The 142,962-nt window shown below is 35.7% G+C and overlaps 6 protein-coding genes across 12 annotated transcripts; 3 read left to right on the top strand and 3 right to left on the bottom strand.

Annotated features, from left to right (window-relative positions):
- Window positions 1–5,407: 5,407 nt before the first annotated feature.
- LOC128989364 (polycomb group protein Psc-like) lies at window positions 5,408–16,867 on the bottom strand. Its single transcript, XM_054411253.1, has 6 exons — window positions 16,650–16,867; window positions 15,256–15,414; window positions 10,877–11,029; window positions 10,447–10,601; window positions 9,491–9,670; window positions 5,408–7,375 (listed from the first exon to the last, which is right to left on the bottom strand). The coding sequence occupies exons 2-6, from the start codon at window positions 15,371–15,373 to the stop codon at window positions 5,408–5,410; spliced, it is 2,574 nt and encodes an 857-aa protein (XP_054267228.1). The 5' UTR covers window positions 15,374–15,414; window positions 16,650–16,867.
- Window positions 16,868–21,726: 4,859 nt separating this feature from the next.
- Window positions 21,727–35,193, top strand: LOC128989715 (mitotic checkpoint protein BUB3-like). 2 transcript variants are annotated; one of them, XM_054411724.1, is made up of 9 exons: window positions 21,727–22,029; window positions 22,580–22,760; window positions 24,688–24,888; window positions 25,461–25,530; window positions 26,690–26,841; window positions 30,466–30,624; window positions 30,886–31,031; window positions 31,703–31,842; window positions 34,954–35,193. In XM_054411724.1, exons 3-9 carry the CDS (start codon window positions 24,688–24,690, stop codon window positions 35,070–35,072), a joined length of 987 nt encoding a protein of 328 aa, XP_054267699.1. In that variant the 5' UTR covers window positions 21,727–22,029; window positions 22,580–22,760; the 3' UTR covers window positions 35,073–35,193. The 2 variants fall into 2 exon arrangements, with proteins under 2 accessions (XP_054267699.1, XP_054267698.1); XM_054411723.1 differs by lacking the exon at window positions 22,580–22,760.
- A 7,669-nt stretch (window positions 35,194–42,862) lies between these two features.
- On the bottom strand, window positions 42,863–43,809 carry LOC128990397 (EKC/KEOPS complex subunit TP53RK-like). The gene has a single exon (XM_054412746.1). It carries the CDS (start codon window positions 43,630–43,632, stop codon window positions 42,937–42,939), a length of 696 nt encoding a protein of 231 aa, XP_054268721.1. The 5' UTR covers window positions 43,633–43,809; the 3' UTR covers window positions 42,863–42,936.
- A 1,129-nt stretch (window positions 43,810–44,938) lies between these two features.
- On the top strand, window positions 44,939–69,990 carry LOC128989973 (uncharacterized). 2 transcript variants are annotated; one of them, XM_054412152.1, is made up of 11 exons: window positions 44,939–45,171; window positions 51,133–51,321; window positions 57,124–57,358; window positions 57,856–58,106; window positions 58,769–58,983; window positions 59,729–59,793; window positions 61,430–61,508; window positions 61,816–61,940; window positions 62,904–63,207; window positions 64,398–64,466; window positions 66,956–69,990. In XM_054412152.1, exons 2-11 carry the CDS (start codon window positions 51,193–51,195, stop codon window positions 69,852–69,854), a joined length of 4,371 nt encoding a protein of 1,456 aa, XP_054268127.1. In that variant the 5' UTR covers window positions 44,939–45,171; window positions 51,133–51,192; the 3' UTR covers window positions 69,855–69,990. The 2 variants fall into 2 exon arrangements, with proteins under 2 accessions (XP_054268127.1, XP_054268128.1); XM_054412153.1 differs by lacking the exon at window positions 51,133–51,321.
- A 4,549-nt stretch (window positions 69,991–74,539) lies between these two features.
- Window positions 74,540–99,174, bottom strand: LOC128990053 (sodium/potassium-transporting ATPase subunit beta-1-interacting protein-like). 5 transcript variants are annotated; one of them, XM_054412280.1, is made up of 10 exons: window positions 98,995–99,174; window positions 97,111–97,255; window positions 95,233–95,370; window positions 94,624–94,704; window positions 93,684–93,884; window positions 84,939–84,999; window positions 82,985–83,122; window positions 77,666–77,767; window positions 77,115–77,342; window positions 74,540–75,598 (listed from the first exon to the last, which is right to left on the bottom strand). In XM_054412280.1, the coding sequence occupies exons 2-10, from the start codon at window positions 97,162–97,164 to the stop codon at window positions 75,384–75,386; spliced, it is 1,218 nt and encodes a 405-aa protein (XP_054268255.1). In that variant the 5' UTR covers window positions 97,165–97,255; window positions 98,995–99,174; the 3' UTR covers window positions 74,540–75,383. The 5 variants fall into 5 exon arrangements, with proteins under 5 accessions (XP_054268255.1, XP_054268256.1, XP_054268258.1 ...); XM_054412281.1 differs by having other exon boundaries at window positions 77,115–77,339; XM_054412283.1 differs by lacking the exon at window positions 82,985–83,122.
- Window positions 99,175–110,288: 11,114 nt separating this feature from the next.
- LOC128989792 (F-actin-capping protein subunit beta) lies at window positions 110,289–142,682 on the top strand. The gene is made up of 6 exons (XM_054411840.1): window positions 110,289–110,424; window positions 111,374–111,585; window positions 113,282–113,454; window positions 115,855–116,048; window positions 116,635–116,892; window positions 141,159–142,682. Exons 1-5 carry the CDS (start codon window positions 110,422–110,424, stop codon window positions 116,872–116,874), a joined length of 822 nt encoding a protein of 273 aa, XP_054267815.1. The 5' UTR covers window positions 110,289–110,421; the 3' UTR covers window positions 116,875–116,892; window positions 141,159–142,682.
- The last annotated feature ends 280 nt before the right edge of the window (window positions 142,683–142,962 follow it).

The following is a 142,962-nucleotide window of genomic DNA, read 5'->3' as shown; positions in this document are numbered from 1 at the left end:
CATTTGTGAGATAAGGCTGAAATATTGAAAGACCCTTCACAGTAAAAAAGTGTTCCTTATAAAAGCTTACAATCCATGCAAATGTGCAAACTGTTGATGAGAAAATGTCTTTACAAAAGCCCTCAACCAGTAACTGACTAGGAGTAACAAAGCCATTCAAAAACTTAAATCTGTTCTAGAAAGGCACATACAATACCAAAACTATATAAAATGTAATATACAATATTTACAAGTTTAATTATTTATTATGTAAAGTAAGCCTATCCTGAAATGTTAATATCACAGACTAACTTGCTCTTACAAACAATGAAATGTAAATAACTTTTGAACATTTCATGGCAAATGTTATTTCAAAAGTTCTTGATCATCGTCAAATTAAATTTGTCTCGTATTCATAACAGCAAACATACCCAGTGAAGAAAGTATACACATGAACAATAACTTAAAACGTTATAAATTACAATCCACGTAACAAACCTCACTGTAATTTATTTTGTGCTAACTGTTAACTTTTACGAGTGAGATATTTTATTTTAATTCTATAAACAGTTTACTTGTGTGAACAAGTAAATTGGTTTTGGTGAATCCGTGCTTATATAAAACTTAATATTCAAAACTGAAAATAGGTACACAATAATTCTACTGTTAGAATCTACTGTATGTGTGTATGGTATCTAATTATTTTGAACAAAATTGTTTTAATGCCCTAAACTTAATTTGAACATTGAACTATGGTTTACTTAGGTTTCCTGTTCTTTGCCCTTCATAAAGAAGAGGCCGTAACCATGATTAACTGTACAAAAAAATACATATTGATACATTCCTATGATGTGCATAGTGGTATGTAACAAAAAATAATTGTTCTGTTGTATTTTAATGGAGTTAACCCATAAAACTAGATTCAATTGAGCAAGATAATATGTACAATACCTCTTTCATAAATAGCCATTTCAAATTGTTGTACCTATTTTTTTACAGCTTCACTATTAAGTATAATTGTTTTGTTACGCTACGAATATGATTGTATAGTAACTTTGACTATTAATACAAATAGTAAACAATATTTTCTGATTTGTGGTAACAAGCTCATCTTTATAAACATTGCAATTTTCTCATTAAAGATAAATAATTTTGATCATAAAAATAGTGTAGTTAACTAGAGTAACATTTTAAATATGCGCTCAAAATAAAAAAGATATTTATTTTTTTTTCCTTTTTAATAGATATAAACTTTGATATGAAAAATAAAGTTATTTCAACTCTCATTACGGTACTTAATTATTTATCAAAAAATTGAAAGATATATTTTAAGTAATTTAACAATTAACGTTATATATATTAATTTAATTTATCATAACTTGAAAATGTGATAAAAATGATTCAAAATGAACTTAAACCTAATTTATACACATTCTTATTAATACAATAACATTACATATGTGCCTTATGATTAAAAATATATTAATATAAAAAATCTTGTAAAGAAAAAATGTACAAACGAATCAAATATGACAGTATGGCAAAACCCATAAAATAAATGTTTTGTTTACAAAATCGTTAAGAAACAAGTACATAACACTAATTAATGGGGTTTTCACAAAAGAACAAACATAATATTGATTGGTACAAACAGTGCTCGATTTGTAAAATATGAGGTTCCGTAAGTGTAACCTATTTAATGTGATTAGTACCTACTTATGCCAAATATTTTTATCTTTCTGAAAAAGGGGTACCGGAACGCCGTCCCACCGCGTTCCGTAAATCGAGCACTGGGTACGAATTATTAAGGTAGGTAGTTCACGACTTTTTAAAGTGGACCAGCTTTTTGGCCAGTATGACCATAACAACAGTTTGAGCTGTATAATAATTAAATATTTAAAGCTGTATGTATAGTCTGTGCAATAAATAAATATAATCTTTCTACTTATCTTAATAAATTTTTCTACAAAGTTGGATGTTTTAACGCCAAGTGTTTTTGAAGTGTATACAAAGTGTTGGTTTGCACTATACGTTGTAATGGTACAAGAATTTAATTAACGAAGTCACAGATTGTACAAGCATCACAGTATTTGAAAAGCCAAATATTCCCTCTTTAACAGCTCAAAATGTGTATTTACTTTTTACACTTTTTAAACATAACGGTCCTTGGATTTTTATGCTAGGCGTCCACAATACAGTTTGAGGTATACAAATACAATACATGCAGTTAAAAAAGTATTGTAGAAACATCCCTTTAAACCAACCACAGAAACCCACACTACCAATACGAACACAGTTAAAGAGTTTTTGTTTTCATGTTAATAAGGAGTAAACAGAATACAATAACCTGTGTGCGAGCATTTTGAAAAGTGGACCTAATCATAACATGGACCAATATATTAACCCAATATTCAACACATTAAACATGTTACACATTATTTTCACTCTTAACATGGGTTTTAGAGAACAATTTTTGTCAGAAAATAGCACAATTTTAGATGGATTAATTGCATGACGTCTAAAATACAATTTTTGTGCTGTTTCACGGCGTCCAATATAACATATTTGACTGTTGCACAACATCCAAATCTCACCATGTCCAAAAGTGCAGTAACTGCAACAAACATAGTCTTTCTACAAACTCTGGACGTCATGAGATTGATCGTCGTGAAACAGCACACTTTACACTCTTAAATAAGTAGCAGTAGCACAACGTCTGAAGCCGCTGCCAGTTGCACGACATCAAATAGCTATCAGCGCTATCCCACGACATCCAGAGTGCCTGCACCCTGTGAGTACTGTTTTACCGTCTGTAGTGCATACTAACCTAACTTAGCCTAATCCAACCTTGCTCCGAATGTAGGAGCTCTGGACATCGTGCAACAGCGCTGAGCTATTGGACGTCGTGTAACTGGCAAGGGGTTTTAAGAGTATAAAGTGCACTGTTGCACGACGTCCAGTCCCATGACGTGCAAAGCTTGTAGAAAGACTTATATTTTTTTCAGCTACTGTACTTTTGGACATGATGATATTTGGACGTTGTGCTACAGTCGAATAGTTTTTATTGGATGTTGTGAGACAGCTCAAAGATTATATTTTGGACATCATGACACTGACTTAATCATTGGACTTTGTTCAATACTCCCCTTTTGGACCATTCACCAAAACAATGCAAGACAGATTCTACATGTTACAATCAATTAATTTTTCCAAATTATGTTATTTTACAATTTTCTCTTTTAGTTCATATTTTTTGAAATAACACGAGCATTTTTGTTTGGAGTAAGAGACTATGAAATACTTTAAAAAAATTAACTTGAGTCGGGTTGAGGAATGGTATAGTGCCAAAATCCTAAGGACTGTTAAAAAACAAAAATTATCAAGATATTATATGCAATACATATCTTTATGTTTTATGTTGAATTGCCATTGATGGGTACAAGCGATATGTCAAGCTTATGGGTTTTGCCGCTTAAATATCAGATTTAAATCATTTTCAAGTAAAATATATACATATACAATATAAATATATTCTCAAACTTACAAGGCGATGTTAAATTTGGCTAATCAGGTAACACTTATGTATTTACATGAAATATAACACTGTTTAAGTATGTAAGGCAATTCGACAATAGAAAATAGTTGATTTAAAAGGCAAATGTAACACATCTTAAAACTCTTTTAACTTAGGCTAAGTAGAATAACTATTGAGTTAATAAACTCCTGTGACTTTTGTGACAAAAATATATAGTTGTGAGGAAATTTTAGGCAACATTTAGATTTATGCAGTTTTTTCTATAACCTTGAGTTTTCCAGGCAGGCTTGTGTGAAAAATGTCATTTTAATGTGCCTAACAGAAAATGTAAATTTAGGAAATAATACTTCATTGAGTGATCAAAATTATTGCTACATGTTAGTACATATATACACCTGCAACAACCATTATAAACATTCAACCTTATATAAAAGCTCTTTATAATATACAAATTCAACAATTACTATATCAAAGTATTTGTTCATATTACATTTGATTCTGACTTAAGTAAGAATTTGTACTTTTCAGTAAAAAAGGGTTGATGAAAAAATATAGACTGTGAAGAAAAACAATTATTAACTAGGAAAACCTTTGCCAAATCGTTAACAACACATTTAAACTGTGAGGGACAATTTAAGACATTTAAAAACCATATTATGCCCTTTGTGAAAAGTTAACCCATGAAAGTATAATAAAGAATTAATTAAGAAGAGAATTTTGTTATATAGGATGTTGAAAAAAGGTGGGGACATAATTTACGTACTGATTCCTTGGATCAAAATTAAGAGAAAATCAATAAAAAACATTTTTTCCAAAACCGCTTCGTTAGCCAGATATCCGCCATTTTGTATTTTTTACATACACATTTTAATCTTTGAATTTTTTCAACCGATCTTTATGAAATTTGGTATGTAGCCTATGTTAAGGTAGGCGAGACCCATCTTAGAAAAAAATGTTATCTTGATTCAACTTAAAATGTCAAAATGGTGGTCATTTTAATTATTTAAACTAAAATTACTCAAAAATGGCTGATTTTATGAAAAAAATATCAAGAACACTTTTATTTAGCATTTTTTATTTCCTATAAAACGATGCCAAGATCAGATCGACTGAGAAATGGCTGAAATATTTCGATTTTTAGTTCTAAATTGGGGTAGAATAAGGCTCTAGTCAGGTTTTCCTCATTTTACAGCTTAAACTCGTAATATTTCAGCTATTTCTTATTCAATATTTTTAATCTTAGTATTCTTTGATAGGAAATTAACAATGCTAGGAAGTGTTTTTGACATATTTTCACAAAATCAGCCATTTTCAAGTAATTTAAGTTTAAAAAATTAAAAAGGCCGCTATTTTGAAACTTTTAGTTGAATCAAGATAGATATTTTTTTACATGGGTCTCTTTTACGTTAACAAACAAACATACCAAGTTTCACAAAGATCGGTTGAATAAATTCAAAGATAAAAATGTTTATGTAAAAAATACAAAAAGGCGGATATCTGGTTAACTAAGCGATTTAAAAAAAATGTTATTCTTGATTTTCTATTTATTTTGACCCAAGGAATCAGTGCTTAAATTATATCCCCATCTTTTTTGAACACCCTGTATATAGCATTTTTAAGTTCTTAATATTCTTCTTGCTTAGACAGTTTTTGGTTTAAAATGAACTAAATAAAAGTTTGGTAAAAACATATTTTAAATCAACAGGATCAAACATGAACTATGGCAGTAAAACTATTGACTTTGTAAAGAATATTTGCTGTAGTTAATAGCAAATTTTTGTTAAAGACATTTAAGGCAAATGAGTTTGATAAATTACAAATACAATTCTAACCTATATTTTTTCATGATGTAAAAATAGCACACATTATAAGTTTAATACTATCACAGATTCTTTAACTACTATTATTATTGTCAACTGCCTTTTTAGAATCATCTCTTTGATTATCTGCGCTTTTACTTTGTTCTGCGGGTTCCGTTATACACTGTTTTGCACTTGCACTTTGCTTGTGCAGTTTCAGAAGATATTCTTTGTCTAGATTATTCTTTGTAATACTAGATAACCCATTAGTTATAGGCAAAGGACTCGTCTTGCCTATTCTGGGTAGGGGATTGTCTTGTTCTGTACTGCTCGAGGGAGGCGTCGATTTAGATTTGAACTCATTTGATGGCACCAAACTTCCACTTCTAGATTCCTCAGACGGTGCTTCACTTTTCTCTCCTGCTGGATGTTTCTCTTCTTTAACAACAGCCGGAGAGCTGAGGGATTCGGAAAAACTACTATTCGGAGAAGGCGATGAAATTTTAGACGAAGGACCAGAAGGAGGTATCCTCTGAACTGATGGTGTTGTTGTGGTACCGGTAGCATTTTTGTGAAAATCGCTAGGATTGTACTTGAAGTTCAACTTGTCAGGTGCGGACCGATGGTGAGGGTGGTGGGGGTTGAAGAGCATGCTGATGGAGGGGGGGAGAGAGGGGTGGAAAGCTGCACCTGGAGAGCACAACATTGACATGGCCCGCAGTATCTGATTGTCCGCAGACAGCTGATTGCCTGCAGCATCCACCGGGGAGAAGTGTCTAGGAAACCCCGGGTATAAAACATGAGGTGAAGGGAGGCCGAACGGACTGGATGGGAAACTCTGTGAATGAGCCAGACTAGGACCTCTGGATGGTAGATTACTTTTACTAACTGGATTTCGAATAGGATTCACACCACTGACCGAGTCTCTCTCCGATGGTTTATGAGCTGGAGTAAAAGTAACAGGTGGTTTACTGGAGGATGAGTTCAATTTTGATGATTTAGGATGAGGTACAGAGATGGGGTTTAGAGTTTTTGGATCGATCTTCATCACTGTCAGCTCAGAGGAGGGCGTAGATTTTGAAGTCTGTGATAAGCTCGGCTGAGAAGTCGGGAGTTCAGAGCCCGGTAACACCTGATACATCGGCTTCACTCCTGACGCTGGGTTGCCTAGGAACCGAGGCACATTGCGCATCTTAAAGAATTTAGGAGGTTTTGGTGAAGGTTTACTGGGATCTTTTTCTTGACTCGCCGCCTGAGCTTGCTTCATGGCCATAATAGTCGCCCTTGGGATAGTGGGATTCCACGGTTTGATCGGGGTTTTCAATGTCTTGTAACGAGCTGCATTGCCTGATTTTGGGAATTCCGGTTTTTCGGAAGTCGGTTTAATTGTCACTTCCGGTCGCTTAGTATCATTTGGTGTTTCTTTCACTCTGAACTGCTTTGACTGATTGGAATTGTCTTTCACGGCACCAGGATAAACTTTTTGACGATATACAGGAGTACTGGCAGTAGGCCTATTCCCCACAGGAATCACCGTGATTGAGAGAGATGAATTGATCGCATGGCTTTTGTTTTTCTCTGGTTCATTATTATTTACATTAATCGAGTCTTTCGTGTTCTCTTTTACCGGACACTCTTTTTTCACAATAATCTCTTTACTTTCGCTAGCTTCCTCTTTCACATCTTTAACGCAATTTACATCTTTGGGAGCTTCGCTAACACTTTCCATGGTGATAGTGTTGTTGTTGGTTGGTATTTCATGCTTAATCTTGACTTTGCTGTTGGCTGGTGAACTGTCGAAGGTCAGTGTGACTTGGTTGCCCAATGACTTGACCAGTTCCATGGTCTCTAGGTTGATATCCTTCACTGACGTCACCTCTACGCTGTCCACACTCTGCGCACTCATCACTCCAGTCTCGCTGATCTGCAGCTGAACCTCTCGGTCTGCCTCATGCTCTACGTTTAATTTTTCTTCAACACCTGCATTGTCATCGTGATGTGACAGTTTTATCCTCTTCTGTTGACACTCGAGGAACCTGTATTCCAACTCAATCGGATCTTTCTGGAAACAAAAAAGAGCCAGATGAGATCAAGATTTCAAAAAAACTCCACTATTAAAGGAATAAATACAAATATTTTTTATCAAGGAATCGTGTTCAAGAAATTGCCCATTAAACAAAAAAATATAATAGAAACAATACCACATTCTTTCAAAATCAATATTGGTTATAGATTTCTTTATATTTTTCCAACATCTAAATCAAATATGTAGGGATACTCAATGTTTATTGATTGTCTTTAAATTTTTAGATGTCACACTCCTCTGTGTATAGGCCTCGGTGTTTAAGGTGTTATGAAAATGTCCACAAGACTGAAAAATGTTAATGAATTGAATGTAAAAATGAATGTTGCCGCGATCGCAGAAGATGATCTTGATGTCTAGGAAGACGATGATGGTGTTTCAGTTACCACAGAGCGAAATTCAGGATTTTGTCACGACCACGAAAGACTGTGATGATGTTTCAATGACTGAGGAAGATATTCAGGATTTTGCAGTGATCCCTGAAGACAACGATGATGTCTCCACGACTGCAAGAGATGATTACGATATTACCTCGAGTTTGGCTTAACCAAAAATATCAAGCTGCCACACCTTTAGCTATTATTTATTCTCTAGTTATTTTTTTATTTTTTTTTTAGATCTTCATTTACCTTTGATATGGTAGTTGTTCGATGTGTTTAGATGGGTTTAAGTTTAAACTTAAATTGGCTAGGTTAGAATTTGTCTTTGCTGAATTCAATTTTTCTTTACTTGAAAAACACCCTATTACCTCAAAAAAACTTTATGGAACCATATTAAGGTAGGGGTATAACCAATCCATCTAGAAAATGTTGTAAAACTAAAAAAAAATTGTATCGGTATCGAAAATGGATAAATTTTGGTATCGACACATCACTAATACCAATCAATTCTAATTCTTAGTATATACATGGCAGAAGAAGGAGTATACAGCTTTTATTGAGGGTTATAACCTGCTCTATAAACAATTAATTGACAGTTTATGATCAGAAGAAAAATTGATGAGAAGCTGTTGTCTCATCAGCCCAAGTAGGCCTGGTAAAAAGACAATTTCTTGGGAATTAATTTTACAATATAAAAATTTTGATAATTTTTTACTCTCTATCGATTTTTATGCAAGTCACATTAAGATAGGATTCGTGTAAGGTTTTAACACACCAAATATTTGTAATTACAAATCTCATTGTTTTTTTGGATGATGGATTACCTCATGATGACTCTTCTATGCAGTTTGGTTGACAAAGGACATAACATAGCTTTATATTTAATACAAGAGGTGTCAGGTGAAAATGTCTTTGACTTGAACCAGGAGAGGAAAGACATTGCGGGCTTCAGCCAACCACCACTCTTCAATGCATAAATGTAAATACAGTATAGTAGAATTTTGATTATACTAAGCCCAATCATCCGAAACGTCAGTTAACCAAAAGGGAAAAAAATATATGAAAAATCGATATTGACACTTTTGCCAAGTTCGAAGAGTGACCGCTACTAACGGATGTTCTGCAATCATGGAAGACAATCACCAGTGTCACCACAAGATATCAAGATATGTTCAGTGTGTCCACAGAAAATGTGTCATTAATTTCCATGACCATTTACCATTGATTTCCATGACTCACAAACTTTACTTGAAAATTGTAGTTTAACATACACACACAAATAATACTGCCTACAAAAGTTATTTCACAGAAAATACTGAAATATGTATTAACAGATAACAATGGAGTGCAATATAGGTAGGCCTACAACAATGAACTAATACAAACTCAAAACTGATAAACTAATACAACATATAATAAATTAAACTATCATAAATTTGTGAAAAATCCTGAAAAATGCTACAATAGTCGGGGGTTACGGCCAACTAGAGAATTGAAAGGTCCCCTCCAAAACCATCCATCATTGGGGATTTCCATGACTTTTTGCCTATTTCCATGACTTTCAATGACCAGAATTTTTTTCCATGACTACCCCTGACTTTCCAGAATGTTAACAGCCCTGTATGCTGACGGATTTTGCTAAAATTGCTGGAGGTAATCAAAAGCAGTTCCTGTCAATGAACGACTATCCGAACATCAGTTACGTCTAACTTACCCTTTTCCAGTGATACATGTAGGCCAAGTCCACGAGAGACATGTGGTCGGGCAGCAGGTCTCCCTCATATAGGAACTCCACTCTCTGCGCATCTTTCAGGTCAAACTTGGCTCTCATCAGCTTATGTAGAATACTGACATTGATGGCCGCAGGACACCTCAGGTATCTCTTGTTATGTGACTGTAACATAAATATAGGTTCTCATTGCTATTGCATCCAAAACATCAAATCTGAAACTAATTATTTAAAAAAAACATAATGTATCAGTTACAAAACTGTTCTGCCCCAAATAAACTGCAAGGCCTCATGAAAGAACTCCTATTGGTCCTTACTCAGTACTTGTGGTAGACTCATCCTGCAGTATATATGCATTGAATAAACTCGAGCTTCACCCTTTCTAGTTGGGTATGAAGATGTAATAGAGCAACAACACAACCAAATATCCTGGTTTAAATTGGTTAAAGGTTAGAGGAACCCATGAAATGTTTTTAGACCCAAGAAACCGGTGAATATGATCGGTTTTAATGTTTTTTCGCTGGCACAGGGTCAATGGACTAACCAAATTCAGGCCAAAGAACTCTTAACAGGCTATCAGTTAACATTGATGATGGAGATTGCCTGATTGATTTGTCAATGAGTGTGGCGATGGCGATGTTTTTAAAAATCGCAAACTCAGCGTGATATGACAGTTTTGCAACACCTATCAGTTTTACTTTTTCGTCAAGTTTCGACTGTATCAGTGTTACCAGTATGTTTTGTGGTTTTTACTGTGTGTCTTTTAGCCCATGGACTCTAATTTTCTCAGGTGAGCCAACAGAAAGATCCCTCTTTACAAAAAAGTTTCTGGCATAAGTTTTTTATCCATCCCAGATTCCCAGATCACTACCAACTTATCTTCCTTCAATGATCTTCTATATACATGTGTACACTTATCATACAGGAAGTATTATAGTGACCTCAGCAGATGCGTCGACATATTGGACACCCAACAAGAATGTCTCCCCCTCGGAACATACAGGGCTGTCCTCCAACGCTGCGGCCACATTTTCACTGCTGCTCAACTTCGAATCTAGTTGGTTCTTATAAAACTCTTTCCGGCAGTTCAATTCTCCTAGGAAAAGAAAATCAGAAGGTTTAACAATCTAAAAACAAAATATATTACTAAAATTGATTTATTTGAGCGACTTACTTTTTCCATGAATAATTGTACCATTTACTTTGAATTTGACTTTGCCGCCTGTATTGACGTGTTTTATGTTGGTTACTTTTGAGTGTACCAGTGTAAGACTGTTATCTTTCTAACTTTGAAGCATATTTTACGATTTGTGCCATACTCTTTTGTTTTATTTTATGAAAAGCTTTTATAAAAACTAGCGTATTACTTACTTTGCAAGAGGCCCGGTACCAATTTGTAGACAATCGCTTGTAGTTTACGATCCGAGCGAATGTTCAACAGAGGTTTTGATTTATGAACTTGAACATCACAAATCGGGCAGTACTTATTTGTCTCCAAGTATCGTACAATGCAACTTTTGCAAACTGAAACAAGAGATATAGTCTAAACAAAATAAAACTTGGGCTAAATGTGGCCAGTTCTTGTATTAATGGCTTACATACAAATAGTACGTAGCTAAACTTAGCTCTGGTTCCACTGTCACCTCACAGACATAGATCAACGACTAGGCAAACTGCCATACAAGTAAGCTGAACATAAGTAAAATATATCCACTTTAATCTATGCATTAACTGAGTGTGTTGAGTGGTTAGCGTCTCAGATTTTGGTGCAGGAGAGACGGGTTTATCCACAAAACATATGGGTTTTTGCCGCTTGCTCTAAGAGTTTGAGTACACTGTACAGGATAATACAAAGTAAAAGTTCACCTCCAAGTAAAAATGCCATTGACGTAGACAACAACAAAAATAACAAGAGATTTTTAAAGAACGCCTTGGTCAAAGCAAATTATAATTTTCATCTAGACTCCTTGTTTGGATCTGTTTTGAGCCGAATGTGATTGACTGAAGCAAACTACAATACCTAAGCTGGGTGGACTGATGGTTCTAGGTGTTGAAACTGCAGTAGATAATGCTCTCTAGACACTTGCAACTTTGTCTTTAGTCTTCCAAACAATCATTTCACAACCCGTTTGTACAGGGCTTATCAAGCGCTTACATTTTTTATCCAATGATGTTTAGGTAAAATAAAATATTCTATTTTTGTTCTTGGTATATTTTTTATTATTTATTGTAAACAACACATTACCATTTAAAATAATAGCTGTTAAGCGCAGCAACATGCACTGGGTAATGCTAGTAGTAGGTACTAAAAAATAGGCCAGGCCTATTGATTTTCTGTTTTTTTTTGTTTTTTTTTTGACAACTTTAATTAAATTAACTTTTACTTCAGTTACAATATATTGGAGTAGAAGGATGAGTTTTTACTTAGGAGATTCCGTGCTGACGACCTTTACTTCTTGGTCACTCAACATTAGATATCTGCAGGCAGACAGTGATAGTGCAGGTGACTGCGGTATTGACATTAACATCTTCCACACAGTCGCATTAACATCACATTAACACAGTCGCAGAGACATCATCATTGTCTCGCAAAGTCTCATCAAGGTACAAGTAACATTGGGAAAGCTATTGTAGTGATATCTGTGAGCAACAATCAGAACTTTAAATAGGGATGTTGTAATCATGTCCCATGATTGCACCACTGTCCGGGATCATCCCAGTGATCAGAGCAACATAATCACCATTTCCCGAGTTTTGATTGTAATTTTCTTACTTGACGTGACTTTCTTATTTAAATAAATAACTTCTTGATCAGCATTGTACGTGTTATTAAATTTACGGAAAGTAAATAAAAGTGACTTCTTAAACACTTAAAACATATATTTACGCTTATACTGTTACTAACAAGACGGAAATATACAAAAAAAGGTGGTAAGTGGTGATGGATTTCGAATAGGCGAATGACAAGAATCTTGAATGGTGTCCCTACTTATACCCTATTGGCTACCGGAAGTACCGGCCAATACATTTTTATAAGTACAACTGGAATAGAAATTTACTTGTTCATTAATCAACTTATTTCTATTTTTAAATTTTTCCTTATAAATATACAATTTTTCCCAAACATTTATTACATATCCTTTCTTACATTTCTTTAAAATACATAGACTATCCTCCATTTTTCCTAATGAGTGGCCATTTTGTAACAGGTGTTGAGCGACATTTGATCTTTCGGGTTTGTTGTTCCTCCACGCAGATGTGTGGTTTTTGAAGCGGTTAACGAAGTTCACAGTCCGTCCAATGTAGAAGCTATCACAATCGTTACAATTGATTTTATAGATGCCTGAAGCGTCGAATTTGTTACAATCTTCTATTTTTGGATGCAGTATTTTACTCATGGTGTTCTTAGTCCTGTAGGCTATTGAAACTCTGTATTTCTTGAATCTGTTAGCAGTCCTTTGTGTTGTAGTCCTCGTGTAGCTAAAGTGACATATCTGGTCTTTTCCTCTTTCATCTCTTCTAATGTTGTTCTGTTGTTCTTCTGTGTAGTGTATTCTGATTGATTTTTCTCCTCGTCTTTCTTGTGATGTCCTTTATTGTTTTGGTTCTAAATCCACTAACTTGAGCGATCCTATCACTAACTTGAGTAGAATCTTATAGGCTCGGTACAGCATGGATCTAAAGGCTGCGGTCTTGTGGATTGTCGGATGGATAGACTTGCTGTTTATTGTAGTGTCCGTTTGCGTAGGTTTCGGTATAGATAATTGATTTATACCAATTAACCCTTTGAGTGCCTTGAGCGGGTGAAACAATTTTATTTGAGGTTTGCCAGGCCTACATGTGGCGTTGCTTCTAGGAATGCCGAACAATTTTCTACATAAATGTGGGAATTCAGGAAAATCGTTATAAATTATTAATTTATTAACATTTTTGGCCTAAATTTGTTTTGCTTTTTAGATTATTAGATCGCGCATTGTAAAATACTAATTTTAGTTGGGGTTTCATGAGTTAAAATGCAACATTTTCATGGACAAGACAGAAATATTGTGCAGTTTATTCTCATTTTCATAGTTTGAACACAATTTAAAATTATTCATTTAGGCTACATTAAATTTTGCATTCAGAATATTAAAAACTTAAGAGAAATCATGTATAACAAATGTATTTATTGTATATGTCCAAAACAATATGTAACATTTACTACAAAGAGATCTCAAACATTTCTAGGCCCTACCCAGCACATAACCTAAATCATGCTCTAAGACTTGTGTTGTTACAGACAAAACTATATCATTTAACATTGACTGTATTTATGTTGTTATTATCATGTTTAAAATTCGAATTACTATTAGATTAGGCCTACTATTATAAGCCATGCACAAAATATACAAACGGTCAAAATAAAATCATGCACCTATAGGCCAGACTTACCAAGTCCGGTTACCGGTACACTTTATGTGATTAGCCACAAACTATCACCAAATGCACGGATAAGCTGTGGTATTATAACTTTCTAAAGGTTTAAAATGTATTTTTCAACGATTCATGACTATAACCTGCAATTCTATAACGAAACAATTCGTAAACAAACAAATACTAGAACGTACAGTGGGGCACACGGAAGATTTCTCAGGTGCCGTTTGACGTCACTAACTGCTGACGTCACTAACTGCTGCGTCTGAAGAAAAAGACAATTTTATAATTTTCTATTATTACGGTAAATTAAACCGTCATAACCTAACCAAACGTGCTGATAATGGAAAAATCAAATAAAGGTTTACTAATTTAAAAAAATTGTTTTGTTAATAAAATAAAATTATAAATGCCTAAAATTCAATTTTATAATTTTTCAATTATAAAATAACTGTCATAACCTAACCAAACCAACCAAACTTGCTGATGTGAAAAAAATTGCTGATAAAAAGTTGATGCCGCCGGCGGGATTTGAACCCGGTACTTTCGGACTATCAGCCCGCAACGCTATCCATTACACCACTGAGGCCGATGGCTCAATACCGTATCGTTGCGGTATTGGTGTTCCCTCAAAGTGATGTCAGCAGTTAGTGACGTCAAACGGCACCTGAGAAATCTTCCGTGTGCCGTTTCGCTAGAACGTAAACAGTCAAAACAACAACACACGAACCAGCTGTGCAAAGCCTTATACTATTGCGTAATGGTTTTTGATTGGATGACCACATTTCTCAGCTCCATTCTACAGTGAAAGAGCAAAATAGTTGTCGCCAACCTCCTTCTGTCACATTTGGTGTGATTTGCAGCCAGCTTTATTGAAATGTGATACTGTATGGAGTGATTTTCTGAGCGTCTCGCTCCGAGACGCCGGTATTTCTCACGCAATCTCGCTATGAGACGCTCCGCACTCAAGCTACGACAATGGTGCATTGCGGAGCGAGACGCGGCGGCACTGAAAGGTTGTAAAAAAAGTAATTATTTCCCAGTAGGCCTTCGCGGGCCAGATAAAATCTGTTTGCGGGCCGCAGGTGGTCCACGGGCCGTAGGTTGGAGATAGTAGGCCCAATAGTAGGCCCTATTCAAGAGTATTTTTTTTTTTTTTTTTCGGCACTATTGTATTAACTTTTCTACTTAAAATGGTGGAACCGTTGGACATAGGCTAAATAAATCAATTTCTTTTAATTTTATTTTATCTAGGCCTAGTTCAAATTCTTAATTCGGTATGATAATTTGGGATTTTAATCTATTCTGAATTCAGCTAAATACCACGCTCTACTTACAGGAATGTAAACATTCAATGATGGTGGTGGCGTCAACATAATAGCCCCCACATAAAACACACAACAGATGAGGGTTGAGATCAGTAACTTTAACAGATCTTGAACTAGAGGAAGCCATTGCAACACATCGTAAGTTACAGTTTGCCTTGGTTGTGTAACCTAAAATAGAAAAAAGTCATGCTTAGTCTATTAAAAAGTATGTTACATCGTACTTAGTAGGTATTAGAAAAAGCTAAACTAGGAAACACGTTTAGCAAATTGGATACCTAGCCTAATTTGTAGGCCTTGATCCCAAAATTATGAAAATATTGATAAACTAAGTTTAGGCTATATCAAACAAGATTGTCACAGTTCCTTAACAGTGGCATAGGTACTTCAATCATACAGTACCGGTACTTAAATGCCTGTCTTTAAATAGTTTTAATATGGTACACGGAGGTTGCACATTATTGTATTTTTATATTTCATTGAACCTCAGATTATGTCTTATATTTTGTTGGCTTAGGTATTCATTGAATAGCCTATGTGACACAATTTACTATTATACATTATACATTATGTAACTACTGTACCAGCTTATTATAAAATGAAACTGTTCTAAACCAAACCTAACCTTAACCAAACGGCAGTATGTGAGTAAATGTAGGACGTAAACTAAAGTGCCGCCTTAACGGGTAGACTTTCATAAGTGGGGCCAAAAACAACCGAATGAAAATATCGTACAGATTATTCGATATATCGATCGATATATTCATTCGGTTGTTTTTGGCAGCACCACTTAACTTATGAAAGTCTACCCGGTTAAACCCTTACTAGACTGGCTAGATTAATATGTGCTAATTAAGGGTACACTTCCATACCTGTTGGCACAAACACCCGAATGAAAATATCGATCGATATATCGATTATTCGATATATCATTTGGTTAGTAGGTAAGGTTAACCTAACCTAACTAACCAAAGGATGTATCGAATTATACAATCGAATAATCAATATTGCTCATTCGGTTGTTTGTGCCAACAGATATGGAATTGTTACCCCTAATTAAACTTAAAAGTGAAATAGGTAGGCTACCGTACTTAAGTTAATATAAATATGATAGGGTAACTTAGTTAAACATGAAAAATATGTTCATCTCATTAGTTAGGATTATATTAAACAACATAAAGTTAAGAAGACATAAATAACCAGGCCTAAGCTGTGTAACTGCCTACCCTACATAATTGTTATTTAAAAATTAGGCCATTAGGCTACACCTTTACATTTAGATTAAAATTGCCAAACTCCACAAGTTTTAAGTAATATGTACACCTAATTATTCGTATAGTATCTCCAACACATAAAAAATGTTATCAAAACTATAAGTAGTAAATTTATCCAAATTATTATAATACCTTTCAGCTTTCCATAAACCTAACTCGGATCCAAACACTGTTGTTGTTGGTAATGACTTTGGTGTGTGTTGATGGGAACATAAATGCGTCTCACATTGTATAATTCGTAATAAATTATAGAATTTCACCTTTTCTTAAAAACAATAAGCACAAATTTAGAAATTAACCTAATTTCGTATTTTATGAAGGACATCACCACTAAACAAAATAAATAACGAAGTTGTAGTGTTGTAGTGTAGTAGTAGTAGTGAGTTAAGTTGGTTAGGTCGCTCGTTCTCAGTCTCATACTCACATCACAAGCGAGATTTCAACGTATAAATATAGAAATGGGGTCAATAAATATATTAAAATAGTAATATATATGAAAAATAAAACGAATGATTTTAATTGGTTTGTATATCATTACGTACATCATTCAAGTCCGTACTAAATTAAAAGAAGGAACCAAACCAATTAGGTTTTTATTCAAATTTAGTAGCATTGATGAAATCGATCTCTGTAGATGAATTTTTAGACGCTAAGACTGATTGTATTATAGATGATTATAGACTGACTGTGATGTATTTTTGCACTGACGATGCCTATTGTAACGTTCTGTTATTTAATGGCAAATAAATATTCTTGATTCTTGTCTCTGAGGTATTGCAAATGTGAGATTTTACTGCCATCGCCCGTCACCAGTCTCAAAATTGATTGAAAAGGTATGAAATAAATGTATTTCCAAATTTAATAAGAATTACATACTAGGGATTTTATATTTACATTTTTTTGTAATTTTCTCCGTAACTATTATAGGTGTATAACAACGCTTCAATATACTAAATTATTTGTTTTTTAACTCTACAAAATGGTTTGAAAAGAATTGCAAAATGTTATGTTTAGTTTATGTTATGTTATGTGTAAAGGTCAAAAATGGAAAACCCCCATTTTACCCCCATCAAACCGTGATAAAACCCCCATAAACCATCGTTCCCATTGTCCAAGAATCAAAAATTTTTATTTCCACAAAATAGGGTTACATTACTGGAAAAACGTCAGTACAACTACAGCTAAAATAAAAACTAAAATAAGAGAATAGTATACTGTACAAGGTTTCTTACCAATATGAAATAAATTAAATTCCTGAAACTCTCCATGCAGAGAAAAATAAAACAGGACACAACACTCGGTTAAAAAACTACTTACATATTCCTCTTTCAGATCAAAAAATTCTTTATGTTTGTACAAAGGGTTTGCCAAAAGAAGCCCCTTCAACCCCTTTTCTGAATTTTGGGTCTGGCAGGTTCCAAACTACAAAAGGAAGTCTATTAAAAAACTTATAACTAAGAATATCATTCGACATCTGAACTTTACTTTAACCTAACATGTGGTAAATATTGAGATCATTTTTCCTGCGTGTATTATTAGGGTTGGATGTCGCCTCAAGAGAGTCCCATTCCTTCTTGATTTTGATCAAACACTGAAAAATATGAAGGTTACAAACCGCCATTAAGCTCTCAGCTACAAATATGGGTTTACAATGATCCGAGTAGTCAGCACCAACTACCACTCTAATTGCTTTCTTTTGATAGCGCAGAACTCTCTTGACTCCAGAGGCGGCACCTCAGCCCAGAGCCTTAGGCCATACAATAATATACTCTGAAAGAAAGCAATATAAGCAGTTTTCAGCCAGTCCTTTGGTACAAAATATCTCAACCTTCTGAGTAGACACAGAGCTCTGGAAAGTCTAGCACAAACATGGCTAATCTGGTCATTCCAGTTTACTTTATTGTCAATATGTAAGCCTAGAAGTTTGACAGATTTCACACTATGTTCTAAGTTTCTTAGGCTAAAGATTATTGACTTAGTTTTTGTCTCATTTAGAAAAAAGTGATTTGCTCGTAACCAGGCCGATGCCCCTCAAGAGATCGTTTCATGGCTTCCTCAAGATCTCCCAGTTCATTGCTAGATTCAAGGAGAGTAGTATCATCTGCGTAACAGCTAGATGACACCTTGCCTCAAACACCAAGCGAGATCATTTAACATGACATTGAAAAGTAAGGGACCAAGAATTGAGCCCTGAGGTACACCATGGGTCAATTGCTGTACAATGGATTGTCTACCATTTATACAAACCAGCTGCCCACGCCCAGTCAGGTAGAAGAAGAAACCTCTTTTGGTCAGAAGAACACATTGTAAGCCCCTTTTTGTGGGTCTTAACATTCTCACATTTCCATCTTTGTATGTTTTGGCAAGTTTGTTATATGTAAAAGAAAACATTTCTCACTTTGAAAAGATATCTGATGTGCACAACTACTGTACTAGATCAAAAGATAATCTGTCTACACTAAGGCATAAGTATACAGCCACTCAAAATAGTTTTGAGTACCAAGGTGTTAAAATGTACAATTTCTTGCCTGCATCCATCAAAAACCTGTGTGTTTTAAAATTCAAACATGTCTTAAAAACTACTCTAACCCAGGCTTGCCTGTATAAACATGAAGAGTACTTTGGTTTAGAGTTTTAGATATTTTAGTTGCCTGAGCCATCTTGATTGTTTTGTTTTTATTTTGACGATTGTCATGAACTTTGTACATAGTTTTAACGACAATAAATCATTTCATTTCATGATTTAAACAGTTCAAAAATATTCCCCTTAACCCCATAGAAATTTAACTTTCCCAGGAGGGTGTCATGATCAACCATGTCAAAGGCCTTGCTGAGGTCACAAAGAGATGGCCCCAGCAAAGCCCCCATCCTCAAAAGACTGAAAAGCAGCTTTTATTAACTTGTCAACAGCATCAGTAGTACTGCGGTGAGGCCTGAAACCAAACTGGGCAGCTGAGAACAAATTATTTGCTTCAAAATACAGTGAGAGCTGTTCTTTAATAATAGATTGTCCGATCATGCTGGTTCGCGAACTCGTTCGAATAAATGTAGTTTACACGTTTGTACCAAATTTTATCAAAATCGGATCATTTTTGCTCGGGTTATCGTGCTAACGACATATATATCAAGCGTTTGTCTGTATTGAAAAACCGGAGCTGAAATAAAAACTGTGCTTAATGCACTATGAAATTATTGACTCCACGTTAAATGTACATACATAAATTTTCAATTCATATTGTTTAAGTTTTCAATTCCGTATGTTCTATTTTCAATATTTTAATGAATTTATGTTCATAAATTTAAATAAATATAGCGCAAATTAATGAGCTGATGTCAGCTGTCTGCCATATTATCTTATGGGACTTCTGACACTAAACAACCCTACATGCGATGTTGCCAATTCTACCAGGCCGTGCAGGACATCTGGCTCTGGCACTAGACAACACTACTTGCAACGTTGCCAATCCTACCAAGCTGCGGCCTGGAGTTAAAGGTGGCCGTGGGAACGCCCACAAGTTCAATTCTGACTTTAATCTCAGAATTCTATCTTTTTTCACAGAGAGGAACGCCCACTTTGTTAAACTCTGACTTTAATCTCCGAGGGGAACGCCCACTAGTTATATTCTGATTTTAAACTCAGAATTTAGACTTTTTTCTCAGAGAGGAAGCCTAGTTTTTGCGTTCTGATATTTTTTCTTAATTTTTTCTCAGAGATGATTTTACAGTTGGTGGCCATTTAGCGCCGTTGTAAAAATCCCGTTAAACAGAAAAAAATCCTCAACTTTGAAAGTTGGTAAAAAAACTAAATTGAAAATCTGGACAACTGCAGAAGCCTGATAGGAAGGCGCCAACGCCAACGGCTCCATAGGCTCCAGGCTCCAGCCAGGCTGCGTAACAGACGAGACAACCAGAGTGGAGTGACCCGAGTGACAGTTGGTTACTTTTGGATTGGATTCGGTTTGGTTGGTTTAATTTTCCTTCATTCAATCAGTGTTCTCAGACGTACGATAATTATCGTTTTGTACGATAATTTAGCCTCCCGTACGATGTACGATACGTCACCGTACGATAATGCTATTTGTACGATAATTTGGGCAATTGAATAGTACTCTTTTACAAAATTGGTTTGGGAGGTTATACCCAAAAATTTGGAAACATTTTTGCTGTTTTAAATCAAAACTCAGTATTTATTAGAGATGGGATATAAAAATCAATACATAAAAAATCAATTTTATGAAAACTATAAGTTAACTGTTAGTATGAATAAAATTAAAACGAAACCATTTCCATGAAATGTGCTTCTAAACTGCTTGAATGCTTCTGCTTCGCTTCTTCTGCTTCTCCTACACCACGAGAAAGTCTGTTACCATAAGAACAGACCTTCCGTACATAATCTCGCCCATTTGGCGAATTATTGGTGTAGTAGTGCACGCCATCGATCTCTATTTTAGAGATCGATGGTGCACGGGTGCACGCACGGCCGCCTTTAACTCCAGGCCTCGGCCTTCAAAGTGGCAACATCACAAGAGGTGTTGTAACAGCTGTTTTGTTTGGAAGTGAAGCAGCTAATGGTATTTGTGTATTAACGAAATATTGGTTACTGGACTATGACAATATTGACTCCGCTTAAAATGTACATAATAGATTTTTAATTCATATTGTTTCGGTTTTCAATTCTGTATGTCTTTTTTTCAATATTTTAATAAATTTATGTTTATAAATTTAAATTGAAATCAATAAAGTGTGAATTAATGAGCTGATATCACCTGTCTGCCATGTTATCTTATGGGACGTCTGTCACTGAACAACATACCACTTGTGGAGATGCCAATTCTACCAGGCCGCGGCCTGTAGTTAAAGGTGGCCGTGAGTGCATGGTGGAAGGAAAATACTGGTGTAGTGTTTATGTTGAGGTTGAGAAATATTCACATAATATCAGTTACCTACTATGATTACAACGTGCAAAACTAAAAATAATATGGTTTTATGGCGATTTTGAGATTTATAATAAAAAAATATATAAGTCTATTAGGTATTTCAATACTCAAGCCAGTTACGATTGTTATTTAAAATTGTACGATAATTTTTCGTGAAATACGATAATTTAGGACCGCGTGTACGATATTTGACTACGGCCAATCTGGGAACACTGCATTCAATGTTCGTTCAATTCAAAATCGCTCAAGGAAAAGGAATGGTGGAATGTGGAATGATGGTCGAACCGTCTTTTATTCCATTTTGTATTGTCTTGTCTACTTGTCTTGATTCCATCGTTTGTTTACGTTCAAACAAGAAGAAACATCTAAAATTCTTTTAAGTTGAATTTTCAGATTAGACTTAGTCCTAATTTACTGTTACTTGATACAATATTTATGTAGATACCGGTATATAAATAGACAAATTTTCTCACATTCGTTAACTGTCAGCTCTTCATTCAAAACTTTTGAAAAATTAAGCCTATTCTAGACCTATTGTGCGTCTAATTACATGCTGTGAGGTCGAGATTATAAAGGTAATGTATTTTCATTTAAGATTATCATCATGTAGGCCTATTCCTCTTTTAAAACCCAGTACATGTTTGACTTTAAAAAACGCACATTTAAGTTAAGATTATCTTACTGAAGTAAGTTTGGACTATTCAGTTGACCCTTAGGCCTAAATGTTTGGACTGGGAAGTCTATACCTGAAATACCTATACCTCCTCTTCATCGTTGACCAGCCTGGGCCGGATAGATAGCGTCAAAATCCTTACAAAACTACTATTTTACAAATAAATAAACATATATTTAAAATATACTGACTGTGCATTGGCGGTGGATGCTTATTCTAGCGACAGTGTTGTCGAGTTTTAAAAAAATCCATCAATTGAATAAAATGGGTTTGCTAGGAGAAGATCCTTTAAGTTCTTTATAGGAACACTTTCATTATAAGACTCATAGCCTAACTGAAGGTATAAAATTAAGCTTTTTTACTTAGCCAATCACAGTTTAAACTCAAATTTTGTGTGATTCCAATGAACAGTTCTTATCAGGCTTACCGGTATAGGTTGTTTTTAACAACAGATACGGAAGTCTACCCACAGGCTACCTAATGCAAATCCCAAGATTGAAAGAGAAGAATTAACGATGTTGTGACAAGACACGACTGAAATTGCCTATAAATTTGAGAATCTGTTTCAAACTATCTCTTTTCAATAACTTAACCAAACTGGAGGTTAACCGTACCATACTTTATTAACTGGAGGTAAGTACAGTACTTACTTTCACTAAGCCATCAAACGATTCTATAACACTCCAGTACTAAACAAGGTTGTTAATTCAATGTGTCCAGGATTTTATCGTGACCGCGGAGGAGTCGAAGATTATGTCCCTTAAAACTCATCATGATCAACGGAAACGAAAATGATGTAACGCACTCGCGCATTTCTCCGCGGCCATAGAACACTTTCATTATTTCGCCGTGATCGGAGGAGACGAAGATGATGTCTCCGCGTTCGCTCAAGATATTCTCTGGGGCCACAGAACACTTTCATGACTCCGTCCCCTTTGGAGGGGATGAAGACAATGTCTCCGCGCTCGCGCAAGAGGCAAAAAGCTCCGCGGCCTTAGGAGACATTCATGATTTCACCGTGATCGGAGGCGACGATGATGACGTCTCTGCGCTCGCGCAAGATGCTAACTATTTCTTTGCAGCAATAGGAGATGTTCACGATTCCACCCTGTTTGGAGGAGACGGAGATGATGTCTCCTTCTCACCCATGATGTTCACTAGTTTGCCGTGAACGTAGCTATGCAAAACGAACGCTCACAATCCCTTCGCAACCGCGACAGATGCCCATAATTTTACTGCGACCGCAGATGACCCTTACAATTTGGCCGCGATTCCAGATTTTGTATAAACCGATCATAGTACCTATCAATTACTGAAGGCTAATATATTTTTACCTAATCAATTATTTCTGAAACTACCCGATTTTGATCTGATCCCTGAAGTTTAAGATTGTTTAGGCCTTCTGAAAGAAATGAAAAATGTCTGGCGCCGACCTAAGACCCCTAATAGGCCTAATATAAGCTAAATTAAAAAATATAATGGACTTATTATTATATTAGCTAATCTCCCAAGTCTTTTTGTCGATCAGAATGTTGAAAACAAAAGGCCAATTCATCGAGTTGAAGCAATACATCGTGTATTTCTACCCTTATGTTCCAGCCTTCCGGAGAATCAGAATATAGAGAGGCCTCACTGGTGAGAGCTGCTGGGGGCCTCGTAGACTACATTTTACTTCAGTATACTAAATAAATAGGCTTACTCATCCTGTCTCTTTGCTGATAAGTTAACTGGAAGTGAGAGTCTTATAAGAAACTAGCAGAGTACCTATCTTTCGTACGGGGTTGGCGTATTCAAGTATAAAATGCTTATTGCAATTAATTATGCTCATGCTTTGCGTTTAACACATCTACCATAGCCATAATGTTCTACCACTGCACCTAAACAATTAAAAAAAGTAAAATATTTCTGTGTATCACAGCTTTTTGTTGCTGCTTAGTTCAAATTAGCTGTCGTCATAACATAACAACAACAATAAATAAAATAATAGTGCTGCACCCAGTAGGTAAATCTTTTAACTTTTAATGTCATTCAATATCACAGAATCAACTGGTTTAGTTGAATCAGCTGACTAAATAATTTAATTCCTTTTAAATATGAATATACTTTTTTTGTCCTAGGACGCTAAGCTCGAGCCTGGGATTGTTTTTCACATTACTTCAGGCTAGACCAAGGGGTTGCGGCATTGTCTTTTAGATAAAATCCATTGGTGACTTGGCGGGGATTGAATCCGGGACCCCTAAATCCTCCCCCAAAAATTGGTATTCATTACTAATTAGGCTACTGAAAAATTGCGCTGAGAGAAAATATGAATACTAATAAGGTTCATAAGAAACTCCAGGGAGCCACTGGGGCGGAGCCCGAAAGGTTCTTTGAGACAAGAATATATTTATATGTTAATCGGGATGTGAGCTATCATCATGCCAAATTTCAGCCCGATCCGACCAATAGTTTTATGCGTGATTGAACTTCAAACAAACAAATACACAAACCTTTACATTTATAATATTAGTATAGTATGATGTTGAGTCAGGTCTAAAACAGCTTTTGAAATATTTTTTAGATGACTGGAGAAACAAGGACTGAATTTAAATTAAAATCCCCTCCGGATGACGGAATTTCTTCTGTAAAATTTGGACCGAACTCATCACAATTTCTGCTGGTTTCATCGTGGGATTGCACAGTATCATTATATGATATCCAGACAAACAACTTGAGAATTAAATATTCTCATGACAGACCTGTGCTTGATGTCTGTTTCCAGGTAGGTTAAAACACATCATACCTCTAACTTATTTTAAATTAATTCATACTCATCCTAACTTACTCTGGCTTAACTTAAAACTAATTGGAATGATCATTGTTCTTTAATATAGGCCTAATCCAGGAAATCATTTCATTACAGAATTCATTGTTTGGCTTTTAAATACTGCTGTTTTCTTGCAGAAACATATTAAGTCAGTCTGGAAGCCCAGAGTTAAAACAATGGCCCACCACTACAGTGCCTAGACACGTCAAGAATTGATTTCCATGTCATGCTCTACTATTCTTTTCAAATACAGCTGAGTCTTGATAATCCGATCACGCGGTGGATGAGTACTGCAAGAACGCAAAGTCAAAGTCATCTTTATTGTCACAAAACGTTTTTTTTAATGCTCTGGCACAGCCAGACAAAACAGGTGACATTGTCAAACTATACTAAAATAAACTAGCTTATATGGGTAAAAAAACGCATGCTAAATCCCATTTAATCGTGTTTGTGGGGATTGAGTGCACGGAGAATAGTCCAAATATCAAGTTTATTAAGTTAGATTAATTCTAATTGCTATGTTTCAGGATGCTGTTCACAGCTTCAGTGGAGGTCTTGATAATACGCTTAAAATGTATGATTTCAATAGCAATTCAGGTGAGCTAATTTTGTAGCAATTTTATATACTTGGATTAAAGACTGAACAGGCAACCTTAGTAATCTTAACTTCAAGTGTACATTATATTCTTGATCTGTACTTAAGTGTTTTTGTTAAAATGCAATATGTTCCAACAACTATTTTATTTAAATAATCATTGTAAATACATCATTAAATAGATTAAATATATAATATAATAAAATAAGTGCCTGCCAAAGCCACCTTAGAACCAACTAGTATCATAACTTTTTTATACTTAAAAAAGACTAAAAGAAAAAAAATAAGGTAAACTTTGTAATTTTTCAAAAAATCTATTGGTCCTCGCCCACAAGTTTTGCAAACCTGGCAATGCCATACATGTAATATCTTGAATAAATATATTTGAATCGTTAGGTGTGTAAATAGCAGCTCGAGAAACAACGCTTAACAAATTCTGAGTGCCTCGAGTGACATCTGAACACATTTTTAAGACACCAATAATTCATTAATATGTAGATATGTTTATTTTCCATTCCAAGTCCACCATGCAGTACGCCAATAAGCCATGTAGCCTACAGTAGAACTCCAATTATCCGAATTGCTTACAATGTAAAAAGATTTTTTTTTTTGTAGAGTAGAGAGAAGGTAAAAAATGCATTTACGCACATTTAGATGCTCAATGTCCTCTCAATAGTGCCAGACTCCCGGCACAATGGGCTCAATGTCCCCAGACTACGGGCTAAAAAAACCTTCATCTCTTAGGACGAACTGTTTAGCACATTACTTGGCCAGGCCTTTTAAACTATACCACTAGGGCTTTCCTTCTTATTTCCTCCAAAAGCTAATCATCGACCTTCTTAGCCCCATGACTGCAGGCTCTGTAAACTGTTTCGGTAAACCATTCAACTTTAATAGAATAAATGATATTTGATTTGATTTTGACTTGGGTCATGAGGGCAATTGACACAGCTTGAATGATATTTTTAGTAATTGGCTACCTCACATATGGCATATAATGCACGGTGAACAAGAAATCCAGTACAGGTTATGGTGGTAATGATGAATCCTAGAGGGTAATAGTTCAGGCTTCTAAGCAATGGTATTTCATGAAGTAGCCTACTTTACATTGCTAGAATATAGTGCTTATTAAAAATAAACTGGCATCCATTCGAATTGCAGAAAGTGTACTGGGAACACATGACAGTGCAATCAGAGCTGTGGAGTACTCCAGTGAAGTGAACGGAATTTTGACTGGGAGTTGGGATGCCACAGTTAAAATGTGGGACCCCAGAGCCTCACGCTGTGTCGGGAACTACACACAGCCCGATAAGGTAACATCAGTGGAACCTTGATAACAACATTTTCAAATCTTTGAAATAGATGATCCCTATAATCGCAATTTTATTACAAACCTTGATAAAAAGTCTTATTTAAATCCAATGTGTCTTGTTATCTAGGTTATACTGTATCATTAAATTGTCTTAAGTAAAGTTAAAAGCAGGCTGTGGCTGGCAACAAACTGATATTTAGTTAAACGAGGGGATAGCGGAATTTTCTCCCCCTGGAATTTTACCCCTTAGCAAAACTGACGTCACAAACAAGAGGGTAAAATTCAGGACGCAAACTTTTGAGTTGCACAACATCAAATCAATAATTTAAGGTGGAATTAAACATATATTTTCACGGTTGTGAATTTAATCAGAACACATCAAATTATAAAACCTAGAGTGTACGGGCCGAAATTTTACCCCTGGACTTAAAAACCTCTTCATGAGGTCAGCTTAAAATGTAAAGCCCAGAATTTTACCCCCTGGGGCGTGTTTCATAAAACTACTAGTCTAGTATTTACTAGTCCATGGACTAGTAATACTAGTGTATTTTACAAGTCTACGTTTCAAAAACCTACTAGTGTAAAATACTAGTTACTAGTGTAGGGACTAGTATTACTAGTGGTTTTTACTAGTGTAGACAGCAATGTGTTTCATAAAGTTTTACTCTTGTAAATTACACTGGTAAATACTTGCCATTTTCTAACAACCTCTCTACACCCGTATTATTTGAAGTAGACTAGTATTTTTGGAAAGAGAGTTATTTCATTACCCACATCATTTAAAAAAATGAATTATTAAGTTCTTTTTGTAAGTGCGAATTGGCTCACGTTTGCAATTTAAGATAAAAATAGATCCTAGTTCCAAAATGATAATTATTATTAGATATAAATCACAATCAATAAATGTGGCGTAGTACAAAATGAGTGAAATTTAATTTTATAATGTATGTACAATCGCCCTATTAGAATTAAATATAATTACAAGTTATCAATTTCTGTGAAATTTTAGTCTAATTTTACTTGAGTTAAATTTTATGGTTATATCAACTATTTAGCTATCACAGAGAAAAGATTTCTAAGCTTTGAGAGAAACCAAATTAAAACCGCATACCGTATTGCATACAAAGATGTACAAAAACGTATCTTAACATTGCAACATTAATCAGATTATTTTACACCCAAGGCTATTTTTTAAGAGGTTTTATTTAAAGAAATTTTAATAGGAAATAATAGTAAGACAATTTTAAAGAGGAGTTGCATTGTATTTTTTTAGGTGCTTATTATTTGTTTCCCTAAATAGCTAAAACCCTGTGATGTACTAACAATTTTGTAGGCCTATATTTGATTTTTAGGCGTTGGACTGAACTGCTTACCATAAAAACATTACTTTTAATCAATATTCAGAATTTGTTATTCAAAGTAATAAAAAAATTAGATGTTGATTAGAGCTGTTATTTTAATGTAAAACATGTAAAAGTTTAATTAATGGAACTAAAGTATAGTGAGTGGTGTGGATTTGAACCAGGGACCCACCACATGAGAAGCGAAAACTCTACCTCTGAGCTACGCCCTGCAATAGCGCATATGCCATGTTTTACTATACTTGAAAACCTACTTCTCCATTGCTTGTAACGACGTTGCAATTATTTGTTACATCAATAAACGTTTAGGCTTATTATTCATGGTTTGTAGACTCAAAATTAGAATATCACAGAATGGTTTCTAACCCAAATATTCTTATGCATTCGAATTTTTGAAAACATAGGTTAGGGTACTTGAAAACGTTCCTAACAAAATGTCCTTAGACGATACATTCAAAATTAGAGCCTTCTTTTCTTTACTCATAGCAAGCTTAATTTTATATGTCAGAATAAAACAAAAATTATACAAATCACAGCGAATGCGGCAGCAACAGATCAATTTCCACCCAACTGTTGAGCGCCGCAACTAACTAGGCCTACAACCGGCTACTACAATCACCGTGTTGATTGCAGCGACGTGACGCTGCGGCGCGTCGGCGGGCTCATTGATGAACAAATAATAGCGTTTTGATAAATAATATGTGATTGTTTTACTTATGTGTCTATATAGTTATTAATTAAAAGAAAACACTGCGTTTCTACAACTATTTACTTTTTGTATCAAATGAAAACAAAATTTAAACCCTTTATAAAGCGCCAGAAAACCCGTGATTGAGGTTAGAAATTAGTGTTGACAGTTCACTTGTAAAGTTGGTCACGTGACTAGTATTTTTGGTCACGTGACTAGTAAAATACACTAGTATTTACTAGCTGTATAAAAACGTTTATGAAACACAAATTAGTAGGACAGGTAAATACGGGACTAGTATTTACTTGACTAGTAATTACTAGACTAGTATCTTTATGAAACAGGGCCCTGGTCATATAACGTTGTCACATTAACTGGTTGCCGTGGCAACGTAATTCCGAGTTTTTATTTGATTTGTATTTTATGTAATTATGGTGGAATAAATCATTATTTCATATATATAAATTAGTGAGAATAATTAATTTTCTTCTAAATAAATTGTTTTTCCACGGTCGTTTGGTAAAAAAAATCTTTTAAGATTTGTTCACCCAATTATCATTCAAATGGGCTACTCAGTTTGTTTGTACATTAATTAACTAACAGTTGGCCCCAAAAGTCAAATCCCGAAATTTGAATATTAAAATTAAACAGCAAAACCTGTTTACATGTACATTTATTAACTAACAGTTGGCCCTAAAAGTTAAATCCCAAAACTCGAATAGTAAAATTAAACAGCAAAACCGGTTTATACTTAGTTGAGATTAGAAATAAATTAAGATAGGCTACTTAATAATAAAATGTTTACTATTCAATCAAAACTAAAATGAGAAAATTAATTATTCTCACTAATTTCTACATCTGAACAGGAGGTCCCCTACTAAAAGGGACTAAAGGGAACAAAATAAAAATAAGCGAGTAACAATAAGTTGCTGATATTTTATCGTTCAATTGACAAAACCATACAAACATTGTTGTTAGCATTAATTTTTTTTTTATCATTACACAGGCCTTATATTGGCTGTTCAGGTTTCAATTGTTTTTTTCCCATATTTATTAATTGTGTTGTGTGCTTTAACAATCTAAATCTTATGAACTAGAATGACGATAGTGACTTTGCTGCTATTATAACCTTATTGTTTGTTACTCAATCTATATAGGCCCTCCTAAATAATTAGGTCTAGGCCTGGGTATTTTGATTCTTTGATAGAGCTGTAAAATATAATAGGAAAATTTAATTGTGCCTAAGATAAACTAATGATTGCTATGTGACGATGTTAACCTTGTAAATGATAAGACAATAATCTTACTCTGTGCTTACTGGTAGCCACTTACCATACTGATTTTGTACCAGGAACCGAGTTACAATGTATGCATTAATGTTTTGTTTTTTTTTTTTCAAAAGTAGTCGAGAACTTAACGTTGTGCTAGGGCGAATGGCTTCAGTAAGAAGTCATAGAGAGATTTAAATGATCTAAGTGACTCCCACTCATCTACTTTCCTATTATTAGGTTAATATATTGAACTAAGGATAATGTTTAAATGTCTTCATTTAGTTGATTATGGTTTATGTTTGCAGGTTTACACCATGAGTTTGTGTGGGGAAAAGTTTGTCGTCGGGACTGCAGGACGAAAGGTCTATGTGTGGGATCTCCGCAACATGGGCTACATACAGCAGCGACGAGAATCCAGCCTCAAGTACCAAACACGCTGCATTCGATGCTTCCCCAACAAACAGGCAAGTGTCACTGGTAATGTTGAGATGGGTCTCGACTATAGTAGGCTACTCATTTTTGGTGAATATATAATAACATAAATATTTGCTATTTGAAAAAGAAAACTGTAGTGCTATTTGAACCCAATAATCCCTATTTGGGCACCGTATAATGATTTGAAAACATTACCTTTTTCCAACTTTTCAATTTAGTGAGGCTTTGTAATTTTACGATAAACAAATTCTAAGTGAGTTACAATCATAATGAAAGAATGTAAATTTTAGGGATATGTGCTCAGCAGCATAGAAGGAAGGGTTGCTGTAGAGTACTTGGACACTGGAGCTGAAATGCAGAAGAAGAAGTACGCTTTCAAGTGCCACAGGCTCAAAGAAGGAGGAATAGAGAAAATATATCCTGTAAATGCTATCAGGTAAAAAGGTTTAATTAAATGACTCTTGATTTAAAAAAGAGTATCTTTCCAAACACAAGTTTCTGCTGTGTGTTAATGAAGGTGAGTCTGTGGCTCAGTCGGTAGCGTTGCAGACTCCAGGCCCAAGGCAGTGGTGTCGTGGGTTCAGATCCTGGGCACTGCCGTTACTTTTTATCAGTACCTTTCACCCTTGTTCTGTACACCTTGCGTTGCTGGATACGTTCCACACACAGGTCTGTAGCCTATGTGGACGGGCAAATGCAAGGTTAAAAGAGGCTGCCAACCTTTTAAAAAAGATTAAAATTAATAACAAGTAATAACCATATTAGCTTTGATTTGAATCATACAAAAGTACAATTCAAATTTGTTTTTTATGGACCTTCAGTATCTAGTGTTTCCATCACATATTTGCTTCTACTTAGTTATAAATACCTGTTACAAGACAAAGCTAGAAAAAAGGCAAAAGGTTTTTTTTACTATTTTCAAATGACTAAGCAAACAACTTAGGCTAAATGTCTTTTGTATATTCGTTCTATCTTTACTTTTTTTATGCTTTCCTTCAAGTTTTACTACACACCCAACATTTTTTTCTGAAAGCAATTCTCACTTGATCTAAACTGTATCGTCCTTGGACATACACTGATTACTGTACGGTTCCGGTTTTTTTTCAGTTTTCACCAAGGCTACAATACATTCGCAACAGGAGGCTCTGATGGTTATGTGAATATATGGGATGGCCAGAACAAGAAACGTCTGTGCCAGTTCCATAGATACAACACATCCATAGCGTCCTTGTCCTTCAGCCATGATGGTAAGTTAAAGAGTGGTTTGTACTTTTATCAACATTTTTTAATAAAGAGAACTGTAATGGGCAGCAAAATGCATGCATGGGAACAAACCTAATGAAGTGGGATTATTTAAATACCCCCGCCGCAGCAAACCTGCAGACTAAGCGAATTTCCATTTGCCTGATTTGATTTTCAATGAAAAACTATTTCAATAACATTAGATTTAATGAGTACCAAGGTTTGCTGCTACAGGGAGGGCAGTGGCGTACTGTCACTGTAGGGGACTTGGAGTGGCTTAGATGAGGGGGCCTGTCAAAGCGGCGCCCTCCGAAATCCCGTTTCAAGTGCAAATCAGAAGGTGCCAGATCAGGGCTGTACGGTGGATGGTCAAACTGTTCCCAACCAAATCCGTGAATAAGGTTTTGAGTGGCAACAGCAGAATGGGGACATGCTGCGTTGTCATGGATCAACACAATGCCTTCACTAAGCATTCCACGTCTTTTGATCTGAATCGCACTCCAAAGTTTTCTCAGGGTTTCACAATATCTTTCCACATTGATTGTTTCCCCTCTGGGTAGAAAATCAACAAGCAAAAAGCCCTTTCTGTCCCAGAACACAGTGCATATGATTTTTCTTTTCGTCAAAGTTGTTTTGACATTTTGATTTCGGGGGGATTGTGAGTGTCTTCATTCCATTGATTGTTGTTTGGATTCGGGAGTGACATGACAAACCCAAGTTTCATCACCTTGTAACGGGTCAAATGGGTAGGGGGGTAAAAATAACGATTTAAACCACGATGTTTAAACAGCTAATTATAAGCTGTTGAGTAGGCCTAGTCGTGGCACTAACGTAACTGTTGCAACTTAACCTCAACGTCGTTACCTAACTTCGAAACGAAACCGAGGTGACAGACGCACCAGCAGACGACTGGGAGAGAGGAAGTAAAAACCGCCGCACTGTTTTTCGGGGAGCTTCGTCTGCTCCAGTTTTACTTCTCCGCCTTACTTCTTCATCTTCCTTCCCACTTTGCTTCTTCTTGCTCTAGTTCTTCTTACGCCTTCCCTCAAGCATCAAGCTTCGTTTTTTGGGGTTTTTTTTGTTAACCTCTGACCAATCAGAGGTGAGCGTGAGGGGATTGAGGGGATTTTCGAGGGGTAAGAAGAAGGTCGTCATTCTAACTCCAACCGGCTTCCCTTCGAGTTGAGAATATATTCGTCTTCTTTCGTTTCTCGTGCATTTTAGTGGTAGTGTGTGTGCGAGTTTTCGTCTAGAGTGTTTCGTACGTATAGTCTGGATCTTCGATTGGTGAGTGTTACCATAATACTCAACTGGCGTTATTGGGGTTAGTCCTCAAAGTGTGATAATTCGATATTCCCAGCCAACTTTTACAGGCTAGGCCTGACTATTCCGCCATAGTTATACAGCTTAACCAACTCTTTTTTGTTTTTTGCTTTTACTATTACAGTTGGTGACGTATCACTTTAATTAGCGTACGTCGCCCGTATTGGGAATTTTCCTCTTAGGTCTTTAACCCTTTTAAAAGTACCCTCACGTCCCGAAGTTCGTCCCAGCAGACAGGTCTCTGCTGGACCAAGTTTGTCTAGGTTTGCTTAAGTCGACCACGTGAGGAAGCAGAAGTTTTAATTTTTCGTTTTTGGCTCAAGGAGCAGTTTCACCTTTTAGTTTTGTTTTTTTTTTGTTTGTTCCTCACCTGGACCACTTAGGCTAACTTGTTTTCTTTTCGTTTAATAAATTCGGACTCTGTGGGAATTAGGCTAGGTTAGGCCTATCTTGTACTAACCTTGTTTGTTACAGGTTGACGACTTAACTCCGTAGGTAAGCGGGGTGACTACCTAGCTTACCTGTTCTCTCGTTAAGTTAGCTAGTAGTGTGTCATTAAGATAATTGCCCACAGAGTCAAGTCAAAATTATTAATTTCCCCACAAGCCCTAGGCTAGAGTGGTGATTTCGAGTTGGGTGTTTGGGTAACCCGCAACGTTCGTCCCGAGCTCTGTTAACCAGGGCTATCAAATTTAGGCTATCCGAATCACTATCGAATCCTGGGAAAATTCCCCGCGACCAGACTAGGGCGAATCCTGGGATCTCGTTTTCTTATTGGTGGCGTAATTTCCCACTTGTCGCCCGCTAGGAAAATTACGTCACAACCTGTAACAAACTCGTTTAAGAATTCATCCCCTTCATCACTGAAACAGGTGAAAAATGTCAAGGCACTGCCAAGTCGCTTCTTTTTGTGTTCATCCGTAAGCATCTTCGGAACCCAACGGGAACACATCTTTTGATAATTAAAGCAAATAACCACAATATCATGCCAAAGAGATTTTGAAATCTGTGGGAATTAATCAGAAAGCATTCTTATGGTGAAACGTCTGTTTTCACAAGTTTTTTCATTCACCTTTTCAATTAAATTCCTGACTCACACCAGATGGCCGCCCGCTGCGAGCCTTGTCATGAATATTGGTGCATCATTGAATTGCCGAACCTATTTTCTTGCCATTCCATCAGTGATAACTGTTTCTCCATAAACTCCTGTAAGTTGGCGATCAATTTCAGCAGGCTTCTTGCTGTCACGTTCCTTGCATTCATTCAAAAATTGTATTACAGAACGCACTTTACAGTCCGCGGGATCAGAAATTGTTTCTAACATTTTGAGCGCACACTAACTAATGAAAACACAACACAATTTTGCCGTTATTGCGTCAGCTGTTAACAAATGAACCAAGGAGACTAGTGCACATGCGCGTAACATCGTTGTTAGCACTGTGCGGGGGTAGAACAAAACGGTACTTACTTTCTGGACAAGCCTCGTACATATACACATATATATTTTACAAAGTAAAGCTAGTTGTTCCCACTTTACCCTAGCTTAAAGCTTCTAGTGATAAGCAGGATTCGAACCTGTACCTTAAGGATGGGAGTCCCGAGTTCTAAACACTAGACCAGCCCTACCTCAATGTATTTCTTTATAGTTGTCTATCTGCTTAACTTATTACTTCACCTAAGCAGCTTATGTACAAATAAGAGGACAAAATGTGGGCAGTTAGCTTCAACGTTTAAAATCAAAGTGATAGATCAAGTGATAGTGTGATAGATGTTAAAAAAAGAACATGTTTCAGGTTCAGTCCTGGCCATCGCTTGCTCCTACATGTACGAAGAAGATCCTCTGCCTGACCCTATGCCAGAGAATAATGTCTTCATTCGCTATGTCACAGATCAAGAAACTAAACCTAAATGATACCAAGTACTGTCTTGAATGTATTTTTTTGTGTTTAGGATATTTCTTGTCTCAACTTTATTTACTTTTTGTATTGAAGTAGTTAGCAGTTCTTTGTAATTATAATCTTTATCAACTTTTACTTCTGTGTTTTTTTATCCTTGACTTTTAACAACCAAAGCAGATCTTCTGCCATTGCGAAATCACAGGTACACAGGCTACAGTAGTTATAATAAAGATATTATTTTTGGGAAACTTATAGAGAGAAAGTCAAAAAGCTCTTTATTTGAACAGGTATACTTGATTCAGGGTGTCCACATTCTGGAAAGTCATGGAAAAAATGCTGGTCATTGAAAGTCATGGAAATAGGCAAAAGGTCATGGAAAGTCAGGGAAATCCCCAATGATGGATGGATTTGAGGGAACTTTTCAATGCACTAGTCGGCCGTAACCCCAACTGTTAATGATAGATTGTAAGATTGATAAGATTTTACTTAATTAAAGAGATGAAAAAAATAGATGGTTTATTAACATAGTTGAGAATGAAACTGATTAAATGTAAACAAGTAATATAAATTTATCATAACAATTAAGTTAATAAAACATGTGGTTTTATCTTCAAATGGCAGGCAGTAGAGAATATACATAGACACCACATACATACATAAATACATAGTTCTAACACCAACTATTGTAGCATTTTTCAGGATTTCTCACAAATTTATGACAATTCAATTTATTACAGTTGTTCTCACAAATTTATGACAATTCAATTTATTACAGTTGTATTAGTTTATGAGTTTTGAAAAATGAAAAAGGGGAGAGAACTTGGCCAGCTATGGGGACGGCAGAGTCTGGACTTTCATTTTTCCTTCCTTACTTTGAATGCCATATTTTAGCAAAATGTATTACTCCATTGTTTTCTGTTAATACATATTTCGGTATATTCTGTGAAATAACTTGTTTAGGCAGTATTTTTCGTGTGTATATGAATATTATAATTTTCAAGTAAAGTTCGTGAGTCATGGAAATAAATGACAAATTTTCTGTGGACACCCTGTTGATTGCATTGCTTATGTCGGAATACATAAAAAAATACAGTTTTCCTTATAAACTAGAAAATTAGTTAGAAGCAGTGCTGCCTACCAACCTGCTTTATAACGCTCATCTCAAACTACACTTTTTCTACCCTATGGAAGAGCATGAGAGCTTTCACACCACAGTTACGGCGACGACAGAAACTCGTGCTGTCTTGTAGCCATCCACTGCCACTGAGCCGGATGGTTGTCGTGACGAGGCCGTGCATCAGTGGCAAATGTAGTTAAATGCAATCTTTCATACAGCAGGGGTTTCAATACAACGGGAGCCCACCAGCCAATGCAAATAGAATAGGTGTTGCAATCTTTATCGTTTACAATCTGACCTGTCAATTATAAATCTCTTTTAGCGAATTTCCCATATAGGGAATAAGCTATTACCGTAGTACTCACGGTAAGACCTGGACCCGGGACCGATTTTTTTTTTCGTTTTGAGGTCCCTAGAGGTCAAAAACACCATCCGTTCAAATTCATATATATATATATATTTAATGTGAAAGAAGAGCTAAATATTTATATACACAACAAAAAGGACCCCAACAACATACTCAACACAATGATTCCAAAATTAAACCAACCTATCTACGATAAAATTGAAAAACTAAGGAAAGAAAGAAAAACATTCATATAGTATAATGAAAAAAATTAATACCAAAATGTATTAAGATTTAGTTAACATATTTTATTATTTTTACATATGATTATATTTTTAATTTTGTTAGTTTAAAGAATGAGGTTATGGTAAAAATGACTTGACAATGGACTTAGTTCCGAAACATGTCGTCATGAAAAATAAAATAATTACTAAAAGGGTACTTTGTTATATATGTTTTAATTTTAATATATATATTTATATATATATATATATATATGTATATATATTTATATATATTTATATATATGTGTCCGTTAGCGCTATAACTCGAGCAAAAATGATCCGATTTTGATGAAATTTGGTACAAACGTGTAAACCTACGTTTATTCGAACGAGTTCGCGAACCAGCATGATCGGACCATGGGAACGGGGGTTTATGGGGGCTGTTATGGGGTAAAAATGGGTTTTTCCCATTTTTGACCCAAAAAACATAAAATTTTGCAATTTCTTTCGAAACTATTTTGTAGAGCTTAAAAAAAACAAATAATTTAGTATATTGAACCGTTATAATGCGCCTAATGGTTACGGAGAAAATTCCAAAAAATTGTAAATTTAAAATTCCCATGTTATTCTTATGGAGAATAAGTAAACTGTTGTAGTTTGCTTGTTAAACATATTTTGCCCAAATTTGGAAAATGTTTTTATTTCTTACTAACTATTAACATTTTACATAAAAAACACTTTTACCCTCCCTGTTGCAGCAAACCTAAGTATGTTTTAAACTGATTCTATTTAAATAGGGAATAAATGTGATAATTTTAAGGAGACATTTTAGTGTAAATCCATTCAGGGAAATGGAAATTCGCTTAGTCTGCAGGTTTGCTGCGGCGGGGGTATTTATGTTATTGTGTGTGACATTAACACATTCACCTCCCCCCTAAGATCAGAAACCGTGCAAGTGAAAGAAACATAGAATTGGCGTAAAAATTACTGTTTTCAAACGGACTGCAGAAACCGTAGGTGTGAAAGGCCCGTGTATCAGTCTTAAAATGAATATTAATTTACCAGATAAAGTTTTTAACCATTGCCAGATTGTAAACAAAGATTAGGTACTTAAACAGTTGAAATAAAAATTGGGTTAAAGCACAGGCTATTTTATAATTAAATGACCTGATTGAAGTAAGAAGGTGACCATATATGATGTAGATCTGCATTCGGCTTATTTTGCATACCTATATGTTATTAGTAGTAGCCTATTAGTAGTTTTATTAAAGCCTCTAACTTATCCTAACTTAAGTTAATGTGATTTTCTTAACCCTCCGAGTGTCCATAGTTTAGGCCTTAATGTCCGCCTATTTTTGGCGCATTTGCAAGCTTTTATTAAAACGGATCTGAAAAGCTTAAAACAATGTTAATTCTACTGTTCTATATACCATTTTGTTTGGAAAATCATGGGCTTCAATATCATACATAAAACCTAAGGAATATTTGTTTCAAAAAAATTTTTTTAGGTAAAAATAAAAATTTTTTTGGAAAAATTGAAAAAAAAAAATAAGTTTGCGCTCAATGAAATTGTATAAATTATAGGCCTATAAATATTTGAAAATAGCCACTTTGTTCTAAATTTTATGAGGATTACAAATATATAATAATATAAGGAAGTAGATTTGCAAATAAATAAGTTATGGGCAAAAAACAGATTTCAGGACATAGCGTTTAGCTAAGAATGCATATACTAACCATAGCTAGGAATCTGGCTGATAATTTACATCAATATCACTACCTACTTCTTCAGGATCATCAACCAGCCCTTCAAAATCACTTAAATCTTCTTATAATGCACCACGTATATCACTACTTTTGATTTTTAACACTAAAACAATGATAAACATAATAAAACACATCAGTCATCGGTCCGAGGTTAACTAACCTGTTTACAAATGGGTTAAAGCACAGGCTATTTTATAATTAAATGACCTGATTGAAGTAAGAAGGTGACCATATATGATGTAGATCTGCATTCGGCTTATTTTGCATACCTATATGTTATTAGTAGTAGCCTATTAGTAGTTTTATTAAAGCCTCTAACTTATCCTAACTTAAGTTAATGTGATTTTCTTAACCCTCCGAGTGTCCATAGTTTAGGCCTTAATGTCCGCCTATTTTTGGCGCATTTGCAAGCTTTTATTAAAACGGATCTGAAAAGCTTAAAACAATGTTAATTCTACTGTTCTATATACCATTTTGTTTGGAAAATCATGGGCTTCAATATCATACATAAAACCTAAGGAATATTTGTTTCAAAAAAAATTTTTTAGGTAAAAATAAAAATTTTTTTGGAAAAATTGAAAAAAAAAATAAGTTTGCGCTCAATGAAATTGTATAAATTATAGGCCTATAAATATTTGAAAATAGCCACTTTGTTCTAAATTTTATGAGGATTACAAATATATAATAATATAAGGAAGTAGATTTGCAAATAAATAAGTTATGGGCAAAAAACAGATTTCAGGACATAGCGTTTAGCTAAGAATGCATATGGGTCCGCGGAATTGGCTAACTCTGGAACTCGCTAACCCCATGTTAAATGCCCTATTTTCAAATTTGGTCGATGAGAGGAACTCGCTAACTTGTTCGGTTTCGGAATTGGCTAACTCCGGAACCCGCTAACCCGCTCTAGAGCCGGGTTAGCGAATTCCGTCCTCGTACGGAAGTCGCTAACTCGGTCCCTCGGCGGAACTCGCTAACTCCCAATCAGAAGCCTCGCGGGCCGTCCAATGGGAGCCAAGCACGAATATTTTTGGCCAGTGTTGCCGAAAGTGTAGTACCTATATCGTATCGGCACCATAATGTCGTATCCTACGATTAATTAGGAGTAAGAGCAACGTAGTCGATAAAATAAATATATTTAGAAGTATGTTTAACCACAGAGAAGTTCTTATGATTATTAGGGTGGAAAATGCATTATAGTCTTACCATAGACTAACCAACACAAGTAAACTTTACATCCCATTGTAAACTTTGAAGCTCGTTTTTCGTGTCTAGTTCATGTCCGGTGACACTGATCGCTAGTGTCGACAAAATTGTGTTTCTATTATTTTATAGTTAACTTCATGATTTGTTCCTTACTGTTTGGTTATATAACTAGGGGACGTGTTATTAGTTGTGATTAGAACGTTTTATTTGGTTAAACGAGGTTTTAAATTACTGAAAACAAGAAACAATTGTAAACAAAACTCGACCTCTAAAGACAGTGCACCGGACAGAACTAACAATACAACTGTCTTCAGATGATCCATAAGGATGAGAAATGTACTAATATAAGGGAGTATGTTTTATATGTGGGTTTCTTACTTAAATAGTAGCTTATTGGTATGAAAAAGATAAAAGACACATTTAATTTGGATCTATTACATGTTATGAAATATCTATTTTCGTAGTCCGCCATTTGTTTCTTTTATTCGAATAAATACCATTTTGTGAACTTCTGCAAATAAAATTATTGAGTTCGTATTTTATATACTGGGCTTGTAGTAACCTTAAATCATAATAAAATGTACACGTTAAACGTCATTACAGAATTACATTGTAGTGGTTATGTATTTTTAAATAGAGCTATTGAATTTAAATAAATATTTATCAATACCGGTACATTATAAAGTGGAAGGCCTAATGTATTCATGGATTGCATTAAAAGTTAGTTTATGCATAAATACAACTTGTAAATTTCTTTTATCGTAGGCTATTAGCATAGACTAACCAGTATGTTTTATCTATGCTATTAATTTAGAACCCGGGTCATCCTCTTAATTTTGTTGAATTAATATTAATTTTACGCCTTTCAGTAGGCTTACTTTTTAAAAGTCTGGAGTTTTTTTCCAGGCTGGTTCTATCTTATAAAAAAACAAAGCTATTGTCTATTGTGTAGCTCAGTACTGGGGAACGGTGAACCGAGCAATGGCTTGGTATAGTTTATATCGATTGTGAAAGCAATATACTGTAAAGGAAACCCAACACTAAAATCAGGAAAATCCGTCAATTAGTTTATTAAAAATCGTGAATAAAAAATAACCCTGTCACGTTTTATTATATGAATATTATATCTTCTCCTATTTTTTACTAGTGGTGCTTAGGTGTACAATCTAAAAACTGTTTTAAAACATGTAACATTATTGCTAAAAAATTCAACACATTTTAGAATTAGGCAACTATTTACTAGTAGGCCTACAACGCTTTGGTTCAAACTATTAGGCCTAGATAAAAACTTAGTTTATGTCATCATAAGTTGGACGGTTCAACGACGAACATTTAATTTAAAATCTATGAATTAGTTATGAAAGTTACGATGGTTCATGACCGTATTAATTAATGGTTTTGGTTTATTACGACATTACAATTAAATCTGTTTTCCGTGTTTAAGAACTTGCGTGTATTTTAGCTCAATTTCGTAGAGGTTTAATTATTTATTACCAATTAAACTAAATTTTGAATATTTTTCATATTCTATTATTTTCTTTTATACTGATGGCATTTATATTTAAGATCGAAATCATAAACATTTAACTGGCCATTGTACAGTTTAATAAAAAACACTTTTTTAATTGTCTTTTAATTACTTTGGGCTAGTTATCTGTTAAAAGTGGAATTGATAACAAAAAACAATAACATTTACTGTATCTTTATAGACACTGACATTTTGAAATACGGCAGTGTACGATTATTTTGTCGTACAAGGTTGGCAACGCTCCGAGCAGTGGGCGCGGCCGGGTTAGCGACTTCCAGAGTTAGCGAATTCCGCCGCGAGACAAAATCGAGTTAGCGGGTTCCGGAGTTAGCCAATTCCTGACTGAGACGGTTAGCCAGTTCCAGAGTTAGCCAGTTCCGCCATACGACCGAGTTAGCGAGTTCCTGAGTTAGCCAATTCCTACGTCTCATGCATATACTAACCATAGCTAGGAATCTGGCTGATAATTTACATCAATATCACTACCTACTTCTTCAGGATCATCAACCAGCCCTTCAAAATCACTTAAATCTTCTTATAATGCACCACGTATATCACTACTTTTGATTTTTAACACTAAAACAATGATAAACATAATAAAACACATCAGTCATCGGTCCGAGGTTAACTAACCTGTTTACAAATACGCACGTCAGCTGTCTGCTACAATTATTACGATCGGCTCGGAGAACATAAAGCGCTTAGAGACAGACCTCTGGAGAAAGCTTAGAATCTAACGAAAAGAACGATACCTAACTCGATCCAGTTCAATCCGATTTTGTCAGTCAGAGCATTCGCCGTAAACAGTGTTCGTGAGTCGCTGCAGCGACGCATGACACTTGGAGGGTTAAATTTTAAACTTTGTTGTTACAAAGTCATGTTTGTAGTAGTGATGGGACAACCGACTGGAAAAAACAATCGACTAGTCATTCTGTTGTTTTTAACTGGTTATGGTATTTGAAGCAGATTACTCCATTAGTCATTTACATCTAAATCATTAGTACAATACTTAAAAAACAGTGACTTAGAAATTAAACATTTTTAAAGACATAAAAAATACACATAATTACATTATTTTAACTATACTGAAACACTGTTCACAATTTAAGTACAGTACCTACAATAGTTTATCTACAACCGTTTTCATTCACCAGTCAGTCTTAACAAATGTCAGTATGGTTCTTACGACTAGTTTCAATCACTGACATTTGACTGTTTCCAGTTATTCCAAAGAAAAGTTGACTGATTCTAGTCGCCGCCGTAGGACTGGGAGTTTGAAGTGACTAGTTTCCATTAAATCCATGAGAACTTCCAACAATCGATTGAATCAGTTGTTTTCAATCAGTTGTTCCTATCACTAGGTTAAATGGATTAATTATTAGGCTATTCATATAAGCTATTGCTTAACACTCTATTAAAATGCACAATTTGCGCATGGGTCTCCTCCTATAAGTTAACTTAGTGTTTGAAAATAAAAATAATCACTTTTAAATTGGATTCATGAGTAGGCCCTAAGCATTACCATGCACGAGTTCTTTGGTCTGCAATAATAATTTGAAATGGTTTTTTTACATGGGTGAAAAACTGCTTAAAGCGAAAAAAGGTGAATAACAAGATTCAAATATAAAATGTTCTGTATTTTTACTTTGTGCAATAATTACTACTGTACAGCAATAAATTCTCAAACTCATCAACCTACCATGGTTCTTTTCCTACCTCTAGCTCTTACTTCTTCAAGCTTACTCATAACTTCACTGCAACTCCCCTTCTTATAAACTGTCTGGTAAGCTTTCAAGATAAGATCAAAAAGCTGTTCAGAGTTTTTGTGAGTACTAATAAGGGCACGCTCCAACACATATAAATCAACACCTTTATCTTGAGGTGATGCATCAAGAAGACTGAGTCCAAAATCAATTAAGTACAGTTCTGGTTCACATTCTGGACTATTTTGCTTCAATAACATGTTAGATGTTGTGAGATCGCCATGCACAATTCCATTCTTGTGCAGCTTTCCTAGAGCTAAACCAATTTCCTGACAAATTGTTTCCAACTTTCCTCTGACATCACCATCCGCTTGTAAACTAGTAAGTTCATTTATAGCGTCTTTCACTGTAACACTGTTAACAATTTCTTCCATTACTAAAATGCGATGGTCAAAATCAACCAAGTAAATGGCTGGGGTGCGTACTCCAGCATTTTTGCTCTTCACTATTGTTTTTGCTTCTGCTTTCATCCTTTCCTTGGTCAGATGTTCATCCAAGTCATTAATTCTGTAATGCTTTACAAATCTTTCCTTTACAATCACCCTTTTATTTAGATATAAACCCTTGTAAATCTTGCCCTCAGCTCCTTGTTTGATTACCATATAATTGGCATTTAGATCCATTGACTCACACTTGCCACTGACGTTAAATTCACTAAGGGCTTATTTTTAATGTGCTACGCTAAATTAAAATAGGCTAAAATAAATGGTATGTAAAAATAACACTATTAACAGAGTCCACGATTTAATTTTAGAATTTGAATAAGAGTTCCAGTCAACCAACATCAACAAACAACTCAACAACATAACCTCACTCAATGTAATGTTTGTTTATTTCGTTAAATTCAATAAACCAAGCTAGGGCATCATCTTCGAGGGTGCCATGTAGCCGTCGACGTGTGGATGTACTATCTCAGGGTAGATAGTAGCATAAATTAAACATACTCCCTAGTACCGTACTATTCAAAGTCAATGATTATAGCTTCATTGAATAGTATAGGGGGGTATGTTAAACATACTTTGTTTCATCAAGATGCAGCAAAACGTAAACTTTATTATTGCGAGGATATTAAAATACCTCAACCGAAGCAATGAGCAAACCTGTAGACAGCTGATTTCCCGTTCCTATTGGCCGATTACGCTGGTTTGCAAACTCGTTCCAAAAAATAAATGTAGGTTTACACATTTGTACCTTCCACCATGGGTTAAGCCATTGACTATATATACCTACCTATATTGACTATTTAACAGTACCATTTATTAATTGTTCCTGGTGAGCACTAATTGTTTGCATCATTAAGTAGTGTTAATTTATTGAGCACTATTTTCCCAACTAATTGTTTAAATTAGTGTTGTTTATGGTGCTTCATGCAACGCTGGTTCTTCACCCTCCAGTCCAGGGGCAGATGCAGGACTAGAAGTAGGGCTGCGCGGTGCGCGCCGGGGAATGTGAAACCCCCTGATAAGAAGCAATAGCCCTTCGAATGCATGCATAGTATTTAGTATGAATACTAGAGTAGTTAGTAGTCCGGCGTTGATGCGGCGTGAGTCGTGACGCCGCATGTCTAGTAGTCCAGTGGGAATTCGGGTACCGCGCAGCATTTTCGTCTTGCAGCACACGTCAGATCATAAGAAAGAGGAGGATAAAATTGAGATTTAGGAATATTTATATACATTGATATAAAATAGAGACCACAGTTAGTACCCTATTTTAAATTATTTTAAATGACTAATGCCATAGATAAAACATACGCATTTCGACTCTCATCATAATTACAGAAGCCCTACATATGAACAATATCTTACTATCAATCCAATATACTATACATTGAGGAGTATGTTTAATCTATGATAAATCACTATAGAATGAATGAGAAAAGGAGAAGAATAACAAAACAAAGATGGATGATGGTTGTCAGGCTGTGCCTGCTGTCTTCACTTTCTTGTCTTGTCGACTTGTCATCTTCCTTCTTGGCTCTAGCTAAACACTTTGCAACTGCATTTTAACGTATGCTTTACTTTTGATTCCACTGTTATTTTAAAACAAAACCGTGTTTACTGGTGTGTTGTTTCTTTCCAAGAGTGTGTATTTCTATTATAGAGGATTAGGCCATTTTTGTTTGCCATTGAAATCGCCGACAAGCCTATTGCTCAGTTTGGCAGGTGAGTTTGTGTAAAAACAGGTTCTAAGTTAATTATTTATTTAAACATTATAGTAAAATAATCAATATTATTTATTAGGCTACTTGTTTCGAACTAGGACTATTAAGTTACTTTATGGATAGGCCTAACAGTTTCATAACAAGTAGGCTAAACTTAAATAAGTTATCCATTGAAATTATCGATTTGATTAGTAAACCTTCATTCGATTTTTTCATTACCGGTATCAGCAAAGTTTGGTTGGTTAGGTTATAACAGTTTGATTTTATAGGCCTACTTGGGTACAGTTTCTTAACTGGGCTATAATAATATTGATTGAAACTATCGATTCGATTAGTAAACCTTTTAACCCTTAATTTGGCAAACAAATCTTTTGTTGAAAACTACTTTTTCCTTGCAATATTTCAATCAAAAGGGTCCAAAGGAACTTCAAAAAAATAATTTTAAAATTCTTATAAGTATTTTTCACAATTTTTTCATGTGTGCCATTTTTGGCACTTTGCCAAAGATGCGGAGATTTCTCTAGGAATCTTATGTTGAATTAAACACAACAAGTTTATCTGTATAGCACTTAAAAATAAACTTTAGGGTTTGAATAAGTCGACATTATCACATATTGGATATCAAAATTGTATAACTATAATTATATGTAAGATATAAAAAAATCAATTTCTCCACAATCCAATATAATGGTATAAACGTCATTACAAAAAATGAACTAAAATGTATACACATGTAAAACCTCCACAAAACTATGTGATTACAATAGAAAATACATTATTATATAATTTATTGATATTTCATTAGTCATGCCCATCAGGAAAATCGTTTGAAATTTCATTAGAGTATGTTCATCAAGAAACATAATCTAGTTTTGGTGAAACCCCACAAAACAATTGCTATTTTCTTTTAGTTACAGCCTCGCATTGCACTTTGAACACTATCGACGATTTTATATTTTTGCAAAGTCTGCATCGACCTCTTGATGTATACAAAGAAAAAGAAAGGGTAGTGTCCAACACCATCAAAGCGTACATCTTCAACATACACCAGAGAAGATGGTGTGAGAAGAAGTAAATCCTTGTCTTTTAGAACTTGTCTTTTACTCCTTTCTTTGGTTAGCAATTCAAAAATCCCATAACTAAAATTTTTTAGTGACATATTATTGTCTTGCAATGCGTTATTCCACGATATGTTGATACGGTGAGCAAATATTTGTAAGTACCAAAGTCTTTATCGGAATGCACAATCAACTTTCATATAAGGAGATTCACTTTCAGCAGGAAATAAAACTCTTTTTGGTAGATATTTGTTGCCATGGATGGTCGGGATTTTTTGTAAAGCCAAAGTATTTTCTAAACAGCCTAGTGAAAAATCTTCCCTCACAAAAAAATTTTTATTTTACAATTTGTGGAAATAAGAGACATACATTTACAAATATAAATACCTTTCACTGTTTTAGAAACAGTGTGCCACTTCAGGCGCGCTCAATAAACTAAAAAAATAATAACTGCATCTTTGGTAATGTGCCATTTTTGGCACGCCCAAAAATTTTCATTGTTCCCTGGTTCTTTGGCAATGTGCCATTTTTGTCACACTCAAATTGTTTAGTTTATAAAAAAATCAATATTCGTATTTAAGCTAATTACTGACCTGGGTTATGTTTTCTCATCTTTAATCCGTGCAAATCACTTAGATATATAAGTAAACAGCCTAAAATATTGAAATAAAAAGTAATTTACTAACCTTCTACACTAAGCCTCCATACTTCATTTTCTATATGTTGGCCTAAAGTGATAGTAATTTCCAAAACGTCCACTATAGGGCACTAAACCATAATAACAATAGGCAAAGAACCTTTGGACGCCGTTTGTTGGAATTAAAAAGTTAACAGGCGATCGTGACATTTTTTTGAATCATCATGTGCCAATAATGGCACGCTGTCAAATTAAGGGTTAAAATAGATATATTTTAAAATATCGATTATTAATCAATATTTTCAATTCGATAGTTTGAATCAATATTAGCATAGCCCAGTTAAGAAACTGTACCCGCCTTCGTATAGTAAAAAAAAAAAAAAAAAAAAAAAATTGATTGAATAGGCTATTTAGTTTGGGACGGGATGGGATTATCATGTTATTTCCTTCCCGATTTTTGGGATGGGATGGGACAGGACTTTTCCTGCGCCTAAAAAGCGTTTGTTTTAAGTCTTGAGGATTGCAGTTATCTACCATGAAAGACAAACAAAATCAATTTTTAGGCCTACTGTTTATGGCACTGATCTAGGCCTATAAAAACAAAAATAAAATGGGTAAAAATTTACAGGTAGGCCTGAGTTTACAGAAACTTGTGACTCGCGGTCACGACACATTTGTTGAAAGGGCTCGCCATCGTAATAGTGTGATCGTCTGTATGACTCCGCTCGTTGAAATGGTGATTGTTGAAATGACTCACGGTCATGGCGCGATTGTCAGTGTTATGACTCTGTGGTCACGGCATGATAGTCGGTATGATTCCGTGGTCACGGCATGATTGTCGGTATGACTCCGTGGTCACGGGGTGATTGTTGAAATGACTCGCAGTCACGGCGTGATCGTCTAAATGACTTCACCTCCTGCGTTCGCGTGAACATCTCTCGTGATAGCGGTGTAATAGTCACTTGCAAAGTGGCAAAATCGCCAACCATCGTATCAAATACCTTCCCGAGAAATTCCCGAATCATATGTAGGCCTAAATCCCGTTCTGAAAGTCCGGGATATTGGGATCCGTCCATCCATTAAAAAATCGAATGAAGGTTTACTAAGTAATCGAATCGATATTTTTAATCGATATTAACCTAACTTACTTAGTTCAGTTACAAATCTGTATTCTTAGGCCTACACACTAAGGTACCGTACTAATTATGGAACTAAACTTGGGCCCACCAAATGGTAACTTAAGTCTACAATTTACAATAGCCTAACTTAGGTCTAAGTTATAAGTTTGCGCAGGTTTTAATTTTGTCTACAAATAATTTAACATTAGGTAGGTAAGTTATGTTTAAGTTGAACTAGGATAAATAATTAACTGTGTAACGTTATTAAAAGATCAGTTGTGTTCTTTTCGTTGGGAATCAAATCAAGTTGTGATGATAAGTATGTAGCAGGTAAGTTATCTAATTTAAATAGTCGGCCTAGTCTTAACTTATCTTAAAGATGAAAAAATTTAGGCATGTTGGACAATTGTAAAAAGTTGTAAGTTTGTCTAACTAGCCTGTTAAAGTTTTGGTTTTGTAAATGGTTAAAGACAATTGAAAACAGTCAGTACATAATTATTTTACTTAGGTTGGAGTTAATTGTCTTAAAAATAGCCTATTCAGTTTTGACGGTGTTGAAATTGTAGGCCTAACTTACAAACCTACATTGTTCGTTAAATGCATTGGTCATGAACATTTAAGATGTGCCTATAAAAAGAGTGTTATTATAGGAGCATAAAATGTGGGAGAGTAGGGGAATGGCGAACACCTTAGGCATTTTTTCAATATCTGAAATGAAATTTGTACCGTAAAGCGGGGTAGGCTAACTTGAACACACTTTTCAACTTCTGATATGAATATTTTCTAAAATATTTATAAATTTTCAATTGTTTTTAGATATAGGCTCTATGGACTCATCTAGGAGATTACATTTACAATATTTCAAATTTGTTTACCTATTAATTATATTTTGTTTGTTGAAAAATATATTCCTATCGGTTCAAGTCACCTCGTGGGTCGGTGTGACTTGAACACAGCATATTTTTTTCAATGTTATTATGTGTATTGCATTAATGTACAACCTTACGGGGTTACTTGAATAGGCCTACACTGTACAAGAGCTTTCAAATGATATTATTTAACCTATTAAAAAAAAATTATTTTACATGAATTATGATCAATTATTGTTTGGAAAACACTAATTCTCCCAAGAAACTTTTAAAAAATCCTCACAAACTTGTTTTAGTAGTAAAACATATTTCCTTACCTTAAAATGATGTGGAAGATTTGTAGTTTCATACAAAAAATTAAACATATTTTTATTTTCATTTTAAGTATTTTCCACCTGGCCATGGGTCGAGTATTTTTGGTCTTAAATTGATAATTATTGTAAAATCTTAAAACTAAAGTAAATTATGAACTTTCTTTGTACAATATTTACACAAGGACCTTTCCCTTAGGTTTTCAGTTTTTGTTTTGCTTCTGGCGCCATTTAGTGATATTCGGCACATGCTCGACACGTCTTGTGTTAACCAGAACAGGAACGGTAATGATTTCTTTCACGTCTAGGTTATACCCGGCAACAGTCTATTTTTTCTGGCCACTTCCATCCTGTTGGAAGTGTGCATGAGTTATATTCATCCCCACTCGTGTCTTAGGTCCATTGCAGTACGGTACCGTAATACTGAACCAAAACAAGTGTATTCATGTCACCCCCAAACTGGGAAAAAGTGGTAGTAGCCACAACAAAAATTTATATCTCCATTACCTGATACGATGAGAGAATGAGATTAGTAATTTCTTGGGAAAGTGTACTTAAATGACATAAATTATTAAACAATTAATTTGTATTATAATCTGTATTGTGTAGGTTAAATTTACAAAAGAAGAAAAATTGTCCTTTGGACGTGTTCCCTATAATTATTTTTTTTATGGTCAAGGGTTTTTAAAAATATGTTTATAATTATGTATATACAACTACAAAGCCAAGTGATAACTTTGATGGTGCAAAAGTGTTCCTAGTCCCTTCCATATTTGAATTACAAAGATATTTAACTTTTTCCCTATTTAGTGTTCAAGTCACTCCGGGCACCCCGTTTACGGTAATTTTACATTGCCGCCTAGGATAACCTTTTCAAGGTTGGGTTTGTGGGTGGACTACTATTTTTTCCTAATATAGACCTTTAATGATCTCCTCAACCTATTCTCTTATTTAAGATTTCCTTCCAATTTCTCGCTTCCAGATCCGGGTCATATTGACGTTTGCTACAAAAAGTAAATTTGTAGTTATTGTAACTACTTACTTAGGCCTATATTCAAAGATAAGCTGGACTTTTGGCAATGGTTCAAAGCGAAATGATCCAATCATTTCCAGACTTTTTGAGGACTTGTATATTTAACTACTCGTAGGCTATGCGATATTCAATTTTGTGTGTTCATTTTTTATTTGGTTGCAATTAATTTGTTAAAAAAATGTAAACTAAAACTGTTTTTACCCTATAAAGCCACAATTTTACTATTTCTCATTATAAATTCATTTATTAAATTAGGTTGGAAACATTGGGGATGGTAGTTCAGATCAAAACTTTGTTTGCATAAGCTCTAAAATATTTGACTGCAGAAAAAAGCTACATCTTCTGTAGGCCTACAGACCATGCACAGCAAAGAAGTGTAACCAAGATAGGCGTATTAATAGAGCAATCTTCAAGCATCTACAAGTTGACTTGGGTCACAGTTGTAATTTCTGGATTCAGCTTGCTTGTTAATAGTTTACATCAGACGATAGAGGATTTTTTCATCAACTATTCATAATAGGCTGTGAAAGACCTGTCCATAAAATTAAATGTTTTTGAGCTCTTTAACCTTCCAGGCTTGAACTAGTAGAACTTCATGTGTGAGTATTGTATTATTAGATTGAAACAAATAAAAAAATTAAAAAGATGGAAGATGGATATTTTTAAAATAACCTGTTACAAATAAATTCCTTTGTAAAATTTTTTTTAGTTTTTCCACTTGTTTATCATTGTACCTAATTAGTTTGGATTTGTTACGATGAAATCATCTTTTGAAGATTTCAACTCATCAGATGTGAGTATGTTTAGAGAAGTATAATGTTTAACATTTAGAAACCTATAGTTGGAGTTGTATGTATTCATGTTTTCACTGTAATTTCAATTAAAACTTTATACCATCAACTGACTTTGGTAGTTAATCCAAAATTCTTGTGACAGTGTTTTCAGTGTTAAATGAAGAAAAGCGAAGAAAATTATAAGTTTGACAGTTAATAAGTGATGGAAGGCTACACTAATGTTATCGGTAGTTCATACGACTTTGATGATCTTGACATCGAAGGGAGAGTCGTTGATGAATGGAATGCTGATGAAGAAGAAAAACACTCATCGAAGAAAGAACTGCCTAAGGTACTTTTGTATAGGTTAATTTTGTAATATATACAAGCCTGTGACTTCCCTTTTTCTAAAACCATTACCCAATTTGTTTTGTCACCGTTACATTAAACGTGTTAGTATAGTTGGCACAGAACGTAGAGAGACACCTCCTCAGGTAGAACGAGCCGTCCTAATCGGTCCTAATCCTCTGTTTACATACCCCTAGCCATCGTTCGTGGCGTTCACCCCTGACTGCCGGAATTCCAAGAAAATCTGCGTCTCACTATAATTTGCAATCAATTGATACATTAGACCTACATAAACGAATGACGGCTCATTTTTTTCGTCTTACTTAGACAAATAAAAAGCAATTTTAATCACAGTTCTACGATGTACCGTTGCCGAAATAACGCAGTTTTCGCTTAACTTACAACTGTTAGTGGAAACCCCGTAATTTATAACGATGGCTAGGGGTATGTAAACAGAGGATTAGGACCGATTAGGACGGCCCGTTCTACCTGAGGAGGTGTCTCTCTACGTTCTGTGCCAACTGTACAAGTTTACACAGCATTCATTTATCAAGAATGTAACTTTTTAATTATGATTACAAATGTTTATAATTATCTCTTTGGTAAATTTGATATTTTTTCCTAAACTTACACTGGTAATTTCTTATCTAATGCTGTAGCCTATATTAAAAAAAAAAAAAAATAAACCCAAAAATACTTTCAATAATTTACATTGTTTTCACTGAACGTGTGTGTGGATGCAATGTGAGAGTGGAATGGCGGGAGATGGCCTATGTCGCTATTTTACTGACTAAAAGCACCTGTTTCTTTTGTCAGAACTATTAAGCTAGTTAAAAATCTGATAATGATAATGGAGGTCAAATAGGTTCTAGTCTAGTTTCTAACCATCCAAAAGTTTCCATTTTTTTCTCAGGATAGAACACTCTCAGATTGTCAGGCGAGCACTATAACCACCTAGCTAACTTACGCAGCCATTTATTTTGCATATGAAAAAAAAATTGGATCAAATCAGATACTTAATTTATTGACAATCAAATTTATAATGCATGATAGTAGTATTTGGGTTAACATAGAAATGACAAAGGATATTATGGGAATGACAACCAATCAGAGAACGGGATTTGGTGATGTCTTGTCGCCCAGCCCCTCCTGTTGCCAATCAGACTGGTATCGTGAGACACCCCAACCCTTCAGGCCCCAATCCTCTGATGTTAGCTATGATGGCAGTGATGGGTTTGCGATTGATATTGGATAAAAAGTACCAATGGGGAGCTGGGACGCGAGGCGAGCAGAAGCGTTGACATTTGGACCTCGACGTCAGTTATTAGCTTAAGAGTAATGATGGTGGTATAAGAAGCGCTGCAGCCAGTCTTTCATAGTTCTGCAACAAGGTCTCCAATGCCGAATGTCGGGTGTCATCATCTGCTCCTGGTATTGTTGTATTAGGCAACTAAAAAATAAAAAAAATAAAAATTGCTCGCAGCCTACAGAACAGGGTTTGTACAACCGCCATCACAAGCGTCATCGTAGACGTCATCTTGGACGTCCGTCCAGAGGTTGAGGGTGTCTCTTGATAGAAGGGGGGCACATGACATCATTAAACTCTTGCTCTCTGATTTGTCAATTCTATTCACCAGAGAGAACGAGAGGCTTTAAGTAACAGGCTAAAAATTAAGTTTTCCTTTTACAGTGATATTTATCATAATGTATTTTTTAATTATTATTAATTGCTTGAGAGGCAGTGTGAAAGATAAATAAAACTGGATGCTACTGATCAAATCTTTAGAACTGTATAATGTATAAACACTAAACAGTATTTAAAGTCCAGACAAACCATTTGTTCACTTTAGTAAAATATGTAATGGAAATTATTGTGTTAAATAAATTGTTTGATTAATTGATTGGTTGACAATAATTCATTCAGCTCATTAAATGTTAACACATTTTAAAATAGGTTAAGGATGTAAAATGGAGTGCAAGGTGCTATCCTCAGAAAAATCCTAAAATCATTTAAAAAGAGGTATCAGTAAAACTCCTTTAACCGTACCCCTTACAACTGGACTGAAAGCATATAATTAACAGTTCAAATAAATTGGAAAATTAGCTAGTCAACGCAGATTGTCTGCCATATTTTGTCTGGCTTGAACTGAGACATTGACACAGTGGGCACTAACTATTTGATGATAACTCTTTTTTTATTCATATACATTTTATTGCAATAGCTACAGTAAAGACTTTTAACTCTGTTGTAGGTATCTTAAAACAAAAAAGCCATTAAATTCCAACCATTCACTGATAGAAAAAATATAGAGTATCCAAAACAACCTATATTTTCACCATTAACTAGGTGTAGGTATCCTGAGTTTTAAGGTGATAAAACCTATAATGATACTGTTGGTTTACAATATTGTATAATTATATAGGCCTATTTTATAAATTGAAACTAAAAAAATGTTATTTATCAGTTTCTTTCCTTGAATAATTTGAATGGTAGGAAAAATTAAAACAACGCTTTGTTATTGCAAAAAACTTCTTTCTAGGCTTTTCACGCGAGTCATATAATAACACCAATAAACCGGGAATGAGCTTTTGGTTTTGGGAAGGTGGATGTAATAAGATCCGCTTTTCCAAATTCTAATAACTTTGAAAGTGTTATATTGTTACAACGATGAATCCTTAGTTACTCTAGTTTAAAAGAGATTCAAAGTATGTCTACCATATTCATAACAGCTCAGATGTGAAAAAAATCATGTATCATATAATAAGATAACAGATGGTGTTCAGAACAGTTGTTTTTTTATTTCAAGGTAAGTATAGATTTGTAATCAATTTCGTGAACAGTAAATTGATCACTTATGAGCCTAGTGTAAGTGGTTAATCACTATATTTAAGCTATGCAACTTTAATGGAGAATTTAGTTTGTTCTTAATTCTATTCTTAGCGCGATATTGTTGATGAAAATTGTCCTACATTTAAAAATATTTTCTTACATATTTAAATATGTTAAAACTGTTTGTGATCATTTACCTAGGCTATAGTAGTTAGTGTATTATTGGTCACAGTGAAAAATTGAGTAAGTATAACTTAAATGTTAAACCCAAATAAGCTTTAAATAATATGTCTATCAGATAATATTATAATTTAACTACGTGCTTTTGATTTAGATTATGTTTATTGGAATTAAAGGTAACTTTTTTTAATTTTCAAAGGCCTATTCTAGTTTTCCTACATTACTTATTTTTTGCTATAGAAACTAAACAGTGCATCCCCTTCACAGGTATCAATATTGAAGTTTTCTGTTGGTTGCAGTTGTTGACTGTTAATAGTTCTTAGTTTAAAAGTTTTCCTCTCAAGTGGACATCTGAAGCGTTCTTAGTTTAAAAGTTTTCCTCTTAAGTGGACATCTGAAGCGAGTTTTTATTTTCTAATAATGAAAAACATCTAAGAAAATTGTGATTGCCTTTTAATATGAAATATGGAAACCAATAAGCATATACGATGTGATAAGCCTGATCATTGTTTTATGTTGCGGGACGTGACAATGGCGTGAGATTAGTCCCATCATATTGGAGTTATCACTGGTCTCACGGTCAGACAATGAAACCATCGTCTTGGCCCCGAAAGCTGAATGTTTGTAGACTTTCGGCAACGGGTATAAAATAATTCAAAATCTTCCTGAAGAAATATACATTTGCTTGTGTGGTATTTGATGATTTCTGTGCCATTTGTGTAATTTAGGCTATAAATTATTTAGGTTTTGTAATTTTGCCGAACTTTATTTACTTGTTTCTTTGATAATTAAAACAATGGAATTATATAGTTTACTTAGTAAGTGCATATTTGTATTTTTTTGGTCACTAAACATCAGGAGTTTTCAAACAATACTTTTTTACGTCGGGTCGGGTAAGAAATATTAGTCTGTGGCTAAAATTGGGTTCCTTTGAAAATAGTGAATTTTTGGAAATATGAATTTTTATTCAGTAAGGGCAACACAAAGAACCTATATGTAGGCATAGTACAAAATATAAAAAATTGAAACACAATTTGTTACTTATTAACTGATTGCCTGTTATCTGTACTTATTTGTGGTCGGAGAGGTAAACAACGGTAACTCTTTGGTCTGCCTTCGTGATGTTAAGCCTAATCAAATTAAACATCTTGATTCCCCTTGTATATTATCTTTATTATACACTTATATTGTCTTACATAATGTGGTTTTTATTTTAACTTTTGGTGGTAAACCAAGTTGGCTGTGGGACATTATTTCCCCGGATAGAAGAAGTGTAGATTGACGGTTTGAATCCCATCATGCTCAGGGCTGGTGTGTAATTCATGAGAAAATCACCTACGTCTTTGAGGGACTGGGGAGGGCTTGAATAAAACTAAATTAACAGTGGACATCTCTCGTGGAATATGACAGGTTGGTGTATTCTTTATGAGTTTAAAACCCCAAATAAAACATTTGATTAATTTTTACACATCATTACCCTACTATGATCTACTACATAGGACATAGGTAGGCCTACTATTTTCCACATAAAACTTGTTTTGTAAGATTTTGGGTATTCGTGTTCATAAGATCAGGGAAATGGACATAATTAAATAAATGAGAAATCCCTCTCGCTCAAAGGATTTAAGATCAATCACAATGTTAGAAAACCACTTTACTTTCAACCAGTTTCTCTAGTTGGAGTGTTAAAAGTTACCATGAAGCTCAACATCAATAAACTCTGTGCATATAAAAACGGACGAATGTCGATCTATACTATTAAGTGGTTAATTTGTAATACTAGTATTTATAACTGATTAAGCTATGTTTGTTTGATGGTTAAATTATTTTGACACTGTACACTTTGATATTTTGTCATTAAAAATTTGTGTTTGGTTGAAATTTGTAAACAAAATTAAACAGTTCATTGATAAAATTTAAGTTGACACTCTTTGATTTTTGAAGTTTTTTTTTATTGGAGCGGTAAGTTGTACTTAACTTGTGAAGTAAATTGATGTGGGTTAGGGAAAACCTGGTAAAATATTCTTAGACCACAGTGATTAACACCTCATTACCATCTTAACCAATTGTGCGACTCAGCCGGTTATCCGACAAAGCGCTAAATGAGTCATCCGTTGATGTATGTACATTATTATTGATCCTCATTGTGACTGGTGTCACACTTCACTTGGGATGTGTTTTATAACCCTTCCTCCTTGTCTATATTGATTTAAGTTTCAACTCCTAATCACCTAAGAGTGTTTTAAATTTAAACACATCATATAAGATTACTTTTCTAAACTTTTAGGTTAACTTAAATATTATTTTTGTAAATCTACGCTTTTGTTGATTTGACACCTTCACGGGACCGTAAGTATCAAATTATGGAGTCAGTTGTAGTTTCGCCTACATTTTGATACTAATTATAATCTAACCTAGAAGACAAACAAGTGATTTTGTATGCACATGATAACAATTATTAGTTGTACTACATTAGTCATTAACTGATAAAATGGCCGTATACTGCAAATATAGTAGGTTTGGGTTATTTATTAATACCTTAAGAAAAAAATAATTTTTTCCTTGATACTGCTGGAATTATAATTAAGGAATATCATCCCTACTCACCTAAAGGTAATGCAGAAAAAGAATCTACAATGAGTAACATGACAGGTTTTTAGGGGTATATTTCTTTAAGGTACGGTACTTTAACACCAATTTTTTATAAAGTAGTGTATTGGAACAGTTTGTTAGAGTTTTTTAGAGTGTTAGTAACACCTTAGTAATTTTTTTTAATGCTTGTTATATGGTTTCCAGAATGCAGATGAGAGAACACTGTTGTCTGAGAGAGTGAAGCTGGACAATGGTCAGCAGGCTGATGTGTTCTCTGTGGTGCGCAAGAAGGAAGGTGTGTGGTACACTTGTCATGTGTGCTCGGAAACTGTCGCGGGACTGTCGGCGTTGCGCCAACACTCAGACTCCGGCAGACACCGAGCCAACATGAGTAGACCAACTCACCCCTGCGCCAAGTTCATCAAACTTGATCCTAAAGGTAACCATACAGTTGTAGGCTAAACAGCAGATTTTTGGTTGTAGGGAATTTTGAACTTTAAGGGGTGGTTACAATTTATGACCATTTAGAAATTTAATTTTAAATAAAAACACTATAAAACTCTGGTTTCATGACGTAATGTTGCTGGTTTGCGAACTCATGAAAGTTAATACAGCCCTTAACCAATCATGTTAAATTTAATTGAAATCGGGCCACGAATGCTAGAGTTCTCATGTTCATGGACAAATTCTGTTTTTGTCCTCCGGGGCCATAACAAAAAGAAAATTGGTCCCGAGCCTAAATGTTACCCTGCCACCTATGGATTTTGGTAGTTTTACCAAATTTGCCTCTAAGAATGTTCACAGCACCACAATCTGTGAGTGGTTCATCCAATTATGCCTATTTGAATAACAAATTGGCTGTAACTGGTCCATATAGATAGGATCCAAAAGTCAATGATAGTACTAAACACAACACCAATTTTTGTAACTTTGCAGAAAACCTTTCGCTGGAACCTGGTGAGCCAGTGCCACCCGGATTGGAAGAAGTTATTATAAAGAATGCGCTGATCCAACCCAAGTTGGATGCATACAAAGCACCATTGATTGGTCTAGAGTTTATGGTAGAATTGACAGAGTCAACGCTGGACGAGACCGAATACTACTACTGTCTATTGTGTGAGAAGACCGGCAGCGAACGCAACATGTTCATTCACTTCACCAGCATATTCCACTACATGAAATATCTGGTAGGTGTAACAGCTAAATGCTTCTCAAAGTTTAGACATTGCACAGTTTTAAACAACAATTATTTTCACAAGGATTTTTTTGGGATAAGCAGATTTATTTGAATAAGATATATTGGCACAATACAAGAAACACGACAACAAAATGTGGTATTTCTATAATCAATGGGACAATAAGAATATATGTATAGCCTAATAAAAATATTCAAAGTATAGGTATAGAAAGTGGTTGTTTATAACAGTTTTGCCAAATTTCTATTTCATTGGAATGTGATAGGTCAGCTACAGCTTTTCTACTGCTCCAGTAAGATTTGGGTAAAATTATGAAATCTATTATCTGCTTTCAATTTTATTCAGCACAACTGTGCTACTGTGCATTTTATTTAGTCAGGACTGAAGTTTTCTTTTTCCTTGTGCCAGGCTCGTTGAATAATTTTTTATAATCATATTTAAAAAAGACGTGTGTGCTTTTCAGTTCAAATTTTTCAAATGTGTATGAACCAGTGGTTAAAATGATTTAAACTTAAAAATATGAAAAATTCCGGACGGAGTGCGTTCAAAGACTTTTTCTATTTTTCTCCTCGTCCTCTTCTTTTAAAGGTTTGGCCTCAACAACAATAAAACATACATGGTAAGCCTAGTTTTTTTTCTTACTTTATTTCCAGAGCATGTACTTTCCTACTGTCGCAAGAAAATTGCAGGCATTACCCCAGAAGAAAGATATGAGGAAAGCCTTCGGTCTGCTTGTCACTGATATCATTAAAGATATTGAGGAGAAGTTTGGTCGTATGAAGCCCAAGACTGTTAAGTACCAAGAATTTTATTTTCAAGATCGGAAGAATGAACTGCATAAGACATCTTATGAAGGGCCTCATTTCAGGTTAGTATTTTTACCGTTTAAGTTATGTCTCTGTATTTTGTTGTTAATGAGTGATAATGACTTTGTGGGTTTAAGTTGCTTGGTAATGATTTAGATCAATGTTGAAAGATTCTATGAATAAAAAAGAGTCGGTAGATTCCAGATTATTCACAAGTGAAATCACACTGTGGATTAACCATGATTGCAATTAAATCAAAATAAATAAATATACTAAGCAAGTTGTGGACAGCTAATATGTTTAGCGTGAGGAGGCCCATTATCTTGTGGGCAGACTGTAGAGTTGCCGTTTTTTACTTCACCGACCACCGATGCGTCACTGATAACACTTTGAGTGTGTTTTAATTTTTGGTATTACTAGGCTTATGCATATTTATTTTACAAATAGATGTATATGAAACAAATGTAAAAGGTATTTAGACCTTCAATGTTTAAATATGTTTTATTATTTACCTAAACCTGTATTCAAGCTTAACTACAAATTCAAAGTCAGTGTTTGGTTTAGGTCAAGTTTGCGTGGTCTACAATCACTCACCCACTCATTATCTCATCTAATCGAGAGTCCACTGTACTTCTGGGTGTGCAGTAATTTTTCAACCTTGTAACATTCTAAAACTTGTGCTACAAGCAATGCAGAGTTTGGACTCCACCCAAAATATGTTTATTAATTATGTACATCAAAGTAATGAGCATTTAATTTGTGCACAAGTTGATATATAACATTTTAACTTTTTGTTCAATTTTACAGGGAACTTGATGGTGAATTGTTTGATGAGAAGGCAACAGCTGAGAACCTTAACAAGAAGAACAAAGGTAAATACATTTTTAGAATTAAGGGATAACAGCTCCTCCTGATTCATCAATTGTAGACATAACAAGTTGAACAAATCTGATCCATTTGGTCAATTCTCTATGTCTACACCAAGTCCCTCAGGGGACAAATGCAATGGTCTTCCTGGGGCTCACTCATTTCTTAGGTGAGCCAGCTGCCACACCTTTATTCTAAAAATCCCAATCATAGGCAAGTATCTTTTCCTTAACAAAACGGAGAAATATCTGTTGATGGTAGTCAGAGTCACCCGATAAGTCTGTTGTAATGCACACAAATTTATATCGGCAAACGAATAATATATTAAGTTCAATGTAACATTTGGTTTAAGTTTGTCTCAAACTTTGGAGCACTCTGTCAATAAGAGCTGTCTTACTGCAGTTTTATAAAGTTGTTTTTTTAACCACTGTGGGACCAGTTGATGGTCTTGGCATTATAACGCTCCTTAACACATTTGCTGTGGTTGTGTGATGGTCAGCCGCGGGGGCATGAGAACAGCTAATTTGCAGTGTGGATGAGTGTGCGAAAATGTTTCGATTTAGTTTTGTCCAATAGAAGAGGCATATAATAGCATGTACTGCGTTTCAGTTGTTGTGGACAAAATTTTACAAGAAACTAACAGATAACCACACTAAAACAAAAGTGCTCAGTATTGAGAAATGGAGGGAAAAAAGAGAAGTTACCCGGGTACACCATAAAAAATACCGCAAAAAATGTGTCAAGCCCAATTTTGAGGTTAGGTTCCTTTCACAATGTTACACTACAGTCATTATCGTTACCACAGAAAACATACTACTATAACCCAGAATGCCAACCGCATGGTAAAAAGCATTAAGTACTTTGAGAGAGCTTTGTCTGTCATTTCGTAGGCAGCACCACCAGCGTTGATATGCTGAGTGCATAGCAACGCTGGTGGCGCTGCCTACGAAGTGACAGGCAAAGCTCTCTCAAAGTACTTAATGCTTTTTACCATGCTGTTGGCATTCTGGGTTATAGTAGTATGTTTTCTGTGTCGTTAACCTCTTGCATGTCATTAAATCTTAGCCAAAAGCCCACACTACACTGTTCAAAATGCACCGACACAGTAAGATAAAAAATGACCGAAAAAGAATTGCGCCAAAAAAACTTACCAAACCGGCACTACATGTGGCAACAATAACAAAGTTCCCCATCATATGCTGGGCTCACACCGAGGCAATGTTAGTGAGAGGGGGGGGGGGGGGGGAATTGGGCTACATTTATAGTAGGCCACCTGGAGTGCTAGTATTCAGGTTCAACAATTATAGTAGCCCGCAGCAAACGTGTTAATTTAGTTTTGGATGTCATGAAACTTTTACAAAATAGTGCTTTTTGAACATAATGGTATTAGACTATGCTCTTAACGATTATGAAATAGGCCCGTTTGAATATTTCTTGTTCCTCTGACCCTAATTGTGTTATTCCATCCCTGTCAGATATTAGTTGTTCTACTCTCATTATATATCAAACGAGAAATGGTTTTTCCTAAAAACCATATATGTTAAAATATAGATAAATACTACTGTTATTTAACAGTACTGTTCTTGAATTTTAAAATCTATTGTCCTGGTTTTACTCAATCTCTTCATTTATTGATTGCAGAAGTGATTGCTGCACCGCCTGTTACAATGCAGAGTATTACAGTGCCAAAATCAAACGAGAACACAGAATCATCTGGAATGTAAGCATTTTGTTAAACATTTGTGTTGTCTTATTATTTTTAAGATCCATGTTTTTATGAAAAGACTATTGTGGACCTTAGTTGTTCAAATACCTGGAATTACTCCAGAAACTTCTTACATTGGAAATATAGTGCTTTGCTCAATTTTCGCTTAGGCCTAGCTTATTTTCTTCCTAACCTATCATAAACTTATGTTTATCAATTCATTAAATATTAAACAAAAATTTAAGTTTAGCATATTTTTGTGTGTGTAAATAATTAATTACTATCCATTTTTTTATTTATTTATTACTACTTGTTTTTCTAGCACATTTAACAAGAACAACCGCATCAATGTAGACAAGAAACAAATAAGGTCTAGAGACGAGGATGGCCGGAATAGTAGTCCTGATGTTGAGATTGTCAATGTTACTCATAAAACTAAACCTCCAGGTATGATAATCCTAGACATATTTCTTAACTAGTGTTTTTGTGGTTTTGATCATACAACAAGTTCCTAGATCTGTTTTACTCCTAATTCATTTAATTTTGAAGAAACAATATTATCAAAAACTGTGTAAATACCTATGAATGGTAATCCCATTAAATTGCATTCAGCATCTTGGTTGGGCTTCAAATCGGAGCCATCTTTAAGCTATACATGGACATCCTGTTTTAGTTGTCTTCTACCAAAGACAATCACATTGAAAAAATAACTGATACAGTACATTTGCGTTCACTGACACACTACATTTCAACGGATTTGGAAATAAATTAGTTGAATGTCCAGGTAAAGCCTGAAGATGGCTCAGATTCGCAGGGTGTCCGCAGAGGGAAATTTAAAAAATAATCGGGCATTATACGGATTTTCTTTGTCTCCGGGAAATGTACGTGAATTTTGTCTGAGATAGCCTAACGGGAACTTTTGTTTTTGACGCTATTGCGTAACGCGAAGGAGAAACAATTACATTTGGTCATGATATTATTCTACCTGATAAGAATAACCATAAGATTACGCTCGAAAGATGAAAGATTTTTTAATACGTTTTTATTCTACCAATAAACTATTTATTTTAGGTATTCTATTTTGGGATGGATGAAAGATAAGAAAGCAACAAAAAGTGGTCACGTGTGCAAATACAGTGGGTGACTCAATAAGGCCTGAAACAATTATATTGTCGTATCGTTTTTCCTTGTTTGTTTACCTTTTCAGATTCCTTATCAAATATACAGGAATTTTTTAGCCTGATTTTTTGGACACCTGGATTTGGGACCGAAAATAGCTGCATATTGTGGTTAAATGGATTACCATAACTAGATATTAACACCATTTTGAAAATTAATTGGTAATACAGAGGTTGTAATACCATCATTATTATTATTATTATTGTCTGCATTAATTCTGTCTGTCTGCAGGTCATAAGCGAACTAGGTCTAGAAGTTTGTCTTCAATTTCGTCACTCTCCAGTGCGTCGTCGCATGGGAAAAGCAGATACCGATATCGTAGCAGTTCCCGACACCATGTCAAGGGGACGAGTAACCGTCACTGGTCCAGATCTCGGTCCCGGTCGCCCAGCTACAGATACCGACGTCATGCAAGACGTTCACCCTCATATGGACACCGCAGTCGGTCGCCTCATGCGTACTCTCGCTCTCACTACCACAACAGTAGTCGTCCCCGACACACCAGTCGAGGTCACAGTCCTCCGCCACCCTACAGGTAGAAACCATATTTTTATCTTTTTAACTAACCCCCTTATGAAATGAATCCGCAAAAGTGTATTAGCAATTAATTTCAGGCACGACTCACAGTGAAACTCACAATTATTAAAAATAGATGTAAGTTTTTGCAATTCCACAGAATAAAAGTCTTAACCGTTTCATTGGGTTCCTGTACTCTATTTGTATTATATTTTTGCTGTAAAGCACAAGTACTGGTACTTGGCTTTCTTTGGATCAACATAATCTGTCAACATTCTCACCAATTCTGTACATGATTAATCCAGAGGTACTTCTGGAGCACATAAATCATAAACCTTCTGAAATTCTGATGTATGCTAGGGCTTAAGCATGAAGTAATTTGTATACCTCATCTGTAGGATACATTCCCTGCCCATGTATGTGAATGAAGACTTCTTATGTTTTTGAATGTCTCAGCATCTTGGAAGAGTGAACAAAATTGTTGATGTTCGGTCGCAATTTCCGAGTATCACTGTTGTATGGTCTGATCTTCTGTAGTCCTTCTGCATTGACTCTTTCCAATTCACTTAAGCCGTGTTGTAATACATCAACTAAATTGAAATACATATCCTCAATGTGATTACAGTGTCAAGCTCTTCTTCATCTGTTTTTACTTCAATGTTGTGCTGGATTTCTCTTATCGGTCCCAATAAGCACCCATATTCATCTTGTTCTGATACTATCAACTTTAATACCAGACAATTCTTCTAGCATTCTCTCAGCTCTATCCAACTGTCCTTTAACAACAGCTCTTACTTTCTTCATTTCACTTAATGTTCACCAATCATCATATCCACAGACCAAGCGACGTAGTTGTGTGACAAACATCCCTGTAGACCATTGCAGAGAATTCAGTGCCTTCAAATAGACCGTTACAAAGATATAAGCATTTTGATATCATTGGAACACCGACGCAAATATGCGTTGTCAGTCTATTTTAATGTGACTAGCCGTTGCATATATGCGTCGCAGGTCTATATGAATGAAAAATTTTGTACTATTGCGGAGATATTTTACTGTAAATCCAATCAGGCAAATGGATATTTGCTTAGTCTGTAGGTTTGCTGTGGCATGGGTATTTTTTTATTGCTACTGTACAAAGCTCCTATGCAGGTTGTAATAATAATCAAGAACTAGTCATGTTTAATAAAGTGTCTTTTGTTTTTCCAGATTACGAGTGGACAGATATGGAAGAGAAATACGAGAGATATATGATAGCCGCAGTGATAGGTATCGCAGGTGAGATGCTTTAAACCACAGACTAATAGGGGAAAGAAATGTCTAATTCACCTGAACAGTCAGATAAACATTAATGCAATTCAATTAAAAAATACTCTATTAAAAAATATATAAGAGTATTTAAAACAATACATGAACAGGATTCAGAACTCTTGGCCTACGTCATACATGTTTAATAACAAGATAGCAAACTGATACATATTTTTATATAAACCAATAATAATTTAAGCTAACTTAAAAACTTTAAACATTTAAAGATTTTTGGCTTTTATTATTTTGGGAAGTTAGTTACAGTGGAGTCCCGATAATCCGAACTTCGGTAATCCGAAAGTCCGCTTAATCCAAAACAAAAAAATTAATTTTTTATATTTTTTTTATAAAAAAATTAAAATGTTTAAAAATTTGTGGAAATTTTTTAAATTAAACTTTTAACACAGTTAGCTGTACCTCGTCAAAGTATTCTGTAGCGGCCAGGCGAGATAGACTTTTTTTAGAGTATTTTAGTAAATATTTCACTATTTTTGTTATTAACATTTTTCATTTTCGTCCCGGGCTCCAATCCCGCCAAATCACAAATGGATTTTATCAAGTGATAATGCTGCAGCCACTAGGTCTAGCCTTAAGTAATGTGAAAAACAATCATGGGCTCGTGCCATCGTCCTAAGACAAAAAAAATTATTAATTTGAAAATTTTCCTGATTTTTTTTTTATTGTATGTGTGAATTATAGATATGTAATAATTAGTTGAGTTTCTAATCGATTAACAGGATTTACAATCAGAGTTACATTTCTATCCGACATTTTTCCGTCATCTACTTTAACTATATGGGTCTAAATGAACTTTATATTTTCTTTTCAATGTAAAATATTTGTTAAATTAATAACCAAACTTCAACCCACACTGTTTATCTAAGTTGGCCCTCCCATTTGCTGAGATTCATATAAAAAAAGTTAAGTATAAATTGCACACATCAGGAAATTAAATGCATGTACGACAACCTAAGTACTACACTTGTCAGTTTTACATGTTAGTCATCATTGGCCAAGTGCCGCCAAAGCCTGATTGTGACACGGGCACTCATAGGTAAACCGTGCCAGTGGGTTAGCGGCTGACCTACCTGCCAGCCATAAAATGCCATGACATACTAGTTATCTTACTGTACTACAAATTACTGAGTTGTATGTATAATTTCTTAGCAAGTTAAAAAGTTCTCATGAGTAGTTGTGCAAGACAGGCTATAATACTTAAAAGCGAGCAGGGAACCTATGACCTCTTTAAATCAATTTTTTAAAGTTGGCCAAGGCTCTGGTTAGGCTTTTAGCCAGAAGATTTTTTGCATATTATTTATCCAATGTATTACCAATCTTTTCTTTCCCTTGGGAGATGAAGCCAACGCAAGTTGTACTAGAAGGAAGCTTGGGCTTCATAGGCCTACTCACAAATAATTTACTTATTTACAAAAGATCCTTTTTATTAAATTAGATTTAACACCCCAGTTGTAAGGCTTTTGCAGCTTGTTTTGTAAAACTTGCTTATTTGTAAAACTTTTTTTACTTGAATAAATAAATAATTCAATTCTATAATGATTAAGTTCAGCTTCTATTATAAATAAAATATTATATATTTCCACCGACCTTGTAGATGATGAAAGGTGTTCACAGCTGGGGTACCCCACCTGGTAGTGTCATGTTGTCCTATCCGGGATTGCACTGCACACTTTTTAAAGCCATAAGAAACAGTTTATGTTGCACGAAAAAAAAAAAACTTTAGATCAATTCGTGTAATAAAAAAAGAAGATCTTCGATGGCCTAATAATGAGGGTTGAGTTTGGTCTAAAAATGAAATATTGCAATTTTGCAAGTTATAGGTCGGTATGGCAGTAAGCGTAATGCTGCATGAAAAGAATGAAAGAGGCTACCAAAACTCAGGACAATAGAACATTTGGCTGATTTGTTTTAAAATCAAATGAAATATACTACAGTAGAACCCCTCATATCCGACCATGACAGGACAGGGCCATAGTCGGAACGGCCAAAAAGTCGGATATCAGGAGGAAGCATAATAGCCTGCAGTCTCCGTGACTTTGGTAATCTTCTCCCGGTACCGCGCCAACACCCGCGAGCGTAACTTGCAGTCTCCGTGACTTTGGTAATCTTCTCCCGCAACGGAGACAACACCCGTTATCGGCGACAGTGGTGATCGTCTGCCACGATTACAACAACATCCACCATTGGCCTTTCAGTTAACCGATCGAGCTCGGCGTTATCGCCCAGACAGGAAACAAGTAGACAGTCAAACACTAGGTCAGATATCCCGAGGAGTCGGTTATTCGGAAGTCGGATATGAGGGGTTCTACTGTAAACCAAAATTGATATCTTACACTAGTTGTTCGTTTAGTAAAAACTTTTAAAAATACAATATTCTAAAAAGTTTTAATCAAATATATTACAATTGCTACCTTTTCACACAATTTTATTTTATTTTTCAGGGAATATACTCCAGAAGGAAGAATATCCCCAAAAGAGATGATTTCTTCTGAAGAAAAAGCCGTTTGGGAAAAATTTCGAGAAGAACTTAAAAAAGTGGAAACTGCTAAACTAGAAAAACTAAAATACTACGAAAAAAATCCTGAAAAACATCCACAGTATCCTGAAGAATGGAAAGCTTTTTGGAATAAAAGATACAATGAATTACAGAGGTCCGGAATTGATCCTAGTAAACATGATTTTAAACCTGAATGGATTGCCGTTTGGGCAAAGCGTACAAAAGAAATTCATGAAGAAGATTTAGCCAAAGCTAAAGAGGAATTGAAAAAGAAGTTTAATCTGCCTGAAGATCCTGGAGACAATGCTATGCCTTGGAAATATCATCAAAGAAAAAGAAAGAATACCAGCCCAGGTCTAGTTGATATATCCCCCCCGACCCCTGAAAAGAAAGATATGATAGCTGACATTAAAACTACTTGGAAAGCTTTTACAGGCTCTGACATTAAAGATACTCCGAAGCGACCATTGTCTCCATGGGAAGACGACGTGCCATCTTCAAGGCGAAAAAATTCACCCAAATCGACATCTTCAACTCCACCACCAAACGCCGACGAGAAGCTGTTAGAAGACATGCCTCAGAGAAAAACAAGGACATCAGCATTAATTTTTGTTCTGAGAAAATTCACTGTTTTAGAGCAACAGTTGGGTTCTCTGGCGCCGAAAACATTTGAATTGATGTCTCAATCATTGGCATTAGAAAAAATAAAAGAAGATGCCTCATTGGATCTTTTGCTGGAAGAGGAAAATAGTGTATACTTGGAAACTGTGAGGGAAAAACTGATTGCACTGTTATGTGCCGGTGTTGTACCTAGAAACTGTGTTAATACGGCTCGATCAGCAATAAAAAACACGGATGTCGCTTTGTATCTTGCCTCAAAGAAACAGAGATCTCTTCCAGTGGCGACAGTCAGAGCTGTGATGCATGGATCATTTCCCCCTCCTCCGAGTAGTTTAGGCATTCAACCCTATGCTTCTGTAGGCTTACAGCCTGTGACTAGATCTGAACCTATGGTTGTTCCAGGAGTTGGTGCAGTGGATAAGGTAGCAATTGCTCAGCAGATAGCAGCAGCGCTGGTAGAGCAAGGAAAAACTAATGTAACCGAAAGTGAATTGAATCAGCTGATAAATGCTGTTGTTGGCATGGCTGAAGCCTCAGCTCATTCCTCTCGACCAATGACAACTGCTTATTTTCTGCAACAGTTGCAAGCTGCACAAAATTCCTCTGTACCTACTCCTGCAACTTCTATTCCTCCGGTCGCTCCATCCATCGGAAATCTAGAACCTCTTAAACCAGTGTCAAGTGAAGCTCAACTTCAGATAAATGCTCCCCAACCAGCAAGTAACATCTTACAACCAAAGTCATCTGCCGCATTTGGAGCTCTTAAACTATTGCAATCAGCATACAATGAGTCCACTAAAGCAGATCAAGACTCTCCCAAACGAGATGTGGAACAAGTTCCCACTAACAGTTTCATCTCCGATCAAGAATTGGCATCCACACTGTCTGTATTTAATAAGATGACTAAAGAAGACCAACCTTCTTTTGTACAAAGGCTTAAAACGAACAATATTGAAATGTACAAGCGTTTGTGCCCTTTCATTCCTACAAGTGTAATCGTAGCAGCTGACAATCCTTCACCTTCACCTTCGTCTACTTCCAGTAATGTGAAACGATCTCCTATCAATATTCCTATTTCTAAAAATAAAAGTGAGCAGAAAATCAAATCTACTTCTTCTGGTCGTTTATCTCCATTTTCTCAGAGATCAGGTGGTGCTAACCCGACTATTGGAGACAAAGTTGTCATTGACGATGACGATGACGAAGACGGTAAGAACGATGTTAAGATTGTACACGAAAGCCGTAACACACAGGTACCTTTTCTAGGAAACTTTGATAGTTCTAAATATAAGAGTAAAGAGAGTGATTTAGAAGATGATGACGACGACGACGATGACTATTCCTTTGAAGATGTTTATAAAGCGGCACAAGAAAAATTGAGGCAGCAACAAAAACTTATCGATGAGGAAAATAAAAAAAATCAATCAAATGAATCAAAAGAAACCACAAAACCAGAGGCTAAACAAGCTGACGAATTGAACAGTGATAAATCTCGGCAGAGTACCCCACAAAGTAATACATGGTCAAACCTTGGCAATCCTGAAAAACCTCCATTTATTACAGCAGAAAACCCATCCCAACTCAAACAAACAACTAATGACCAGTTAAATACACAAAAAGGTAATCCAGACAATATTTTCATGGGCAAACAATCGCTTTATTCAGACGCCATTCCAGCAAGACATGATGCTTACCAAGGTTCTAACCAACAACCTTATACTTACCAAGGGCCCACTCAGGAGCGACAGTCGCAGCTAGACCCTTACACAAATTCTGGCCAACCTCAACCTGCGTATGGCACCAGCTTTATTCCTACATATTCTAACAAAGAGCAGTATTCAGGTAATCCCCAAGTGAATACAGATTACTATAATAAAAACAGTAATTTTGCCTCTAATAAAGAGCAACCTGGGACATATGGAAATCCCTACGGTTCAAACAGAGATTCTTTTAATGCACCTCCTTCCAACGCCTCATCAAACCCTACATACGGGAATCAAAATATTGCAAACCCACGGTATGGGAATCAGTCGACTCCAGGAAATTCAAACTATGGAAATCCTATCAGCACTTACAGTAATAATCAGTATGGCTACAGAGATCCTCAAACTGGAGCTAACAATTTCTCTCAAGGGTACCCTCAAACGCCCAACCCTCCAAATTACTCTAACCAGCCGGCTGTTCCCCCGAGATATCCTAATCAGAGGTACCCTCCTTACTAGAGATAATTATGTTAACAATAATGAATGCTTTGTTTATTAATGCAAGAAATGTATTTAGTTATATCATTTTAAAAAAAGTTATCAATCAAGTAGAAACATACACATTTTTAACATTAAAACTGCTTTATTTGTAAAACATGTTTTTCTTTACCTTGGTTTCCCTTTTTTTATTAAGGGTAGTTTCTATCAATACATAAACTATTTGGTTGTTATTTATCTTCTTCAATAAGGAAATAAAATGTATTTGTAAGACAAAAAATTGTATCATTTTGATGTTGATAGTAAACCAAATTTTATTACTTTCTCCTCATATACATAGTATTTGGAGCAAGTATTGTTTTCATCAAAATTTTCAAGTTTGAGTGAATATATCTGTTTTGGATCCCTCTGAACCCAAAAAAGTGGTTTACGTAGTGTTGTCTTTTCGTGTGTGTGTGGGTTTGAACAGAGCTACAGACCACAAATGTCGTTCAATTTTGATGAAATTTGGTTTATATTTACTAATCTATGGTATCTCCAGGGGTTTTTTTTTCATTTTTTGATATTTTGATTTTTAATGATGATTTCCTCATAACTTATAAATTAACAGAAAAATTGAATTTTCTCGAAGATGGCCCGAACTATTTTGATAAAAATTTAGTATGTTGTATCCCTTTAAATTCTGAACAAAATAGTACTGTAGAGACCTCCCATTCTTGTAAAAATTACGGTTCAAAAGTTATGGCAACTTGTGAAGAAATCGGGTTTTCAAAACAGCCGGTTTTGATTGAAATTAGTATGTGATGGTCCTTATAATTAACAAAATAGCGCAATCCCCCATTGCTGTAAAAATTACGGTTTAAAAGTTATTGAGTTACTCTCATTGCTTACCCATAATAAAGGTGGTTGACAGGTGGTTTAACCAAAACGGTTCCATAAAATGAATCAAGGTTAATAAGTACGATATGTAATATATAAACAGTGAGGCGTAGCCGAGCCCCTCTCATTAGAAAGAGGCTTTTCTAACCCATGGAACATTTTTTTTCGCTGAAATAAAATACTGTATTATATAGACATTGTTTTGAATTAATTTTTCTTACACACCATGGTAATAAAAAGGCTATTTTTAGCATGTGGGTTAACTGAAAAATTGGTTATCCAAAACGGCTCTTCCCCCCTTTATTTCGGTCAACCGGGGTTCTACTGTAGTCTATTTAGAAAATCCAAAAATTATTTTATGGGTGAAGATATTTTTATATCTCACACTGAGAGTTTTTACTGTGTTGCATGAAAACTGTAAAATCTTACTGGTTCGTGAACCGGAATGGGAACAGTGGTTTATGGAGGGTTTTATATGGTAAAAATTGGTTTTTCCCATTTTTGACCTTATAAACATAAAATTTTGAAATTTCTTTTCAAACCATTTAGCAGAGCTCACAAACCAAATAAGTAGGATATTGAAGCGTTGTTATGTGCCTAATAGTTTACAGAAAAAATTACAAAATATTGTAAATTTAAAATTTCCATGCTATTCTTATGGAGGATAAGTAAACTGTTAGTTTGCTTCTTTATGAACATATTTAGATCAAATTTGGGAAATGCATTTAGTTTGATTTCATATTAAACTATTACCATTTTACAAAAAAAAACTATTACCCTCCCAGTTGCAGCAAACCTAAGTACGGTACTTGTTAAACTAATGCTATTTAAATAGGGAACACATGTGATATTTTTATGGATATATTATACAGTAGACTCCCTCTTATCCGGACTCCTCGGGACCGATGCCAGTCCGGATAACCGGTTTTCCGGTTAAACCGACGTCCCCAAAAATTTTTTTAAACGGGTCGTTTAAATGCTTAATGTATACAGTATTTGACTTAAATTTAGGAGAGCATTGTATTTATACACGTGATTGCTGGTCTCAAATCTTTCCCACGAGAACAGTCGTTTCAGTACCGCCCACTTCCTGCTGATCTGGTTCGGTTAAACCGATGTGCTGATAAAAATTGTCCAGTTAAAGAGATGTCATTTCCGCTGAGTGTAGTCCGGTTAAACCGATGTCCGGTTAAAAGGTGTCCGGATAAGAGAGAGTCTACTGTAGTGTAAATCCAATTAGGCGAATGGAAATTTGCTTAGTCTGCAGGTTTTCTGTGGCTGGGGTATTTAAATATGGACTCATAAAGCCAGTAATAGACTCATAAAATTATGGCTTGGCCTAAAAGAAGTCAAAGCTCAAAACTCTTGCGAAAATGTTTGCCTCGGCTCAAACCTAAAAATCAATATTTTTGCCCAACTCTAGAAAAAATACAGATAGACCCAAAAACTGGTGATGATATGTACTTTGTAATGTTGTGATCTGTTTAAGTGTTTTCCGAGAAACTGAACAAAATAATTGTCGATTATAAGGACCCGACCTACAACCTAGATTTTTTCTTCACACTAAAAATAGCCACAAAGATAAAACTTCCTTTAAAAAGTGTATATTATAATGATTACCAAATTTTAAACCCTTCTAAAACCTCTCCAACTAAGACATTTCTTTATTACTGGAATTATGATAAATTTCATTTCATGTTGAGATATGCAAGTTCGTGTCAAACATTTTGACAGCCTGCGAGCGACATCAGTTGCGAGAGCAGTTGTGACACTGTTTGGCAGTTTGTTTAGACTGTCAGACAGAAAATTTGTGCATACATGTTATCCGTGTAACCATATTTCTTCTTCTTCTCATATTTCCAAAAGTTTTCATTTGGTTGTTTATTAGTTATCTACATGGATGTCAGTTGAAGAAAGGAACAACTTCTGCCAAGTTCCCAAATCGTGTTTGCTTGATTGCAGTAATCTGGCATAGGTCTAAATATTGGTTTGGTTTGGTATGCTGTACTAAGCCATTTTTCAGCCAAGCTGGGAGAAATGGGCAGAGTAGGATATGATTGACAGACGTAAGAGATCAACAGACATTGGTAGTGATGTGCAGACTAGGGCACAATCGGTATCTTAGGTCGGAATCGGTAGATATTAGGTGAGAACAGCAGGTGTCTGGCACGATTATGTCAGCCATTATGAGTAACATAACAAATTCATTACTTGAAAATATTTTTGCAACCACGACTCTATTACTGTGCCTAACTAGTCCTGCAATCTGGTAGACAAGCCCAAACTATTACACTAGGGTCTTGGCTATCTTTAACAAGTTTCTAGACAACTCCATACACCAAGGTTTCCACTCCTATTTCAGTTGGTATGGTGTATTTATTTATGAGTTGTTCACCTGTCTGTAGCAAGGCCCAATTGTGATTACTTGGGTATTCTTACAAACCTGAAAAAATTAGCGCAACTGTATTATAGAAATTGTAAGATAAATAATTACTTGAAAGTTGTCCAGGATTCTCACAGTGCAACCATTAACAATAAATAGGCCTACTTCAGGGGGGGGGAATTGTAAAACATCACTTAATTGTATAAGAATTGCTATATTTACAAAACAGTAGTTATAAAAAACTCTTAACTATGTACAATCACTTTTTACACTATTTACATTCTAGTCTTCTAAAATAGTCTTTGGGAGGACAAGTTTTTGACAAATGCTTCAGCTATTAGGTAAATAATATTCAAAGTTTTTTTGGGATAAGATCTACAAACTGAAGTGTGATAGACCATTGACTTTAAATAGTGCAAGTGGACTTCTCATCCAATTCATTGAAAAATGTGAAGGCTTCTTTTTATTAGTTTCAAGGTTCGGTTTAGTATGTGTGTGGGTATATATATATTCCATTTCAGGTTAAATCCTAATTCTCATTAATCCTAATGGTCAGTGGCGTAACTACAGGGGGGGGATGAGGGGGATAGAACCCCCTCCCCAGAACCCTAAAATAAAAATAAATATTTGTATCACAGTCAATCTTATTTCTTTAAAATACAGTTGAGTGAAGTTTACAGCTGAAACAGATAATTTAGTTTTGATTTAGTTTTATTAATCTAATTCAATAATTTTTTAGTTGATTTGGATAGTAAAATAATTTTAAAAGATTTATTTAATGAATACACCCAGGCAGTGGGAGTAAATTTGAGTGGTTAATACTGCAGGCATGTGCGAGAAGAACTAAGACGCCAGACGGCTTGGCTTTTAGGTTAGTTTTTTACTCTGTGTTCTAGTTCTGTTCTGTAATCTTGTAGTAGTTTAGTAAAATGTCAAAGGGAAAGGCCTTTAACTGTCCTCTTGCCTTTTTATTATGATAGTTTACCTTCATTTAAGCAAAGAACATAAAACAAAACAAAAATTGTATAGACTAGTAACAAATATTAAATAAGCCATGTCATTCTGAAAAGTATTGATGTTATTTAGTAAAATGTGTATTATTATTCGGAATGGTGTCAGGGCTCTTGGGAGGGTATGTAAGCCAAGTCTAAAACTTGGAGAAACTGTAATAAGTTGCAAATCAGGCAGACGGTCGGTAAAAACAATAACGAGTGAGTGTGTGTTAACCGATAGTGGTACTTTATTTCCTGAATCTGCCCGTCCGGACACAGCCTCAATTGGGTTGATTTTTTTAGTTCTTTATTGAACGTGATTACACCTCTAGAATGCCTGAAAACACGAGATTGGAGTTCTACATTTTCCAAATTTTCTGGGGAAGGTCCCCGGATCCCACGCATCAGTACAGATTAAATTAACTAATTTATATTAAATTATTATTGAGCTCATCCATCCCCCCCAAAGCCATGTTCTAGTTACGCCACTGCTAAAGGTTATGCTTTGATATTTTCTTCTAAAAAAAAGAGGAAATAAAGGTTTTTGTATGTACAAACGAGGTGTACATTTACCATTTTTTCAGCTGTATTACTTTTTTTTTATGTCATACATTTTGGTGATTCCTTGTGAGTACGTTTTCTTGAAGATTTTATTAAATGGGTGTACAATAATAGAGAAGTTCGTAGGTCTTATTTAAAAACACACTGGAATAGAACACTTTTCTCAGGAACAAAATGTTAACAAAAAAACCTTGTATTGGCTAAGTTAAAAATGCAATTTCTTTTACATAAAAGATGCGAGTTAGTGATGGTTTTAGTTGTTTTACTTCTCATTAAAATACCGTAGCTTTTAGCAACAAGTTTTAATACATTGTTAATAAAAATTTGGTTATTGTTTTTAGTTTTAGGCCATTTTTTACCATTCATTGAAACCCAACGGCATGGACAGCCCCCAGGTTCAGTTTTTAACAATTAAAAAGCTACCAGCAGTTGGAGAACGAACAGGAGGATTTTATAATTACACTTTTTACAATAGCAGTTTCCCTCAAGGTTAACCCATGGTCAGAAACACAGGCAAAGAAGATATCCGCTAGTGGGTCACCAGAAGGGAGGTGGGAGGAGACATCCCCACACACTTGGGATGCTGACTCTCAAGGCATGTTAATTATTCCCCTCTAAATAAATTAGCCTACTTTTAAGTTTAACATTTTGCACTAAATAATAAAATCTACAGTGATGATGACATCATTACCCTAACTCATTTTTACATTTATCGCTAGTATTTGTTTTGATTATTCAAATGACAGTCTCAGTCTTGTCAGGAGAGTAGGCGGGAGGTCCTCGGCTGAGGAAGGTGGAGGGGGGTTGAGCTGTGTACGTGAACGCTCGAGTGCCGTGGTAGTTGGAGTAGACAGACCTCGCAGACGACGGCCGGTCACAGTCAAGATCCAGCGAGTTACTTGAGCTCTGCTGGTACATGGGGTTGGTGTGACCCACCAGTCTGCTGACGTCTGAGAGAAACAGTTCCAGTTGATAAGTAAGCTTAAGATAATTGAATTAGAGATAAAATAATCTAAACTCGATAAGAAACTTGGCTAATGTAAACTTCCATGGCAGTTTTCCAAAGAAGAAATCCCTGTGACTTCTGGGTTGAAACGTGTTGCCTTGTCGATGTAAGATGACGGTGTTGCAGACATCATTGCTCTTCTCCATCAATGTAGACACTGTTCACTTACAACACTACTTTTTCTCACTTTACGATTTGTCTCTAAAATGTTGGCATCTTACATCACCTAGACACCTCAGTTCAATGGAGAAGTTACAAGGATTTCTTCAGTGTGGGACAATCTATAGCCAAGAAACCTATTAAGTAATAATAAAAACAAAAAGAAAAATATACAAAAACTTTTAATATATATTAGGATTAGTAAAAAAAAAGTATGCTGCAGTTCATCAGATAAGTTTGACAGGCTCTGAAGCATATATTTTGAGATGTCCACTTAAAATATCATAAACAACATTATATAGTTCTAGTTTCTTATTTTTAGATCCAAATTTAATGCTGAAGAAATGTATGTAACAGTGAAAAATACCAAAATATTATAGAATAAGTAGTAAAGATATCTGGTTTAGGAAGGTTACTAATGAGTGAAGAATTAAGTTTAGATTAATGGGATGGCAATTGGACGGCTAGGGATCCTACTCACACTAAGGTGATTTTTAGATTTGGCCACTTTTGTTTTGAAACATTATTAAATGAATATGAAAATTAAATTCTGGATAAGAAGACGTTATAGTTATTTGTGCAACTAGTGAGAAAAGTGAGAAATTGACTCACTCGAGAGGAATGGTTTCTCGAGTGAGGCAATTGTACTTTGAACTCGAGTTGCACATTATACTTTTCCTACAGTTACCATAAAACAAATAAATTGGTGAAGAAACATAACCTATTTTTACACAGAAGTGAACTTTTAATATAACATTTAACGTGAAGTGACAAATACAACAGTACAACAGCTGACCAGCTGATTTACAGCCAGTGCTGCCAACGTATTTCGCACGCATACGACGTTGCCTGCATGTTACGCGCTCACTATTTCGTGCCTTCACGTTGCAAATCTGGAGTGAGACAAAGTAATTAGAGTGAGACAATGTTAACATTGTCTCACTGATGAGCGAATTGGCCACTTTGCTTTCTCAAATCAGTGAGAGAACATGTACATTGTTAGGTAACTGTACGAAAAATAATATAACTTCTTCTTATCCAGAATTTAATTGCAGATCTTGTTAAGAATCGCACCTTTAATAAGGTGCTTATATCAAGGGATAACACTAACAACCTTCACCATCCAATCTACACTACAACACTATACCATTATAACACTACAACCATTATACGTTCAGCTGATCAGAAAATTTCGTTAAAGGTACCCAGCTTATGTCATCCTCCAAAATAAACTGTTTTTCAAATTTATTATTTGGGTGTAAATAGTGTTGAAAAACATTTACAAAAGGTTGTGGCTTTACCTTGCTTCTGCTGCTGATCTATGAGCCGGGTGACCGGACTGGGATGGGACACTCGATGTCTACGCTGAGACGAGCGTGCCGACGACCTCGAGTGTGAGTGTCGCTGACTGTGCGACAGATGTGTCGAGTGCGGCCGCTGTAGAGGCACTCCTCGTGAGTTGACACTGCGACGCTTCACTCGCCGCGGAGTCATGGGACGTGGGGAAGACAACCGAGACTCAGGATCTTCTGAAAACTCTTTGTTGTAATATTGCGACCAGAAATAATTGTTACAAGTGTAGGTGGTCGAAGGATTGCATGGATAAAAAGGAAGACCTTTTAACTATAGTCAATTACATCACTAAGAAGATATTATCTTAGCTTATTAAAGAATCAACCTTAAAAAAATCAAAATGGTAATCCTTAGGCCTAGTAAAACTAGAAAATCAGCTATGATGTGTTTCTAAACTCTTCCAATTGTTGTTCTACATCTCCTTTTGTTGGTATGCCTAAAGTGTGTATAATTGCTTAAGACATTTGTTTGAACATTATTCAAACACAGACAGACTTACCTTCCGGTTCGTGAATATTGTCATCTGAAGGACGTCTCATGCTGTACTCTATGGAGTAGAGCGGCGGCAGTTCATTCACCTTCTTCTTTTTACCGGGTGGAGCTAAAATGACAGAGAGGTTAAAAGTAAATTGTTAAAAACCATGGATGTGCTGAGTCACTATTTCTGATTCAAGAGTGAACAAAGAAAAACATACATTGGATTCATACAACCCTGAAATACCAGGGTGTGTTAAGGGGTGAATTCATGAAGTATGAGAATTGAGTGGTGCTGATTAGCTGATCTAAGTCATCAAAGTCAGCTGCATCAAATTTCAAACAATCAAAAAGTTTCTGGCTTTTCTCAGGTTCGAAACAGCAACCTAGGGACAACATAGGTATACAGTATCATATTTAGGTTTTGAGCTCATTTTAGCGAATTTCCCATATAGGGAATAAGCTATTACCGTAGTAGTAGGATCATTGTTGTAGTTTACTTGTTTATGGGTATATATTGATACAATTTGGCAAATTTATTTATTTCATCCTATACTATTGATGTATGGTCAAAAAACACTTTTTACCTTCCCCGTAACAGCAAACCTAAGCACTTGTTAAATCTAATGTTATTTAAATAGGGAATAATATGTCTTATTTATGGAAATATTTTAGTAAAAATGTAGTCAGACAAGTTGAAATTCGCTTAGTCTGCAGGTTTGCTGCGGCGGGGGTATTAATTATTTCTTCTCTTATTGTATCACTTCTTTGCAAAAACTCTGCCTATCTTTGACTTATTTAATAATAGAAATATATTTGACATATGTATATTTTTTTATTGTCATAGTCTCTCATACAATTGACTGAATAGAAAAACAATGACAAAAAACTCCCTTTTTGAAAAAAATACCATACTGTGTTTTCATATTAGGTAATGATAGGGTTTATTAATTAAATTCAAAATTTAATCTTTTGCAAAATATACCTATATATATGTTTTTGCTCATTTATTTTTCTCTCAAGACTTTAAGAAGCCATTAAACCCCTATACTATTATGAAAGAACAAACAAACTTGTTGCTTATTGCCAAAGTGTGATAGGCTGATTGAAATACTTTGGCACAGTACAGACAGAGCCGTATTTTGGCATCGTTCATAATCCAGCTACTCGGAGGTCACGAATTGTGGATATTTATAGGCACAAGTACTATCCTGATAATTATTAATTAGACCAATTAATTAATTAATTATTAATTATTAATTAATTAATTAATTATTAATTATTTTGTTGGTAAATTACAAGGCAAAAATGTGGTTCGGATTCCACTATAAACTGTAGGTCCCTTAGTTGCTGTTGACTGTATGGGCTATTAATTATCAGTCCTGTCTAAGGAACATGTCGGCCATGGTCAGTAACAAGACTACAATATTGCGCCACTCATCCTACATTTACCTCCATTCATACTTGGCTTAAAATACCTACCTTTGTATGGGCGCCATTTCAATTAAAAGTATTTAAAATAAAGTATTAAGATAATTAAATTTATAAATCTCTTAACAATACAAATAATTAATTTTGCAATAATGTCAATAAAGAAGCCCAATCACAGGATTATTATTCAAACTCAGCCTGAGCCTGTAGCAGGATGCCAAGAGTAGTATACTTTGTTATTTTCCATCTTACATAATACTATTTTTCAATCCAATTTAGAAGATTTTAGATTATTGATGACAGTTTAAACTGAACCTTGATGATATACCTATATTAGTTTATAATGTTATGAATGTAATATATTAAACACAGATATAAATGAGTTGAAGATGGGCAACTCGTACAAATTGCACAGTCAGCCACTCCCCCTACTTACACTCCTTATTCCCTACACTTTTCCTGTACCAGGGATATCCCTATTGAGCCAAGTGCCTCCCACTTAATAATACATATTATGTCAACCTTAATTTTTTTACTGTCTCCAGTCTGATCTTCTTCCACCTTTCTACCCCCTCCCTCTTATTTTACTGTCTGTGTCAGACCAACCTAAGGTATTGTATGGAATGGGCTGAGGATAGAATGGCTTTGGGATATTGTATTTCTCTGGTATCTCTAACAGCTCGTGACATCTAAGCTGGTACTTGGCCTAGCGCAGGCAGTGTAGGTAGGAGGAGGGTGGAGGTAGGGAAAAGACCGGACTGCAAACATTTCCGCTGCCTCACAGGGTTGACTCCCCTTGTATTATGTACTTGAGCAACTTCATATAATTTTTTTTAAACTAGACACTAGTAGCGATCGGCCAAGTGCCAGCTTAGATGTCACGAGCTGTACCTATTGAACGCCAGGTACCCTCCAGCAGTAAATAGCCTTGCCCGGACTTGTGGAGGTCTAAGTTGGGCCAAAAGAACTTGACAAAATTTATTTGTTTCTAACTGAGAACCATACCAGACTGGTATAGTTATTTTATTGTTCTGAGTTTTAGTACTAATATACCTTGCTCTGATATTGTTTTTTTTCCGACCAGCATATTGTGCTACTGTTATTTTTCTAAATAGCAGAACCCATTTTTTCACTCCCCCTTCTTCCCTCTCCACCATTTCAATTTACAACATATTTTGAGCAATTTATAAATAAGTTTAAAGAAACATTTAATCGGGCAAATTAAGGGTAATTTTTGACAATTTAATGACAGTCTTGGCTCAAATTTGTGTAATATCATAAAAAGTAAATTTCAGTATTTTACAAACTTAATTCAGTAATTAACCCATTGGAGACTTATCAAGGAATTTCCGTGATCGGCTGAATAGGCCCAAAAACCTTTTCACGGAACCATTCCCTGATGACTATAGCGTCTCATTTTCCTGGTCAGAAACCGATGAGAACCTCTTTAGCGAAGGAGTGGGGGGCGTGACGTCACTCTTCCCTTGAGGGAACACCATTACCGCAACAATACGAAGTGAAGTCATTGGTATTCGTGGCGTAGTGGTTACCATACTTGACTGATGTCCTGAGGTATCCAGATCGAATCCCACCAGTGACATTAACTTTTTGTCAAAGTTTTTCTTAGAATGCGATTACGTCTTAACCAACTCAGCCAATAAAAAATTCAACAACTAACAGACAAAATCTCTGACAGCTGATAAAATATTGCTAGCATAACCTTTCCACTAGATAATAGAAGAGGAATAATCCTTTGAAGGGTAACTAACCTTCACAACAAGTCATGCAATTTAAATACTTTTGACGGGAAAAAAGAAGAAAAGTGCTGAGAATAAAACAAAAAGATTTAATTGCAACAAATGGTTTTCAACATCTGATCAAACCAATAACACGACCATTATCACAACTGTATTAATTTGTTTACACTCAAGTTCAAATAAATGGCAATTATTCATTACAATGGGACAAAGTAAGCACAACACTTTGGATAAAAAGTTGGATTATATGATAGGATTTAACAAACTATTAGTATGGAAAAGCCACTGGCATTCATTTCACCAAGGTGTAAACAACAAATTAATCTAGAATAGTGCAAATGCGCATATAATCTAGATTGACCCAGTTTGAGAAAAAAACTTCAACAGTCCTGTAATTAAAAAAGAGGATAGAGAGAAATTAAATGAATGGTAACATTATTGAAAGTACTGAAATGAGAGGTGTTCCTAATAGTCCAAAAAACCTATTGAGTTATTTTCTGTCCAAAGATCCTGGTTTCCAATTGTAACAGTAAAGAAACAGGTCAAAAATATGGGAAAAATAAATATTTTAGTGTTATACTTTAGAAACAACTATATCTGGGTTTCATTGTGTCCAAAGCAACTTAACAAATAGGACTATTGCCACAAACATTAATTTTATACAAAAAATACTTGGACTGAATGTAACAGTAAAAATACAATTTTGGAAAATTAATTCCTCGCAGCTATTTGTTCTTCAGACTAAACATATAAATCATAATGCAACATTCCTATCTTTCACATCAATTAGATGTGAATATTGTTTTAGTCCATACTTTTGTGACCAGGGAAATATTATTGTTTAAAAGCAACTGTCTAAATTAATAACTTAACATTATTTTACTTCAACTACTGTTAATGGTTGATTAAAGGATTTTTGGCTTATAGTTTTTTTTTATTAATTTATAAGCATCAACATCAACGAATCTTGATCTTGATGTGTGTTGTGTTTACATATATTAAAAGGCGATTACAATTTAAAATCAGTCTAAAAGGTTAAGTAGCAAGTACAGCTTATGCAATAATTTAAAACATTATCGTTTTTCCTAGACAAAATAGTTAAGACATGATTTTTTACCTAAAAAATAAATATTTTTATAACTACAATCACAGCCAAATACCATAAAATGTTTCACCAGCAATTTTCATTATCTATTAGGTTTTCTACCAAAATATAACTTACAATTTACAGAACATCTACAAAGCAATACCCATAAACTATACAACCGTTTCTTTAGTTCTACAGCATTACAATAGATTATATACAAATCATTTACAAAGAAATACTATATTGTTATAACATACAAGATTACAGTAGACCCTCTCTTAATCGGCCTAGAATTAACCACCTCGCCCGGGCTGAAATAAAATAAAGATCAGTTTATCTGCTCTGAATTTTAAAACTGGTCGGTTTTATAAATCTTTATTGGTCATTGCCCATCCTTTCTAGGAATATAGGGACTTCTGTTACCATACTTATCACAGTAATAAAAATAGAAACTTGACTGAATAAAAGTAAATTTTAAAGTGTGATTGTAAATGATTAATCCATTTTATATCAATATGTGGCTGTATTAATAAATACTGAAATAATTCTCAGCGTGATTGAAATTCAACTATGTGTGCTTTTTCCTAGACAAAATATTCTCTATTCAAAAGTGAATAGAAGGGAGAGATTGTCTTATCCAGAGCATTTGATACTGATATGTAAATAGACAACCCTTTGCAGCTATTTGACTCTTTTGCATACTACTTTTGCATTTATATTACATTGATAGGCCTAATACATTTAATATTTTTATGTTATATTACCAATTGTGATGGTGACGTATCTGTGCATACTTTAACTAAATATGAGTGAAGGATGAGTGTTGAATTAAGTGTGATGTATATTTGTTACTGAATAAAACCAGCTATTTTCTTAAAATCCTGATGATCAAGGGCAGCAGGGTTTGGTTTCAAACCGTCAGGAAGTCCACGTTTCAATAGTTGCCTGTTTTATCCTACCTCTTACATTATCTGACCGAGGTGGTCCCCATACTGGGAGGGTGAATTAAGAGAGGGTGTACTGTATTTTAGTGGTGTTACAAAGTCAACATTTGTGCCGCACTACTGACATGCACGGTGTTTGTTGAGGCTCCGCGTGAGAGTGAGAAGACTGTCGGAAGCAGAAGGCACAGTGGCGTGGCGCACATACATGGGCTGTAGAGCTAGATGCTGAGGGCTTTTTGACTCAAATTCACCCAAAAAGTCAACTACAAAAGAGAGACAAAGTGAGCATGCAAAGAGTTGTGTAACTACCACCAAGGAAGAACAGCCTATACCAAAGTGCTCTATATAAACAAGCATCTGCGAAAGTTGCAAAAAGTCTGAGGAAATAGCTCTTTCCAAAAAAATTTGTATCTTTATTGCTTTAAAACATATTTTTAGGCTACATAAGAGCCGAAATTCCCTTTGAAAATATATTTACAAAAATATTAATATATTTTAAATCTGTGATTATTAAGAAAACTGCCTGTAAAAACACAGTTACTAAAATTTGAATATCCGTTGCAGTTATATGAATCATAACAGACAATCTTTCCAAACTGCTCTAATGGAACTTATTTTTTTGTTTAGTTAGAAAGAAATCCTTATGTGTAACCTAATTCAATCCAAACTTAGCAAGCAACCCATCGTTATTATTTCAATGGCTGTAAGCTAGAACAAGAAGTTAAACAGAACACACCAAATTTACCTTTTAAAGAAAACTTTGGACATGCATGAAATATTTAACTAAGCTGCGTAAAACAAAGGATCGCATAAGAGTAAATCAAAGTATTACATTTACAGTTTTTTAGGAGAACAGTAACAAAATTACAATACAAGAACAGTTTTCAAAACAAGACGTGTTGAATGGGTAGTAGAGTTTCAATTAAACTCTAAAAAGTGTCATTTTGAGATGGCTTTAAACAATTTTCTCCTGTTAGTTGGTCAAACCATTATGATTAACTGACCTAAAATTTGATTGGAATTTAATTTGATTTGGTCTTACACAATTATCTTAGTTGAAAAATTGGCAGTTGATTTGATAATAAGTGATTTAAGTGTAAAACTTGATCGCTAAGGAGTAAATGACAGCATTGATTAGATTTCTGTATTTACAATGCACTATAATCATTTAATAGTTACATGAGATTATTTGTTTTAATTGGTGATCCTTTATTTTACTTTTAGAACACAAGCATTAAGAATACCTTATGCAAAGAGAACATGCTGTAACACACTACAAAAGTGAAAGAAGTAAGTTCTATACATCTATAAAGCTATTAAAAAATCAAAGAGTGTGACATTCCCAAAATATTGGCAGCAGTCTTATATGAGAGGAGGCTATGCCATTGTCAAGGAGTTGTACTAGAAATGTTAAGAGGTTTCTATTGAAGTTAATACTATTTAATATTCATTATTAGAGATGTGTCAATTCTCGATACCACCAATACTTGGCCGCTGGTATCGGTATCGAGAATCAATCGTCAAACGTCGATACTGATACCGATGACGTTTCTATACTGTGGGAGTTGATGATGATGAATAAACGGCCGCAGGAGATGTTCATGATTATCCGCAATCGACGGACCCGAAAGACAGTGATGATAATTGCGTAATTGTAGAAGACATTTTGGATCTTGCAGTGATCCCAGAAGATTATATCTCCATGACCGCTGGCGATAATCACGATATTACCTTGTGTTTGGGTTGACTGAAAATGTCAGGCTAGCACACCTCTATATCATTTTATATTTTATTTTTGTTAGATCATCATTTATCTTTAATATGGTAGTTTTTTAATGTGTTTAGAAGGGTTTAAACTTAAATTGACTAGTTAGCTAGATAACTGATAATTACTTGACACCATGACTAGTTTGATCATTTTTCAGGCTCTACCTTGATAGGTAGTCCCACTTTCTGTAGTGATAAAAAAAAAAACCAGCTATTTCGATGGACAAGAAAAAATATCTCTAATTCCTAAGCCAATGAACATTATAAAAAAATGTTATATAAAAATAAATAAATACTATAAAATATACTCACATGTATCATCTTCATCAAATAAGGACCAGGCAATTATAACTCCCGATATTAAACCAAAAACCTGCAAATAAATAATAGGAATCATAATCAACAATTATTAATTTTATAAACCATGATACAAATACTTTTTCCCACCTACAAAAGGTGTAATATTACCTTAAAAAGAAATACATAGATACAAATACAAGTAAAAATATTTTAAGACCAAAGAAAGACCTTTAGACCACTAATTCTGCAAACGTAAACATTAATTTACTGTAGAATTTTCCTATTTTTCTGGCATAAAACAGTTTAATTTATGAATTATAATTATGTTTGCAATGGTAGTTTGGTAAATAAATGCATTAAATAGTTTATTCAATACCATTAGGAAGGATTCAGTTACTTTTTATCTAAAATTACCAATTGTTCACTATAGAGATGGTAAAAACCAGAAATATTTCATATCAAAACCCCCAAAAAATGGAACCAAAACTTAACAAAATCAAAACAAAAATTATGAAGACCACTTTTTTTAGGCTGGTTTATCTTACGTAAAATAAATCCTGTATCTCCAAATAAAGTAGATATCTCCAAGTTGTCTACAATTGGCATTAGTTCCGGAATCCCTACTTAAACAATTTGCTATAGCCAATTTAATATTTATATTTGTTTATTGAGCGAAGCGAGCGAAGCTCTTATACGTCGACTCTTATGCATTTTGAAATACGCAAACTCCTCCTAGACGGATGAATCAATCGTTTTCAAATTTTGCATGGTGATAGAGACCATATCGGTGAGTGCCAACATCTATATGGCGTTAAAAAAGTCTCTCAGGAATCCGCCCCACTGGGTCTCAAAGTTTCAATGTAATCCTTATGGAAGCAATATTTGACACATAAACAAAAACATATGATCAGCTGTTGACTTTTGAATGCAGTAGAAAAGAAATAGCTGATAGCATTAATCCACAGATATTAGAACAGAAACGGTATGGATCATAAATATAATCAAATGACGACACTAGCTTGAGGTCCGTGACTTAGGAAGTGGTGAAGGAAGTAGTAAAGGAGAGCAGTCTGGAGTGTGGAAACTGTTTATGACGATTAGATTTAGGTATCTGCATTCCTAAAATTTTAAAGGAAGGGAGGAAAACTGGTCCGCGACGTAGGAATTGGTGAAGGAAATAGTCAAGGCGAGCTGTCCGGAGTGTGAAAACTGTTTATGACGATTAGATTAAGGTACCTGCAATCCTAAAATGCTATGGGAAGGGTGGAAACAGGTCCGCGACGTAGGAAGTGATGAATGAAGTAGTAAAGGCGAGCTGTTCGGGATATGGAATCTGTTTATGACCCTTAGATAAAGGTATTTGCAATCCTAAAATGCTATGGGAAGGGTGGAAAACAGGTCCGCGACGTTGAAGTGATGAATGAAGTAGTCAAGGCGAGCTGTCCGGAGTGTGAAAACTGTTTATGACGATTAGTGTTGAAGTGTTGAAAGTGAGGTTAACTTGATACAGTCTGACTGTTTGTGATCCTGAATAATTGATATTTTTCTAAATTTTAAACAAGTTTTATGTTGAAAATTTTGTTGTATATTCAAGTTCTACCAATTTATTGCAAATTGAATGGATAGACTGCAGTTTTTAGTGAAAATTTTTCTTTTAGAAGCATAAAACAGCACCACATAACCTACAGTGAATTTTAGGTAAATAATCTACATGTATGAAATAGGAGCTATAAACTAAAAGTACACTTTACCTTCTCCAGTGAATATTAACTGAACCACTGTAACTGATAGACACTGAACATCAATGTAATAATGTGGGATTTGCAGATAAATCAACATAAACTGCAAGGTCATTGTGCCTAGGCCAACAATGATGCAGGACTAAAAGGTCTTATCTCTTATCAGTGGGCATTGTTAGTTGGCAAGCAATATTCCTGAGCCTATCTAAACCTACCTGCAATATAATATTAAACAGTTAATCTTAAGGAAAGGAACAATTTAATTATGGGTGAAATAAAAATATAACCTATTTTTATGTGCACAGCTATTTTTAAGTGCATGCTGTAATCTTTGATGTTATAATATTTTATTTTTGTGTTAAATATTCCTTGGCTATTTTTTACTACTGAATGAATTGCAGACAAATTCAATTATTTTAGGCCTTGTCTGTACATAACCCTTTTGCTGCCTACATTAAGCCAAGAATAACTTTGACATTATTGGTTTATTTATTGAATGATGGATAAAATTGGAGTAAGCAACTGTGGAGTTTGTTTTAAATATGCTAAGAAAGCAGCTATACTTTGCACAGGACATTGTAATAAATGGATTCATTTTAAATGTATTAATATAACGTATTCAAAGGTAAAAAGTATGTCCAGCAATGAGATTAAGGTCTGGAAATGTCCAACTTGCAGGGAAGATAATGTTTCGGAAACTATTGACGAGGATAAACTAGACACAGCTTATGACAGTAATGTTTCTCTCTCACTAGCTACAGAAATTTATGGTTACAGTGTTTTATGGCTAGTCACAATAATTCCCTAGCTACATTAAAAGGAAAAATTCAAGATATTGATATTGATGGAGAGATGGACCTAAACACTTCACTTACAATTGCTGCTGAAGCAGGCTCACTACTGCTTGAGGAAAATGACAAATTAAAACAGCAAATTCATGACTTGAAAAATGACAGACACCAGGCTGAACAGCAGGCTGAAGAAATAATTAAGGAACTACGGGATAAAGTAAATATCCTAACAGAAGAAATAAATAAACAAGAAAGTGTTCACGTACATAAAACTCAATCTTTATATGAAAAAATGAAAACTGAAATTGAAAATAAGAATAATATAATTTCTCAGCTAGAAGATGACAAGTTGATGTATAGGACTCAACTTAAGGATCACATGAAAGAGAAAGAGGAATTGAAATCATGCAAAAAGGAGATGGATAAACTTAGTAATGAACAATCTAAGTTCCAGCTAACCATGAAGGATAATGAAGATTTAAAAACAAAGATAAATTTGCTGATGAATAAAAAAACCCTCTTAGAGAAGAAAATTTTAGAATTAGAGTCGAAAAAAGAAGCTGGTGACACTGCAAATGCTACAAAAGTTTCAAAACTCTTAAAATCGGATGAAGCATCATGGTCCAAAGCCCGTTGGGTAGATGATACCATTCTCCAATCATACTTTCATGCGTTCAGTAGTGATCCCGCTCTTAACAACTCCGTCCTGTTTCTTGGCCCTTTTTCAACTCAAATACTTAAACATTGCAGCCAGGAAGAGGCCCAATCTGAAATGGATACTTTAATGTTTATGAAACATAATTATGTTTTATGCTGCTTGAACGACAGCCTTAATCCTGACAATGATGATTCTGGCTCTCACTGGAGCCTTTTGATTTTTGACAACATTAGAAAATTGGTATACCATTTTGACTCTAACTCAAACTTTAATAAGTCCAGTGCCCTATCACTGATGAATAAACTCAACTTTGATAACAGTACTCTAGTGAATATCCCCTGCACTCAACAGAAAAATAGTTTTGAGTGTGGCATAAATGTCTTGGTTAACACAAAGCTGGTAGCTGAATGTTTCTGCAGAAGCCCATTAAACAGTGCAATGCCTCTTCATGAGTGGTTCAATTCATTTTTTGTTGGATCCTCCTGTGATAATGTGGCCTCTGGTGTTAACAAAAACATGAGTGAGATCTCTCACCCTGTTAAAAATGGGATAATCAATGAACATATAGAGGAGACATGTGACAGGACCACTAAAACTAAACATGATTACACATGGAAAACTGTAAGAAGATTAGGAAGAAAAAAAACAAGGAAAGAATTTGAATCATCAATAAATCACACTGAAACTAGAAACAAATTTAATGTCCTGGTTGAACTTCATGAAGATGATGCGGAAAAATATCCTCACAGTAAAACATCAAGAGGACTGATTAAGCTCAAAGCTCCACAAGCCACAGACCAACAAAATGGAATCTTAAGAGCAAATAAACGCTACAAAAAAACATACAGAACTAATAAGTTTATAGTTACAGAGGCTAAACCACCAATCACTAAAGAAAATAAGGACAAACCATCAATAGAATCTCGTGACCGACATTTAAATGATACAGTAAGTCAAACCAGAAATGTACAGCCCCCTACTAAGATGGAAAATAAACCCCGTTTTCATATTGCAGGGGACAGCCATGCAAGAGATTTAGCTCAATTCCTCACTCCACTAATGCCCCAGTACTCCGTCTCATCCGGCTACTATCCAGGTGCCTCACTGCTATACGTGGTCGAACAGTTGGAGAAGTGCAACAACAGATATAAGGAGAATGATTGTATCATACTTATTGGTGGGTCCAACAGAACAGATGCAGACCACTTTCGAATTGTACTGTCCAAAATAGAAAATCTAATAACAAATACTAAGGCTAAAATTATATTGACAGAAATACCCTATATTTATCAACAACCAGAGAATGGTGAACAGTTTTTTGAGATTGAAAACTGTAATTCTTGCCTATTATCCCTGTCAATAAAACAAAATGTTAAGTACTTGATGTTCAGCCATTTGTTAAATTATAAAAAGCATTATACTAGAAATGGAATGCACTTAAATAAAGCAGGAAAGATAGTAATATCCAAAAGCATCGCAAACTGGCTCTCTAAACCCTTGAATACTGGATCTGACCAAAAAGTCAAAATAGCTCCGCTTACTGCTGAATTAAATCCTTCTACTACTGAACAAGGTTCAATTTCTCACATCAGAAATGTTCAAATTAATAATGCCCACATGTCAGGGATGATTAAACAATTTTCTGATCAACCAGACACAGCCTTCGCACACTGTATTTCTGCAGATATTGGGGACAGAAACAATATGTCTGCAGGTGTAGCTGTAGTGTTTAGGAACCACTTCGGCAAACCAACAAAGGATGACTTTATAAACCAACACCTAGCAAGGCAAAAAGTAAAGAATGGTTCTACTATTTACAGTTTAGTAACCAAACAAAAATACTTTGAAAAACCCTCTATTACTGATTATGAAAAGGCGTTTGAGGAGATAGTCCGGAGTGTGTAAACTGTTTAAGGCGATTAGATTAAGGTATTTGCAATCCTAAAATGCTATGGGAAGGGTTGAAAACAGGTCCGCGACGTAGGAAGTGATGAATGAAGTAGTCAAGGCGAGCTGTCCGGAGTGTGGAAACTGTTTATGACGATTAGATAAAGGTAATATTAAAGGCATTCCTAAAATTCTATGGAAATGGAGAAAAAGGGGTCCGAGACGTAGGAATTGGTGAAGGAAGCAGTAAAGGCGAGCTGTTCGGGGTATGGAATCTGTTTATGACCATTAGATTAAAGTATTTGCAAACCTAAAATGCTATGGGAAGGGAGGAAAAGGGGTCTGCGACGTAGGAAGTGATGAAGGAAGTAGTCAAGGCAAGCTGTCCGGAGTGTGGAAACTGTTTATGACGATTAGATTAAGGTATCTACAAACCTAAAATGCTATGGGAAGGGAGGAAAACAGGTCCGTGACGAAGGAAGTGGTGAATGAAGTAGTAAAGGCGAGTTGTCTGGAGTGTTTGATCTGTTTATGACCAATTGATTAAGGTATCTACAAACCTAAAATGCTATGGGAAGGGAGGAAAACAGGTCCGCGACGTATGAAGTGGCGGAGTAAGTAGTCAAGGCGAGTTTTTCGGAGTGTGGCAACTATTTATGACGATTAGTTTAAGGTATCTGTAATCCTAAAATGTTATGGAAAGGGAGGGAAACGGGTCGTGACGTAGGAAGTGGTGAAGGAAGTAGTGAAGGCGAGTTGTCCGGAGTTTGGGAACTGTTTATGACGATTAGATTAAGGTATCTGCAATCCTAAAATGCTATGGAAAGGGAGGGAAACAGGTCCGTGACGTAGGTGGTGGTGAAGGAAGCAGTAAATGTGAGCTGTCTGGAGTGAGGGAACTGTTTATGCCCATTAGATTAAGGTATATGCAATCCTAAAATGCTATGGAAAGGGAGGGAATCAGGTCGGTGACGTAGGAAGTTGCGAAGGAAGTAGTAAAGGAAATGTTGTTCAAAGTGTGGGATATGTTTATAACCAATAGATTAAGGTATTTGCAATCCAATAATGCTAAGGGTAGGGAGGTAAACAGGTCCGAGACGTAGGAAGTGGTGAAGGAAGTAGTCAAGGCGAGCTTTTCGGAGTGTGGGAACTGTTTATGACGATTAGATTAAGGTATCTACAATCTTAAAATGCTATGGGAATAGAGAGAAACAGGCCCGCGACGTAAGAAGAGGTGAAGGAAGTAGTAAGGTGAGCAGTGTGGAGTGTGGGAACTGGGAACCCTTTGTTGCAGTTAGATTAACTTATCTGCAATGCTGAAATGCTATGAGAAGGGATGGAAGCATGCCCACAACATAGAAAATGGTGAAAGAAGTAGTAAAGGCTAGCGGTGTGAAGTGTGGGCAATGTTTGTGGCAATTATATTAACGTATCTAAAATACTAAAATGCTATGGAAAGTGATGAAAACAGGTGGAACTACCACGATGTAGGAAGTAGCTTATGAAGTAGTAAAGTATGAGCATAATGTGAGAACCGTCTGTGGCAGTTAGATGTATCTTCAATCCTAAAATGCTAAGAGAAGAGAAGGAAACAGGCCCTACGACGTAGGAAGTGGTGAAGGAAGTTTTAAAGGCTGGCAGTGGAGAGTGGGGGAACCGTTTGGGCAGTTAGATAAATGTATCTAATACCATTATATAGTCAATATACCAATATATAGTCAATTCTAATACTTAAATGCTACGAGAAGGGAAGGAAACAGGTCTATGGCGTAGGAAATGGTGAAGGAAGTAGTAAGGCTTGCAGTGCAGAGTGTGGGAACTGCCTTTGGCAATTACATTAATGTATCTGCAATCCTAAAATGCTATGGGAAGAGAGGGAAACAGGTCCACGACGTAGGGGGTGATGAAGGAAGTAGTAAAGGTGAGCAGTGTTGAGTGTGGGAATGGATTAATGTTTCTGCAATGCTAAAATGCTATGGGAAGGGACTGTAGACTGTAGGTTAAAATGATTACAAAGCACAAATCGATACATATTTCGATACATGCAATCGTTTACAATAGAAATTTACAACTGAGTTGTCAACAATTGATTTTTACTCCATAGAGGCTAAAAACGATCTTTACTCCCTAAAGAGTAAAAATGCTACTTTAGGCCCGCAACGCATGCATTAAAAACGACTGTTTTTACTGCAGTATGACAAAACCAATATAGTATGAACCCCTGATGACTCCGCTCAATTTTGTGGATGCCTATGCAAACGCCACCTAGTATTAAAATTCAATTTAGTCTACAGCATGTAGTGATAGCTAACGAGATAAAATACAAATTCATTGTGAGTGACAAAGACAGCAGATATAAGTCCAAGCTGTTTATGTCAATAACTGCATAGTATTTTTTATATCAACATATCCAACAGAAATAAAACACTTTGCTCTAGATTACTCTTCCTAATACACATAATCAGTAATCACACATTAAATCAAACACAACACAGACAAAACCTAACCATTTGCGCTCAGTTGGTCAGTCGAACTCGACAACGAACAGTGGTGAATTGTATCATAAAAGTTAACTGTCTCCAAACCCCACATGGCAAGTACATGGCCCTCCTTTCTTCCTTCCTCATTGGTACTATTGTAGTTTTAAATTTGTTCTCTAGGTGTAACCACGAAGCAAAGTTTACTAAAGGGAACTTTATCTGAGCTTCTCAAGCATAATACTGTTACTACTGTAGTATACCTTCAACCAACTGATATGCAAAAATTGACTTATTTTGTAAGCGCCAAAGCATTAAAATCTAACAGATTATTACAGACATTTTCTATCACGATTAGTAAAAAACTAAATTTTCACAACTTTTTGGTTCATGGAATCTTAACCCTACTGTACTATTTTCAGAATGGTTTTTCGGCTCAGTTTGTGTACTTTTCTTGTAATGATTTGATAACTTTTCACCTGGCGCTAAAACATCACCAGTGCTGATCCTAAGGCCCAATTCACACCGAACGGACGTCGGGCGGAGACGTGGCACGGACGAGGCACAGACGTGGCAGTGACGTGGCGTGTTCAATGCACACCGAAGGGACGGTGAAGGGACGGTACAGTGGCGAGACAACCTGTATGTAGACTAGAAGCTTTGGTTTTTGCTTATTTCTATTAATGTCAATGGTGTTAGTTAATTTCTGTCAACTTAATTAGTACAAACAAGGGAATTGTTCTACTTCCTCACAAAATTTGATATTAAATTCAATGTCGTCTCGCATAGTGAAGAAACAACTCACAATCTACACACAAAAACAACTCTACACAACAAGGTTGGTAAGTACAAGCACACTATACACAAGAAGGTTGGTAAGTACAGTACAATATTTGCAGTCCGAACAACGGGCGCGCTACGGACATGCCACTTCCGATACGCCACGAGGGACGCCAAAGCGACGTGGCGGTGGCGGGAGGGCGGCCGCCCGCGCCACGTCACTTGTGTGTGCATTGACCAATTTGTTTACATGGGGAGGCGAGGAACGGACATATGTCCTCGCCACGTCCGTGCCACGTCTCCGCCCGACGTCCGTTCGGTGTGAATTGGGCCTAAAACATTGTTAAAACTTGGTTTTTACTAATCGTGATGGAAAAAGACTGCAATAATCTGTTTGACACTCAAGATACGCCCAGTCTACTAACCGAAGTGAGGAGATGTAGGATGGCTTGGCCGGCCTCCAGGTGATCGTAACGCAACAGACAGTCAGTGACAAAGTCTGGCCGCAGCGGTCGCCACGGCTCCCCCTCCAGTGATTGGTTGGCCAGGAACACAGGCTTACAGCCTGGACCACCCGTCTCCCACCAACTGACACTGCCCGTGCCTAGACTCAGCAGATCACTGTCCTGCAGACACAGATCATACATTTCCTCACTACTCAGAAAACATCACAATGTATGGAAACTGGGGAGATAAAGGATGGTAACAATAACTTATATGGAAACACACAAAAATGATTGACAGATGCTACATTTTAATTTAGCTTTTTCAATTTGGGATCAATGAAATTATAAAAATAAAATGGTTGTAGGGTTTCTCTGTTGAATTTAATATTGAAATGAAAAAGTGTATGTGTCTCTGTGTTCAAATCTAATGTTGGTAGACTATTTAATCGGTTCTGGAGTAAGGCCTTGGTGGACTGGATCTATGAGTCTATTATAAGGTTAATGATATGACAAAACCACTAAGCCATGATTTTAAGCTCTTAAGTTTTTCAGGTAGCTGGCTAAAGGACTTTTGTTTGAGATAGGTTTTGGTTGAGATTGGACGTAAAAACACGTTTCTTCCCAACTCAAACCTTACGTGGTTGAAAGTGAAAGTCAGTAATTACTTTCATTGACACAAAAATATTCTAATTATTTGGTATGTTTTTGTAATTCTTCTCGCAGGACAAACTCTTTATCATTTAGGTAAGTCTACCAACTTGAATCTTTCTTGGTTTTATGTCCGTTACAGAAAAATAATCTGATTAGTGTGTATAGTGCAATGTTTTTAAGTCAAATATAAAAATTATCACATTAGGTTTAAAAAAAACACATAAAATAATATAAATTAACTAATCTTACTAATTATCCAATTTATTACCTTATCCAGTCCGAACAGATTCAAATAGAAACAGACAACGAAAATATTCCAACTGCACCAAAATACACACCAAACTGAATACTAAAACAAAGTTAAGAAAGGAAAATTAAAATTGCATACCAAATAAAATAAGGGTAACATAATAAAATAAACAATAGCTGGTCTTGTGAACAGTAAATAAACTAAACATACATAAACATTAATAAAAACAGAAGGAGTGTTGAAAGACAATTTCACATTCTATTATATAACGGTAGCCTACCTAATTTAGGACCCCAAAACTGACTACTAGGCAGTAACACAAGTGACCATTGCAGGTTAATACAAATGATTTTTACTGTGGGTATACGAGATTCAGTGAACTTTTGCATAAAAAGAAAAACGTATGCTTAAAACAACATACAGTATATCACTGCACATTAAGATTTTCTATTAAAACTGTGTCACAATATAAACTAGACAGTATCTGGGGCACAACTTGTATAATACTGCTTGTTTATTTAAGTCTACCTTGTTCAACCCTTTGGATCTCGTCCTTTTTATACAATAACTATGTAGCCTACTTTTTGCAATAAAATTGTATTACAAATTAAATAAACCAAAACTTACCACGATAATGTATTTAGGACGATATTGATAAACCCCAAAAAACCCAAAAATTGTAAATATTATTTGGAAAAAGTTTGAGAAAATTGGTCCCCACATGTACCCAAGGAAGTCGAAAACCTGACGGCAAGCTGTTAGAATCTGCAACAGAACAGTTTTTTTCCATTACAAAATACCATTACAAGAAAATATTAAGAACCATTAAAACATTGATTTTAAGAGTAATTTATTTTGCTGCTACAGGGCAGGTAATAACGCACATTTTTAATTTAAATGTTAATATACTAGCAAAGTTTGAAATAGCCTAAACAAATTTTCCAAGTGTTATCAAAATATATCACTAAACAAGCAAACTACAAGAGTTTATTTATTTCCCCTAAGAATAAAATAAGAATTCAAAATTTAGAATATTTTTGGAATTATTTCTGATACCATTAGGTGACAACAACAATTGCTTCAATTTACGCTTACAAAATTTCTTAATAGCTTTTAGCGAATTTCCCATTATAGGGAATAAGCTATTACCGTAGTACTCATGGTAAGACCTGGACGCGGGACCGATTTTTTTTTTCGTTTTGAGGTCCCTAGAGGCCAAAAACACCATCCGTTCAAATTCATATATATATATATTTATATATTTATATATGTGTCCGTCAGCACGATAACTCGAGCAAAAATGATCCGATTTTGATGAAATTTGGTACAAACACGTAAACGTACGTTTATTCGAACGAGTTCGCGATCCAGCATGATCGGACCATGGGAACGGGGGTTTACGGGGGATTTTATGGGGTAAAAATAGGTTTTTCCCATTTTTCACCCAAAAAACATAAAATTTAGCAATTTCTTTCCAAACCATTTTGTAGAGCTTAAAAAAAAAAATAACTTAGTATATTGAAGCGTTATTATGCGCCTAATTGTTACGGAGAAAATTCCAAAAAATTGTAAATTTAAAATTCCCATGTTATTCTTATGGAGAATAAGTAGCCTAAACTGTTGTAGTTTGTTTGTTTGTGAACATATTTTGATCAAATTTGGAAAATGTTTTTATTTCTTACTAACAATTCACATTTTACAAAAAAAAAAACAGTTTTACCCTCCCTGATGCAGCAAACCTAAGTACTTGTTAAACTAATTCTATTTAAATCAAGAATAAATGTTATATTTTTAAGTAGACATTTCAGTGTAAATCCAATCAGTCAAATGGAAATTCGCTTAGTCTGCAGGTTTGCTGTGGCGGGGGTATTTAATAGTAAAGTAGGTTTTTTTAATAGTGTGAGAAAGCTGGTTAGGCAGCCCACAAGTAGGCTATATATTTTCAATAATGGGCGTATTTGCTATTTTTAGACACCTAGTACTCACTTTATCCACTTTGAACGTTTCAACCAATTAGTTGACTGGGTAAGGAGATAAATTGAAATATTCAGTAGTCAGCTGTCCGAAGACTTTACATAGGCCTACCCTTGCTAAACGTTAGATTTTATTTTTTTATTATTTAATTTTAATTTTTTATACAAATGAATAATTTGTTTTAAAATCTGAATGGAGGAAGGTAAACTAGTACCGTCATGTATATTATTGAAGGGAATTTATACGGTAAATATACCAAAAGATGGTAAGTGGTGATCGATTTCGACTCCAATCGGAATCGATCACCACTTACCATCTTTTTTGTATACTTACCGTCTTGTGAGTAACAGTATAAGCGTAAATATATGTTTTAAGTGTTATAAGACATTTCTTTTATTTACTTTCCTTAAATTTAAAAACACGTACCGGTACAATGCTGATCAAAAAGTGATACGCTAAATAAAAGTTAGAAAGTTTTACTAATCATGAGTAGGACCTGGTCTTGGAACAAAATAAGCTGACTTTACTTACCAACTGGACCACACAGTTTGTCAGGAAAAAGGTCCGAAGACTACAAATTCCCATGTCATAAATAATAACGACCAACTCCTTCAGCTTCTAATGTCATTATGACATTACAAGGATCAGCGGAAATATGCTCATGGTAGGCCTAATCCTGGAACACACAAAGAAAGACATTAGTACTTAATTTTACAAACCAGATCAAGTTAAAATGTTCTAAAAGTTTTTTTTATTTTGTTAAATATATAATTTGAAATGAAAATATTCGAAATCAACTGAAATACAACCTTTATTGTAAAGGGTTTGGCCAACATTACCCTAAACACAACTTTCAAGATTGGCTACTTTGATTTCAACAAATCACTGAAACACACTCCTTTCTTTTCCTTTTCTCGGCCAGTGAGCAGGATTATTGTTTTGGACGTATGGATAAAAATCCCATGTGTCTGTGATGTGGAACTGTTACTATTATTCGGGATTTGAATCAGTGTGGTAAAGTTTAAGCTTGGATCTTAACTAAGATACTTAGCCTAAACAACCCATATACCGTGACTACAGCAAATTTTGTGATTCTTGTTTTTTCTCGCCAATAACAATAATATTGCTGTTCATAGACGTAAGAGCTTCAAACAAGAAGTAGGCTAAATTCAACTTTTGGAGTTTATTTTAAATGTCTTTGATGCCAAGTCGTCTGGTTCATTTAAGTTATCAGTTTGAATGTTGACGTTTCTTGAAACAGTCGTTTTTTTTAAGGTTCTTAATGACTCAAACTATGAGAGGGGTAAATGGAATAGGCTAAGCTTTTGTTTTTATATTTTTATATTACATAGACAACAGATTTAGAATTAATATGTGTGACTGTTTTGTTATAATCCTATTTTAAGCCGGATATTGAAATTATAATTTTTTAAACTAGGCCTACATACCGGAGATTAGCCATGTAAGATTACTATTTTCTAAATACCGTGACTGGATCACAGAGTTTAGTATATTCTTTACACAAAGGATATGGTAACCGGACCTGGATTAGGCGTCCAGCAGTGACGTCACCGGGTTGTGGGGACCCGGAACGCCATTACCACAACAATTTGATGTACAGCCATCGGTGTTCGTGGTGTAGTGGATAGAGTGCTTGGCTGATATGCAAGAGATCCGTGGTTTGAATCCCATCAACTAGGCCTATTTTAACTTTTTGTCAAAGATTTCGCTTTGAATGCCACTTCCTCTTAACCGTAGGCCTACATCTTTGGTAAGAATTTTCGTCATTTGTAATTTTATTTTATTTATGAACAGAATTTAAACTTTCATTCGATTGTTTCATTATCAGCAAGTTTTGTTGATTAGGTTAGGTTATGACAGTAACGCTTAAACCACGTCCAGTTACCGGACACGTATCATCTACATATTTTTTAAGGCAGCAAAAAATAATATTTTATAAAATAAGAGTTTAGGCCTATTAGCCTAATTTCTAATGGGGAAACCGAATATAGCCTAGGCCTGAGCCTAGGGTAACAGGCCCTAGCATCTTAGTCTAAAAACATCTTTTGTAGTCCTATGGGTAAGATCCTGGTAATTTAACACTCATGGCTAGGCCTACTTCAGTAAATTCACAGCAATGTGTCCCTTATCAATGAAATGGTAATAAATTTGAACTAGGCCTAAGCTTACTCTGAAGGTCCATTAAAAAATCACCTGTCCTCAGTCTAGTTTTAAAACTCCTAACACAGGCGTGTAAAAGTTTTAGTAAAGGCTATTAATAATATTTAAATAAAAGGCAACTTAGTAAAATGAAATATGCTAATAATCATGCTAAGTTATTTAGGCGTGACGTGCATAGGCTAGGCCTTCCTTGGTTCTAAGTACTAAGTAGTAATCTAAGTACTCAGTACTCACTTATTCAATTCATCCATAAGAGAATAATACCAGGTAAAAACACATAGTCTAATTTACAAATTCCACTCTTTGTTATTGCTGGAAAGTACGTGTGTGACCAACTACATTATTATGAATTAATTATTTGTTTGTTTGTTATGTTATGTTACTATTTTACTATGCTACAAAATTCTTTATTTACTTGTTGCCAATAGGAATTAGGAAATGAAATAATGGGGTAGGGGTGCAGGGGCAGGCCCGGGCAGAGGTTCGCGGCTCGCTCGATCGAATTGGCTCAATTCGATTTCAATTGTCGCTTCTTTTCTTTCTGTTTTTTATACAATACAATGATCCATTCCATTCAATACCATTTCCTTCCCAAATCCCATAATATTGTATTCCCTATTCATTTATGAACATTCGCAATTATAAATTATGCCATCTTATCCTATTTGTATGGGGCGAGTTCCCGCAAGGCTCATGGGACGCTTCATGACGCTGCCATGGCAGAAGTCTGTCAAAAGCGTGTCGCTGATTTTGTTAGGTTGGTATAGCAGCGAGTTTTCTTATCAAAGCAATAACATGGCTTCTATAACTAGGTTGGTATAGCAGTGAGTATTTTTATCCAATAACATGGCTTCCTTATAACTCACACCTCACGCAAACATGGCGGCTGGCGACACGCATCTTTGACATTCAGTGTCAGTGCTACCTCCAGATAGAATTATAGCTCAGTGGTCATAGTAATGACACGTTTCTCATAATTCCATCTTTCAACGATTACTTCAGATCATCTGCACTGTCTGTCACAGTGTCATGGGTCGCTCGGGGTCCATTCATTTCATGAAAGGCTCACGGGACGCGCGATGACGTCTACTCCTTCGATTTCAGAGGAACGATTTCATGACGTTCACACTTTCCATTTATATTCATTGTCCAATTTAGTGGATCTGGTTATGAAATGGGCCCCAGGCCGCGGCCTGGTAGAATTGGCAACGTCGCAAGTAGGGTTGTTTGGTGTCAGACATCCCACAAGATAACATGGCAGACAAGTGACATCAGCTCATTAATTTGCACTTTAGTTATTTAAATTTAAATTAATGATCATAAATTTATTAAAATTTTGAATATAAAACATACAGAATTGAAAACCAAAACGATATTAATTAAAAATCTATATCTGTACATTTTTAGCGGAATCAATATTTCCATAGTCCAGTAACTAAGCACTCAAAATACGGGTTCTCTAGTAACACTATGTTATCTGAAAAGGCAATAATGCTAATACTGTCCAGGGGCCCATTTCATAATAAACTACAAGTTACAAGTTACAACTTGTAACTTGTAATTTTCATTAGATTTGCATTGGGCGATCAGCTGATTTACTAATAATATTAGTTTGTACTTTATTATGAAATGGGCCCCAGGTTAGAATAATCAGTTTGATAGAATAAACTTTGACAGTTGCAGAAGCAGACGACAACTACGACACTGTCATAGACAGTGCCGATAGTTTGTGGTAATCTTGAAAGCTGAAACTGGAATATGGGAAACGTGACATCAATATGACGTCACGGAGCGTCCCGTGAGCCTTGCAAGAACGGTGCCGTGTTTCCCCCGGACGTGCGTGAGGCGGACAGTGCGTGAGCCGGACAAAACTGGTTCGGGTGGGTAATTGAGCGGACGTCTCCCTGCATCTACCCGGCTCGGGGGAATATCCCCGTTACCGAATCGTCCGAGGAATTATCGCGTTTTGCCTCCCAGCGCCCAGTTCTTTCAACCACACCTAAACTACCGAAGCAATATAGCTCTGATTTTGTAGGTTAATAGCTAAGAGACTATGTTTTATCTATAACTAGCAGAGTACCCGTCCTTCGTACGGGGTTTGCATATAAGTATAAATGTTTATTGCAGTTATGGGAGAAGACGCGGTTTAAGACAATTTGGTCTTTTAATTTATACGGTATCCTATAGTGTAACACACATCTACCATAGCCCTAATGTTCTACCACTGCACCTAAACCATGGAAAAAAGTAAAGTTCTCATTGTGTGCCACAACTTTTTGTTGCTAGTTGGTTCAAATTAGCTGTGGTCATAAATGCAAAAAATATAATAGTGCTGTACCCTATTGGCAAGCCTTATAACTTTTTAATGCTATTTAATATCATAGAACCAACTTGTGCAGTTGAAAAGGCTGACAAAATTCTTTAATTTCTTTAAATATGAATACTCATAAGGTTAACATGAGACACTCCATGGCCAGAGCCACTGGGGTGGAGCCTGAAAGGATTTTTGAGGTAAGAACATGTCTATATGTTAATCGGGAATGTCAGCTATCGTCATACCAAATTTCAACCTTGTCGGTTTAGTATTCTTCGCGTTTACTTGTCAAAAACATCCATCCATCCATCCATCCATCCATATATCCATATACATCCAAACTTTCTTACTTATAATATTAAGTCGGATAAGTAAACTGTTGTAATATTGCTCGTTTATGAATAGATTTTCTTTAAACTTGGCAAATTTATTTATTTCATACTAAGCTAATAATATTTTTCTAAAAATCACACTTCGTTACCCTCCCTGTAGGCAGCAAACCTAGGCACTCGTTAAACCTAACGTTATTGAATTAGATTGAATTGAAAATAAAGCCACACCAATGGAAATTTGCTTTGGCTGCAGGTTTGCTGCGGTGGGGGTATTATGGAATTGTAATTTATGTAGAAAGAAGACTTTGTGGTAGTACATGATTTCTAATGCATACAAACTAAATAAATCAATCCCGTTGGTCACAATTAGTTGTGCCGGTCAGCCGGTCGCTTGTTATTTTATTGAACTACTACTGCAAATCAGCGCTACTATTCGTATTTGCTAGCAGCTATACCCGTGCCTTGCAACGGGGTCAGTATGCAAAAGATACACATAGGTTCTTTGAAAATGCCAAATGGTTTTACTCCTACCATTTAATTTAGAAACAAAATTTAACTGTATTACTTAACTTGATAATAGTACGTTTTTGTTAACTCATACTGTTAATACTTATTTAGGCTCGGCCTACCTACGATACAAAACCAATGATGGATTTAAAGGTATAATAAAAGAATGTGTTTAATGGTTTGCACTTTAAACGAAAAGCTATCACAATAGTTCCAAACCAAAAAATAGAAAAAAGGGAAAATATAAATAAATATGGAAAATTATGGGTAATTTTCTAACATATTTTTGTGAAATTATAATCAGGCAAATGGAAATTCGCTCAGTCTATAGATTTGCTGCGGCAGGGGGATTATATATTACTGGTTTACACAAAAACAATTCAAAGAAATAAACCTCATAAAACTCACGATAAGGGCCTAGGTTGATATGGCAATGATTATAGAATATTAATTAGTTCCTATACCGGTATCTATAAATGATTTTTTTACAACAAATTTTTCCCAGTAAAACATTATTACAGCATTTCACAAATATTAGAACAGACTCAGTATAATAGATCATAAACATAAACAAATGAAGTAACTGAAAGAATCATATACTTATGAAATCACATTAACATATTATTGTTTGACAGCTCCATTTAAGTAATGTTAAATAATGTTTACAATAGGGCTAGTGACATCATTATTTTAAATTTATAATCCTTACCCTCTCTGTTCTAACATTCGTGCAGTATTTAATTTGTTTGAACCAGCTGTGTGGCATTGTGAAATCAAAATTCATTTGACAGTTTGTTAGTTCTGCTTGTTTATATTTTTTAGCTTTGTAGGTTTGTTCTTTGTTACCATGGATACCATCAATCAATATTTACTTTTAAATCTCTCACCTCAAATTTTTGAAAGCCCACGGGGTAGAGCCCTAGGACAATATCGAAGCGGGAATAGTTCTATATGTATCCTCGGAGCTGTAGCTACAGTTGTGTGCAATTTGAGCTCAGTCGGTTCAGTAGTTTTTGAGATTATCTCATACAAACACACAGACAAAACCTCTTCTTTATAATAGTCTCCTTATATGTATAATACGTGAAGGCAATTTCTACGAAACACTACTCCTCCGTTAATAATGGACGGATTTTTACAAACGACGTGTCAAAATAAAGTATTTTTTGTGTAGACACCCCGTTCACCAATACCTGTAGTAAAAGTCCCCGGGCTTTTCCCCACAGGCCATCAATGTTGGAGTTTCTCCCATAAGATTAACATGGGTGAATCTAAATATTTAATTGGAAACTTTGTCCCCACTAATTTGAGAGAACGGCTCGGCGTAGAAACTTGGTAGAGGTGTCCAAAGAAAGGTCCAAAGGTCTTGGTCTGTAGATGAGTTATCAAAAGAAAAACTAAGCAAAATCCCTTAGGACTCTGCCCCAGAAGCCTTTAAAGATCCCTCCACAGAGTTGTTTACATTTTGGCCATGTGAATAATACTTTTTAATGAAACAGCTGTTCATTTTTAAATTGTATTTCAAACAACACACATTTGGGAGTTACTGAATTCTGCCAAATAAGTATTTGCAATGTTATTTTCTGATTAAACAAAAATTGATTTTCTTCTTTATCATGTCATGTTTTGCAACGTTCCATTACGAAATCAGTGGAAAATCCTTTTATCACAGCAATTCTTAAATTATTTCTTATTGAACTATCTTATATCTATTGTACGGGTAGGTGTCTGCTTTTTCACTATTTTTGCCTACATTACATTTTATCATATTATTCTACACATATCAAATATTTATGTGGAAATATCTGCTCTTATCGTGTCTAATAAAATCCAAACATAGAAACCTTGCCTAAAATGGTACCCATCTTGAAAAAATATTTGCACCTGCCTTTGTTACGGACTTTGGCACACTGGTTTGGTAACATTATTGAAAATAACACGACGTTTTGGCTGTAAAATATGGCACAAAGAGAAAATACTATTTAAGCAGCTACTCTCATGACAGAAAGGCCATATTCCTTTTAAACTAGATCACATAATCCTTTATAAGATACGTTGATTAACAATATGTAAACGTCAATACACACGTAATAGCCAATTTACAGTATTTTTACTTTTTGGAAATGTCCCATTGCTATGTCATTTGCATTATTTGTTGTCAATGAAACCGCATGACCATATGAACTAGAAGGCCCCTAACAGTTCAAGAATAAAAGCCAACTTCACTTCAAGTATTCCACTACACCTAACATTCCGTAGAGAGATTATATTGACAACTTTATGGATAAGGCTGAGACAACTAACTGACATCCCCCATGTCAAGGAATTCCAGCAGTAAACCACAATCAATTTCTCAAAAATATGCTAGAGGGTTCATTCATTAGCACAGAAGTACGATATGAACTGACGCGACGTGACGAAGGAAAAATAAAACTTACACTGTAACGGATATACCCCTTTGAAGTTAGAATGTCTTCCCAAACATTATTTTCTTTTGAAATAAAACCATGTTACAAATCACGGAAGTGTTTAACTACAAAAGATCCACCAATACGATTTTAATACTGTTAAAAAGTTCTTCCTAAGAAAGAGATACAATATAACATACTAATAATAACACCGATGACGTACGGTATGGGGAATATGTTATTCATTGAATGATCAACCAAATTTGGCAACTAACGCAATTAATATCATTATTGTTGTTACACTTATTACTCTTAAAACAATGCTAAATGCTCAAAATGTGTATATTTCACCCAATTTATTGCAGTTAGATGAATTAAGGTAAGCCTTGAAGAAAGTAACCGTCGATTTCGACGGGTTTCACCTAGTAGATTTCTAATAACCCAATTACAGTAACATGTAGGCCTATTCACCTCTGGTTACTCCCCGTGGACGTCCAAATTTTAAATGTTAACATTTTAGAAGGGTTAGACAAATCATGAAACTCTAAAATGCTGTGGAATCCAACCAAAAATAAGGTAGAAAATAGAATTTAAGACAAACATTCGGTGATTGGCTCAACACATCTACATGTTTTTTTTAGTTAAAAAATGGCGACAGCTGGTCCATATAGATGGGATGATTACTTCAGTACCCAATAGTGAATACGGTGTACATTACATGTTTTGGTCAAGTTTTCGACCACCGGACGACCACTAGTATTATTTAATTTATAGATCACTTGACTTGATTAAAGTAAAGCCATAGATTAAGGAACGCGGCAGCGTTCCGCCCCGCCAAGTCCCCCAGCGGTACACAGCTGCTGCAGTGTATATATACATGACGTGACAAAGTGGCTTTTTTACTCGTCTATAGCTCTGAAGAAACAAAAGCTATTAAAATAATTGTTCATCCACTGGATAGGGGCAATCATTCTTGGCAAAATAAAAAAAAGAATTTAAAAAAAGGTTGTGTTTGAGCCAAGAAAAACTAGTTTGAAAATTCACAAATTTTCCGTGTTCTCCTTCTTCTCCTTAAATGTTGACGGACCTACAGCCCAAACCACTGGCTCAATTTTAATGTTTTTTATGTTGTTTGAAAGCCCTTAGCGTGTAGATGTGCCTTTTGAGGGTCACAAGTCGGTGCGTTGACCCATAAACCCTTGGCAAGCCCTCAAAGTACGATTTTGGCCCATTTAAATAACATGGGATTAAAATCAAAACAAAAGAAGGATCAGCTGCGATTAAATCTCAATTAATTTAAAATGTTAGAGAAATTCATAGGATCAGCTGAAAAATTATTTTAAAACTTTTATAAAGTATTTTTTTCAGGTATACCGAATGATTTGAGCTACTTACTATATAAAATTACTTAGAGCAGTGATATTCCCCGATACTTTCCATTGAAAAATGCAGTGTACCGATGGTACACTGGTACAGCAGCTCGTCATTTTTAACAGTTTAATACTACTTATCAAAACATATGAAACCTAGGAACTTGAAACTTAGTACTAGTACTAAGGTTAGTTTTAACATTGTTTCTTCATAATATTGCCAAAATTTATTTAACTAAATAAGGTTAGTTTTATGTTTTGATACACTAAAACAAATAAAACAATCGGGAAAATCCGTCTACGTATGTTAAACAAGCAAAAAAGTGAATGTAAAAAGTGATATGTAAATTTAGGATAAAAATGAGTTTTTCAATATTTGTTTTGCCTTATGCTATTTCTAACAAACCTAATCTGTTTGATTACATTTTTACTTCTCTAATAAGGGCTCAATTTACACTAGTCTTTAGATATACGGGTTTAATTATCGGAACACTTATGTAACACCAATGCATTTTATGTGTAGTTGTGCCCTGGTCTATATAAAAGAGAAAAGAGGATTTTTATTTTAACTGTTAATTTTCTACAAAAATAAATACAATCTAACAAAAAACCACTAAGTGGTAACACTTCCCCCACCAAGTCAGCAACCCAAAAAAGACAATAAATCACCACTTTTCCGCCAAGTAAAACAATGTAATGTATGTAAGTTTGGCCACTTGGCGGCAGACTTTTGCTTGATCACTTTAAAAAATACCATAAAATTAGTTTCATTGAGCAAGTATCTCTCCCAATAGTACATTGCTAGATGAGAGCTTATTTTACAAAATTTTACCTTATTTGTGTCACATTTCATAAAATCATAATAGTGATGGTTTTATATTTACTGATTACCTCGAAATTATTATACTTAGTTGGACTAATTAATTAGAGAAGTTGATTTGTGAAATTATCCACCAACGTAACTTTAATGAAAAAAAAACAAGCAAAAGTCTGCCGCCAAGTTGCCAAACTTACATACATTACATTGTTTTACTTGGCGGAAAAGTGGTGATTTATTGTCTTTTTTGGGTTGCTGACTTGGCGGGGGAAGTGTTACCACTTAGTGGTTTTTTGTTAGATCAAACATACCGTACTCCCCTAGTAGATTTCTCATCCCGTATGGAACAGCTGAAGCCGGTGCATAACCAAACAGTAAAGCACAAATCCTTAAATTAACCCTAAAATAATAAAAAAAATCCGTCGACACTAACGCACGCAGTGTCGCCGAACATGAACTAGACACGAAAGAATATAGCAATTATAGTAGGTCTCATGGTAAGACTAGATCCAGGACCGATTTACTTTTTCGTTTTGATAGGGTGTTTTACGGGGTGAAAATTGATTTTTCCTATGTTTGACCCTAAAAACACAAAGTTTTATAATTTCCCTCCAAGCCATTTTGTAGAGCTTACAATTTTTTATGAATATTTTAGTAAAAATCGAACCCGGTAAATGGAAATTCTGCAAAGTCTACAGGTTTGTTGCGGCGGGGGTATTATTTACATAGATTTTTGGTTCTTATGTCACTGAATTGTATTCACAGCATTAGTCATCAACATAAATTTCTGTGTATTCAAAATATACTGAACTAATAAGTAAACAATTGAAACATAATTCAAAGAGTTGAATATAGTCGAGTAAATCCGTAAGACAACCCTAAGAAAATTGCTTAGTTAAAGATTGGTTATTTTGACTAAGAATTGTGTGCATTTACTAGTGAAATGGTGTAAAGAAATCGGAGTCTCTGAAGTCCAAAATTAAAGATGGCGTAAACGATTTTTGTCAAATACTTGTATACTGTTCATTCAAACATTTTTTATTTATGAGTATTTTTTGCCTGAAACAAACATTGTTGGGGAGAGTGTATTTAATTAATCTGTTGGGTATATTTATATTTATGCTGTTAGGAGATAGTTACGTTTCTAAATTTCAAATATTGTCAAACATCTAGAGTTGTTTACAATCGCATATAAACCACTCATTCGTTCTGCTAGGGCAATTAGTCGGCTTCTTAACAAAGCAGTTGAGACCGTCCTTCTGCGTAAAGAACAAATACGGTCACAAAAACTCCTTTTCTATCTAGGACCGTGGGGTGGTAGTCCTATGTGGCCTGTGGTCTATGTGATCAGTAGCCTACTGATTGTCGTGTCAGCCGAGTAACATTGTTTTCTTTCAGCATCTCACGTATTTCATTAGTCTTAAATTATGACTCTTAATCCACATTTAGTAGTTTCGTTATAGAAATTAATTTATTACAGTTTCACTATACAGTCCACTGATATAATTTGTTTATATCATATCTACATCAATAAAATCATAGTTTAGTTGAAAGTGTTAGTTTGTATTATTACCAAAACATTGGCGCATCACGTGCCGCAACAATTATTAGTAGGTGTGAAAATAAAGAACATAAGCTAAAGATCAACATGTATATTTTATTTACTTAAATATGTCATATTTATGACGGAAACATGATCTTAACCTACATTAATTTTGTATTTAAAATAACGGCATTATAGCTCAGTTCCGATTGCTTATACAATTATTAACGTGGAACACATGGGTTATGGTTTAAACGCTTGAATCAATGCAAATGTGAATGTCAATATAACTTTTTTAACGATATTTTTCGTATATATTTCGTGGTTTTGCTGATATACTCACCATCATGTCCTCTTATGCAATAATTAGTAGCCAAAATGGTGGAATCCGAAACTGTTAAGGATTTATTTCTAGGTTATAGCTAGCTAGAACTGTACCGCTCTGTTTTAGAATAAGTTCATGACCAATCCTGAGGGTTTTTAATTAACATGTAAATTCAGGTCTCCAAAAATGTCTAAAATTACATCTCTATCTGTGTTTTTACTCCCCCTTCATTACGAACAACGTGTATCTAATTACACCAATACCTATCTTTACACAAACGTTCTCTTCCTTCACTTAAAATTGTTGGTAAAAATAATTATGAAGCTCAATGGTGAAGGTCAATAACAATATACTATATGGAACCCTGATGACTCCGCTCAATTTTGTAAATGCCTCTGCAAACGCCACCTAGTTAATATACAGTATATAGATGTGTCATAATTAAAAGAATCCGGAACCGCAGTAAAGCAGTATATAAAATACAGGCTGAAAATCATGAAACAGTCTTGTTCCCATCCGTGGTTCAGGACTAAAAGTGAAGTTTAAATTTTGATTGTAAAATAGACACCTAAGTAATCATTATCAAGTAAATTGTTATGGAACATGCTCAGGTTCATTGTTCATAAGCATGTGCAATATTTGATGTAATACTAAAATTTAAAGGCTTTACTTTCAATTTTTTTAAATTTTATTGTTAAATTTAAAAGTGATTACTAGAACCAATATTTATAATTTATAATAGTATAGATTCCGTTGCACATTGCAACGTGCTTGCAATTATACAGGTCTTATAATAATAATGTTTCATTTTTAAAATCCGAATGGAATTAATAATAAATAAAAGTTTTTTCTCCCACTGGTAGCTACGGGCCAGTTCTGGTTACGATAATTATAAATCTTTGTGTTGTGAGAGAAACGCCACCGAGCGTCCTTACTCGATAATGGGGGTGAAAGGTGCCGAATTACCCAACCGGCCTTGGCGCGGGGATTTCTTAAGCGTCCGTCCGCGCGCACCACCATTTTGAGGGTGTCCGCGTCAAACACGTCCGGGCTAAACACGGAGCCGCAAGAACCGGACCCAGTGGAGTAGACTTTCTCTTTCTGTTACTGTCTATGAGTCTGTCTCTCTCCAGTCTCTATCCTCTCTGTACTCCTCCCTGTCGCACGATTTGTTTTTCAGGATTAATTTTGCCAACAGTGTCATTTTGAGCTTCTGATCGACTATTGAAGGTTTATTAATCGAAAAATTGGTTCTTTTCATTAAATAAAATTATAAATGCCTAAAATTCAATTTTATATTTTTTAATAATGAAATTAAACTGTCATAACTTAACCAAACTAACCAGACTTGCTGATAATGAAAAATCGAATGAAGGTTTAATCGAAAGAATAGTTCTGTTTATAAAATAAAACTATAAATGGCTCAAATTCAATTTTGTTTTGATTATCAAATTAAAAGGTCATAACCTAACCAAACCAACCAAACTTGCTGATAATGAAAAAAGTTCGAACGCGGAGGGATTCGAACCAGGCCCTACCGTTTGTCAGTCCTGTACTGAGTACTCTATCCACTTTGCCACCGAGGTCGGTGACCTGTTTCGTTCCGGTAAATGGTGTTTCCTCAGCCAATCAGAAGCCTCAAAATTACGCTGTTGGCAAGATAAATCCTGAAATAAAAATTCAGCCTCCTGCACTCACCTCACCTCACCACTCAACTTGAAACTCGAACTCACTCACACTATGACTATAATTTTCCAGTTACCAGCACCCAGCACCAGCGCATATAGTATAGTCACCTATCCTATCAGTCAAGCAAGTCACCACTCTCCACTCTCGCACTCCCTCTCATTCTCTCTCCTTCTGTATTCTCTTCTAGTATTCTCATTCTGTAACTCTAACTCTGCACTTGCTCTGTCTGTCTATGCGTTTTTGTGTACTACTGCAGTAAGTGAGAGGCGATACCCAATATCGGGGTAGTTGGAATAGTGAAAATCCCTTAGATAAATAATTTGATCGATAACTATATCAAATACGCCTTTCCCAAAATGGTTTGTATGATTATAATATGTAATGTACATTTTAAGCTACTCAAGGGACTGTAAATTTTAGTCAGCCAAGTCTAACCTAATTTTACAGTAATCAATTTTTTTGGGGAAATGTCCAATCAGATAAACGAAAGATAAACAGGCTTAGCCTAACTTTGTTATACCCCTTAGTAATTTCGCAATCTAGGCCTAGACTTAAGTGAAATTATAAAGTAGGCCTATGTCTCATTAACTTCAGCCATAGGTCTAGGCCCTAAAGAGTTAGATCCTTCACAGACTAGAGTCAAGATATATTTTTGGGGGCTGCACTTTACTTTAGGTCCTACACTCATTCAAATGAAAATATCGATTATTCGATTGTTTCATACGATACATCGTTTGGCTAGTTAGGTTAGGTTAGGAGTGTAACGTGCCTATTTTGAGGGGGGGGGGGGTAAAACTAGCTTTTTTATATTTCTAGTTTAACCCTAGGCTACAAGTCCTAACTAAGGTTATAGGTTAGAAAGCTACCCTTAGTTTTAACATCACTAGGTATGGTAGGTAAGTTTTATCACTGTTGTGTTTGGTAATAACCAAGTGCAGAACGAGAGTTATTAATTCTGTAGCAAAATATAAACCTTATACAGAGTTTTATCTAGCTTATTGACTCACCAGCAATGTGTTTTGCAAGTTAGGGCATAAACCGGCTTAAGACTTTGACGACACTTTCTACACTTGGTAAACCCGCAGATCGCGGCATTAGGCCAATAACTTAATCCGTCTCAAAGACGTGAAGGAGATTGGTGTGAGCAATATAAACCGACAACTCGTGTGAAACAAACCCAACATAACCACACACAACAAGCTCAAGTTTCTGACTATTAACGAATGCCTCCCCCAAGGATGGCCCTGTTTAAAAATATTGTAAATTAAGACTCGTCGTTTAAATATTCATTGAGGCATTTTTTTTCAGTCCGAGCAACAGATGGATTGTGCGCTAGACTTGATGAGACGACTTCCTCCTCAACAAATTGAGAAAAACCTCAGCGATTTGATAGACTTGGTTCCAAATCTCTGTGAAGATCTTTTATCTTCAGTTGATCAACCCCTGAAAATTGCTAGAGACAAAGAATCTGGCAAAGATTACTTGCTGTGTGATTACAACAGAGATGGAGATTCGTACAGGTATTTACTGTTTCAAAAATATTTCTCTTTGTTTTGTTTGTATTTCCCTCCTCCTTCCCCTTCCTGTTTCAGATGTTATTTTGTGCTGATTACTAGGTATTTTTAAGTAAAAAAATTGGTAGCCACAAAAACAGTCCCGATTTAACCCAATGGCATGTGCGATTTTTATATCTTCATTTCTTTACCAATATTTTTTAGACTAGGCTTTGGCCTATTTCTTAAAATGTCTTGTTAGGGCTTATTGATTTTAACACAATACATCAATATTAAACCAAAATATTAAAAAAAAGCATAAAAGCATACATGACAAAAAATTGAGCTCGAAGGAGTAGGAAGGTTTAGGTTATACCTAATTCCAGCAGTCCTTAAAATAATCTGCCAATGAAATAAAGATTTAGTCTTGAGCCATTCTTTTAAAGAAAGTCTGAACTTATAGGGATTTTCTAGAGTAATTCAACTTGTTGGTAAGTTATTTAAGATTTTTGGACCAATGTATTGTGGTGATATCTCGAATATTTGTAAATTATGAGCTACAGGTTTGATAATATTCTTTTTTCTTGTATTGTAATTATGTTGAGTTTGTGTCTCCATAAAAGTGGAGAGGTTTCTATGGACCCAGCATGCTATTTCCAAAATATAGCCTAGTGATTGTAAAAAGAAAGAACTTTAAAGTTTTGAAACAGTTTTTTACTCTAGGGGTTCTAGGGGGAATTTTGGCAGTAATTCGTATTACTTTTTTTTTCTTTTTACCACGTTTCTATTACTGTAGCTCACTTTCCTGTCTGTTTGGTACAAATTTTGCAATCGATTTGAAACTAACTTCCCGATGAGCTAGAGACTTGAAACTTAAACATAGCTCACAAATGGATGACTGCAGTATAAAATCATTTAATTTTCATATTTCCCTTGGGCTACGCCCCATAGGCTTCTTAAGTTTCAATGTTTACATTATGGAAGAATCTAAATATAAAATAGCCTAGATTTAACATATTTTCACATTATATACTAAAAAGTAAAAAAATACCTCATTTTAAAACGCACTAAAAAGTAGGACAATTAAAAATATGTGGAGAGAGTAAATACTTGTAAGATTTAAAACGTATAACATGGGGCGCATGCAATAGATAAAGAGGGGTTAGTAATTGTTGATAGGAAAGAAATAAATTAACATAGTAGGCCTACATCCTGTTTTTTTTTTACGTCCAGTCTATATTTCCTAATTGAGGTTAAAAGTATCTAATAATTCAATATGTGAAGAAAATCTTAAATAAGTTATTGTATGCGCCCCACGTTTTTCGTTTTAAATCTTAGTATTTATTTTCTCCACATATTTTAAATTATTTTATACTTTTTAAGGCGTAAAAAAACGTGGTATTTTTAAATAAGTTGATTTATTTATATAAATACAGTAGAACTCTAATTATTCGAACTATAATCAACCGAATTGCCGATCATCCAAATCGCTTATTTCAAGAATTTAAAAAAAGTAAAGCTACAGTAATATAGTCAGGTCCATAAGTCCAATGATCAAGGACAGCTGGGTCCAGTATCAAAGAATCAAAAATTTACTCACTTTTCTTAGAATCGAACTGGCAACCTTATGACTAGGCAAGCACTATTTAACCACTTGGAAGTTACCCTTATATGAAAGATTTTATGTGACGGTAACAATGATTAATGGCTCCGACGGTTTCAGGTCACCATGGAGCAACACCTACGACCCTCCACTTGAAGATGGTTCAATGCCTTCGGAAAGATTGAGAAAACTAGAAATAGATGCAAATCACGCATTTGATCAATACAGAGAAATGTACTTCGAGGGTGGTGTTTCATCTGTGTACTTGTGGGATTTGGACCATGGTTTTGCTGGTAAGCATTAAGCTCAGTTGTGATTTAAAATTGTTTCAGTTCAGATACAAAATATAATTTTAACACATATCATAATTTAGAAGCTGTAAAAGCCTCTTAAGGCAAAAGTATCTTGATCTGGAATCGGATTACTTTCAGAGTATGTGGTTTATGATGAAAATATTTCATAACAAGATATTCTTTTGTAAAAGGTTATGAGGGAACCCCTGGATGTGTTTAAAAGCCTTTGAACTCCTTATTTAACAAAATAGTTTTTTGTATTATGTTATTTCCTTATCTTATGGATTAAATTTAAAATCTTAATGATCAACTTGAAACCTAATCGAAATAGTCGATTTAAGAAGTTTTTAATTATTTAAGTTGAGTTTAAAGGATTAAGAAACTGATTTTGGTCAGTGTATCAACAAGTAACTGAGAAAAGGGAATTTTTACCGTTGTAGCAGACTATGTGAGAAGCTCATTTGGCTTTGTTCTATTTGTGTAATAAATTAGTAAGTGGTGGTCCTTATACAGGGTGTCCCGGAACTCTCGACCAATATTTTAGGGCATTGCTCCTGGGTAAGAAACATACCTAAATATCATATTTAAATTGTCCGGAAGTCCTTAATTACTCACACAGCCGCCATTTTGTTTTTTTCAGTTATTAATTTTTTTCTAAAGAATGGTTAAACATACGAAATGGAAACTTTGCACAAACATTAATGACAACTAGACAAAGCTACAAAAAAATTATGACGATTTTTCAAATTCATAAAACAAAATGGCGGCCATTTAAAATTTTTATAAAATCAACGGTTTTTGAGCTATTTAAGAAACAACATTTTAAATGGTCGCCATTTTGTTTTATGAATTTGAAAAATCTTCATAATTTTTTTGTAGCATTGTCTAGTTGTCATTAATGTTTGTGCAAAGTTTCCATTTCGTATGTTTAACCATTCTTTAGAAAAAAATTAATAACTGGAAAAAACAAAATGGCGGCTGTGTGAGTAACTAAGGACTTCCGGACAGTTTAAATATGATATTTAGGTATGTTTCTTACCCAGGAGCAATGCCCTAAAATATTGGTAGAGAGTTCCGGGACACCCTGTAGATGAGATGTCTTCTTCTATGCCTAAAATCAATGGCTGTATCAAGCCGCATGTCTCTTGTACTAAAGTGCTGATCCAGATGTGAAATGGTACTTTTCTGTTAAAGGGAACATTCATTAATATCAAAGATTATTTTTGATATGTTAATATTTGATTTTTTTATAAAACTAGCTGAACCTGGCAGACGTTGTCTTTCCTTTGACTATTTATAATTTAAGTACCGTAACGTTTAATTGTCTTATTGTATATGCAATGCTTATAACTAAATTAAAATACGTGTGACAACTAATGAAACACATATACCGGTAGTACAAAGGATAACCGATTCTTTATTATTGCTCTTATATTAATGCTAGTGGGTTGACAATATTTTTGGTCTTTCTATTCGGCTCAATCACGTCCTGGTTGAAGTTCGTTCGCTACGCTCACTCACCTTTAGGTTGGAGCTCGTTTGATGCGCTCACTTGCCTTCAGGTTAGCTCGTTCACTACGCTAACTCGCCTCCAGATTGAAGTTCGTTCGCTATGCTCACTCACATTTTGGTTGCAAATTAGCTGTTGTCATAAATGTAAAAGAAATAATAGTGCTGCACCCTGTTGGTAATCCTTGTAACTTTAATGCTATTGAACATCATAGAACAGAACCAACTTGTTTAATTGAAACAGCTGTTAAGATTCATTAATTCCATTTCTCATAAGGTTAACATGGGAAACTCCAGAGCCACTGGGGCGGAGCCGATTGGACGGATCACGAAATTGATGGTGTATAAACGTATTCCATGAAATTCTACACGTATGTACCAAGTTTCGTGGCAATCGGTTCAGTGGTGTCTGAGTTTATCACTGCCAAATATATATATATATACAAACATCCTCTTTTATACTTATAGATACATATATCAATATTAACGGAGTGAAACATATCAGCTGGCAACTAAGATAATAAAATCATCAACAAACAATAAAAAAAATTATATTGAGATGAAACTGTTGTTTAGAACTAACCTAAAACCAAACTTGCTGTAACATTTCAAAATTCTGTTTGATAGTCCCCACATGCCTTTTCTGTTATCAAAAAGAATTTTTTAATGCTACAGCAAGTTTGGTTGGTTATGTTAGGTAACTTTAGAACAGTATAATTTCTTAATCCATATTTATTATTTTTGCCTAAACAAGTTCAGTTGTGCATTTTAAATTTAACAGGAAAGTACCGATGAAATAAATTGAAATAATTTCTTATTAAATTAAATTTTTTAATTATTCCTCAAACCACCAAGTGCGTTTGTAATTTGATAGGTACAATGTCTGTCTAGGTGTTATCCTGATAAAGAAAGCAGGTGACGGGTCCAAAAAGATAAAAGGATGTTGGGACTCTATACACGTAGTGGAGGTGCAGGAGAAGTCACGTAGTGCTCGCTACAAGTTGACATCCACTGCCATGTTGTGGCTGCAGACCAATAAGACAGGCTCCGGTACTATGAACCTGGGCGGCAGCCTCACCCGACAGGTACGGCTAGTTTTACAATTCCACACCAAGAGATGCAATTTTGATACAAATAAAAACAATGTGTTAGTATTTATAAGAGGTTTAAAATTATGTAGGCCTGTAATATTGCATAGGCCTATGTTTGCTATGTTTGTATGTGACAATGAGATTCAAACTAGTGAACCTCTGGATTTGGTACATCCTGCGTTCCAAAAACGTTTGAAATATTTTTGCGCTATTCCTTAGGATTGATTTAGTGGGAATTCTGTCATCTCATCCAACATTTGTCTGAAAATATTGACAACCTTACATGATTCACCGCATAGGCTTTTAAGATCCTCTAAACAAATAGTTCTTACGACCACAGTTATACAGTAGCTTCTTCCCTACAGGAAAAAAATGTATGAGACTGACGTGTCATGCTTCACTTTATTCAGTCTAAGGTCGCAATGTTAAGTCTATTTTGCCATTATATAAAATTGTAAATGTCCTTTGTTTTAAAATTATTTTCAATCAAAATTTAATCTGGAAATAAAAACCAAACTATTAGGGTTCACAAGGAAGTAGTATTGAGAAAAGCATTAATCAGAACATTAATATTCTTCAGGTGGAATCCGAAGCCAACGTTTCGGAAGCGTCCCCGCACATTGCAAACATTGGAAAAATGGTTGAGGACATGGAAAATAAGATCCGAAACACTCTCAATGAAATATACTTTGGAAAGACGAAGGACATCGTGAACGGGCTGAGGAGTGTGCAGCCGCTGTCAGACCAAAAGGCTCAAGCAGCTGTTAGACACGAGTTAGCGGCGGCACTGCTGAAGAGAAATGCTAAGGCTGACAACTGAGGAACACTGGTCTACATGGTATGTAATCTACCGGTTCCTGATATCTCCGATCTCATGGATAAGTCCCCTCTCTATATAAGTTGGGCCCCAGATTCCCTTTAAACCTACGGAGCTTAATAATGTTGATTTCTATTTAGTCTTCTTGTTAAGTGTTTTAATGTGATATCTTATTTACTCCAAAGTAGATATTTCATCTGTGGGCGCTGTGAAGATCGCTCTGTTTTCCGGTAAAGTTGAGAGCAGTATAAGTTTTTGATGGTCCAGCGTTAGTCTCCTATGCCCTCATCTCCTGTAATCCTTATCAATAAATTGTTTGTCATATCATAATAAGTAAACATGTTACTGTGCCACTAATAAATGTCATTAAATTTGTCCATATTAGGCCTGCATAAATACATACCTAATACAATTATGCATTTCGCTTAGTTTGAGATATCTAGGTATGTTTTATTGATATCCAGATAGATGAGGATTCACTGTATTACATTAAATTTTATGAGCTATCTTATTGAGTGAAAGGATACAAATTAAGGTAATTCTGAGCAATTACTTGGTCAACCCCAAACTTTTTCATATTTTACTACGATAATGTAGAGATGTATGTGAAACTAAAAAAACATAATTTAGGCCCCGGAAAGTTAATATATGCTATATACAAATAGAAATTACCTCAGTAATCGCCGGGTTCAACGTCCTCATCCGAGTCAGCGGCAACTGGATCAGTGTTCTGTCCCGATGGTTCCCTGTTGTAACCTAACCTAACATAACGGTACTGTCACAACTGGCCTTGTTATTGCGTGGACTTTGAACCCTCTTATGGCTCGGCAACCTGTACGATGGCCTTGCATTATATGTTTCTTGTTTTCTGAGAACATCCTTATGAACGTAGTGAAATATGAAAAAGTTTGGGATTGACCAAGTAATTGCTCAGGATTACACAGATAAAATCAACTTTTTTAGTAAATTTCAATGCTTCATTTTGACTGGAGATGTTCAAGTAGCAACATTGGCCTGATTTTGTTTTTAAATTTACATAAATCGCTCTCAATCTATAAAAGTATTCTTGAAATATTTTGGAAATATTTATCATTAAAAGAAGGTATAACAATTTTGTGAAAAAAGACGTACCTAAGGGTTCAAAAGATTTCTGAACCTAAACTTATAAAAAAATATGGATAGGCCTATATCAAACATGTTATTTGTCAGTCACTATACTTATGTGACGCAAACTTCCTGCCGGCGAAAACTCGTATGGTAACGCAGGAAATTCTGCCACCTTAACAATCGACGAAGTCCCAGGAATCGCACGAGTCGGGTTGCTGGGATTTTCCAGGAGTCTATAGTGATTAGGATAGCCTCAGTGTTGATAGTCTCGGTTATCAAAGCTCAGAACAAATAGTGTCCCTAGACACCACTCTAATAGTCACCACTCTAGTCAGAGGAGTTTGTGGGGGACCGATAATTTTGTCGGACTCTGTGGGTGATAATTACTTAAAATGCTACAAACCACTTAATTATACGAGCAATAAACTAAGTAGTTTCACCCTGCTAACCTACAGGGTTATACGTGAGAACCTGAAACAAAGGTAGCCAAGGTCCCACAGAGTCTGAGTTTACTAACAGAAAGTTGGCAAGTTGCCAGTCAAAGAACAAAGTAAAGGTCGAAACAAAAAATAAAACTGGTGCTTAAACTTAAAAACAAAACTAAAATTTGCACTTCCTCACGTGGACAACTTAAGCAAACTTTTGCCAAACTAGGCAAGCAGAAACCTGTCTCCTGGGACAAACTTGTGGACGTCACACTAAAATTTAAAAGGATTAAAAATTAAAAAGAGAGTCTAGAGTTTCAATACGGATTTCAAAACACTAATTTAAAGAGGGTGTCACCAACTACAATTTCCCCACTTAATTGGTTGGTTAAATAACGTAGGACTTGCAACTCTGGAATGGAAATTGATCAAAACAACGATTTTTGTACAAACGCAAAAAGAACTCCTAACTTTGAATATAGCTGGGACGAGAATGCACAGACAGCCTCTTCACAAACGCCACGATTTTTGAGAAGAAGACTAAGTCTCCCGCTGGTTGGTCATCAAGTTACAAAAAGTTAGAAAAAGGCTGAGACTCATAACATCAAAGTCCGGCACGACTTGCTTGTAATATTTCATTTCATTTCATTCATTATTTAATATTAAGTTTTTTAAAAAATGTTAACTTCTATTCATACACCTAATAATCACTCCTCAGAAAGAGTGTCCTAATATTCATTTTCCTAATTTATATAATTTCATTATGTTCAATTAATCATTAATAATATTCATCCATAGCCTATATATATATTTTTACAACGCCCACAACCTAATTATTTATTAAATATGTAAGAGAACTGCAATACATCAAAATTTCTTATAATATCATTTCAAAATTAGTCCTTAAGGAATCAAAATTTAAGAAGCAGTGAAAGTGATCCCATGTGTTCAACAATCAGTGATGTGAACATTGAAATTGAGAGAGAAGGAAGCCATTGAGAAGTTGAAATTGTTAGAAGAAGGACTCAAAATTTTACCTAAATCAAATTCATTCATCAAGAAGACCAGTTTCAAGTTATATCACAGTTTTTTTTAGCCTAAACCTCAAGAGGACTCAACTCAATCATCATCTTCAAAATTTGTGAGGGAATTTCTGTGTGTGTGTCGTTTTCGTTATCTTATTACCAAAGATAGTTCAGCAGTGCTGGGTTTAAAATTCCAGGGGTCGATATGAATCAACAAAATATTGTTGTTCTGAAATTCCACTCAATATTAAATTCGTTTCGAATAATCTAGAGTATCAATCGTCTGTGTTCAATCAAATTTCTTTATTGAAATGATAGGGTAACTCAGTGAAATGTGCGAACCAGTTGTCGCTATTCACTCATCATCGTTACCCTATCAGACGCAAGAGAAAACGTTGTCGTGTATAATTTATGTGTAGTGTTATCTGTCAATTCAATTCTCGCGTTAGAGTCTATTTCAAGAATTAGGTTCGATAGCTTGTACAGCTAGTTAGGATGCTGAATGTTCTTCGAGCAAACTAGGATCGGTGTCAAAGGTTATAGGATCAAACTAAACCTTGCTACGCTCCGATCGTTACCCTAACCCCACGCAAATGCGCTCTATACAACCAAGAGGTTAAGGATAGATAGCCTGCACAGCTAACTAGGATGCTGAATATACTTCAGCAATCTAGGATAGGTTACGGTAGGTTAATCGTTACCTAAACGCCCGTATACACCTCGTTCACTACCCTAACCCCATGCAAATGCGCTATAAACAACAAAGTGGTTAAGGATAGATAGCCTGCACAGCTAACTAGGATGCTGAATATTCTTCAAGCAATCTAGGATAGGTTACGGTAGGTTAATCGTCACCTAAACACCCGTATGCACCTCGTTCGCTACCCTAATCCCACGCAAATGCGCTCTAAACAACAATAAGGTCAAGGGTAGATAGCCTGCACAGCTAACTAGGATGCTGAATATTCTTCAAGCAATCTAGGATAGGTTACGGTAGGTTAATCGTTACCTAAACGCCCGTATGAACCTCGGTCGCTACCCTAAACCCACGCAAATGCGCTCTAAACAACAAAAAGGTTAAGGGTAGATAGCCTGTACAGCTAACTAGGATGCTGAATATTCTTCAAGCAATCTAGGATAGGTTACGGTATGTTAATCGTTACCTAAACACCCGTATGCACCTCGTTCGCTACCCTAATCCCACGCAAATGCGCTCTAAACAACAATAAGGTCAAGGGTAGATAGCCTGCACAGCTAACTAGGATGCTGAATATACTTCAGCAATCTAGGATAGGTTACGGTAGGTTAATCGTTACCTAAACGCCCGTATGAACCTCGGTCGCTACCCTAAACCCCACGCAAATGCGCTCTAAACAACAAAGAGGTTAAGGATAGATAGCCTGCACAGCTAACTAGGATGCTGAATACACTTCAGCAAACTAGGATAGGTTACGGTAGGTTAATCGTCACCCAATCGCCCGTGTGAACCTCGTTCACTACCCTAAACTCACGCAAATGCGCTCTATACAACAAAAAGGTTAAGGGCAGATAGCCTGTACAGCTAACTAGGATGCTGAATATTCTTCAAGCAATCTAGGATAGGTTACGGTAGGTTAATCGTTACCTAAACACCCGTATGAACCTCGTTCGCTACCCTAAACCCACGCAAATGCGCTCTAAACAACAAAAAGGTTAAGGGTAGATAGCCTGTACAGCTAACTAGGATGCTGAATATACTTCAGCAATCTAGGATAGGTTACGGTAGGTTAATTTGGATAACTAAGACCCCCCACTATCCTTTAATGATCCCAAATAATCAACAGGCTAACGCTAGCTATGCGAGCACTAAAACAGCTATCCTAGGCTATTTATAAAACAGCTATCTATATTCACGCAATCGTTCAAGTCAATCAAGTTGGATAATAATAATAAGTATTATTATTATACGAAATAAAGATGTTATTAACCAATCAGTTGTTAGGCTATTATAGCTAGCGGCTATTCAGATCAAAATCAAATGCTATATCGCTAGTCAATGTCGAGGATCCAATCACTAACAACCATAATCAACGGCTAAATATAAACTATTATTCCGGTAGTAGATTCGGTGTTAACTTCGATAGCTATAGATTTCAATACGATCGATAGTTCGGACCAGACGCAAAATAATAACAAAACGTCGAGCAGAACACTGTATATACACATATATATTTGTATATGTTATGGTCTGTTGTGTTGTGCGTGGCAAATAGGTTATGTCGTTATTAAATCGTAAACACCTTATAGCTAATTAATTGTGTCTCGTAACTCTCTCTACGTTGAATTAAGTACCAGAAATTCGTTAAGCATACAAGATAGGGTAGTAGGCTATAGAATGGCGTACACTGCCCAAAGGATGCTGCTTATACTTCAGCAAAAGGAGAGGTGTTTGGAAGGCAACATTGAGTTTATATGACGTTATATTACACAAGCTTAGGCTATTGTCACCCTCAAATTATATAGTTCTTCAATAACAACTAGGCTAAGGCTTAACCTATTAAATCACTCCTTAACTGCGATACAAGAGGGTTTAGGTAATTGAGTAGCGTGTTCTGCCCAAAGGATGCTGCTTATGCTTCAGCAAAAGGAGGGATATTGGAAGGTGACACAGAGGTTATGTAATATAAGATGTGTAGGTAAAAATCCTTTAGAATACTCAATTGGCCTTGCTCAACTTTTGCTTTCCTCAATAGCCTAGTGTATGCTAACTCGTTTGGATTTGATATTGCTAGTCGGCAAAATTTCATTAACTTCAAACTAATTATTTCACAATTTAAAATCTAAATTAAATTGCAAAAAATACCAATTGATCACTGATCAAAATCGAAAACCTCGTTTATCGTGAACAAATTATCGCAAATCAATTAATCAATATCGTTTGTGAATATCAAAACGTAAAACTACTAATTTCCCTGAATCATAAAATGATATCAAGTAGGCACTATACCTTAGAGAGAGACGTGTTGATTGGGTCACAAAATGGCACAGACTGTCCGTCGGCGCCCGGTCCCAGTGGTTTTGTTGCACGTCTGAGCCGGTCATGCGCAGAAACCAGTTTTGGCAGTCTGACTCGGCCTCGGCGGCGGCTACATCGGTGCTCGCGCTAACTACTTGAGCTTCGCCTCACCATGCTTAACCTCAAAATCCTTGGTCGTTTGTACTACCTGACTGATCCTCAGTTAAAAACCTTTTGTCTCCCGATTTCAGCCGTGATATGATAAAAAAAAGGTGAGGTGTAAAAAATCAACCCTTACATCCTCCACTCACTTCGCGGAAACAAAAAAAAGAAACAGAAAAGAAAAAAAAACATTCTCAACTTCTTCTAAACCAAAATTCAAATTCTTCCAAACTAAAACACAAATTCAATGTCTTTCGATGAGATCCTACTCTCGAGATCTTAAAACATCTTCAATCTTCTAAGGAGTAAGGAAATGAAACTTCTTAATATCAAAACAAAACTGAGATCTCTCCAATGGTTCACTGCCATGGTGATAGGGGACAAGTCCCAACTTTCGAATATTGATCCTTTTGATCTCGTTCGTCCCGAGTATCTGGATCTTCATAGTTCGTCTTTTCCCTCGTCTTCTTGCTGGACGATTGGGTCGATTCTCATCGGACTCGGCTCTCGGAGTGTTCGTAGGTATCACTTCAAATTTCGCTGGCGCTTTCTTCTTCGGTGGGGGTGCAGGGGTATTCGGGATAGCCAATTTCTTCCCATCAAATCGAGTAGCAGCAGTCTGGTTTGGATGATCTTGACTAACCACTCGAACACTATAAGCACGAGAGGGTTCAGGCTCCAGCCCACAAACTGTAGTGTCTTCTATCTCGGCTCGTTTCCCTGACGGATGTGTAGAATCGTTGACACTCGGAACAGTCCGGCATGGGCCTAGGAAATCCTCTTCAATTTTCACGGCTAATACGTTCAATTTTCTTATTATGTCCATGCCCAAGATTATAGGTGTGCTTAACCCAGGAAGGTAGAATACTTTTAGCTCATGGTTCGCACCTCTTATTGTGGATGGCAGGGTAAAACACTTATTTAAAGTCATTTCCGAGTTGTTGGCCATGGACACCCTGACTTCTTGATTTTCTGGTTGCACCATCCGTTCAATAAAATCAGCGACCTCGTCTCCTATCAAGTTTATCGTGGAACCAGTGTCAATCAGTGCCTTAAAATCTCTACCAAACATCGAAACCTTAAACGTACGGCCTAAGGTCTTTCGCCACTTTCTCTGAGTCATAACAGTGAATGGTGCCTAACTGGAAGTTGGGGGTCGTTGCACTTAGTCGATTCTCGGACTCCGGCGACCTCCGTGGTCCATCGTCCGTCTCTCGTTTCCCGACTTCGAGCAGTCACAAGTTGTTGTTCTCGCTCCTGGCTTCTTGCAGTTAAAACATCTGAGTATTCTTGGTTCCTTGCAGAAACTGAAGGTATGTCCCGTCTTCTCGCAGTTCCAGCATGTCCTCGAATCGGCTGGTCGCCTCTCACCATCGTAGTATCGTCGATTCTGATACTCCCTTTCACCCATGTTCCTCGCCGTATATCGATCTTTATTCATAGGTTCACATCTAACTTGGTTGCTGGTCGTGGATTCAACTGTTGCTGTGTGATGTGATAATTTTGGTGCCAATCTGCTTCGCCCATGATAGGCAGTTTCGGGTACCAACGCCTGGGCAGGGTTCGGTGGGGGTGTATATTCAGTTCGCTCTCGCAAGCAGGTCTCATAATCTTCAGCGACTTTGATCAGACTTGGCAAGTTTACAAAGTCTCGCCTACGAACATATGTTTTATAGCTCGGGTGCATGTTTCTATAAATTCGGTCTAACTTTTCGTGTTGCGAATATCCTCCTCTCCTTCGAATCAAGGTCGAGATGGCTACGACGTAGGGTTTGAACAACTCCCCTTCGCCTTGTGTTCTCTTCCTAATTTCGTCATCTAAGTGAAGTAGATAGCCGGGAGGTAAGTACTGGATTTGAAAATCCCTGACAAAGTCCATGAAGTCACCCCAGAATTCTCGATTATTCCTATACCATAGGATCGCACTGTCTTTCAATAGCTCAGGCAACGCCTTCAACATCAACTCAGGGGTCACACTATACGATTCCATCAATTCATTCAAACGCTCTAAGAAGGAGATGGCATCCGATTCTTTCCTTCCATCGAATCTCAAATTCCATTTCCTAACGGTATTGCAAAGGGAGGCAGTGTTCGACAGTCTCGGTGAATCTACGTCACCTGCCACCGTTGGCTCTTCGCGTCCACTCGTGTGGTTAAAGCCAAAATCCAATTGTTCTGCCAAACCACCTTCATCATTTGATTGAGTGCGTGTGAAGACTGGGGCATAAGACTTCATCCTTATCGGAGTAAGCATCGAGGTTCGCCTCTCGGGAACCTCCACAATAGATCGAGCTGTCTGGTGTGTAGTTGACAAGGTCGCTTGGCGTGGCTTTGAAGCTTGTGTCATCAGCCGTCTGACCTCGTTAAAATCAGCATCAGGTGGAAGACCCAGAAGTTCTCGGATGCTGACGGCTTCTAACTCTAAGGATGCACCCGCTGGTGCTTCTTGAGATGCGTGGTGGAACTCATCATCCTCTTCAATCGCCTCCTTTCCAGCCCGTTGTCGTAACCGTCGAACAAGTTCTGCTCTAAGCTGATTAGCGTTTCCTTCTGGTACAGTTCCCAGCTTGCCTAGCTCGTCTTCAAGCTGCGATCTTGATAACTTGTAGACCCAGCTGACCCTTACTTCTGTATCCGAGGGTGGTCGTTGAGCTGTTCCAGCTGCCGTAGAGCTAGTAGTCGTAGTAGTGGATGTCCGTAGGTCCGCTCCTCCAGACGAGGTCGTGACCGTAGCGATAGGTTGTTGCTCGCCTCCTTGTGACGAAGCGCTCCCGTTGTCGCCTTCTTCCATTATATTCAATGCCAGGAGAATCTTGAATGGTCTAAGGAATCTCTCTACGTGATAGAACATCGTTGTTCCTCAAATAAATCGTCTAAAATCCAAATTTCTACTTTTCTTTCAACAATTTCCAAATTTTCGACAATAACTACTTATTCAGTAGTCCCTGTTCGGGCGCCATAAATATGTGAGGGAATTTCTGTGTGTGTGTCGTTTTCGTTATCTTATTACCAAAGATAGTTCAGCAGTGCTGGGTTTAAAATTCCAGGGGTCGATATGAATCAACAAAATATTGTTGTTCTGAAATTCCACTCAATATTAAATTCGTTTCGAATAATCTAGAGTATCAATCGTCTGTGTTCAATCAAATTTCTTTATTGAAATGATAGGGTAACTCAGTGAAATGTGCGAACCAGTTGTCGCTATTCACTCATCATCGTTACCCTATCAGACGCAAGAGAAAACGTTGTCGTGTATAATTTATGTGTAGTGTTATCTGTCAATTCAATTCTCGCGTTAGAGTCTATTTCAAGAATTAGGTTCGATAGCTTGTACAGCTAGTTAGGATGCTGAATGTTCTTCGAGCAAACTAGGATCGGTGTCAAAGGTTATAGGATCAAACTAAACCTTGCTACGCTCCGATCGTTACCCTAACCCCACGCAAATGCGCTCTATACAACCAAGAGGTTAAGGATAGATAGCCTGCACAGCTAACTAGGATGCTGAATATACTTCAGCAATCTAGGATAGGTTACGGTAGGTTAATCGTTACCTAAACGCCCGTATACACCTCGTTCACTACCCTAACCCCACGCAAATGCGCTATAAACAACAAAGTGGTTAAGGATAGATAGCCTGCACAGCTAACTAGGATGCTGAATATTCTTCAAGCAATCTAGGATAGGTTACGGTAGGTTAATCGTCACCTAAACACCCGTATGCACCTCGTTCGCTACCCTAATCCCACGCAAATGCGCTCTAAACAACAATAAGGTCAAGGGTAGATAGCCTGCACAGCTAACTAGGATGCTGAATATTCTTCAAGCAATCTAGGATAGGTTACGGTAGGTTAATCGTTACCTAAACGCCCGTATGAACCTCGGTCGCTACCCTAAACCCACGCAAATGCGCTCTAAACAACAAAAAGGTTAAGGGTAGATAGCCTGTACAGCTAACTAGGATGCTGAATATTCTTCAAGCAATCTAGGATAGGTTACGGTATGTTAATCGTTACCTAAACACCCGTATGCACCTCGTTCGCTACCCTAATCCCACGCAAATGCGCTCTAAACAACAATAAGGTCAAGGGTAGATAGCCTGCACAGCTAACTAGGATGCTGAATATACTTCAGCAATCTAGGATAGGTTACGGTAGGTTAATCGTTACCTAAACGCCCGTATGAACCTCGGTCGCTACCCTAAACCCCACGCAAATGCGCTCTAAACAACAAAGAGGTTAAGGATAGATAGCCTGCACAGCTAACTAGGATGCTGAATACACTTCAGCAAACTAGGATAGGTTACGGTAGGTTAATCGTCACCCAATCGCCCGTGTGAACCTCGTTCACTACCCTAAACTCACGCAAATGCGCTCTATACAACAAAAAGGTTAAGGGCAGATAGCCTGTACAGCTAACTAGGATGCTGACTATTCTTCAAGCAATCTAGGATAGGTTACGGTAGGTTAATCGTTACCTAAACACCCGTATGAACCTCGTTCGCGACCCTAAACCCACGCAAATGCGCTCTAAACAACAAAAAGGTTAAGGGTAGATAGCCTGTACAGCTAACTAGGATGCTGAATATACTTCAGCAATCTAGGATAGGTTACGGTAGGTTAATTTGGATAACTAAGACCCCCCACTATCCTTTAATGATCCCAAATAATCAACAGGCTAACGCTAGCTATGCGAGCACTAAAACAGCTATCCTAGGCTATTTATAAAACAGCTATCTATATTCACGCAATCGTTCAAGTCAATCAAGTTGGATAATAATAATAAGTATTATTATTATACGAAATAAAGATGTTATTAACCAATCAGTTGTTAGGCTATTATAGCTAGCGGCTATTCAGATCAAAATCAAATGCTATATCGCTAGTCAATGTCGAGGATCCAATCACTAACAACCATAATCAACGGCTAAATATAAACTATTATTCCGGTAGTAGATTCGGTGTTAACTTCGATAGCTATAGATTTCAATACGATCGATAGTTCGGACCAGACGCAAAATAATAACAAAACGTCGAGCAGAACACTGTTGTGTTGTGCGTGGCAAATAGGTTATGTCGTTATTAAATCGTAAACACCTTATAGCTAATTAATTGTGTCTCGTAACTCTCTCTACGTTGAATTAAGTACCAGAAATTCGTTAAGCATACAAGATAGGGTAGTAGGCTATAGAATGGCGTACACTGCCCAAAGGATGCTGCTTATACTTCAGCAAAAGGAGAGGTGTTTGGAAGGCAACATTGAGTTTATATGACGTTATATTACACAAGCTTAGGCTATTGTCACCCTCAAATTATATAGTTCTTCAATAACAACTAGGCTAAGGCTTAACCTATTAAATCACTCCTTAACTGCGATACAAGAGGGTTTAGGTAATTGAGTAGCGTGTTCTGCCCAAAGGATGCTGCTTATGCTTCAGCAAAAGGAGGGATATTGGAAGGTGACACAGAGGTTATGTAATATAAGATGTGTAGGTAAAAATCCTTTAGAATACTCAATTGGCCTTGCTCAACTTTTGCTTTCCTCAATAGCCTAGTGTATGCTAACTCGTTTGGATTTGATATTGCTAGTCGGCAAAATTTCATTAACTTCAAACTAATTATTTCACAATTTAAAATCTAAATTAAATTGCAAAAAATACCAATTGATCACTGATCAAAATCGAAAACCTCGTTTATCGTGAACAAATTATCGCAAATCAATTAATCAATATCGTTTGTGAATATCAAAACGTAAAACTACTAATTTCCCTGAATCATAAAATGATATCAAGTAGGCACTATACCTTAGAGAGAGACGTGTTGATTGGGTCACAAAATGGCACAGACTGTCCGTCGGCGCCCGGTCCCAGTGGTTTTGTTGCACGTCTGAGCCGGTCATGCGCAGAAACCAGTTTTGGCAGTCTGACTCGGCCTCGGCGGCGGCTACATCGGTGCTCGCGCTAACTACTTGAGCTTCGCCTCACCATGCTTAACCTCAAAATCCTTGGTCGTTTGTACTACCTGACTGATCCTCAGTTAAAAACCTTTTGTCTCCCGATTTCAGCCGTGATATGATAAAAAAAAGGTGAGGTGTAAAAAATCAACCCTTACATCCTCCACTCACTTCGCGGAAACAAAAAAAAGAAACAGAAAAGAAAAAAAAACATTCTCAACTTCTTCTAAACCAAAATTCAAATTCTTCCAAACTAAAACACAAATTCAATGTCTTTCGATGAGATCCTACTCTCGAGATCTTAAAACATCTTCAATCTTCTAAGGAGTAAGGAAATGAAACTTCTTAATATCAAAACAAAACTGAGATCTCTCCAATGGTTCACTGCCATGGTGATAGGGGACAAGTCCCAACTTTCGAATATTGATCCTTTTGATCTCGTTCGTCCCGAGTATCTGGATCTTCATAGTTCGTCTTTTCCCTCGTCTTCTTGCTGGACGATTGGGTCGATTCTCATCGGACTCGGCTCTCGGAGTGTTCGTAGGTATCACTTCAAATTTCGCTGGCGCTTTCTTCTTCGGTGGGGGTGCAGGGGTATTCGGGATAGCCAATTTCTTCCCATCAAATCGAGTAGCAGCAGTCTGGTTTGGATGATCTTGACTAACCACTCGAACACTATAAGCACGAGAGGGTTCAGGCTCCAGCCCACAAACTGTAGTGTCTTCTATCTCGGCTCGTTTCCCTGACGGATGTGTAGAATCGTTGACACTCGGAACAGTCCGGCATGGGCCTAGGAAATCCTCTTCAATTTTCACGGCTAATACGTTCAATTTTCTTATTATGTCCATGCCCAAGATTATAGGTGTGCTTAACCCAGGAAGGTAGAATACTTTTAGCTCATGGTTCGCACCTCTTATTGTGGATGGCAGGGTAAAACACTTATTTAAAGTCATTTCCGAGTTGTTGGCCATGGACACCCTGACTTCTTGATTTTCTGGTTGCACCATCCGTTCAATAAAATCAGCGACCTCGTCTCCTATCAAGTTTATCGTGGAACCAGTGTCAATCAGTGCCTTAAAATCTCTACCAAACATCGAAACCTTAAACGTACGGCCTAAGGTCTTTCGTCACTTTCTCTGAGTCATAACAGTGAATGGTGCCTAACTGGAAGTTGGGGGTCGTTGCACTTAGTCGATTCTCGGACTCCGGCGACCTCCGTGGTCCATCGTCCGTCTCTCGTTTCCCGACTTCGAGCAGTCACAAGTTGTTGTTCTCGCTCCTGGCTTCTTGCAGTTAAAACATCTGAGTATTCTTGGTTCCTTGCAGAAACTGAAGGTATGTCCCGTCTTCTCGCAGTTCCAGCATGTCCTCGAATCGGCTGGTCGCCTCTCACCATCGTAGTATCGTCGATTCTGATACTCCCTTTCACCCATGTTCCTCGCCGTATATCGATCTTTATTCATAGGTTCACATCTAACTTGGTTGCTGGTCGTGGATTCAACTGTTGCTGTGTGATGTGATAATTTTGGTGCCAATCTGCTTCGCCCATGATAGGCAGTTTCGGGTACCAACGCCTGGGCAGGGTTCGGTGGGGGTGTATATTCAGTTCGCTCTCGCAAGCAGGTCTCATAATCTTCAGCGACTTTGATCAGACTTGGCAAGTTTACAAAGTCTCGCCTACGAACATATGTTTTATAGCTCGGGTGCATGTTTCTATAAATTCGGTCTAACTTTTCGTGTTGCGAATATCCTCCTCTCCTTCGAATCAAGGTCGAGATGGCTACGACGTAGGGTTTGAACAACTCCCCTTCGCCTTGTGTTCTCTTCCTAATTTCGTCATCTAAGTGAAGTAGATAGCCGGGAGGTAAGTACTGGATTTGAAAATCCCTGACAAAGTCCATGAAGTCACCCCAGAATTCTCGATTATTCCTATACCATAGGATCGCACTGTCTTTCAATAGCTCGGGCAACGCCTTCAACATCAACTCAGGGGTCACACTATACGATTCCATCAATTCATTCAAACGCTCTAAGAAGGAGATGGCATCCGATTCTTTCCTTCCATCGAATCTCAAATTCCATTTCCTAACGGTATTGCAAAGGGAGGCAGTGTTCGACAGTCTCGGTGAATCTACGTCACCTGCCACCGTTGGCTCTTCGCGTCCACTCGTGTGGTTAAAGCCAAAATCCAATTGTTCTGCCAAACCACCTTCATCATTTGATTGAGTGCGTGTGAAGACTGGGGCATAAGACTTCATCCTTATCGGAGTAAGCATCGAGGTTCGCCTCTCGGGAACCTCCACAATAGATCGAGCTGTCTGGTGTGTAGTTGACAAGGTCGCTTGGCGTGGCTTTGAAGCTTGTGTCATCAGCCGTCTGACCTCGTTAAAATCAGCATCAGGTGGAAGACCCAGAAGTTCTCGGATGCTGACGGCTTCTAACTCTAAGGATGCACCCGCTGGTGCTTCTTGAGATGCGTGGTGGAACTCATCATCCTCTTCAATCGCCTCCTTTCCAGCCCGTTGTCGTAACCGTCGAACAAGTTCTGCTCTAAGCTGATTAGCGTTTCCTTCTGGTACAGTTCCCAGCTTGCCTAGCTCGTCTTCAAGCTGCGATCTTGATAACTTGTAGACCCAGCTGACCCTTACTTCTGTATCCGAGGGTGGTCGTTGAGCTGTTCCAGCTGCCGTAGAGCTAGTAGTCGTAGTAGTGGATGTCCGTAGGTCCGCTCCTCCAGACGAGGTCGTGACCGTAGCGATAGGTTGTTGCTCGCCTCCTTGTGACGAAGCGCTCCCGTTGTCGCCTTCTTCCATTATATTCAATGCCAGGAGAATCTTGAATGGTCTAAGGAATCTCTCTACGTGATAGAACATCGTTGTTCCTCAAATAAATCGTCTAAAATCCAAATTTCTACTTTTCTTTCAACAATTTCCAAATTTTCGACAATAACTACTTATTCAGTAGTCCCTGTTCGGGCGCCATAAATATGTGAGGGAATTTCTGTGTGTGTGTCGTTTTCGTTATCTTATTACCAAAGATAGTTCAGCAGTGCTGGGTTTAAAATTCCAGGGGTCGATATGAATCAACAAAATATTGTTGTTCTGAAATTCCACTCAATATTAAATTCGTTTCGAATAATCTAGAGTATCAATCGTCTGTGTTCAATCAAATTTCTTTATTGAAATGATAGGGTAACTCAGTGAAATGTGCGAACCAGTTGTCGCTATTCACTCATCATCGTTACCCTATCAGACGCAAGAGAAAACGTTGTCGTGTATAATTTATGTGTAGTGTTATCTGTCAATTTAATTCTCGCGTTAGAGTCTATTTCAAGAATTAGGTTCGATAGCTTGTACAGCTAGTTAGGATGCTGAATGTTCTTCGAGCAAACTAGGATCGGTGTCAAAGGTTATAGGATCAAACTAAACCTTGCTACGCTCCGATCGTTACCCTAACCCCACGCAAATGCGCTCTATACAACCAAGAGGTTAAGGATAGATAGCCTGCACAGCTAACTAGGATGCTGAATATACTTCAGCAATCTAGGATAGGTTACGGTAGGTTAATCGTTACCTAAACGCCCGTATACACCTCGTTCACTACCCTAACCCCACGCAAATGCGCTATAAACAACAAAGTGGTTAAGGATAGATAGCCTGCACAGCTAACTAGGATGCTGAATATTCTTCAAGCAATCTAGGATAGGTTACGGTAGGTTAATCGTCACCTAAACACCCGTATGCACCTCGTTCGCTACCCTAATCCCACGCAAATGCGCTCTAAACAACAATAAGGTCAAGGGTAGATAGCCTGCACAGCTAACTAGGATGCTGAATATTCTTCAAGCAATCTAGGATAGGTTACGGTAGGTTAATCGTTACCTAAACGCCCGTATGAACCTCGGTCGCTACCCTAAACCCACGCAAATGCGCTCTAAACAACAAAAAGGTTAAGGGTAGATAGCCTGTACAGCTAACTAGGATGCTGAATATTCTTCAAGCAATCTAGGATAGGTTACGGTATGTTAATCGTTACCTAAACACCCGTATGCACCTCGTTCGCTACCCTAATCCCACGCAAATGCGCTCTAAACAACAATAAGGTCAAGGGTAGATAGCCTGCACAGCTAACTAGGATGCTGAATATACTTCAGCAATCTAGGATAGGTTACGGTAGGTTAATCGTTACCTAAACGCCCGTATGAACCTCGGTCGCTACCCTAAACCCCACGCAAATGCGCTCTAAACAACAAAGAGGTTAAGGATAGATAGCCTGCACAGCTAACTAGGATGCTGAATACACTTCAGCAAACTAGGATAGGTTACGTTAGGTTAATCGTCACCCAATCGCCCGTGTGAACCTCGTTCACTACCCTAAACTCACGCAAATGCGCTCTATACAACAAAAAGGTTAAGGGCAGATAGCCTGTACAGCTAACTAGGATGCTGACTATTCTTCAAGCAATCTAGGATAGGTTACGGTAGGTTAATCGTTACCTAAACACCCGTATGAACCTCGTTCGCGACCCTAAACCCACGCAAATGCGCTCTAAACAACAAAAAGGTTAAGGGTAGATAGCCTGTACAGCTAACTAGGATGCTGAATATACTTCAGCAATCTAGGATAGGTTACGGTAGGTTAATTTGGATAACTAAGACCCCCCACTATCCTTTAATGATCCCAAATAATCAACAGGCTAACGCTAGCTATGCGAGCACTAAAACAGCTATCCTAGGCTATTTATAAAACAGCTATCTATATTCACGCAATCGTTCAAGTCAATCAAGTTGGATAATAATAATAAGTATTATTATTATACGAAATAAAGATGTTATTAACCAATCAGTTGTTAGGCTATTATAGCTAGCGGCTATTCAGATCAAAATCAAATGCTATATCGCTAGTCAATGTCGAGGATCCAATCACTAACAACCATAATCAACGGCTAAATATAAACTATTATTCCGGTAGTAGAATTGGTGTTAACTTCGATAGCTATAGATTTCAATACGATCGATAGTTCGGACCAGACGCAAAATAATAACAAAACGTCGAGCAGAACACTGTTGTGTTGTGCGTGGCAAATAGGTTATGTCGTTATTAAATCGTAAACACCTTATAGCTAATTAATTGTGTCTCGTAACTCTCTCTACGTTGAATTAAGTACCAGAAATTCGTTAAGCATACAAGATAGGGTAGTAGGCTATAGAATGGCGTACACTGCCCAAAGGATGCTGCTTATACTTCAGCAAAAGGAGAGGTGTTTGGAAGGCAACATTGAGTTTATATGACGTTATATTACACAAGCTTAGGCTATTGTCACCCTCAAATTATATAGTTCTTCAATAACAACTAGGCTAAGGCTTAACCTATTAAATCACTCCTTAACTGCGATACAAGAGGGTTTAGGTAATTGAGTAGCGTGTTCTGCCCAAAGGATGCTGCTTATGCTTCAGCAAAAGGAGGGATATTGGAAGGTGACACAGAGGTTATGTAATATAAGATGTGTAGGTAAAAATCCTTTAGAATACTCAATTGGCCTTGCTCAACTTTTGCTTTCCTCAATAGCCTAGTGTATGCTAACTCGTTTGGATTTGATATTGCTAGTCGGCAAAATTTCATTAACTTCAAACTAATTATTTCACAATTTAAAATCTAAATTAAATTGCAAAAAATACCAATTGATCACTGATCAAAATCGAAAACCTCGTTTATCGTGAACAAATTATCGCAAATCAATTAATCAATATCGTTTGTGAATATCAAAACGTAAAACTACTAATTTCCCTGAATCATAAAATGATATCAAGTAGGCACTATACCTTAGAGAGAGACGTGTTGATTGGGTCACAAAATGGCACAGACTGTCCGTCGGCGCCCGGTCCCAGTGGTTTTGTTGCACGTCTGAGCCGGTCATGCGCAGAAACCAGTTTTGGCAGTCTGACTCGGCCTCGGCGGCGGCTACATCGGTGCTCGCGCTAACTACTTGAGCTTCGCCTCACCATGCTTAACCTCAAAATCCTTGGTCGTTTGTACTACCTGACTGATCCTCAGTTAAAAACCTTTTGTCTCCCGATTTCAGCCGTGATATGATAAAAAAAAGGTGAGGTGTAAAAAATCAACCCTTACAAATTAAGTATAAACTTTTCTTTAAACTCTTTTAAATTTTGTACTAATTGGACTTACCTTTTGGACAACACCAAAATTGGATTTTCCATTGTTAAGATTGTGTAAATTTAACACTTTAATTAGGCCTATTTGGACGCTATTAAATTTATTAATTATCAGCATTCAAGCCAGCACGACACCCTACCCTGAGAGATGTCACATCTAAATTATTTGAACCTTTAAGTTATTATTCAAATTTATTTTTTATTTCAATTTAATTTCAACCCCATACACCATTGTCAATCCTTTCATTGTAACGTCAAGCCTTTTCTCATTGCATGTTAATTGTTCATTTGTTTAAATAAAACACATTTTGTAATCCATATCTTTGTTAACTTATTAACTTTAAACATTTGTAGAATAGGCCTAGCCTAAATGAATATCGTGAGGTGAGTTTACAAATTGGCGCACCAACGTGTTGGCTTGAATAGCTCATTAACTTTATTGCAATTCTCACCATAACTAGCCTATAAGTTTGTTAGATTTAAGAGTTTGCATTGTTAATTTGTCCCGTAATTGCCCCTGTTTCCCAAAATAATCAACACAACAACATCGCATATTTAATAACCACGCACGACCTAACACATTTTAAATTAAAATGTCGGAAAATAAATATAATTTACGGCCTAAACGAAACTACCCGTCTCTGAATAGATTGTCGAGTTCTTCAGACGACGACGACATACATGACAGAACACACGGCAGCCATTTTGAGCAACAAGCAGAACAGCAACAAACCCGAGAAGAAGCCTCAAATTTCAACGACTACCAACCGTTCACCGGATCCATTGACCAATCAGACAGCGTTGATCATTCGACTTTAACCGGCTTTGTTCCGCCGCCCGAACTGCCTCTAGCCGAAACGCCACCGACCAAAAACACAAATGTGCCGTCGTGCCGAATGCAGCCGGACTTAAACGACGTTTCCCGAACCTCGTCAAAAGTGATGGACGATATTGCAGACAGCCGTCTATAACAGCTGATATAATTCAAACACAGTCTCAGTCTGTTCATAATGTGAATCACGAGCTCCTTACTCATTCCGACACTTCAACTGATGAATTAAACGTCACAAAACCTCCAGTACAGACACCCACAATCGATTTGAACATGTTAGTTAACCTTATGACCAACTTGAGTAATAAGTTTGAACAAACCAGTGCTGAACTAAAGTCAGAATTAAAGTCAGAAATCCGTGAAACTAAATAAGAAATTCAAGAAATAACTGCTGAATTAAAGTCAGAAATTCGTTAAACTAAATCGGAAATCCAAGAAATAACAAAACTGCAGATTAATCAAACTGAAGCTAAACTAATTCAAACATTTAACAATAAAATAAATGAAACCTACCAAGAAATCCAAGCTTGTAGAAACGCATTTGAATCACAAATACGTGAAACTAGAGAAAGTCAAATTGAAATAAAGTCAGAAATAAATGCCATAAAATTAACACAAAGTATTTTAACTGAAGAAACAGCTAAATTAAATGATCGGCTAATGTTAAAAATTGAAGATTCTCAAAATCAGTTGAAGCAATTTGTTGTTAATAGCATATCAAAACAACAATCTAATTCAGAAATAGAGCAGAACAAATTCCAAGAACAAATAATCTCTACAGTAAAATCACAGTTAGAAGAACATAAATCTAATTTTGAGCAGAAAATAGAAGAAATCACAGTTAAAACACAACTTGACAATGAGCGTAACTCAAACATAAATTTAATTGCCCTACAAAATGAAGTATTGCCTAAAATCACCCTACAAACTAGATTAATTGAAACACAGCAGCTTGAAATTCAAACTCTCAACCAAAATTTAATCAAATGTGAGTCTGAAGTAAACAACTTAAAGCAAGCTAACCCAATAAATGGACAAGCAGGTGCGATTCAAGTAATCTGTAGTGGTAATGAGAACAATGATCGTCAACTGCCGAAATTTAATGGACGAAGCGGTAACCCAATGGAATATCTGCACAAACTTAAGCGATATTACGAGAGAGGAATCGAAAGGAATATGAATTGCGATCAAACCGAATACCTTAAAGACCTATTGGAAACGTCATTTGAAGGACCCGCATCCCGATGGTTGCAACTAATCAGATCAGACATTCTTGATTGGGACCATTTTGCTAAGGAATTTGAGTGCAAATATTGGAGTCAAGCCGTCCAAAGAGGAATAAAAGCCAAGATTGAGTCTGAAAAATATCGAGCTAATGGAACCTTGAGCCGTACGGAATATTTAACGGAACGTGTACTTTTATTGCAATCCATCTCCCCTAGTTTAAGTGAAGAGGAGATCGTATCATTATTGGCAGAGCGATTCGATTCAATCATCCAGGACAGTGTTAATGTGCAAAATATCACCACAATAAGAGCCATGGAACGACTTCTACAGAAGGATGACATTCAAGACGGACCGAAGAAAGTTAAGAGCTACAACAACAGTCACCAGAACAGCAGACCGTCTAGCCCTAACATACAGAACCCGCAACGTTACCATGATCGATCTACTAACCAACAAGCTTACGTGCCTAAGATGAACCGCCAGAACTTCCATAACAGCGATAACTATGCACAGAACAACCAACATCATTGGAATCAACAAAATTACCGATACAACAGAAAATTACCGATACAACAGAAGCAATGGTAATGAGTCCCAACAGTACCAACGGGTGCACCGAGACTACAAACCATATCAGCGTGACCGCTACCCGGACCGGAACTATGGCCAAGACTACAATTATAATCGGAATCATCCTACTAAGGAACAAAACCAAATATGTGCGATGTTTAGGCAAAATCCCAACTTGCCTAATGCCCCAATTGCTCCACCCATTGATCCACAACTAAACAGCCACCATCCAAGCTCTCATTTTCCGCAATCTCCACAGAGGTCGGAAAACCACTCGTCGTTGTAGATTATGGCCGAGAAAGATTTATGTTGCCAACTGATTCTTCATTGAATACGGTGCCGAAATACTTATGTGATAAAAACAATTTTCTCTTAGAAGATGAATAATAAGATATTTAATAGTTTCTAACTTAATAAAGCCAGTCATCCTTAGATTCTATGTACTATCCGCCCTTAAAATGGATTTGAATTTAATACAAATGAAATCAATATGCAAATCAACAATAATAATGTTACAGTGAAGTTTAATTTGTGTCATCATGAAAGACAAATATGTCAAATAGTAGTTAATAATAATAGCCATAGGCCAAATAATAATATAAATGATAATTTTTATAATATGATGTACGATAAGTACCATAATAATATAATATATATGAGTATGATAGCACAACACACAACTTCAGTGATCAACAAAGTAATCCACTAAAGGACAGCACATTGACATTTGAGGAGATTAATACATATCACCAAACACATCAAACTATTAAATAAAATGTAAAAACGTTTTCTCTGAAGAATGAAGATATCTTAGACAGCACATTGACATTTGAGGAGATTAATACATATCACCAAACACATCAAACAATTAAATAAAATGTAAAAACGTTTTCTCTGAAGAATGAAGATATCTTATTCAGACCTTATCACATATCTGCTTCAAAATGATCGTAGAAGAGGAGATAGAAAATGATGAAGAAGATCTCGGCAACATAAACTCTCAAAACATTGTGTAAATAAAATCCTATAATCACTTCATTATCATCAAGTGTAATAATTGTATATTAGAGAAGATCGTCATGAACCTTAATCGCGAGTGTGTGTACCCTTTTCCCCATTTCCCAAGTGAAAACTGTGAAAACATATCCTTAACATTGCTTCTATTGCTATTCCCCTGTGTCAGGTCATGAACTATCTTAACCCTCACTAATTTCCCCATTTATGTTTGTTCCTGTGTTTATGTACATTTAGATTAAGAAGTTTCTAATCATCATCATCCAATATTATCAATCATTTAATGTGACCCATAACTAGCTTTAAATACAGGGTTATTATAAATGATGGACCCATTTTTAATGCTTTATAACTTTTAAACTATTAAACTTACCGCTATAAAATACACATCAAACGAAAAAGCAACTCAAAGAGTTTGCCTTCCAAAGACACATCATTTAACAAAATCGATCCAACAGAACTGTAGATTTAATTGTACAAAGTTAAAAAGTAATCTCCAACTTTTTTTACCACTAGAAATTTGGAGGTTACTTGACGTTTTTGCAAATAACTTTTAAATGGTGAGGAAATCGACCAAAGTGGAAGGTAATATTCCGAAAGAGAATAACATTTCCTACAATCTACTATTACGCATATCTTGAAAATACTCAATAAATGTAGCCTAAATTTGGCTTAAGATAAAAAAGTGTGAAATTTAATGTTTGCTATGTTTGTACATTGAAGACGGGGATTTTAAATTTTTTTTTCATTTTGAGGCAATTTTTGGTACCTTTCTTGAGTATTTTCAAAAAATGCATAATAGTAGATTGTGGGAAATTTTATTCTCTTTCGGAATATTACCTTCCACTTTGGTCGATTTCCTCACCATTTAAAAGTTATTTGCAAAAACGTCAAGTAACCTCCAAATTTCTAGTGGTAAAAAAAGTTGGAGATTACTTTTTAACTTTGTACAATTAAATCTACAGTTCTGTTGGATCGATTTTGTTAAATGATGTGTCTTTGGAAGGCGTAAACTTTTTGAGTTGCTTTTTCGTTTGATGTGTATTTTATAGCGGTAAGTTTAATAGTTAAAAAGTTATAAAGCATTAAAAATGGGTCCATCATTTATAATTACCCTGTATAATTCATACTAAATGATTCATGAATTCCATTTCATATTCGTTCGAAATTTGTCTTTCATTCCATATCATACAAATTTCTGAGGAGATAAATTGTAATATTTCATTTCATTTCATTCATTATTTAATATTAAGTTTTTTTAAAAATGTTAACTTCTATTCATACACCTAATAATCACTCCTCAGAAAGAGTGTCCTAATATTCATTTTCCTAATTTATATAATTTCATTATGTTCAATTAATCATTAATAATATTCATCCATAGCCTATATATATATTTTTACAACGCCCACAACCTAATAATTTATTTAATATGTAAGAGAATTGCAATACATCAAAATTTCTTATAATATCATTTCAAAATTAGTCCTTAAGGAATCAAAATTTAAGAAGCAGTGAAAGTGATCCCATGTGTTCAACAATCAGTGATGTGAACATTGAAATTGAGAGAGAAGGAAGCCATTGAGAAGTTGAAATTGTTAGAAGAAGGACTCAAAATTTTACCTAAATCAAATTCATTCATCAAGAAGACCAGTTTCAAGTTATATCACAGTTTTTTTAGCCTAAACCTCAAGAGGACTCAACTCAATCTTCATCTTCAAAATTAAGTATAAACTTTTCTTTAAACTCTTTTAAATTTTGTACTAATTGGACTTACCTTTTGGACAACACCAAAATTAGATTTTCCATTGTTAAGATTGTGTAAATTTAACACTTTAATTAGGCCTATTTGGACGCTATTAAATTTATTAATTATCAGCATTCAAGCCAGCACGACACCCTACCCTGAGAGATGTCACATCTAAATTATTTAAACCTTTAAGTTATTATTCAAATTTATTTTTTATTTCAATTTAATTTCAACCCCATACACCATTGTCAATCCTTTCATTGTAAAGTCAAGCCTTTTCTCATTGCATGTTAATTGTTCATTTGTTTAAATAAAACACATTTTGTAATCCATATCTTTGTTAACTTATTAACTTTAAACATTTGTAGAATAGGCCTAGCCTAAAATGAATATTTTAAGGTGAGTTTACATGCTTACCCATGCCGAAAGGGGGGAAAAGTGATCAGTCCTCTCTTTCCTCCCGGAGCATGTCCGCAGACTGAGACGAACAACCAAACAACCTAACAACCTAATTGGCTTCTGCACTGACGTCGTCTGCGATCTTAGACTTCAGAGAGTTTATGTAAGGTTATGTTTTGCCGGTTAGTGCCGCAACTAGGGCTCCGCTCAACAGCCAACGTCTAGCTGTTTAACTTTTAAAGGCTGTTCTGTGGTAATTGTATGTTTTTATCAACTAATAAAGTGATTCGTTCCCTATACTAACACCAGGTACTGGAGGTCTTCTTTAGTAGTTCAACCTGGTTACAATACATTCTGAAACCTCCCCCATTTAGGCCTGTTACACTTAGGCTACTTATCAATCTCTATACTCATTTCTCAATCTCTACTCTATACTAATTTCTCAATATATATCCTCTCCCGTTCTGGTTATCTCCGGGTCTGGGTGTTCACTAGGCCTCTCCATCTTCTTCTGTCCCTCCACAATTTCTCTTTCAGTACTCATTTCTTACACCGACATATAGTACAAGGGATCATGTTTGGTTTCAGAGAATTAAGTGTTATATAAATTTTTGACATGCTATATGGAATTGTATCAAGCTCTTATTTGTTTGTTGCAGGACTAGAGAAGAGCATTATCTCCGGGGATGATAGGTGTCAACAGCCCCCAAATATGTGCAATCCCAAACAAAGGACTTGTTTATAAACAGCACAATAATGTTATTCGCACATGTTCTGGACCTTAAACCTCGTCTTGTTATAAACTATCTCAAAAATCAATACAATTTACATTGGCATGTATGCCAGTTTTAAAAATTACGTCAACATTCTCTATACCCCAGAAAATACCAAGTGAAAACTAGAGATGGTTATTATAGTGTAATTTAAAAAAATATTCATAGTAGCCAGTTTTTAAGAAAGATGTATCTCTATGAAATCCAAAATAGCATTGAGGGATAATCCCTTGTGTTATTTTTAAAAGGCAAGAATAACAAACTCAAAATACATACCAACTGTTATTGTGTCCAGATGACGTATGGGGTATCAGGGATTCAGTGGTAATGATGTTTCTGTTACAGAAGTGATCAACTGCATCAACTATATTGTAATATTATATATGATATTTGTAAATTTTTAGCTATATATATATATAAATATATTTTATAAAAATAATACAATATTATTTTCTTATCTTGTTGTGTTTAGAGGTAAAGCTGTTCTTGCTTTGCCTTAAACGCAAGTGTGCTACTATGTATAAGTATGTTAACATTAATATTTAGTTGAACGACTGCAGAGGTTATTTTCTCTGTAAGTAAAAAGCATTTTATTCCATCCACCAATTAACTCATCATTAATTTGTTTTTCCGTTAAATATTTTAAACATTAAATTTAAAGCTATTTAACTAACTAATCGAAAGACTTGTTTCTGGTAGATGCTGTGTAAAGTATAATACTAACAAAACTTTTAAACACACTATCACACATACTGTAATACATTTAGTTCTAATTGATAAAACAAGTGCTCTATTTGTACTGAAACTGATTTTCCTTTACTTTGTATAAAATTAAACGCTGTATGGTTTATCATAAAAAGTATCATGTCAGTTTTATCATCTCTATCTTAATAAATACTTCCACCTTAATCACACAACTCAATGTAAATCTGAAAATGTAGTCCCTATTCTAATTTTAAAAAATATGAATATAAAATCATTGATAACCTTCCGAATACTGGCTATATACTTTATATTTCAGTCTAAATACAGACATTTTTGCCATGGTAAATAAATAGTAAAAAAAATAATATATATAAAATATACAGTCAATTAAAAATGTATTGTTACTTCCTGCACACATTAAAAGATTTAAATTAAGGTAATGACCTGTATTTTCTAATTGTATTTCTGACTTGATAAGCAGACAAATGTTAGCCAATAATAGTATTAAATATTTCAGTAAAAATCGCCTCATTCATATTTAAATTGCATTTCTCCAAAGTATGCTTTAATTTAACTTGCTCATAAGTATTATTTATTTATTGTTCTACCCTAAGTTAATTGTTACTGAGGGAAGTATGTTGTGTAAAATAAGCTACTTTTATAAACAATGGAATATCTTAATAAAGTTAATTGTTTTGCCAATAATTTAGTGGTTTGATTATTAGCAGTCTAAGTACAAGTAGCACAGTAGATGAAGGTTATTTTCACAGCTATTTGGTAGAAAGCTGTATTCTTATATGTGATAGAACCACATAAGTTGTGTATTTACCCAACGTCTCCGATTTCCCCTTTGAACTCCCCCCCCACCCACAACCAAACCTGTGACAGTGTTTTTTACCTTCTCCCCCTATTAGTATATGGAGAAAGTTTTGTTTTCGTCACAATTTTCAAGTTTGAGTGGACATATCCATTTTGGTGGTTTTCA

This window comes from Macrosteles quadrilineatus, unplaced genomic scaffold (assembly GCF_028750875.1).
Source record: "Macrosteles quadrilineatus isolate MER2022 unplaced genomic scaffold, UCM_ALF_1.0 Scaffold_3__2_contigs__length_128488019, whole genome shotgun sequence".
Lineage (NCBI taxonomy): Eukaryota > Metazoa > Arthropoda > Insecta > Hemiptera > Cicadellidae > Macrosteles > Macrosteles quadrilineatus.
This window is presented reverse-complemented; position numbering and strand designations above follow the sequence as displayed.

Bases quoted from the DNA above. Each gene is read 5' to 3' on its own strand.
- LOC128989364 (XM_054411253.1), bottom strand. From the start codon at position 15,373: ATGGCTTCCTCTAGTTCAAGATCTGTTAAAGTTACTGATCTCAACCCT. The intron at 11,030-15,255 runs GTAAGTAGAGCG...CTCTTGTTTCAG, and splicing joins CATTGAATGTTTACATTCCT to TTTGCAAAAGTTGCATTGTA. The intron at 9,671-10,446 runs GTCACTATAATA...TTTATGTTACAG, and splicing joins ATGTCGACGCATCTGCTGAG to TCACATAACAAGAGATACCT.
- LOC128989715 (XM_054411723.1), top strand. From the start codon at position 24,688: ATGACTGGAGAAACAAGGACTGAATTTAAATTAAAATCCCCTCCGGAT. The intron at 26,842-30,465 runs GTAACATCAGTG...TTATGTTTGCAG, and splicing joins ACTACACACAGCCCGATAAG to GTTTACACCATGAGTTTGTG. The intron at 31,032-31,702 runs GTAAAAAGGTTT...GTTTTTTTTCAG, and splicing joins TATCCTGTAAATGCTATCAG to TTTTCACCAAGGCTACAATA.
- LOC128990397 (XM_054412746.1), bottom strand. From the start codon at position 43,632: ATGGATCTAAATGCCAATTATATGGTAATCAAACAAGGAGCTGAGGGC.
- LOC128989973 (XM_054412152.1), top strand. From the start codon at position 51,193: ATGGAAGGCTACACTAATGTTATCGGTAGTTCATACGACTTTGATGAT. The intron at 58,984-59,728 runs GTTAGTATTTTT...TCAATTTTACAG, and splicing joins TATGAAGGGCCTCATTTCAG to GGAACTTGATGGTGAATTGT. The intron at 61,941-62,903 runs GTATGATAATCC...GTCTGTCTGCAG, and splicing joins TCATAAAACTAAACCTCCAG to GTCATAAGCGAACTAGGTCT.
- LOC128990053 (XM_054412280.1), bottom strand. From the start codon at position 97,164: ATGGGAATTTGTAGTCTTCGGACCTTTTTCCTGACAAACTGTGTGGTC. The intron at 85,000-93,683 runs GTTAGTAGACTG...ATTTATTTGCAG, and splicing joins TCCTACATCTCCTCACTTCG to GTTTTTGGTTTAATATCGGG. The intron at 75,599-77,114 runs GTAAAGCCACAA...TGTTTCTCTCAG, and splicing joins AGATCAGCAGCAGAAGCAAG to ACGTCAGCAGACTGGTGGGT.
- LOC128989792 (XM_054411840.1), top strand. The intron at 111,586-113,281 runs GTATTTACTGTT...CGACGGTTTCAG, and splicing joins AGAGATGGAGATTCGTACAG to GTCACCATGGAGCAACACCT. The intron at 113,455-115,854 runs GTAAGCATTAAG...ATGTCTGTCTAG, and splicing joins TTTGGACCATGGTTTTGCTG to GTGTTATCCTGATAAAGAAA.